This window comes from Acinonyx jubatus, chromosome B3 (genome assembly GCF_027475565.1).
Source record: "Acinonyx jubatus isolate Ajub_Pintada_27869175 chromosome B3, VMU_Ajub_asm_v1.0, whole genome shotgun sequence".
NCBI lineage: Eukaryota > Metazoa > Chordata > Mammalia > Carnivora > Felidae > Acinonyx > Acinonyx jubatus.
In genome coordinates this window covers 62,926,303-63,070,481 of record NC_069386.1, presented here as the reverse complement: position 1 = coordinate 63,070,481, position 144,179 = coordinate 62,926,303, and the positions used below count along the sequence as shown (strand labels likewise).

At 42.1% G+C, this 144,179-nt stretch overlaps 1 long non-coding RNA gene across 3 annotated transcripts; it reads left to right on the top strand.

Moving 5' to 3' along the window:
* Positions 1-36,605: 36,605 nt before the first annotated feature.
* LOC128315971 (uncharacterized) lies at positions 36,606-98,319 on the top strand. 3 transcript variants are annotated; one of them, XR_008299236.1, is made up of 5 exons: positions 36,606-36,830; positions 42,971-43,071; positions 47,587-47,769; positions 49,827-49,914; positions 70,783-71,084. It is a non-coding gene; the product is annotated as an uncharacterized LOC128315971 (long non-coding RNA). The 3 variants fall into 3 exon arrangements; XR_008299235.1 differs by lacking the exon at positions 70,783-71,084 and adding an exon at positions 95,690-98,319 and having other exon boundaries at positions 36,608-36,830; XR_008299234.1 differs by lacking the exon at positions 70,783-71,084 and adding an exon at positions 59,657-60,504 and having other exon boundaries at positions 36,608-36,830.
* The last annotated feature ends 45,860 nt before the right edge of the window (positions 98,320-144,179 follow it).

Here is a 144,179-nt window from a genome sequence, read left to right as displayed (position 1 = left end):
TACAAAAGAGAGAAAGAGTTCTCCTACCCAAGGATACCAGCATGAACCATATGCCAGACCCAGGAAGCACAGAGCCATCCATCAAGTATGGTCCTGTGCCCTAACCTCTCCTCACTCCTTTCCTCCTTTTCTCCTTTAGATATGACAGTGGGGAAGATTGTGGTAGGAAGAGGAAAGCTGATATCAAGCCTCTTGCCCCACTGTGGGCTTCCAGACTGTGGCTGGCCCACGGAGAGAGGATTCAATACTAAGTGGGGTTCAGCCTCTTGACCATTACGTGAGACTAGACCTTATTTTGATGAAAATGAAAATGTCTTTGTGCCTAAAGTGACTCCAATACTGTGCTATTACCTAGAAGTGAGCAAAAAAGCCAAAACACCTGCCAGGGTTTTTTTTATCCAAGGGCAAGGGAGGTTAACACACTGAAAAAAACATTAAGGGAGAATGGGGGACAAAAACAGTACTGAGTACATCACAAGTCATACTTATTCAACATGCCTCTTACATATATAAACAGTGCTTGACATGCAGCAGGTGTTTTTCCTGAGTAATGGCAACAAGGTTATAATGATAATACCAGAACCTTCTACATGGAGATACAGAAGTTATAAGAACACCAAAGGTCAAACCTAGAAGTTGCGGTTTGGTGTTGCTACCGAGTACTTAGGCTTGATAAGTGTTTGACCTCACAAAAGTCACAATTACAAAGTGACCTCAGCGGCCACGTGACATTCCGAATGGGGTGGAGTGTACAGGCAGCCAAAGCCTATAGACGATGTCCCTTTGTGGAGGACAACTAATAATCGATGATTCCTTTTTTATCTCTATAGAAAACGCACTCAAGTTGTTTTAAACCTTTTCACAAGTGAGGATGCAACCCAAAGATTGGCCTGAAGGTGCCTAGGTTGTGACTGACACAGAATAGAGAACGGGACCTTCTCTGTGGTTTCCTCCCTCGCTTTGAGAGTACTTGCCTCTATCCTGCAGAGGCTGGAATTAAACATTTTCTCAACTCCTCAGAAGCTAGGCTTCCGATTCAAACTTGACCAACATGTGGCACTCTTGTCGATTGGCTGCTTGTGAGGGCCAAAAAGCACATGGAGGCATTTAGCCTTTCCAGAGTCCATTTATCACTTTCCTGGGCGGCGAGGGGCAGTATGGGGCATTCACTGGTATCGCAGCAGGTGTGGTGTGATCCAGAGCTGGCAGCGGTAGAAGATTCCAGATGTTGGCAGCTTCCAGAGGGCCGCCGTGGCAGTGTGGTGCCAGTGGAGGCGGCAAGGTGGTGGAAGAGGAAGCAGCCCCCTGGATGGGCTGGTTCTTCAGTGTGCTTCCTGAGTCCCCCACCGACAGCTCAACCGAAGAGTCCATTTCTTCAGCCCTTCCAACGATTCTGTAAGCTATTTCATACCCTGAAATAAATCCCTTCCCACCTACACTTGTTAGAAAGTTTAACCCCAGCCGATACAGCATGGTATGTACAAATACAGAAAACAAAATCAAAGGAGTATGTCTGTGAAGCTAAACACAGGGAGGTGACATTCATCTGTTCGTTCATTCATTCATTCATCCCATATATATATTAAGGGCCTCCATGTGCCAGCTCCTAGGACAGCTGGCTATTCACCGGGGGAAAAGACCAATGGAATCCTGTATTTATGGTTGTTAAAGTCTAGTAGATTATTCCTCTTGGCCTCCTCCATTTTGTCTACCTGGCTGAGAGCATTGACTCTTTCCATTTTACTGCTTTTCATTTAGTGATCAGACAGTTGAGTAGCTTGCTCAAGCAAAGAATTTGGCTCCTGGGGAGCCAGGAGTTCCAGGACCAAAGCTGTACTCCCAACCCAGGCCAGTCCTAAACACTAGTGATTGAGTTTTCCCTGCCAGACACCAATAATTAACCAACAAACAGAGCCTACAATTACTCTGTTATCTTAAGATCAGGATCTACTTCCCACATTCCTAGAACAAGTCTCTAAGTACCAGCACAGTAAATTCTTCTCCAAATTCTCGTACTCCAGGAGGATGCATTATACAGCAGCCGTGGAGACGTGTGGCTGAGATCTTTCTTTAAGCGAGAACCCACGGCAAGGCCTGCTGTCAGCAGCAGTTCCCTGGGGATCTGCTTTGGTTTTGGGACTGATCTAGCACTACCCAGGTAGCCCTCGCCAACACTGAGCTCAGGGAGGCCCAGGGGCCAATGGTTTCTGCCTTTTACCTTTCACAGGTATCAGGCCTCTATCATGGTCTGAGGTCTTTCCCTCCTGCCTCCTGTCTTCTTTCTCTTCACAGGCCTCATCTCCAACAGATCTCTTGGATTCCTAGCTCAGTCTTTTTTTTTTTTTAAGATTTATTTATTTTTCAGCGTGAGAGTGCAAGTGGGGAAAGGGCAGAGAGAGAGAGAGAGGTGGGGACAGGGTGCTTCCCGAGGCTCCACCGACAGCTCAACTTACAGTCCATTTCTTCAGCCCTTCCAACGATTCTGTAAGCCATTTCATACCCTGAAATAAATCCCTTCCCACCTGCACATGTGAAGTGGGCTCCATGCCGACAGGCAGTGAACCTGATGTGGGGCTTGAAATCATGAACCACGAGATCATGGCCTGAGCTGAAGTCCGATGCTCAACCAACTGAGCTGCCCAGGCGTCCCTCTAACTCGGTCTTGTCTTCTTCCTGGAGGGAGCCAACCAGCCCACTGTGCACCAATACCTTTTCTTTTGAGAGGTTACTCACTTATTTCTCACTTTAAAGGTTTCCCACTTGTGTTTGCCTTTTTTTTTTTTTTCTGGCTGAAAACTCCCATATCTGGGGTTCTGATTTATTTCATCTAGGCCCTCTTCAGTCTCGCTAATAAAGCAGGTGATGAGGGACCCTTGGAAGTAACCTTTGTTAAAACAAATACATTAGGAACGACAGCAGGTATTTGGCTCAAAAATGTTCCGGGGCCTGGCGCATCCTGAGAGAGTCCCTGGCTGCCTTTCATGGAGCAGATCGTCACCGGCAGACTCCACCCCCAGCATCTGCTATTGTAATTGTTTGCACAGCAAAAATCAATGACCAAAGGAGAATGTCCTTCCCAACACCTGGGTACTTGGCCTGCATATCCTTCAAGGCCTAACTCATCTGTCTGCTTTGGAAAACGTTTTCTGCTCTACCAGGGAGCTTGGCCCAGTCCTTCGGTGTTCCTGCGGTGGGGTGGACGCAGTTCCCACGCTGCATAGCAACTGTTTAAACACATGACACCTCCCAGGCTGGGTTGTGAATCTTAAGGGTGGGATGGTGTCCATCTCAGACATTTTACTATCCTTCTTGTCAGTGTGGAGCTAACATTTTGTAGGAGCCCCATAGGCACTGAATGAGTAGTAGGTGCATCAGGCCTGTCTGGAGCAAGGCGGTGGAGTGGACGCTTCTGAAGGAAGCTCTTTAGTCTGTGATTCCGGTTCCAGCCTCAGCCTGAGGCATTTCTGTGAGCATTAGCTCTTATTCCCAGCATGGGGAAAAGTAATGCACAGAAGGCGGGAGCCCAGCCTTGGTTCCTCGCTGGGTTTCAGTTTCCTTATCTCTGAAACAGAAGATTGGCTGGATAATCTGCCAGGATTTTCTACCTCTCTGACTCCAGGTCTGAGTCTGAGGAGAGGTGGCTGTGTCATCCACGGGCCGTCTGCTTCCACGTGGCTAACCTGGGGCTGGACCCTCCCCTACCTACTTGCTCAGGTTCGGTGCAGGGAGAGGCTCTTCTCTTGCCAGTGTGTGCTCAGGCCAGAAGGATCATAAAGAGGAGGGACAAACACTGATGGAGCAGCTACAGTACCTGGCGCTTTCGCAGAGGGCATCTAATTTTATGGCTCTCCACAACAACTCTGCAAGGTTACTAGTATGATCTCTAATTCTAAAGATGAAGAAATGAGACTCGGCGGGAAAAACAAAAACCCAAAATTGCCATAGGTCACACAGCTAATGGTGGGATTTAACAAGTGTCCAGACTCCTCGTCTGGTCTTTCTGCTGCCGTTTCCCAGGCGGAAGGAAGGCGTGAGTAGAGGCACAAAACTGGAGAGCATGGAGAGTGTTTGGGAACTAGGGAATAGTTGCAGGCAGAGGGCTGTAAAGCAGACGGGGTTTAAAGGGGAAGGTGTGAGACAAGGCTGGCATGGTAGATTGGCCATGCCCATCAGCCAGTGACAGTGGACTTGATAGACTGTATGCACTAGGCAACCATGGACAGTTTTGAGTACAAATAGGACATACTCAGAATTGTATATTACAAAGGTTAATATGGCTTTGGAATAAAATACGGAGTGTGTGGGGAGAGGAAAGATCTCCGGGAAAGCCTGTGGGGATAGCCTTCCTCCATGATAAGCCTTTCAACAGTGCAAACCACTGTGCTCCGTGCTGAAAGATACAGAGATGAAATAGATCTGGGTCCTGCCCTCAAGGAACTTATTATCTTAGAAGAGATGACAAGAGGACTCTTAGAGCAGGTGGTCTTATAGGTGTAAGTGCTAAGGATGTACAGCTAATCCCTGTCTCCATTGGATACAACCCACTGTTTCTTTTTTTAAGTTTATTATTTATTTTGAGAGAGAGAGGGAGAGTGCAAGCAGGGGAGGGGCAGAGAGAGAGGGGGACAGAGGATCTAAAGCGGACTTAGTGCTGACAGCAACGAGCCCGATGTGGTGCTCGAACTCACCAACGAGGTCACGACCTGAGCCGAAGTCCGACACTCAACCAACTGAACTACCCAGGTGCCCCTAAACCCTATTGGTTTTAAAGGGGTCAGAAATGAAGTTTTGGATATCTTATGTACTGAAAATTTGGTTTCTTTTCTTACTATTTGCTTGCACGTCTGAATATTTGTCTCTTAGTATAAAAACAAATTGGGACTGCTTGCCTTTTCTCCTCGGTTAAGCCTCCACTCTCCTCCCCACACGAGAGTCAAGGTGTTAGAGACCTCAGCAGGGATCGTGTGTGCTCAGGTCAGTGTCAACACTGCAGTCCAGAGGGGGGGGCTGGCAGACCTTCCTTTGCCGCATCCCCACCTGGAATCAAGGATCCTCTTACTGGCTCCTCCTCTTCTCCACCAAGTCCAGGACCAAATTCTCCCGGTGTCATTAGCTCCCCATGGTCTTCAGCTCTCCCTGCCTCCAGGGCTGGTGGAACAGGCCCCTGCTTCTGTTTGTCTCTGATTTAATGTGTTTACTGTTCGTTACTTTACAGGTGCCCCACGCCTCACCTCACTCACCCACTCAGTGCTGAAGTATCGGTTCTTGGTATTTAAATAACAGTTTCAGGAGGGGCATTCCTGGCTGTTAAATAGATCTCCTTTGAACTGAACGCCTAGGCAACAGAGGAACCGACGCATTATGATTTTATTTTCCACCTTTAAAATGTTTTCCTTCTCCTTTTGTGTGTTCAAGCCTCTCCTCTGTGCTCAGGACTGTGTTGTAAGACACGGAGCAGAGGGCAGGATTATTTACTCATTTATCGAAAGTTTATAGAATGCTCTCTGCCAGGCATTTTCCGGAGATCTTCACCTTTTGGATTCCAGGTCCTCAGCAAGGAGCTGCCACTATCAGATTGGTTCCTGTGCCATTGACCCCGAGCGACTGAAAATCATTCTTTCATTTGCTTTTAGATGTCTCTCCTTCCAATGACCACCTGCATCCCACCAGCAGCTAGCAGGGAGAAACCCCATGGGTTGAGGGCACTGAAACTGAACGGAATTCTAAACTAAAACCAAGCCACAGCGCTTTACAAGGCTCTCTACCCTGGCTACACACAACGTAAGGTGCTATGTCACAGACACGCACGGAGGCAGAGTTTCTCAAGATCCTCAAAATCACCATGTAATAAAGTAAATGTGGAAGAAAAAAGGCTCTGAGAATCAGAAGAGCCTCGTTCTGGTCCCATCTCTGCCACTTTGTCTCAGTCTCTTGATGATTTAAGGGACGGTGGGAGAAATGAGTTGGCACTTCTGGTTTGGGATACTGTGATCCTAATCTCGTCACTTCTTTTCTTCTGTCTCTTTTTAAATTTTTTTAAAATGTTATTTATTTTTGAGAGAGAAACCGAGAGAGCACGAGCAGGGGAGGGGCAGAGAGAGAGGGAGACACAGAATCTGAAGCAGTCTCCAGGCTCTGAGCTGTCAGTACAGAGCCTAACATGGGACTCAAACTCCCAGATCATGACCTGGGCTGAAGTTGGATGCTGAACCTACTGAGCCACCCAGGCACCTTTCATCACTTCTTTTCTTTAAAAAAAAAAATGTTTTTTTTTTTTTAAATCTTTACTTATTTTTAAGAGGAAGAGACAGAGTGCCAGCAGGGGAGGGGCGGAGAGAGAGAGGGAGACAGAATCTGAAGCAGGCTCCAGGCTCCACACTGTCAGCACAGAGCCTGACGCGGGGATAAAACCCACGAACCATGAGATCATGACCTGAGCCAAAGTTGGATGCTTACCTGACTGAGCCATCCAGGCACCCCATCATTACTTCTTTTCTAATAATCTCTCATCTCCGTTTCTTCCCCCCCCCTTCTTTATTTAACCATCTTCTCTCTCTCCCTGCCTTCTCTCTTCCCTCCCCTCCTCAGCACAGCTTACTACCAATCCTATTACCTCTGTTTATAAGTGACAGCTTCTGGAACATAATGCGCAAGAAACAAGACGATTCTTCCAAGCTCTCAGAGGAATAAAGGAGAGAAAGCCACTCTTTGCCTTTATTGATGAACTCTTGGGAAAACTGAGTCCTTTGTCTTATCAGTTCATGGAAAAGTGGTTATTAGAGTTGAGGTCTCAAACTGCTTGTTCTCCTCTTAGCTGCAAACATTAAAAGAGGTTTTGGGGAAATCAATGAAGGTGGAAATAAGCTGTGTGTTGCTAGATCTTCTGTACTCCTGGCCTCTCTCCTTGTCGTTTACTACATGTAGTTTACCTAGGCTGTTTGTTATAACTTCTACCCAACTGAGTTGAAAGAAAATAACTATCATGACCAAACGTCATTTACTAAGTTCTTAATTGATTAAAGCACCATGGTTGAAAGTGCATTAGATTGTGAATTTCCTGAGGGTACATGGCACAAGCCTGGCAAGTAGTGGGTGTGCAATGAATGCTTTATTTTGAAGGAGCCAATAATGTGCAAAGTGATACTCCTTACAACCTTCTCAGAGGAAGAGGTTATTGATGATGACTATTAAAATTTTTTAAAATTTGTGTTTGTTTATTTTTGAGAGAGAGAAAGAGAGAGTGTGTGAGCAGGGGAGGGACAGAGAGAGAGGGAGACACAGAATCTGAAGCAGGCTCTAGGCTCTGAGCTGTCAGCACAGAGCCCTATGCAGGGCTTGAACTCATGGACCATGAGATCATGACCTGAGTCAAAGTCGGACACCCAGCTGAGCCACCCAGGCACCCAATGATGATTATGTGTTAGAAACAAGATTTGGAGAGAGGGCTTGAGAAGTAGTTGTTTCTGATTTGGAAACTTACATGAAACAGCAACAGTATAAATATGAACTTTGTTTAGTTATGTATTGCATGAGTCACCTTTATTGAAAAGAAAAAGTGTGTAAAAACTGGTGATCTCAGAAAATTAAACGTGATGTCATGCTCAGGGCTTGCAAGACCAGAAACTGACATGTAAAGGATTTAAAAGTACTATCTTAGAAACAAGAAAGGCAAACTTTGTCACTCAGCATTGTCACAAGTCAGGAGTAGCTAGGGGGTGGGGGTGGGCACTAGCTAAGGCATCTGTGCACATTCTGGGTCGGAACTGGAAGACAGGAATCACATAGCATTTTCTTTGTGTTTAATCTCGCAAGGCAAGAGGGGATGACCTTGCCAAAATATCTGAAACATGAACAAAGATAACTGATGTTAATCAGCTGGTGTCATCCAACTGCTACCAAAGCTCACTGTGGTATCACACTGGCCTTTTGCTAATTCTCACCAATTGGCTTTAGGTCAAGACACTGGATGATTAAGGAAGGAAATGAGTGTCTCAAAGTCACCATATTTCTATGTACCAAAGGACATATAGGAACATTTTATTTTAATCTTCATCCCCTTAACCCAATAAGAGGAAAAAAAGATAGATATGCTGGGCAATATTACTCTGTGAAGGCCTAAATTAAGGTGTATTTCTTCAAGTGGACACAGGGGCTTTGAGGACAGTTGACTGCATTCCCGCCCCCCCCCCACCCCCCAGTAGCAGGATAGAGAGGAAGGGATATTCCACAGGTCCTGTAGTACTCAGAGCTCCACTGTGGTGCAGGATGGTTGCATCAGCCCCTAAGTGCTCTCTCTGTTTCTGTGCCTCTCCTTCGATAATCTCTCTCTCACATAGCAGCCAGTCATCTCATAAAAAATGAGAAATCATAAAAAATGCAAGCCAAACTGTGTCGCCTCCTTATTAAATTGTCCAGTCGTTTTCCATTACCCTGTTATTCTTGCCCAGGTCCAGTCATTATATTCCTGCCTTGGTCTACTCAGCCCCACAAAACCCTACAAAGCCCTGGCCCCCACCCAGCAATCCAGCCTCACCTCGGCCTACCTTCCCCTTGTAGAATGTGCTCCAGGCACAGTGGCTTTCCTTCAGTCCCTTCAGGATGTAGAGCATGCCCCTGCCTCAGGGGCTTTTTATTTTACTTAGTCATTCTGACCTTGGTTCTTTGAATGGCTGCCTTCTTCTCATTTTTTGGATCTTAGTTCACTGACACCTCCTCCGTGAGACCTCGTTGGGTCTCCTAAATTCACCGAGGAAGTCACTCACAATTATAGTATGTGATTTTACTCTTTTCATAGTCCTTATCACTTTCTAAAACTATTGTGTTTATTTGATGGTTTACTAGTTTACTGTTTCCTACCACTAGAATGTTAACTCCAGAGAGCAGGCATGAAACTATCGTATACTGCTATATGCCCAGTGATAAGTTCCTGGCACACAGTAGGTCCAGAATAAATAGTTTGGGTATTTGATGAACGATGAGACCTAACCCATTCCCCCATCCCTATGGCACTGACATGCTCCATGGATGGGCCATAGCTTCCCTTTTGCAAAGTGGGTTGAGGTGCCTGGTTACCTCAGAGAAAGAGCCAGTCTAGGACATACACCAGAGCACTTTTTGAGCACTTAGAGATTAGGGAGGGCTCAGGCACAACATGTGATATCACCCAAGAGGGGCAGTATGATAGATACTCTCCAAAGATGACCACCACCAATTTCTTCCCTCCTTGCATATGCTCACCACTTCATCCATCAAGAGGTGTAAACCATTTTCTCTCTCCTTGAATCTAATTGGACTTGTGATTTGTTTCCACTAACAAATAGAAGGCAGCAGATGTGATGTTCTGGGTCCTCCAAGCCCAGGCCTCCAGAATTGACGGGACCTATGTCCTACTTTCTGCAAGCCAGCTGCCACGTAAGAAATCCAAAGCCCAAAGAACGCTGTGCTTTGAGGAAGCCCAAGCTATCCATGTAGAGAAACCCAGGGAGGAGCACCGAGGCCCTGGATATGAGTGAAACCTCGAATCTTACAGTCCAGCCCATGAATGCAGCCTAGTGATTGCCCCCAGCCCATGCCACCTGAAGTAGAAGAACCCACCAACTGAGCCAAGTCAACCTGCGGAATCATGAGAAAGAAATCATTAGTATTTCAAGACACGGTACATGTTGGGGTGTTTGTTTTGCAACAGACAGCTGATGTCAGGCTGTTGTTGCTATGAAATTTGGTGTAACCAAATCCTGAGGCTTGAAAAAGTTTTGAGCTTCTCAAGCTTTAATCTGCAAATACATCATCAGGGCATACGTTTTTGTTTGTTTGTTTTCTTTTTATTTTTTAAGTTTGTTTACTTATTTTTGAGAGAGAGAGAACAAGTGAGGGAAGGGCATACAGAGAGGGAAACACAGAATCTGAAGCAGGCTCCAGGCTCCAAGCTGTTGTAGCAGAGCCCGATGTGGGACTCAAAGTCACAAACCGTGAGATCATGACCCAAGCCAAAAGTGGGATGCTCAACTGACTGAGCCACCCTGGCACCTCATCATCAGGGAATGCTGCTAAAAAGCAGTTTCTGATTCTGTAGGTCAAGGGTGGGGTCAAGATTCTGTATTTCTCACCAGCTCCTAAGTGATGCCTTATTCTGATGACAAAATACATGGAACATGCTCTGAATAGCATAGCCAGTCCCCGGCCTCCAGGACATTTCGACTTAGATCATCTTAGAAAACCCATGTGTATTTGAGGAAAGGCTAGTTTGAAAAAGGGTTCTGGTCAAATAAGTTTGGGAAACACTCCCTACTGTATTCTACTACTAGAGATTCATAACGTCTATTAGTTCATTAAGAGCTCCTAGAGCTCCTCCAGTCAGGAAAGCTGTTTGACTCTGAATAGCCCAGTATTTCCTGTCTGTATTTGGTTACACCTACTAATGTCTTCAAGAACCAATATCCTGTGGAATACACCTGGAGAAACACAAAACCACCCGTCATCTGTGTGTTTTTATTTTTATTTATTTATTTATTTAATTTATTTTTTAATGTTTATTTATTTTTGAGACAGAGAGAGACAGAGCATGAACTGGGGAGGGTCAGAGAGAGAGGAAGACACAGAATCCGAAACAGGCTCCAGGCTCTGAGCTGTCAGCACAGAGCCTGACGTGGGGCTCGAACTCACGGACCGCGAGATCATGACCTGAGCCGAAGTCAGACATCTAACCGACTGAGCCACCCAGGCTCCCCATGTGTGTTTTTAATTAACTTAGCGGATTTCTCATTGTCCCTCAATAATGAATCCTATGTCACACATTTTCACAACCCAGATTTCTTTTTTTCCCCTTGGATCTAACCTAATTCCTTGCCTCCTTGCTGCAGTGTGAGAAGTCCCTGGTCATTTTCCATGGAGAAGGACAACCACATCTCCCCAGTGTCCAGTCCTTTCTGTACTTAAAGGTCTGTCCTCCTTCTCAAGGTCCTAGAACTTCCTGTTCTTCTCACTTTTCTTCCCATTTCCCAGCACCCCATTGTTCTTTTTCCAGCACAACCAGCTGAGTGACCTTTGATTACTGTCTGGATATCTCTAAGCATAAGTACCCCTAGTTGCAAGGTAAATGACACTCCTAGTATTGGGTGAGGTGTTGGTTTTTTTCTTTTTTTAAGTTTATTTTTATTTGTTTTGAGAGAGAGAGAGAGAGAGAGAGAGAGAGTGAGCAGGGGAGGGGCAGAGAATCCCAACTAGGCTCCATGCTGTCAGCACAGAGCCCGATGTGGGGCTCAATCCCATGAATCGAGAGCTCAGGACCTGAGCCAAAATCAAGACTCAGATGCTTAAATCAAGAGTTAGATGCTTAGCCAACTGAGCTACCCAGGCGCCCCAGTATTGGGTGAGTTTTAAATGAATCCATCTGTGTGGAACACTTAGCATAAGGCCTGCCATCCTAATCACTCACATGTCAGCTCTTGTTGTCATTGTTCTGGGTCTAAGCTCAGTCTCAGAGCCCCACCTCTCCAGCGTTAAGGATATTCAGGTCCAACTGGGACTGGGGAGGAAAGGAGAGACTGGGGGGTGGGAGGCATGCGGCTGATCAAGACTCATCTAATTCCACAGTCTGATTTGAGCTGCTATTCTTAGCCACCTTCACACCAAATCTTTCCCCTGGTACTGCTAAGCAGCTTCAGAAAGTCCAGGCTAAACTTAGAATCTGAATCTGTGTCTCTGGAAGTCCACCCACCCCTCATCCCTGGAAGCTGTTCTTTGGGGGCTGACACTGGCATTTCAGGGGTTATCTACTATTTTTGCATTTTGGTTGTCTCTCTGCTGAAACAAGCCAGGGATTGTCTCCCAGAAGCCTGACTCGATACTGGTAGGTTTTCCACCACCGCATGGCTCTGAACAACGTCACCTCTGCCGTCTACCCTTCATTCCAGAGACTACCTGTAAATATGGTTGAATTCCTTGCTACTCTTGTAGCTACCCAGTAGCTTAGGAGAGAGCAGGCAGCTTCTCATCCATATTAAAAAGCTATGGCACTTTTCTTTTCACTGGCTCCTCTCTCCTGCCATTTGCAGACCCCACTAATAGCATCGCACTGGAAGGCTCTGCTCCTATAAAGGGTGCACCGAGTAACGCAAGCTGTCCTTAGTTCTCTCTTCCGTGGCCTTAAAAGGAAGCAGCCCTGGTCACAAGACAAACTTCCTTTTCTATGAAGTGGGAGAAGAACCTGATGGATTTTGTTTGCCTTCAAGCCTTATATAGTTTCTTAATGTGTGCAGATTTGATGTGCTTATTGTTACATTTGTTTGTGGGCACAATTGCTGTCCTTCACTCGGGCTCGAACCAAAAGCCAGAGTGTGGAGGGCAACAGGACTTTGGTGTGTGTGCTGTACTTGAATGCAGCAATTCAACTTCTCTCTGCAAGGCTTATATTTCAACCTAACTTTCTACCTAACACATCAAGGCTTATATTTCTACCTAACTTATAAATGGAGGAGGACCCATACCAATGGCAGCAAAGATTTAATGTGACCGATGTACCAGGCACTGGGCTAACTAGACACCTTACCTATAATTTCATCTACATGTCCGTTTGTATTCCTTTTTTTAAAAAGTGTTTATTTATCTAGTTTTGAGAGAGAGAGAGCACGCGCACTAGGGGGTAGGGGCAGAGAGAGAGGGAGGGATCATCTCAAGCAGGTTCTGAGCTGTTGGCCCAGAGCCTGATGTGGGTCTCAAACTCACAAATGATGAAATCATGGCCTGAGCCAAGATCAAGAGTTGGACACTTAGCCGACTGAGCCCCCCAGGCTGCCCCTGTATTTCCTTTTTCCAGGAGATACCTGAGGGCTCTAAGGGGTGAGAGAGGTGACATAAGTTGCCCCAGGTCACAGCCTGTCAGTGAGACAGCTGAGATTCACCCCAGAGCCCGGGGGGGTGGGGGGTGGGCGGGGCAGGGGGGCTCCTGAGTCTCACCCTTGTCCGCGGCATGTGGAAACCAGGATGTCGTTGTTCCTATTTGAAAATACTGGGGAGCGAAGTCATTCCACAGGTAACTCTGACACATCTTTTGGGGTTTCATGACCCTGAGACAGGAAGTTTTAGCCTGAGGTTTCCGACTATTTGTGTCTGAGAAAAATCTGTGTGCTGGAACTGGAACCATTATTATTTTCTCGTTAGCTTCCCACAGATAGGAAACGGATCCAGAAAAGTTGCGACTTGGAAGTGCAGTTCACATATGGTGCTAGTCTTAGATCTGTGTGGATCCAGAGAAAGTTTTTATTACCAGGTTTTATTATTTTGCTTCTTCAATGGATTATAAAGTATAAAGTGGCAATGACTTTGGTCGCCAGGTGTTTTGGCCCCGCATTGTACTTAAGGGCCTTGCTCCTCCAAGTGTGTCAAGGTCAAGCGGCAGCAGCGGCATCACCTGAGAGCTTACTAAAAAGGCAGACTCTCAGGCCCCACTCCAGAGTCATGGAACCAAGATCTGCAATTTAACAGCATCCCAAGCTTATCTCCATGCAGAGGAAGTTTGAGAGGCACGGTTTTACGCGACTTAAAACTCGAGGGTGGCCAAGTGCGAAGACGATGGTTCACCAGGCCGGCTGCGCCTTAGAATCACCTGGGGAACTTTAGAACATATTACAGACTGGGCCCCCCTGCTTTGGAGTCTGCATTCATTTATCTAGGATGGGAATGTTTGAAAAAGTTTATTGGGTGCAATCAGGGCTCAGCCCCACTGCCCAAAGGAAAGCAGAGTCTGGCTCTGGAGCATTATACGTGCCATCGCGAGGACGTGGATCTATATGAGGACAAGGGCTCTCTCTGCTGGACTCTCTAAGTCAGCATGGATATAGACAAGGTTTAAGGAAGGACAGTGGAATAAATACTGAAGCACAAAATGAAACTCTATCATGTGTGGATTAAAAAAATTATTTTTAATGTTTGAGAGAGAGAGAGAGAGAGAGAGAGAGAAAGAATGAATCAGGGCGGGCAGACAGAGAAAGGGAGACACAGAATCTGAAACAGGCTCCAGGCTCTGAGCTGTCAGCACAGAGCCTGACGCGGGGCTCAAACTCACGAACTGGGAGATCATGGCCTGAGCTGAAGTTGGATGCTTAACTGACTGAGCCACCTAGGTACCCCTAGATTTTCTTTTTTTTCCTCTTTTTCTTCTTCTTCTTCTTCTTCTTCTTCTTCTTCTTCTTCTTCTTCTTCTTCTTCTTTCGAGAAAGAAAGCAATGAAAAGGGAGCCATGGGGATTATGTTCAGACAGAGTCAAGATTTGGAAAAATGCGCCATTATTCTTCCAACTCTGTGGAGGGAATGCTTATGGAGAAGATCTAATGTCCTTCATTCAAGATTTTAATATCTTTTATTTAGGGCATGTGTATGCTTTAAGGTAGCCAGATTTAGCAAATCAAAAACAGGACGCTCACTTAAATTTGAATTTCAGATGAACAAAGAATACTTGTTTAGTATAATTTTCTAGTTATGCGATATTTGGGACAGACCTTAAAAAATTATTCACTGTGTATCTGAAACCCAAACTTAACTGGGTATTCTGTATTTTATCTGCCAACCCCAGCCTGTTTAAAATGGTGAATCTCAATCAATGCTTCTGGACACAATGATACAGTCAAAAAAGATGCCCTTAGTGGGGTGCCCGGGTGGCTTAGTCAGTTAAGCATCTGACTCTTGATTTTGGCTCAGGTCATGATCTCACCATTTGCGTCGGGCTCAATGCTGACAGTGTGGAGCCTGCTTGGGATTCTCTCTCTCCCTTTCTCTGTACCTTTCCCACATGTACTGTCTCTCTCTCTCAAAATAAATAAATAAACTTAAAAAACAAGATACCTTTGGTAAACTGTGAGGGTGAGCAGCCATGTGTGTGTGTGAAGAGTATTGAAGGGATGGGGACCCTTACCATGGGAAGTGAGGAGAGAGGGATAAAAACTTCATTAATAGTAAAGAGAATGAGAAGAATCTCCCCCCAGTATGTTAGGAAAAATTCGCCCATAAGTTATAGACTAAAAAAACTGAAGAATGTTTCATGGAGGAAAATTTTTTTCCTTGAAAAATTGATTTTTTTGTGTTTAAAATTATAGAAGAGATACATGTTTATAAAAATTCCAGCTGAACAGTCAGGTATAAAACAGAAAGCCAATGTATCAGAGCCTTTCTTTATCACCCCTAGAAGTTGCTACTCTGAACTTTCACTTGGGTATCCTTCCGGAAATTTCTTGGGGGTGGGTTAACATGTGTATACATAGGATGTTTTTTACTTCAATTTTTTAAAACTTTAAAAATACTTCCACAAGTTGCTTTTATTTTTACTTAAGAGTAATCTTAGATATCTTTTCCTATATGCACATGTATATGCACTGACCTAATTTTTTTAATAAGTGTATTACAGCTTATTTACCTATAGCAATATTTTCATTTATCCTTTATTTAAGGGACACTTAAAGGTACTTTCTCTGTGCAGTTTCCTCTGTGCAGTGCCTTAAGTGGTTGCTTACCACTCATTGTCAATTCATCGTCAATACTTGGTATCAGTCCAAATAATCATCTTCTCAGAGGGGTCTCCCTGTTCCCTGTCCTTCCTTTTTTTTTCTCTCTCTTTCTTTCTTTCTTTCTTTCTTTCTTTCTTTCTTTCTTTCTTTCTTTCTTTCTTTCTTTCTTTCTTTCTTTTCTTTCTTTCTTCTCTCTCTCTTTCTCCCCCTCCCTACCCACTCCCCCTTCCTTCCTTCCTTCCTTCCTTCCTTCCTTCCTTCCTTCCTTCCTTCCTTCCTCTTTTTCTCTCTCCCTCTCTTCTGCCTTCCTGTCTTATTTCATTCCTTTCTCTTTCTTTCTCCCTCCCTCTCTCTCTCTCCATCCCTCCTCCTCCCTCTTCCTCCTCTTCTCTCCTCTCCTTCTTTCTGTTCTCTACTACTGCCATTTAAGCCTACAGGCAGGAATGCTGTCTTCTAGTAAGAGAAGAAGAGGGGCCAAACTAGGGCAGGGGCCAGAAAGATTTGAAGGAGTGGTCTTTTCTGATGGGAAACTTAGTTGGGTGTGATGTTTTTCATCAAGATCAGGAATCTGCAAACTATGGCCTGTGGACCAAATCTGGCCCACCACCTATTTTTGTAAGTAGTTTTATTTGGAGACAGCCATACCCATTCTTTTACATACTGTCTATGGCTACCCTGGTGCTACAGTGGCACAGTTGAATATTTGTGACAGAGACTGAATGGCCAGAAAAGCCAAAAATATTTTCTTCCTTATTCTTTACAGAAAAAGTTTGCTGGTGCCTCATCAAGATTAACAATATCTATATATTCTAGATATAGGTCTTAGATGCTCAGATCGGTGGCATTATAAAAGACAGCAAGGTTTGTCCCTATCCTCTGGGAACCAAGGGCCAGTTTTCCCATTAGCCAGAGGCTGCTTTTTCCTTGAGCTTTGTCCTAAATTCCAGTGAAGTGAGGAGTCATAAAATGCAGAAGCCACGATACACAGCTTGGAAAGGCCGATCGGGAAGGAGACTGTCATCCCTGGCCAACTCTCACACAGCTCAATTCCTCAAGAACCATCCTTTGACTTTGCAGAGCCCACACGAGTGCCCCTCTCAGGACACTGCCTCCTTGACTTCAGAGCTGCTTGTAACCCAGTCTCCTATCTTAGATTGGGCTTGCTCCAAGAACAGTTCAAAGTTTTCTGATTTTCCCTAGCAAAAAGGAGAGCAGCAGTGACATGACACTGCTTCAGAATGCCGGGGGACTTTATAGTTGCGTGCACATGGAGACCAATCTCAAAGAACCTCAGAGTGAGAAACCTCACCTTTGTCAGACAGCCTTTACCAGCATTCCTGTTGCTACGATACACGTCATCTGATTGATATTTCCAAGATCTTGGTTGAAATCCCTTTGTTTCCTTGGTCTTAAGGCTAAGTCTTCAGGTTTTTATGTTTTAAGTTGAGTCTGTGGTCGTGTCAAATCAAATGAGTTGACATTTTCAACAAGCTGAAAACGTGCCGAAACATCATCCCTCTCTTAGTGATGCAGACTTTCCATTTTGGTGAATGGCTCTACAGTTCCTCACTTCAAGATCCTGGGTGAAGGGGAGTTTCCTTGCTGACTTCTCAGCTTGTTTTCTCTTTTCACCTGCCCACTTAAAAATCATTTTTTTGGTGTATAAATAGGTCCTACTTATTTCTAGAGTCGAGAGTTTGTTTGTAGGTTGTTTATTGGGATGTCATCATCCAAACACAGTGCCAGGCTGCTCAGTGGAAAGCTAATTTCCTTTTGAAAATTGCAATTCTGAAAGCTGCACATATTTTATTGCCATCATCAATAGGAACTGAAGCACATGTATCTTCACGCTGAGTGATACACCAGCAAGCTAAATAAAAATGATCTTACTCTTGCAACCAAAAATAGATAACACTGATGGGAACTGACCCCACTGTGACACACACAAAATTAACTTTCAGGGTCTCTGAGCCATCATCCTTCAACAAGAGGCCTGGATGACTGCCAGTCAAAAGAAGCAAGCCATAGGCATCTTAAGGCTCTTTGAGTACAAGAAAGAAGTAGTAGTTTCAAATAAGTTTCAAATTGAAAGTGACAAGGGCAGATGCTTCAGTTTGTAGGCAATGATTAACAAATGAGCTATTTCATACACTGGCAACTCTAGGTAGTGTGCTTCAAGATGCATAGCTTAGGGCAGTGATTCTCAACTGGGATGGTTTCATACCCACGCCCCCCCCTTTGCCCCACGCCCTACCAGGGAATCTCTGACAACGTTTAGAGAGATTTTTGATTGTCACTATTGGAAATGGGATGCTACTGGCATTTAAAGAGGCCTAAACAGGGGTGCCTGGGTGGCTTGGTTGGTTAAGCGTCCGACTTCGGCTCAGGTCATGATCTCACCGTCCATGAGTTCGAGCCCCGCGTTGGGCTCTGTGCTGACCGCTCAGAGCCTGGAGCCTGTTTCGGATTCTGTGTCTCCCTCTCTCTCTGCCCCTCCCCTGTTCATGCTCTGTCTCTCTCTGTCTCAAAAATAAATAAACGTTAAAAAAATTTTTTTGAAGAGGCCTAAACATCCTACAATGCACAGGACAGCACCCCATCACAAAGAATTATCCAGCCCCAAATGCCAATTGTGCCAAGGTTGAGAAACCCTGTCCTAGGAGTTCAATTCTTTTACAGTGGTTGGTGATCCGCCCCAGCAGCCAGATAACACTACACACACGTTTGCAGTAAAGTGTCTGCAGTGAGACACGGTGAAGCCCATTCTCCGTGGGTCTCACGTGGAAGAAGAGGTAGGACTCCAGGAGTGTGTAGTGCGATGGAAGGGAAAATCTGCAGTAAGCTGGAGTGGGGCTGGGCTTTCCATGCCCAGGTTTGTGGAATGAAAAGTTGGCCCTGAGAGAAACCAAAGAGTTTGCTAGAAAATAAGTGGGCCTAGAATTGGGGCAGCAGAGCATCTGGTGCCTGGGTGGCAGGTGAAGATTTTTGACCAGTGCACAGGGAGCATCATGTGCTCTAGCCTCTACGCCCACGTTTGCTCCCGGCATGATACTCCATGAGGCACCTCCCCTCCTGGGAGGGAGAAGGATTTCCATCGCTCCTGGTCCATCCTCTTCTTTCAAGTTCCCTTTCTAGATGGACCTATAGGAAAGCAGGAACATGCAGTCTCCTGGAGGACCCTGGGTGGCTCACAACAAGTGAAGAGAATTTAGGGAGTGAGCTCCTAAACAGGGACACAATCATTTCCCCAAATTATACAACCTTGCTAAAACCATTCCAGTAAAAATCAGGAACTAGATGAGATTGCTTGTCATCAATACTGCTACTTAATATTGGCTTAAAGATTCTAGTGAGTGCAATGATATTTAAAAAATAAATAGTTTGCATAAACTTTGGAAAAGAAGAAATAAAATAGCTTCTTTAAAAAATTGTTTTTAATGCTTATTTATTTTTGAGTGAGACAGAAAGACACAGTGCAAGTAGGGGAAGTGCAGAGAGAGAGGGAGACACAGAACCTGAAACAGGCTCCAGGCTCTGAGCTGTTAGCACAGAGCCTGATGTGGGGCTCGAACTCATGAACTGTGAGATCATGACCTGAGCCAAAGTTGGATGCTCAACCGACCAAGCCACCCAAGTGCCTTTAAATAAAATAACTTCTGCTGAATCTGCAGTTGTGTACTTAGAAAATTCAGGTCTAGAAAAAACAACAACAACAACAGAACGTATAAAAGGATTGTGTAGGTGGCTATGTATAAGTGCATAGAAATCATTAGCTCTTCCCCATATTGCCATAAGCACCTAAAATAAATATGCAGAAAACATTCCATTCTCAGTAGTAATGACAATTATAAGAGATTTATAAAGGTATACTTTGTTCTTGGAGAAGAAGGCTGAGAATTATAAATAAAATTTCCTAAGCCTAATGTAAAAATTGAATCAAGCTTTAATGAGAATCTCAATAGATTTTCTCTTGGAATCAGATAAAATAATCTCAAATATCACATAGAAAAATAAATGTCCAAGAATATCTTTAAAATGAGAATACAAAGAAGGGAGGCTTTTCTACAGTTGGATTTGCATTTCCAGATAGCAGAAAACTTTGTAATCATGTAAATATGAGGTTGTGTTAGGAAGAGAGAAATAGACAAGCATCATAGAATAAGGAAGCTAGAGAACGACTGAAGTATATGCAAGGACTGAATATACTTTAAAGGTGCTTCAAGGGGAAAATGATGGACTTTTACATAAATGCTCTTGGTACAAATGTTTCTTCATCTGGGTAAAGATAAAATTAGACTCTATAATATCATGTTCAAAAGTCAAATTTCAGATGGATTAAAGATGCAAATGCAAAAAAATACAACAAAATACAACAAAATCTAAGAATCCTTGTGAATAATCTAGGATATAGGACACTTTCTTAACTTAAACCAGACACTATAAAAGAATATGTAAATATATACCTATGTATGCAAAAATAACAGCGAAGTCAGAGGAGACCACGAGTCATGTCGAGGAACAAATGGTAAATATGGAAAAATATAGCTCCAATGTAGAAGACAGAGCAAGATTTTGTCCGAAATATTTGAAGAGCTCTCACAGATCCATAAAACACAAGCCATCTAGCAAAACTAAGGCAAGGGAAATAGAAAAAGACAATTCACTAGGGAAAAATAAACATGGTAACAAATACCTGAAGAAATGCTCACTCTCACTCAGGGAAATGCACCATAAGTAACAAAAAGCGATCTCCTTAGTCCCACCAGACTGGAAACAATGTCTACCAGACAAAACACAAATTCCCTCGGAGCCTGGGTATGTATGCCACAGAAAGAAAACACCAAAATGGGAAGCTCCACCTCTAGATCTTACTGCAGCCTTGTGTGTAGTGCTAATATTATCCGGAGACAAGTAAGGGCAAGTTAAGAAGGGAATGGATACAAAAATTATGGGCCCGTCACACCATCCTATATTGTGCAACTTTAAAAAGAATTTAGAACTACGCCATTTGACTTGGGGGGATTTTGGTGACATTATGTCGATTGAGAAATGCATGATGCTGGAAAGCTTGTGTAATAGAATTTCCATTGTTGTTAAATAAGTAATGACCCATCTTCAGTAAATGTACTAGTGTGCATGTGAGCATGGAGAAAAAGATACAGAAGGAGACCTATGAGGTTCAACACTCTGCCGGGAAGAAGTATGGAAGAGAAGGCCAGAAAGAGAAGAAAAGAAAGAAAAAGACTGCAACACACCCCTACTCCCATATCTATGACATGATTTAATTTACACTTTAGAGATATTAATATTATATTTATGTGCATATTTATTTTTATTTATATGTGTGCATACATATGCACCCAGTGTAACTGGGTGGTCAAAGAAGAAATTAACACAAACCATGATTTTCAAAAACATGCTAATACTACCTTGAATTTATATAGCGGTTTTCTCTCAAATACTTCTTAATGCTTTTATGTACGGCATTATTCCACCCTCGTGACTTCCAGGGAGGTGTGACCTTTAAATGTCAAAGCCGCCAGGGCTCTCTGCCCGGGCTCCAGTGATGGACGTCTGCATGTCATGGTGGCAGCAACTGCCCATCCTCTCTGCGGGAGAGGGTGCCCAGAGCTGGGCCTTGTGGCTGGGCTCTTCCAGCCTGCAGGGCTCAGAGTTTCTCCCGGCTCCTTTGTAATGCACCTGCTCCTCTAGATACAACTCACTTAGATGAAAAGCCAACCTCCAGGCTTTCCCCAGGTTTGGGACCCAATCAAGGCACAAGGGTAAAGAGAGCAATCAGTCAAGGGAAAGCCTGATGAAAGATTTCGGGGGACCGTGATAGGTGGGTCACTAAGTGAGAGAGCTAGCTCCAGTGGATAATGAACGCACTGTTCAGTACAGTAAAAGCAGTGGGCTCCTCCCTACAGAGGCTGCACGAGCTGGTGTGAAGAGCTTGGGTTTGGAACCCAAGAGTCAAGAATAAACACTTGGTTTTACCACTTCCTTGGAAAATGATTTAACTTTACTGAGCTTGAAAACCAAATCCTCCCCAAATAACTCTTATTTGCTAGATTATTGCAAGGTTATAATGAGGCGTGACTACGAAAGCATCTAACACTGTCTGCACACAAGAGGAGCTTAACCAGCAGATGGTAGGAAATCAGGGTATGGAGAGCCTGTCAGGATTTGGCCCTGTGTTGTCTCCATTTCTCCTGACCCACCTCTCACGCTTTCTTCAACCACTGATTGAATTGCTATCATATCAAATATTGGGCCTCGGACCTCTCAGAGTTTAAGGAAGGACACTGGGGGGAATACAGATGCCCCACAGTGGGCTAAGGGCTCTTAATCGAGGTACGTACAGGGTGCTATGGGCATAGGAGGATCATGTCACATGTGTGCAGGGGCCAGAAAAGGTTAAAAGAAAGTGATACTCGGGAGCTCAGCTGGTTGACTGGGAAACGGAGAATAAGTAGTAAGGGGTGTGATGTGCCAGTGTGAAATAAACTTACAGACAGGAAGACAGATATGTTAAAACAAAAAAGCCAAAAGATGAAAAACCGTTGATATTTATGGCTACCATTTTTGGTTTAAAAACTAATGGGATTTGACAAAGAATTTTGTGCAACTGCTTTTTACCCAGGCTTTGCAACAATGATTTAGACCCTGTACAAATAAAGCGTAGAATCAGTTTGGCAGTTTATAGGGACAACTTAATAAGATCTTTTAAATCAGAAATCGGGTGGATAGCGAGGCTTCAAGATGGCTCCCAATGATCCCAGCCTGCTGATTTTCAAGCCCTTATGTAATCCCCTCTCCTAATATACCAGAGTTGGTCTGTGTGACCAACAGAACATGAAAGATGTGAGGGTGTGTCACTTCTGAGATGAAGTGCCAAAATTCAGTGGCTCTGTCTTGGGCTCTCTCTTTCTCCTTCTTGGATCACTGCCTCTGGGTGAAGCCAGCTTCCAAGTTGTGGGGATACTCAGGCAGACTCTGGAGAGGTCCACGTGGAGGAGATCAGGTGTGCCAACAATCATGGCTCGAACCTGGAAGTGCATCCTTCAGCCATCAAGCCCCAGATAACTGCAGCTCTGGCTGACAGCTTAATTGGAATCTCATGAGAGACAATGAGCCAGAATCACCTACCTAAGCTGCTTCCAGATTCCTGACCCAGAGAAGCTGCAAGATAATAAATATTTGCTGTTTTAAGAATAATTTATTATGCGGCAATAGGTATTCATTCCCAATTCTTTACCTTTTTCTGCATCAAAGCCCTTTGCTATATAGTATTGCAGTCTCTCCTACTAGAGGCAGAATATATTTTCGTGCCCTAATCATCTTGAACTTGGTCATGTAACTTGCTCTAGCCAAGGATATTTGGGCAAATATGACAGCATGTCCATTCTTAGCCATCTAGGCCTTAGGATGTCTGTGTTTCCACCTACTTTTCTGGAAGCTTCCATCCTCCTCCATGAAGAGGAGCTACCAGCTACCTCTCTGTAGCTGATGCCCTTTGAGCCTGGGCCCCATAAAGGGAACACATTAACAGAGCCACTCCTGCCAATTTGCAAACGTGGGAGACTGAGAACAAATTATTGTTGTTTCAAGCCACTAAGTGTAGGGTGATTGTTACATAGAATTAATGTGGCAATAAATGATTGCTGCTGTCCCCTTAGACATGTGAGCAGAAGAGGGATATGAAGATTGGAAATTACCAACAAGATTGGAAATTCAGGTAATGGCTACATTTGGAAGGGCCCTGAGAACCAAGTTATGGAGCTCAGATTTTATTCTGTGTGTCCCTCAGGACAATTCATTTTAGGAAGAACACTTTGGTGACAGTGCAGAGCATGGATTAAAGAAGGCAAGACTACAGGCCAAAGTCCAGGCAGGCAACTTTGCAAGAGTCCACAATGAGATGTGACAAGGGCCTGAATTAGGGGACAGGCAGTGACAATGAAAGGAGAAGATTAATTTAAACTTGAGACTATCTTCTGAAACAACTTCTCTGTTTACCAAGGAAATGTATGAGGAGAGAAAGTCTCCCACTGCAGACTTATGCCTGCCTTAAGCCAGAAAGCCAACTGATAGGAAGAGTTGGATGAATTGATTACATTTCCAGGCAGGTCTCATTATTCACTCCTTTTGGATCTTTGAAAAAAGTTCAAGTTACTCCATCGCATGTTGGGCAAATCCACTGTCCAAATGCCTGACAGGGTACATCTGAGCCTAAAGTGTGTGTTCCACCCTGCTTTCAAGAGAACGTTCCCTTTGCATACATGTAAACAATTTCCCTTTCTCTCTTTGACCCTACTGCAGCCATTTCCTCCAAAGTTAGAGTATTATAGATGAACTGTGGGTTTCTTTGGTAAAAGAATTCTCAGATGAAGTTCAGAGGTTGCCTATGGAAAATTTGGTTGGAATAAGGCAAAGACTTCCCGAGGAATCTTTTCAGTTTCTACCACTAGATAGGGATTAAAATGAGTATTACAAGTAGGACAGGTTTGGAATACTTTTCTCCTCACTCTGAAGTCACAAGCTAGGCTAGCAAAACTTGGATCCATCTGGTATTGCCTATACATTGACATATTAGCTGGGAGAAGGAGTTATGTTATTGCCAAAGAGTGGGAGGTGCCACAGACTATCAAACCTACATTTTGGAACAAAGGTGTGTTTTTTGCACATGGGAGTACACTAAGCAAAGCCTAATAGATACTTGTTAACATGAAATATTCATAGAATGAGATTGGTTTAGTCCCCATTTGTCTGGCAGAATTACAAAGTCTGTATTCTTAAAAGTAAAGATGCAATTTTGGAAACCTGTAAATGGATCAGGGATTTCCAGATGTTAAGAGACTTAGAGTCATGAGAGACGGTGCCTACCACTCTGGCGTCTTATGACATAGTCTCAGGCCAACTTGTGATGTAATAAAGGGCAATTCATGTGCTCTATGTCTCAGTTTTGTCATATTTCATTATAGAAATTTCCCTACTGGTCTGTTGAGAGAATTAATCAGCATTTGCAAAGAATTTACGATGACCTTTGATAACTGGACAGCAACTAGTGTGCAATGTAATAGCCATTTCCTCCAAGTTAGGGGAGCATGGCTGGCTGTGGGCTTCTTTGGTAAATAAACTCTGAAGCTTGGGACCAAAGAGAAAAACAGTATTTTTGGGGTGGTCTGAAGTGGCAGGTTTTACATCTGGTAGTAAGATTCAGGGCTTCTATCATCCAGGAGCCTGAATCAACTTGAAGAGAAGTTTGAGTTAAGCAAGGGGTTAAGTACAAAGACCCATTCTGAAACCACAACCACCTGTTACCTTGAATATCACAGCAAAGCTAGCTTCATCGTAATGTTTTTTGGAAACAGTGCCGTTAAGTCAACAAGGGCCACCAATACCGGTGATGGCAATGACTCCATGGGTCACGTGCACATTAGCCTCATGATAAGGACTCAGGGTCTGTTAGTGCTGAATGTGGTTGTTCTGAGAGGTAAACACAAACATTGTACTCACAAACTGTAGTTAGACATTGGGACTTGTTGGGATTAAAAGAAACACAACAGGATGGGGTGCCCAGGTGGCTCAGTCGGTTAAAGCATCCAACTTTGGCTCAGGTTGTGATCTCGCTGTTTGTGAGTTTGAGCCCCATGATGGCCTCTGTGCTGACAGCTCAGAGCCTGGAGTCTGCTTCAGATTCTGTGTCCCCTTCTCTCTCTCTGCCCCTCCCCTGCTTGTGCTCTCTCTCTCTCTTTCTCTCTCTCAAAAATAAATAAACATTAAAAAAATAAAAAACAAAACAAAACAGGGGTGCCTGGCTGGCTCCTTTGGTGGAGCATGTGACTCTTGATTTTGGGTCATTAATTCAATCTCCACATTGGGCATGGAGCCTACTTAAAAAAAAAAAATTCTGCTGTGTTTTTTATCTAGCTCCAGGGGCTCCACCAGGGGACTTTCACAGCATGTGAAAGCAGGAAATGTCCTCAGAGGATCCTCACCTTGGAAATGAGGAGTAAGGGCAAAGAGGTGAAGTGACTCCCCAAAGTCATACAGCTGTTTGGGATCAAGTTGGAGCCTAGCACCAATTAGGTTTCCTAATTTCCAATCTGTTGATTAATTTTACTCTTTTACCACTTTTGTTCCTGACTCCTTGAAATTGATCATATCCCACTCTGACTCCTAGAAGGAAACACCTGCCTCTTTCAAATGAGTAAGTAGATAAACCTGCTTCCAACATCCTTTCTCCATCCTGAGGAGCTTCTTGGAAGTCTGCCTGACTCCAGGCAGAAGGGTTGCCCATCTACTTGGGCTTCTCCTCCATCGACCTCACCGGACCTGGACATTTTTCTCTACATACTCTCCCTTCCCCCCGACCTACCCAAGTAGTAGAAAATCTTTCATGCACGCATTTGATGCTACAATCCTCAAGGAATATTTGAATTTGGTAGCTCTTTTTAATATAAGAACCCAAGGGGTGATTCTTGGTAATAAGCAAGAACTTAGGGAATCTAATTGGGTAGTTCAGTTAGGACAAGTTGGTTTTGTTGTGCTCCTGAAAATCGCACCTTGTAGCTGGCCCCTTAAACTGCCTAAGTACACAGCGGAACGTGGACCCCACTACTCTGCCTTAAAGAAAAATGGCGACTCATAGTTTTGGGCATGTTTTCATATCAAGTAAATTAGTGCTATTATAGTTATAACCCTTTCTGTGGGATACTAAGCAGAGAAGTAGTGATAGGGGTGGGTAACCATTAACATGATGACCAAATGGTAGCCTATTGCAAAAAGTAAAGAAAGTTAGAACACGATTTTTAAATCCTACTACCTACTTTGCAAGTGTCTATTAGTTAAACGGGGTATTATAACCTCTCTGCAATATGATTGCACCTTACTTTTACATGCCATCGCACCAGAGAATAACAATGGGACACTTTCTAATACTACCCTTTGTGACCTTACACAAGTAAATTGTCTTTCCCTTATCCCTCAGTCTCATTATCTGTAAATAGGGCTAATACTGCTTATCACATCTAAAAATCAGGCCCTTTGAACTTAACTACCCTACATTTTCTTAAATCAATTACATCAGTTATCTATTGCCACACTAAGGTTGTATAACAACAAACCACAACAATTTCAGTGGCATACAAGGATGCCTTTTGTCAAAGGTTAGGATACCCACTGTGACTATTGTGAGACAGACTTAAGCCAAAACTCTATTCATCAGAATCGTATTCACTCAATCTCCTATAAAATTTTACTCTGACTAGTACACACAGTGGTGCTTTGAATCTCCAGGAAATTAGGGAATGTCCAGTATTCCCTGAAAAGTGTGATTATTTTTCCTTCTCTAGTGCATAGTCGCCTTGATAAATGGCCATAGGTGCCTTTGGGGAAAGTCAGGAAGATTTACAATATAACTTGTCTGCAGAGCAGAGTTCTGATTCAGGGGGACCCTTCTAAAGAATTCAAGGGATTCTGGGTCTGTGAGCTGGCTCAAGTCTGGGAATTGGTTGTGACATTTCTAATGATGTAAACTGGCAAAAATCATTCAATTCTTTTGGAGTTTATTGTACCTCCTTATGATCCATGCTTTGTACATTGCTCTCTTGGATCTTCTGGGACTTGAGTCTAGTTTTAGGAGACGTAAGAGGTGGTAGAATTAGGTCTGAAGGAAGATCAGCAATTCCCTGCCAGGCAAAATATCTCAGGGGAGGTGATTACAGGTTCTTCAGGCAAAAGCAAACTAACCTCCTTAGGGAAGATGGGCTGCCTCTCCTGGAAAAGGATGCTTAGTAGAGCTCAAGGATTCAAGTTGCCCAGCTTCATTAGATTTTACCCATAAATCTCTATTCCGATATTCAAGGTCCCACTCTTTGCCAAATAATATTATAATGTAGGAAGCTATGTGACAGGGAAGTCAATTTGCAGTGTAGTTCAGCCACCTACAAGAGAGGATTTTGGGTGTGTTTTTGGAAATCTTGGCCATAAGGCTGTAGGAGATAAGGGTTTTTATTAGGGAACTCCTATATTTTGGGCCCTTTATGCAGATCTTGAGCTGGAAGTTGCCCTGATTTCATCATTTTCTTTCCCCAAGTCCTTCAGTACACTTAGAAACAACCAACCAAACCACTCCCAGAACCAAATTTTCTTTTTTTTTAAATATATGAAATTTATTGTCAAATTGGTTTCCATACAATACGCAGTGCTCATCCCAAAAGATGCCCTCTTCAATACCCATCACCCACCCTCCCCTCCCTCCCCCCCATCAGCCATCAGTTTGTTCTCAGTTTTTAAGAGTTTCTTATGCTTTGGCTCTCTCCCACTTTAACCTCTCTCTCTCTCTTTTTTTTTTCCTTCCCCTCCCCCATGGGTTCCTGTTAAGTTTCTCAGGATCCACATAAGAGTGAAAACATATGGTATCTGTCTTTCTCTGTATGGCTTATTTCACTTAGCATAACACTCTCCATTTCCATCCACGTTGCTACAAAGGCCATATTTCATTCTTTCTTATTGCCACTTAGTACTCCATTGTGTATATAAACCACAATTTCATTATCCATTCATCAGTAGATGGACATTTAGGCTCTTTCCACAATTTGGCTATTGTTGAGAGTGCTGCTATAAACATTGGGGTACAAGTGCCCCTATGCATCAATACTCCTGTATCCCTTGGGTAAATTCCTAGCAGTGCTACTGTTGGGTCATAGGGTAGGTCTATTTTTAATTTTTTCAGGAACCTCCACACTGTTTTCCAGAGTGGCTGCACCAGTTTGCATTCCCACCAGCAGTGCAAGAGGGTCCAGAACCAAATTTTCTATCAGTCAAGGTTCAATCAGAGAAGCAGAAACCACTACGAGCAGTTCTATATCATTATATCATAACAAGGAGTTTCTTACAGAAATTTGACCTTATGCAATTGTAGGAGTTTATGTGTCATTGTTACAGTTGTGAAGGTATGTTGTATATATGTACTTTATATATGCGTTTTACATACACACATACATACGTGTATATATAAGTGTATATAAGACAGAAAATATATAAGATATAAGTGCATAGAAAACATGTGCAAATACATAGATGTATACGTAAGTATACATATGTAGAAAATCTGTGGCTTCTGGAAAAAGAGTAGACTAAGAGAACTTGAAACTCTCCCGCTACAAATTCTGAGAAAAGCTAAATGAAATGTTTAAAAATTCTTTGAAATTTATAGCTGAGCCTACAGGAAAAAAAAAAAAAGGGAAATCCCTAGATCCCAGAAATGAAGAGGGAACTGAAAACAAGATCAGTAAGCTTATAAACTGACACTGGCTGCCCTTGGTCTGGGGATTTATGGGTTCCTACAAGCAGAGTCTTGGGCTTTTAGGACTAGAATATGTGAAATAAGGAGCTAGAGTTTGCATGATGTGGGGAGTGAACCTGAGATGTCTGCAAAAGCCAAGACATTCAGAGGCTGAGGCTGTACTCTCAGTGAAAGCACAAAAGAGGAAAAAAAATCTACAAAGTGGCCAAAGATTCAAAAAGGAAACTTCTCTGTTTCTATATGGCTCTTGGTTAAAAAAAAGTCTGACCTGAGAAAATGAAACTACAGACCTATGCCTTGCATGAACTCAATATCCAAATTTATATTGCCTACGTGGTCCAGGAATTCAAAATGCATAATAAATGATGTAAAACATAGTGATAAATTGACAAGCAGTGATATAAATAATAACAGTACCAACAAAATGATGACTACTATGGAGAGGTAATTTCAAGGTGGAATTAAAGTAGAAGAAAATGATGACATGTAGGAGAGTTTACTGATTTAAAAGTTCTAGTGGCATCAGGATGGCTCATTCTTTAAGCGTCTGACTTTGGCTCAGGTCATGATCTTGCAGTTTGTGAGTTCGAGCCCCACATCAGGCTCTCTGCTGTCAGTGCAGAGCCCACTGTGGATCCTCTGTCTCCCTCTCTCTCTGCCTCTCCTTTCCCTGTTATCTCTCTCTTTCAAAAATGAATAAACATTAAATATAAAAAAAGTTTTAAGGTACTTCTGTATTAAGTGTGAGAAAGTTAGAACTATCAGTTAAATTTAGATTTTGTTGATCATGTATGTAGAATTTTAAGAGTAATCCTAAAAATATAGAAATAAAAAAATAACTTCAAAACCAGAAGAAAGCAAAGAAGAAATAGAAAATATGATAAGTCCAGAAGAATTTAAGAAAAAAGCAGAAATTGGGGCACCTGGGTGGCTCAGTTGGTTGGGCGTCCGACTTCGGGTCAGGTCATGATCTCACTGTTTGTGTGTTTGAGCCCACATTGGGCTCTGTGCTGACAGCCCAGATCCTGGAGCCTGCTTTGGATTCTGTGTCTTCCTCTCTCTGCCTCTCCCCCACTCACACTCTGTCTCCGTCTCTGTCTCTCTCTCAAAAATAAATAAATGTCAAAAAATTTCAAAAAAAAAAAAAAAAAGAAAAAGCAGAAATGAAAAGGAAAGGTTAATAGAAAGCACAAAATAAAATTATAGAAATAGATACAACCAAATATATCAGTAATCATGATAAATGTAAATGGACTAAATTCACAAGCTCAAATACAGAGGCTCAGATTGTATTAAAAAAAAACTCCCACAATCCTGTAATCTAGATATATGATGGGTTCAAAATACATAAATATAATGTCACAAAAAATAAAATTCTGGTGAAAGTGACACCGTGAAAACACTAACATGCAAAAAACTTAATTTTAAATAAAGCAGACTTTAAAACAACCCCCCACCTTATTATAAATGAAGTTTATTACAATATAAAGCAATAAAAAGGAACAATTTTTGAGGATGGTGTTACAACATAATATGAAAGTATATAAACCCCAAAGTGAAGAACTCCAAGGAGAAATTGATAAATCAGCAACCACACCATAGGAGATTTGATCACATATATTGCTTAGAAATTGATAGCTCAAGAAGATAAAAAACAGGACATAGGAATTTTGACTAATAGAATTAGCATAATAGATCTGATGGATATTTATAAAACTCTGTATCTACCAGTTAGAAAATATACATTGATTTTAAGGGCAATTATAGCACTTACCAAAGTTTAGTACTTAGAGTGAATTGATTTGGGGTGGATGTCAGGGATCAGTTATTTTTAAAATATTTATATATTTTTGAAATGGGGGAAGAGTGAAGAGAGAGGCAGAGAGAGAATCTAAAGCAGGCTCCACACTCAGTGTGGAGGAAGACATGGGGCTTGATCTCACGACCGACCATGAGACCATGACCTGAGCCGAAATCAAGGGTCAGACGCTGAACTGACTGAGCCACCCAGGTGCCCCAGGGATCAGTTTTTTTTACAGTTCCCCAAGAGATTCTAATGTGAGTTGGGGTTGAGAATCACTATAATACAGCAATTCAAAATAAATGCACTGAGTGCTCATCATAATAAGTGTACTCTTAATCCCTATAACCTATTTCATCTATCTCCTTATCCACCTCATCTCTGGCAAACACCAGTTTGTTCTCTATATTTAAGAGTCTGGGTTTTTGTTTGTCTCTTTTTTCTTTGTTCATTTGTTTTGATTCTTAAATTCCACACGAGTGAAATGATACAGTATTTGTCTTTCTCTGACTGATTTCACTTAGCATTATTCCCCTAGATCCATCCATATGTTTATAAATGGCAAGATTTCATTATTTTCTTATGGCTTAGTAATATTGCATTGTATATCTGTACCACATCTTTTTTATCTGTTCATCTATGGATGGATACTTGAGTTCCTTTCATATTTCGGCTATTATAAATAATGTTGCAATAAACCTAGGGGTGAATATATCTTTTTGAATTAGTGTTTCTGTTCACTATATTGTACATCTGAAACTAGGATACTACTATATGTTAATTATACCAGAATTGAAAGAATAAATAAAAATTTTGAAAAAATGAATGTACTGTATCTTCATATATTGATATGGATACATCTCTTGAAGCTAATGTTAAGCTAAAAAAAACTAGTTACAAAAGGAGCGTATACTATATTTATGTCATTTGAAAACATAGAACGATGATTCTGTTATTTCTAAAAAATACATAGAACAAACATAGCAAAGTATCAAAATGTTTAAATCTGGTGATAGGTGTGTGGATAGCTGTCATATGTACTTCTGTATATTTGAAATATTTCATATTTTAAAAATGGAGCAAAAAATAAATTTATAAATGCATTAGCTTCATGTCCGCTGGGTAATTCAGAGTCTGTTTGTTGACCAGGGAAGAAGGTATAGCAGGCTTTCATTATAGGATTTTATAGAATAACATTATCCTGGTGATGTTACCATGGACATAGATATTTAAGGCTCAAAATTTTGATTTGTTAGCAAATCAGTTCACAGTGAGAAAAGCATTCAGAAACCTAAATATTCCTGCTTGATGGACACCTTCTCAGGCCTCTGTAATGTTTGGAGAAAAGTCCTAAGGGGAAGTTTGTGTAGTGCATAGCATACCAAATTAGACTAAGTGGAATTATTGAAACAATGATTTTGTTTAACAGCATCAGGTTCTGATAACACCTGAGGCAGCTGTCTCATGATCGGGTTGACCTTGGCAATGTGACTCGGAATTCTCCAAGTCCATTACAGAGCTGAATGCGCATGGTCTACATTTGATGTTATGAATGTCATTTTTTAGATTTTCAAGGCTGAACAACACCTCTCCATTCCTTCCACTCCCAAGTGTCTTTCAGTTGATTAATAGAGGTTCTAATCTACATAGTTTGGAGACATTCTGTCGCCTTAGGGTAACTTTCCACTTCTTAGCTTTTGATCAAATTTGGGTTGGTTTCATAATTTTGCTCTAAGTATCATTCTGTTCTTTTATTTCCAAAGAACTTAAGGGATAATGCTGGACTGTATGCCCCAAGAGATGACACATTGACCATAGTACTTTCCTGCTTAAAACACTTACGTAGTTCCCTCTTTTCTGCATTAAGGTTCAAGCTCCCTACAATGACAAGACCTGGCTCCCACCTATAGCTACAGTCTTCTCTTCTGTCCTTTCTGGTCTAGCCCTTGACACTCGGCAATGTTGCACAAATGCCCTGCTTCTTGTTTCACACACACTGAGCTGTCTCTCCCCTCTGCCGTGGCTCCAGCTGCCTAGAGGGCTGACCCATTCCCTGCCCTCTTCGCTTGCTAGATGCCACCTGTCCTTCACTATTCACTCAAGTGTTCCCTTCAGGCCTCCCACCTTGGTTTCACCACCCTCCCTCTGTGACCCTGTAGCCACCTTTGCAGACTTCAGTTTTGGCACTGAGCACACAGTGTTTGAACATTTCTGTTTATGTCTGTCTCCCCAACTGGACTGATGGCTCCAGCAAAGACAAGAACCATGTCATTTTAATTGTCTATCCGGTAATGTCCTTAATGCTGGCCGCTCACTATTTCTAGCTCTCTGCTTCATGGTGGGATTGTACTTCCCTATCTCTCTGAAGCCATGTGACTATTTCTGGCCAAAGACTTATGTGTGAAAGTGATTTGTTTAAATCCTGGGCCAGAAAAGTGAATTACCACTGGGAGACCTTCTAGAATACTCTGGCGGTTCTCTTAGCTGACTGGCAATATACTAGTAGGGACTGCTCTGTCAACTTAGACCCAGAGTGAGGATGATGAAGATGGTGAACAGAGCTCCAGACAACCCATGGTGCACATTTAGCATGAGTATAATATAAACTTTCACTGTTTTAAATCACTATGATGTGGGCTTGTGTGATACCACAATATGAGCAAATCCCTCCTGACTGATAAATATCCCCAGCATTTGGCATGGTGCTGGCACCTGTAGGTGCTTAATAAATGTTTACTAAAAAGAACCCGCAACTACTCTAGGAGAAAATTAAATCAAACAGTGCTTGTGGAAGTACCAGGCATCTAGTAGGCACTTACTAAATATTAACAGGACCGAAGGAAAACATCTATATCTTAGGTTTCTTTTTAAATAGTTACTTCAATTGTGTGTGAGAATAAGTGTCTAGTGGAATGAAAATTAGTTACTAAGTTAGAAATAGTCATCAGGAAGAAAAGGACTATCATTTATAGCCAAAGATAAAAAGTGCTTAGGGAACACATTTCTCAGGTAGAATATTTTATATCCCAAATTAAAGAAGCATCCCATTAAAAAAAGTCAGCCTCGAAATCCTGTCCTAGGCCTCATGTCCTCCTGGCAGGCTGTATAATTTGTTTTATAATTATTCATTTGGCTCTTCACTGCCCTTTTTCAGAAAGGAAAAGAGTTATTTATTATCAGGGGGACTAGAGGGAAGAGGGACTGATGGGTGGTAAAGCACGGGAAATGCTTATTTTCAATAGTTTTCTTGGCTTCTTTCATTGTTCCTGCCTGTAACAGCAGCATGGCAGCTGAAATAAGACTTCTAATAGCTGAACAGGTAAGGTTAATCAATAAATAAGCAGCCACCAATGTTTACAAAGTATGTGATAATGTTCTAAGAATTTACAGAGTGTAAAAGATAGATAAAACTACCACAAGAAACTTACAAAGTGCCTAGGTAAACTTTGCACAAGAAGCCACTTGCAAATGTATAAGGGATCCTTATTGATCTGTGCCGGACAAAGACCAGGTGCATGCGTTAGCAGATGGGAGCATGTATTTTCCTTCCGTGCAAAGTAAAGTGCTTGTGTATGTTAACTGGTAACACTCACACTGCTTATCTCCTCCAGGAAGAAGGGCTGCGTGGTCCCAGGAGAACCAGAACGGTGCTCCAAATCTCATACAGTTCACAGAAAAGGAAAGGAAAATGCACCCCCCCCTTTTTTAAAAATTAATTTATTTTTAAGAGAGAGTAGAGAGAGAGTGTATGAGTGGGGCAGGGTCAAAGAGAGATGCGGACAGAGGATCTGAAGCAGGCTCTGTGCTGACAGCAGAGAGCCCGACGTGGGGCTCGAACTCATGAATGTGAGATGATGACCTTAGCCGAAGGCAGACGCTCAATTGACTGAGTCACCCAGGTGCCCCGAAAACGGCCCTTAAACATCTGAAAATGCGTAAGACCTTAATTTTAATAATAGAGATACACACAAAAACTTCACTAACATACGATTTTCTTACCTATCAGACTAGCAAAAATCTAAAAGATTGACAACATATTTTGTTGGTGGAGCTGTGGCGAAATAGGCAATCTTACACATTGCTAGGGTGAACGCAAAGTGATACAAATCCCATGGATGGGAATTTGACATATTTAGTAAAAGTACATATGCATTTGTCCTTTGATCTGGTAATCCAGTCTGTGGGAATTTATCCCAATAATATGTTGGAAAAGTACAAAAAGACTTTTATACATGACACTGCATTGTAGAATTTTTTATAACAGCAAAAGATTGAAAACTAATTGACTAAACTATAGAATACCCTCCATATTAGTGGAGGAATACTATGGAATAGTATGGAATACTATTCAGCGGAATACTATGCAGTTATAAACAGGAAGGTTATCTCAGTATAATGCCATGGAGTTATCAGCTTAATACGATGTTTAGTTAAAAAAATTAAGATAGCAAAGTGTAAGAGTATTCTAACATTTATCTGACAAAGGGTGACATAAGTGCATGTGTGTATACTTGGTGATATTTGAGGAACCATAAATAAAATAATTACTTAAAGGAATGAGAAGGAGGGGGGTGAAGAGGATAGAGGTGAAAGTTAGACTTTTCCGAATGTACTTTGTTTTGTAGATATAATAGTGGTACGATGTAAATGTCTTATATAATTAAAAAAATCAAATCAAAATTAAAAGAGAAATGCCTTAAAATAAAAAAAAAAAAACTAGTTATTTAAAATGGTCATAGGACGGCACAACCCTAGTGCAGTAGAATGAAGAGAAATTGAGTTGCAAAAAAACCCAATAACAACAAACAAACAAACAACTTAATGATGGCACTCTCTGTAGTGTCCCTGAAATGGTTATATATGTTATAGTATAAAGCAAATAAATGATTGTGTTAAAGAGATTAGAACACTAAGATTTTCCTTGTAGGAGGAAAAAGGATATAAAATCACAGAAGCAAAGCCTTGTAATCCTAAAGTTGAATGAAAAATAACAGTATGAGTTTACAGTGTATTAAAAAAAATATTTCTTGCCTGGTTCTGTCCATAAAAAGGTCAACTCAATACCAGTAAGTACCCCTTGTGTCCAGCCTAGAGCATCTAAACAATATTTTCCAGTAAAAGGAACTAGGGTTTTTTTGAGAAGTGGATGTTCCAGGCCTAAAGGCATAAAATGGAAAAGAAGAGCCTGGATATCTTGTCATACTAGATGGCAGGGAATTATCAAAGACCAGTGGGCTTGTGTCAACATTTCTTAAGAGCCAACTAAAGCTAACTGGTCATCTTTGGAGGATTATGAAGGACCAAGTCAGTGTCCTGAATTATCCACAAGTAGAGGGAAGAAGTTAAGCATTGATCTTTCCTTTCACGTGACACTCTATCTCAGGGTAAGCAAGTAGTTAGTAAGAAGAATTTTCTCTTTACAGGAGTATTCCAGCTAATAAGGAAGACCAACAGAATTGGGAGAGCACTATTTTACAACTCCTGATTGAAATAATGGATCTAGGTAATAACCGTCGATAGCTGCTAATATCACTAAGAGAGACAACCAGGCATCATATGCCTCCTGATGGATGCATACAACACCACCTATGAAGTATTCTTGTAAAAAGATGAAATCTGAATCAAACTCAGCTTCTAGATTGAACATCCATTTACATAGGAAGTTGAATAGACAAAACTGAAACAAAACCGTGAGAATGCAATCAGCCAAATCCAGAAGGTGAGACTCCAAGGTCCAGCAAACAAGTTTATTCAACAAATAAATTTCCAAAATAAACCCCATATCTAGATTAGAATAGCTTTCAGTTCAATATCAAACAGATGTCCCTGTACCCTGTTTCAATCTTAATTCAAACAAAGTAACTCTAAAATTAAAAATTATGTGCAAATCTAGTTAGTGTTCAAATTTTCCCAGTCATTTTATAAGAGTCAACATGGTCTAGGTATTTGGTGATTTGAAAGAATTGTTCCTTTTTGGAGGTATAGGTTTATTTTTTTTAACTCTTTTTTATGTTTTATTTATTTTTGAGAGCAAGAGAGACAGAGCACATGCAGGGGAGGGTCAGAAAGAGAGGGAGACAGAATGTGAAGCTGGCAGGCTTCAGGCTCCAAGCTGTCAGTACAGAGCCCAACGTGAGGCTCAAACTCACAGACTGCAAGATCATGACCTGAGTCGAAGTCGGACGCCTAACCGACTGAGCCACCCAGGCACCCCTTGGAGGTGTAGTTTTAAAACCTTAGTGCTGGTATTTTGTAAGTTTATATTGAAATCTTTATGGATGAAATGACAAGATGTCTGTGATTATTCTTTCAGAATAATCCTAAGTATGTGTATGTTGGAGGGGTAGGGAGAAATTTGGCAGTGGAGGAAGTTATAGATGAAATAATAGGGATAGTGAGGTAATACTGTCATAGCTGAATGTTTGTGTTGTGTGGCATGTTGAGTATTTCTGGATTTTATTTGCTCGTGATAGTGCCTGGCAAATAGTAAGCACTCAGTGGATAGGTCCCTGAGGAGATCTGGGGCTTGGACATTCTGGAGCTCTGGGAGACAATATATAGAATATCTTCCTTGTGCATCCTAGGTAATCTATGTATAAAAATGGGAAGAAACTTTTTTTTTATCATAGTCGCAGACTATCCACATTGTTCTGTACTTTTCTTTTTTATCACTTAATAATATCTTTTGGTAATTGTTCCATATCAGTGCCCAGAGAGCTTCCTCATTCTGGTGTGTGTGTGTGTGTGTGTGTGTGTGTGTGTGTGTGTGTGTGTGTTTGCAACTGCTCTGTTTTCCACTTATAGTTATACTGTATTATATTTAACCCGCTCTTTACTGATGTCTGTTCTCACTTTTTTTTTCATTTTGAGTGTAGTATTTAGGAAGTCCTTCTGATAGGACACAGGAAGGGGTTTTATTTCCCCCAAAGAGCTCCATGGCTCCATAACTTGCTCAGCTGTCAGAGACAAATCAAGACGCTCTCCTGAGAGTTGTAACCCCCCACCACACCATCAAATGAGTGCACTCCATGACTCTCCCACAACAACAATTAAATGAACTTATTTTTGAGTAAGCACCTCGGGGGACACACCCCTCAAGTGTGGGTTTAGTTTGGCTTGATTGGGGTGTGTGTGCCGGGTGGGTGGGGCAGGATGAATAGTTCTCAATGTTGTTTGTCATGTTTGAATTCAGATCTTCTTCACTAGCTGTGAAGAGTCTTCACACTTCTAACAGGAGTTTCTAGAGCCCCTGAACCTTCAGAGAATGATATCAAAGCTCTTGGCGGGTGTAAGAGAGTCAAAGGAAGCGCCTTTACATGGGGCTGCTTGGAAAATGGGGCAAGTAGCTAGGTAAAAAAGTGCAAAAGCAGAAAATGGCCCAGGGTATTTTTAAACCTCTTACAAATAGGAGCAAGCCCAAATTTAACACTTGCTGGTTGTTTAATGTGGCTTTCTCTTTCACCCACGTTCTCTTCAAAGGGATAGTTTTTTCCTCTCTCTGCTGAAATCTATGGGCTCAGGTAGTAACTACTCAGCTCCAATGGGCAAAGCAAGTGAACACACTCATGAGAGCTGCACTCAGATAACAAAGGAAGCTGAAGTTAAAATAAAACCACACCTCCTTCCCCTTCAGGTGACAAAGATAACCTTCCCTAGCCTGGCCTCAACGCTTCAGCAATAAGCAAGCTGAAGTGAAGGGCAGGAAAGAGAAAGCAGAACTGGGGGTCCTCCCCACGTGCCCAATTCCCTTTCTACCCTGTCTTCCTGCCCCTCTAGTTCTCAACTCCACCCGGAGCTGCCTCCATGAAGAGATGGCAGGGGAACTTGCAGCACCATTTTCTCTCTCTAAAATACTTCCCCAGGTACCTCAAACCTCTGTTCTTTCTTCTCTCAAAGTAGCTCCAAGAAAGGGCTTGATAAAATGCATTTGCATCGTGGCATAGAAAGATATAGGGTCATCTGTTCTAGGGATGATGAATGAGCTCTAATGTATCATTCCTTTTATGGATACTCTTAACCTTAAGACAAATTACTTAGTGGGGGCATTTCAGGCATCAGTAATTCACGAATAGAAGACAGTACGGGTAGAGAGTGCTGTGGATTCTAAAATCCTATGAATGGCCACACACGCATGCAAAAACACAGCAGTCTACAGCCCTAAACACATTTAAAACATGCATAAAACAGCGAACCTTTCACTTAGATGGCAAAGACCAGGGCCTATGCCATCAAACCCCTCTATCCATGGCACGCTGGGTAGCTTTAGCCTTTAAGCCTTGAGGTTTACATAGTATGAAGTTCCATCACTGAGCTCAGGTCAGAAGCCAGGCGATACCTCTTCACATAAAGACATTCATCCATTTCATTTGCTTACTATTCACATTCAACATTTTATTTGGCCCTAAACTCAGTGCAATGTATTTGGATCTGAATCTCTGCCCTCCATCAGCCTCTGTATTCTGGGCCCCTCAGTTTGAAACAGAGACCACGCAAGGTGCACTCAGGACTTGCCTTGCTGATTAATTCACAAAATCCACAACTCATTGGCTTTAATCCCTGAAACTAATTAGCTTCAAGGGTTCGAACGAGAAGGTACTCAAACTGAAAATGTATGCAAAGCAACATGCTGATGAGAAGAACTGGCAGATTGAAAGTAAGTAAGTAAATCTACAGGCCCTCTTGTGCATTCTCCTCTGTCCCCATCTGGGAGCCACTTTCTTGCAACTTGGCTTTCTGTAGCTGTCAAAACCCCAACTTTAAACCTATTGGCTCAGTGATTAGACTCTGGGTTTTGGGGTCAGGAAGTTAGGTTGGGGAGGGGGGTGGAGTTTTTCTGTGGCTGTCTGAGCAACTGTAGAAGAACTGTTTGATCTTTGCAGGCTCCAAAAAATGATAACCACCTCCAGTGGGCCTTTGGTAGGTGATAGGCCATGGCGGGGGTACCTTTCTACCTAGTGTTGAAGAATGTGAGACTGGGTCAGTTATTTGACATTCAGAGGGGCAGCTCTGAAAGGGAACCAAGCACAAAAGGGCAGATAAATATCTGATGCAAAGGAGTGTAATAGAACGGGTCCAGGTCTCTACATGCCAGCTTCTCCCTAGGCTCTGACAGATTCTGTAAGCTTGCTCTAATGACCTGACTTCAAACCATCCAAGATCCTTTAAATTCTCACTATGAAGAGCAGGAGGCCGTAAGAGCTTCAGGAGAAATCTGTGGATAGATACAGAAATGATGTCATTGAATGTCAAGGTGATCCAACAGAGAAACCTATTTTCTGAGACTCATCTAAGGAAAACAGTAGATTAAGTCAAATCTCTTCATAAGAAGCTGAGAATAAATGCTCCTCCTTCCTAAAACCTGATGGTGAGCTGACAGGCACTCTCCCCTACCCACATTACACAAGAAGCCCAGTATTAAAACATACATAAATACAGGGGTCTGTAACTTCCTTGTTTAAGGAGAAGATTATGGCAACGTCTCAAAGCAATAGAGTCAGATAACGTCTGAGCAGGATAATCTGGGTGGTGGTTCTGAGAAAAGGACACACAGGAAAACAGGAAACCATAGTGCAGCCCTCCAAACAAGAGCTGGGGAAGGACTCATTAGCAGGACTGGAGGGTGGGCCTCTGAGAGGAGAACCACGCAGAATTCTTAGGGAGGAGTTCTTCAGGACTTGGTAAAGCAGGGGAAACACTCCTTTTAATCCCTAGCCAAGTAGGGATTTCTGGGGCCACAAGGGGAAAACTTGCTCCTCTAGAAACTAAAGGAAGTTGACAGCATAGTTCTGCATGGGACTGGAAGACCAAGCAGGATTCGAATAAAGAATTGCAACCCTGAGGATAAGGTTCCAGACCAGCTCCATTCAAAAGAAATACAATGTGAGCTACGTATAGAAGTTTAAATTGTCTAGTGGCCATGTTTAAAAACGTTTGAAGTAGGTAAAACTAATTTTAGTAACATATTTTAGTCAGCTCAAAATATACAAAATAATTACCATTTTAACACATAATCAATGTAAGTAGTATTTGAGATATTTTACTAATTTTAATGTTGAATGAATTAAAATTAGATTAAATAGAAAATTTGGTTCCTCAGTTGCATTAACTGCTTACATTTCAAACACTCAATAGCACACATGACTAGTAGCTACCATGTTGGACAACGCAGGTTTAGAACAAGGGCCCTCAAATTATGGAACACTTTACCACTTTAAATTTGGATCCAGAAAACTGAATTATATGAATATCTATGTTTTTCTTGAACTTCGGAGCCTATTTTCTCTGGTAAAATGTAGTTGTGTATGCTTGAACAACCACGTTTGGGACTGTGGTGTCTAAGGTGGAGAGACTATCCTTCAGGAAAGTCTAAGAATGTTGGGAAGGGGCAGAAATGTAGCTGTCTTTATCGGTCAGGATAGACTAAATGTTGGTGGCTTTACCCAACAGAAGTTTATTTCTCACTCTTACTACACATCCAACCTTGGTTGGTGAAGGGGGATTTTGAGGGTCTGGGAAGACTGCTCTGCACCCTGGCTCCTGATCCAGTCTGACAGAGAAGTTGCTGTCTGAAACACTGCTGGCCACCAAGGTAGAGGAAGAGTGCTGTGAACAGGCTTACAACTAAATGATGGACCTAGAAGTGACACGAGTCACTTTGCCTCATTGGCTAGAACCAGTTTCATGGCCCTACCCAATCTCAAAGTGACCAGAAAGTGCAATTCTGCAACGTACCCGAAAGTCAAGTAGAGAGGTGGAAAGCTTGGTGAACAGGACTTGTGACTATCTTTTTGACGTTGGCTTGTTGTTGCAAAGTAGACTCAAATTATATCCAGGGACAGAAAGGAGCTTGACATTGAGCTCTGAGGCAGGGAGGGCCTAGAAAGACACATTTTCAGGTAGATGAGGTTCAAATAGGAGACACAGGGGAGCTGTATTTTTTTTTTCTTTTCCTCTGACAAGAAATCAGAGATGCAGCTCCTTAATTGCTCTGGGACAAGAGCAGCAATTTCTACCCAGATACCAGATATGGCCAAGAGGCAAAAGTAAACACAAAGGGATTGCCTGTGTTTGGGGAGTAAATGCATCCCAAGCATTAAACAATAAAAAAATAACCAAGATCAGACACGTTTTCAAAGGTAGGGTGCTGACATTAATTAGGGGAAAGGAGATTATTTAAAATGGAAAATATTGTCTTGTTTATTTTTGAATCACAGAATCATCATTTTTTGCAGCAGGAAGTCTTAACCTCATTTTATAGATTAGAAAATTAGGTAAAAGAGGTTAGATGCATTGCATGAGATTAGTGCATTGTAAGTCACTGGCCTGGTTGGCATTTAATGCTGAATTTCTAATTCCCTGATTAATGTGTTTTTCCATCTTGGTGCCATAATTTACATGTTGGTGGAATCAGGGGGTCCCCACTATTTCCTTTCTCTTCATTTCTAGCTCTGCCTTCAAGTCTTGAGAGATGGAGACAGATGTGAGCTTCATAAGATCAAGGACTAAAAATACCTATTTTCTTTAATTAATCTTTCTCTTTGTAGACAAAAAATAAAGCTAGGGACCTGTTATGGACCTAAGTGTATGGTCTCTTTCCACACCCCCCCCCCCGCCCATTCATATGTTAAAGCATTGACTCTCAAGGTGGCTGTAACTGGAGATGGGGCCTTTAAGGAGGTAAATAAGGTCAAATGAGGTCATAAGGGTGAGACCCTAATCCTGTAGGACCGGTGTCCTTTTAAGAGGAAGAACTCTGCATGCAGAGGAACAGCCATGTTTAAGTCTCAGGTATTTTGTTATGACAACCCACGCTGACTAATACAGAGCCCATCCCACGATTCTTTCCTCTAGTCATATACAATGTCTTACCGGGGTACAGTGAACAGGATATTTCACTAATGTGTTGAGTTGCTATCTGAATTCAACCAGGCCTATGTTTGCGGTTGGCACCGTATTGGGTGCTGAAGGGGACATGAAGCACAAGACACCGTCGTTAAGAATTGTAGAGGGGGAGATACAGAGATCACCACAGTAAAAATTCCTGTGGTCTAGAAACAATACCGTGGGTCCAGGAAAATGAATTCTGACTGGGAAGTTGAGAAGCTTCGTTAGAAGAGGCAGCAGTGGTTGGGTAGGGCTTCTTCCCTCAGTGCCCGCATCCCAAGTTGTCCTTTAAATTTGATTTGTTTGTATGGCATCCACACATACATACCATTTCCGCATGAAACCAATAGGAGCATACTTACTAAAGAAAAAGAAACTGGCATTTATTGAGCACCAACTGTGTGTAAAGGACTTACAGATTTTATTTCATAGAAACCTCCAATAATGCAATTTTGTATTTTTATGTCCACTTTGCAGATGAGAAAACAGACTGGAGGATAAGCTTGTTAGTTGATAGAGCTAAGATTTGAACCCAGATCAGTTTAATGCCAGAAAACCCAGCATATTGCCGCTGTAAGGTAAAAGATGTTCCTGCTAAATGTCATAAGTACGTCTCAAAGATCAGTTAATTTGGTGGACTTGAAATTTTATCTTACCTATAGGTGTATTTATTTACCTTATTAAAAGCAGATGTTTTGCTCCTGTATGTCAGAGAGCATTGTGTGTTTTTTTCACTGATGTATCCTGAGTACCTTTATTAGTGCCTGGCACATGGTACTTAATACTTGTTGAATAAATAATTGCTTTTAGTTCTTTAAAAAAGATGTAAAGTGTAGCTTTTGGAACAATAAATAGTTATTAGTTCGCCTGATCCCTTTACTTGACTGCAATGCAAAGAGGTAGGATCTTTGAAGATTGAGGTTGGTGAAGAGGTACTTTCAAGCTGATGAAAGTTTTTGAACTTCTGGAATTTGGGGAGTGACAGTGATTCAAGGAGATAACCAAAAGGCACCTGGCAAAACCAGCCTAGAGATCAAGACATGTCTGAGGGGGTGATCTTTATAGGAGGCAGCTGAGGTTGTGGAACGACAGACAGAGATGAGGGAGAGAATGTGGGGTGAAGCTGGAATTAAAAATCTAGATTTTCGGGGCACCTGGGTGGCTCAGTTGGTTGAGCATCCGACTTCGGCTCATGATCTCGCGGTCTGTGAGTTCCAGCCCTGCGTTGGGCTCTGGGCTGACAGCTCAGAGCCTGGAGCCTGTTTCAGATTCTGTGTCTCCCTCTCTCTCTGCCCCTCCCCCGCTCATGCTCTGTCTCTCTCTCCCTCTCTCTCTCTGTCAAAAATAAATAAACATAAAAAAATTTTTTTTTTAAAAATCTAGATTTTCTGACTTCCTGTTACTAGGAGGCAGGTATATCCTAAACCGAACTATTGTGCTTTGGTTCCTCTTCAGTGTCAGCCTCAAATCAGTCTCATCTTCTAGCTCACATTCTTTTCTTACGTCCCTGTTGACATTTTTTCCTTATCTGGACTTACCTTCTTTATGCGTCCCCGTCCTTCAAATACCAATTCTGTGAAACTCTCTATGACCTTGGCTCCTATTGATTCATCTTCTCTGAGTTTCTGCAGCTTCACTATTATACCAGCGACCTCTGCTTTTCTGACTGCATATCCCTACTAACAGAGTGTTTCTGAGTGTAGCTCCTGATACATCCATTTACTGATTCTTGACACTATATACATGTAAACGCTCTAAAACATTTTATAGAAATGAGACATTTTATTTTATTTTTGAGAGAGAGAGAGAGCGAGAGTGAGCAAGTGTGAGCAGGGCAGGGACAGAGAGAGAGGGGTAGAGAGAGTCTTAAGCAGGCTCTGTGCTGTCAGCATGCAGCCTGAAGCAGGGCTCAATCCCGTGACCTGAACCGAAATCAAGAGTCAGATGCTTAACCAACTGAGCCAACGAGACACCCCCAGAAACGAGAGAAATTTCAAGAGAGGAGATAAAAATGAAGTAAACAATGTTTACAAATATCATGCTAATTGTAATGTCTTCAGGTTCTCATCAGCTTATATCTCCGGGATAAATATTTACGTAGGGATAGGGTTAATTGTTAATAATAGTGGATGTAAACTGACATTTCAAATACTTTTTATGTGTTGATAATTTCAAAAATTTGTTGCCAGATCTGAAAAGATCATTGTGAAGCTTATCTCACATTGAAGCTGATGAAGAGCTTTGTACCAGGAGAGGTGGAAATAGCAGCCCTGCCATCTTCCTGCACTTAATTTGTACTAACGTTACTAATAGTATTTTCAACCCATGGATAGTTTACAAAAAGAAAATTTCATGGCATTTGCCCACTTTGTAGGAGCTATATTATCTAGTCTTTACTAAATAGTTGATACATCCGTTCAAGTAGGGACACAGAAGTCCATTTGTCAGGGCTATTGGAAAGCGAGGCAGCCACGGTCAACTCTCCCTCCCTGGGAGAATTCCATTCTTCCCTCAGGACCATGACTATCTGACAGACGGTCAGGGTGAGGATCCCGGTGTCACCCCTGTCTTCAAGTGTATGTACCCCCTATCAGAGAACTTTGGCCCTCTCTATATTTCAAGGCACTTGACTACTGATTGGCTTTAATTGTTCTGTTTCATGTGTGCCTCTCTCTAACTTCTCAAATTGTTGGTAACTCCTTGGAGGTCAAGATGTCCATGCTGTTGGTCTCTGATGATGGATTGGTGACATGCATTAGCTCTTTCCTTCTTTATCTGTGTAACCTTTTTCATGAGGCTTGAGTCAAGGGGAAGCTAGGGTCCTAAGATTATCTGAGTGGCTGCATTTCTAGTATGATGTATGTAAGCAAAGCACAAGAAACAAGTCAAGTCCCTACGCCAACATCTATTGTTTCCCTCTGAATTTTTCAATTTAGATCTCTTTTCAAGGAAGCGTACTCCCCCTTAAAAGCCTTGCAAGATCCTCGCTTTATAGCTTTTAATTAGAATGTTCTATTCTTATACTCTGTCAATCTCCCCTCTTTCTTTCTCCCCTGTACTCCCAGCTCTTTCTGCAGTATGGGATATCTTACCTGATGAAGTTTACAAAAAAAAAAAAATGCAAAACAACGGGGGAAATTACATTGTGTTTAACTTCTCTCCCCAGAATAGCAATTCAGAAATAGCACTTTCTATGTGGTCTATTTATACGTAGCTCTTCTTGGCCTGAGTCTCAGCACTGGTGTCTAACTGAGCACTTTCATATCTGGTGTGGTGATGGAAGGCAGACTCACCTGGACACTTTGTGTATACAACAAAACTACAGACAATGACTGATGGGGATTAAAAGACCCCTCACCATGGTGACACAGAGTCCTGTCTTGGCTCTTTCCATGCATAATGATGGATAGGTCACTTCACTGGTCTGTATATTTCAATGTAGACAAAAATTCCTACTCACTTTATAAGCTTGTTTTGAGGATCGTTGAGAGATGGTGTAGTAAACATACTTTGAAAAAGTATAAGGTATCCATTTCTGTACAAATATACTTTTGTCCCAAACCAAAAAATGTATAACACGGAGAGTGAATCCTAATGGAAACCATGGCCTTTGGGTGATAATCATGTGTCAGTGTAGGTTCATCAATTGTAACGAATGTACCAGTCAGGTGGGGGATGCTGAACATGGTGAGACTATGCATGTGTGGGGGGAGGGATATACGGGAAATCTCTGTACTTTCCCCTGACTCTTGCAGTGAATCTAAAACTGTTCTAAAAAAGAAAGTCTATTCAAAAAAGGTATAAGGTATAATACAAATGCAGGATGTCATAACGAATTTCCTATATTTTGCAAATATTCTTCATTCTTCTGCTCTTATAACCCTAGGCAAAATGGGCAGTGCTTAAGTTTCTTCTCATGAAGAGGTGAGATGAGGAGGATATTGTTTCTTTTTAAGTCAGTGCTTAGAGATGATTTAATGCACAGGAATGTAAGTGGTAGCTCAGAGAGGCATTTTAGACTGGATTGAAGAGGGTAGGGGTGGGATGGGAGCTCCTTTGATCTCTGTTTTCTTATTTATCCTTCATGTATTAGTTCATTCTTTTGCAGTTTCCATGTGCTTACTTACACAACACACTGGTAGTTTGGGCTAAGGAAATGATACTATACCATACTATATGTATTATATGTACACGATTCTTTATTCATATTAATGAATTAACCCACTCATTAAATTGGTTAGTTCAGCAGCATTTACTACATGCTTATTATGTGCTAGAAATTATTTAAGGTGCTGAATAGGAAAATACCCACGTACAAGAAATATTCTGTGTCTTCAATGAGTCCCAGTACAGGACTTTATCGCCTCTCAAATATAATACACACACAAAATTATTTTCTCCTAAGTGTCAGATTTCTGCCGAAGTCAAGCAATCAGGTTGAATGTCTTAGTTGAGGCCTGGGATGTAGCATGTATGAAAGAATTAAATTTATCCAGATGCCCTGGGAAATAAAGCTTCTTGTAAATTTCCCCAGATTCTACTCACTCTTCTCCTTTCATGGTGCCCACTTCAACCTAACTAAGCACCTTCCTCAAGAAATCCCCATTGCATCACTAAGTTAGAACTTAATCGGCATGTAGACTAACCTAAGACAGGCAATGTCTTCCTAGGTTGAGACTATGAAGTGTGTGTGTGTGGGGGGGGTTTCTTGAGTATCTTTAATTTGTACTTTTAGTAGGAAATTATTTATACTCCACAGAGTCATAAAGTATGGCATGTGTACTTTCAAAGCACTTATCTAGTACTGAAATAACCCTACAACAGGGGCAAGGTAGTTATTATGCTTCTTTTACTGTGGAGAAATGGAGGCCTAGATGAAGTAAATGATGACCCATTGTCTGAAACTCCTAAGTTGTAGAGTTAGGACGTAAATTCTTCCATAGAAATTATTCTGTGATAACAGTCTGCTCATCATTTGTTGCCTGTATGGTATGCTCCGTCATCAATGTCATCTTGTCATGACGTGTCACGCTACTTCATTTTGTTTCATTTTTGAAATTCACCAGTATTTATAGAGCACCATCTTATGCCAGGCAGAGTTGTAGTGGAGAGGTGGACGTGGCATGTCCCCTCTGTTCAAAGAACTTGCAATCTGTTGTCTGTTTCTCCTGATGCTCCCGATTCTGATGTGATTTCCGCAAAGGCTCCTACTCCTGATGGCACAACTGGGAATAGTCACGTGTTGGATTACCCAAAGCTCAGCAGAAAACATAATGGTGAGTGTCCCATGGCAATGGGGCCAGCAGTGGTGATAGCAAGGGTCTAAACGTGATGGCATCAGCAAAGCAGCATAGATAGTATGCCTTGCTTGTATTTTCTGAGCGTGGCTCCCATCCTTTCTGTCATTTCTCTGATGTGCCCAGTATCTTTCCCAAAATTTGTTATTTTTTTAAGTTAGCATTAGTTTTTGTTGAGTGTGATCAAGAACCCTGATGTATTTTTCCAAGAAATTTATAATCTAACTATATATAACACACACATATATTTGTGTGTATGTGTATGTAGAAATATATATGTAAAAATATATTCCAAAGAAAGATTCTAGTTTAAGTATTTAAAGTCCAGATTTCCGTGGCCACTCACACACAAAATGCTATCCATGGGTCATCATTCCATGCTGCTGCCCCTGGTCCCTCATCACTGGCTTCCTTGTTCTCCATCCCCACCTGATCTCAGAGTCTTACACTCCACACTCAGTGCAGACTCATGTGCAGGGTCAAGGTGGAGAGAGAAATACTACTGACAGCAGCGAATGATAGCACATGAGCTATACTCCTCTTCTGGAAGCAAAACATTGCCAATCTAGTTCTAAAACCAAGCTACTAGGAAGAGATCCATTCTATCTATTAGCAGATATATCTGGCTAGAGCATGCCTATTTTGCAAAAAGAGTTCCAGGACCACTGTGAAAGGAAAGAGCTTACAGCCAGTCTAGAAAAAGACTTTGACAAAAGACTGTATTAGAAAACCACATAATGAAGTAGAAATGTAGGACTGGCTACAGACAAGTCAAATTGCATTGTCAATAACAGAAAATGGCCTCAGACTTGAAGTAACTAAATTCTGGGATTCTCTATGGGCCCTAGATTCATCCACTGACATTTATAGGTCTTGGAATAGGCACCATTAGTTTCATGTCCCATACAAGTCCTGTTCACACATCACATCCAGAACTTTTGACTAAATTAATAGGCAAAACTGATTTTAACTAAAGTTTCTACAGAATGATCTTGTTATTTACTGTTTATAACAAGAGGGGGTCTCACTCATGGCTGCACATTACACACATGGAGGGAGCTTTTCTAAATATGGATGTCCAGACTTAGAGATCCTGATTCAATTGGTATTAGTTGGGGGAGGGAGTTAAAATTCCCCAGGAGACTCTCATGTGAGGCCAGGTTGGGTACCATTGATATATAAGAACAAAAACATGAACAACAAAAAATAGTTGATTCAGTCAAGCCATAGGGCAAGGAAGAGAAAAAGTGGGAGATCTTAAAGTAAGAATTTGAAACTCAGAGAAGCCCTTCAAAATAGTGTCTTTGTAAATCATGACTCTCTTGTTATAGGCACGGCAAGAAGTCTTTAGTTTGTTGTACTGACCAAAGTGTCCAGCATGGAGCTGAGCTCAGAGAGCTACTTAGCGAATGAACGAACATCAATACTTTGTACTTTCTCATCCATCGATCCCTTTGCTGCTAGAACTCTTTTCCATTCACTTACAGAACTTACTCAACTGCTGTTCTTCAGTTGGCTTTGTCTGCAGGTGGACAGACAGCTTAGGGCAAATAAATTCAAACCAAATAGCCTTGGGAAGCCCTGGAGATCTTCAGATGTGTTGAATTGAGAGTTACATTTTTTTCCTTCAAGGAACCCACCATAAGGGCAATGCCTGCCTGTACATCTAGATAGTTTCTTTCTTTTTTTGCTTTTTCTCCTTTGTTTTTAATTGGGGGGTGGGGATGGGAAGGATACCAGAGCTCTGGGTGAATACTTATAGCCCCATGGTTTGCCAAAATTTGTGTGCACACACATGAACATTTCAAATATTCGTGAATTCCCATCAAGAACAGAACTATTTAAAAACTGTAATGCTCTCCATTGACACCTCCAGCTGAAGAGCAATTTTATGGCATAATTATAATGTATTGCATAATTTGGAAAAGCTTTTGTTCTCATTGTGATTATCTTCAGAGAGCTCTTTTTTCACCTCCCTCTTCCACATTGACTGAATTAAGAATATCCGACCCTTAAAGGCTGTTTTTCCTTCACAGAATAAAAGTGACGCTTTAAGATGAAGCACATAAGAAGTGATGGGTGGGAGAGAAATTTTGGTATGTGACTCACCTCTTTCTTGCGAAGGTAAGTTTTGACTGTTCTTAAAAACTTTTTCTTCTAGGATTTCATTGGGGTAGGGGGAAATGGACCTGTGGAAAAGAATTGTAGGCATCAAAAGCCCCCGAAAGAGGTCAGTTTACTAATTTGTTCGTGATTACGAGTGAGTCACAGAGGCCTCAGTTTGCTCATCTTTAAAATGAGGGAAGTGGGGGCACCTGGGTGGCTCAGTCGGTTAAGCATCAGACTTCAGCTCCGGTTATGATCTCTCAGTTTGTGAGTTTGAGCCCCCACATCGAGCTCTGTGCTGACAGCTCAGAGCCTGGAGCCTTCTTTGGATTCTGTGTCTCCCTCGCTCTCTGCTCATCCCCTGCTCATGCTCTGTCTCTCAAAAGTAAATAAATGTTTAAAAAACTTTTTTAAATGAGGGAAATAGACTAGATAACCCTTGAAATAAACTCTTCAGTACCAGAATTCTACTTATTCTATTTTATTCTGCAATTCTATTTATTTAATTCTATTCTGTATTCCGGGAACATAATATTGGAGGAAACTAGCAAAATGATCAGAAACCAAATATCAGATCAACTTTGTGTGGACCTTGAGAAAATGGAAAATTCTGGTTCACTTTGGATTTCCTATGTGAACAGGACAAAGGATTCTAGAATGGTAGTATATCTAAGTGCCCCTAGAAACGCTGCTGATTTTCTTTCTAAATGCAAGCGTCCGATTTTGCTATTGCCACAACCAATAGCTCTTAACAGGGAAATAAGAGCAAAGGCTTCAAAATATACTATCAGTCATAAGGCACCATATATCGGGACTTGTCTAGCATGAATGATATGAAAAGAACACCTGAAGATTCTGTTTTTCTTACTATGTACTGAATTTTGAAGCAGTCACTGTTCTTCCCTCCCAAGCCATACCTAGCATGCTGAGAAGGTCATCATAGAGATGGTAAAAGCGTTAAGAGTACTTGGAACATCAGGGCCCCCACTGCCCATTTTAAGTCATCAAGGCAATAATACCTGCATGCAGTGAAACATTGATCAGAATGGCGAAATTCAAAATGACCACCACCAATTTTTATTTGATTCCTAATGGTTTTGTTTCTTGATTTATTCACTTTGGACAATATTTATTGTCTTCTTTCTATGGAAGGTAAGGATTAGATCATTCCCCCTCTTTCCCCACGCCCTATGCCTTTTCCAATTTTGTATACATGCTGCTGAAGCGAGCACTGCCTTTTCCCAATTTTGGATACTAATGCTATTGATTTTTGTTCTTCATCACTTTTGGAACTTTAAATACTACGATTTTCTCTTTGTTTCTTGTTCTATAAAGCCACGGGCTTCTTAAATGTTCTCACGCTATCAAATTTTCTGGCCAATCCTTGGGTAGAACTTACTGGCTTGCTCCTTTCTGCTGTCGATCCTCACCCTCTACTTCCTCCAATACACTATTGTAAAATGTCCTCAGCATTGAAGACCTTAACTAAAACGTAAGAGATGGCCATTCTTCAATTGTTGTCATCCCATTCATGCACCACACTAATATTATTTTCTACGTATGGACTTGCCTGTATCCTTTATGATGTAGTCTCTGTGGGTCCTAACTTCCTGCTTAACCTGATCAGTTAACTGAAGGCAGACATGATCATCATTCTTATCTTCCCACAGAAACTCACGCAGACAGAGCACCAAAGTGTGCTCAGTACACGCTGCTGATTAAAATAACTAAAGAGACACATTCCCACCCCCCAAATTACTGTTGACAATTTGAAGTGTCAGTCCTAAGTCACAGTTTTAGAAGAAAATGAGATTCTTTCCAGCCTAGGAGAGCACTTCTGTTCACCTTGAGGGAGTGCTAATTAACTGATTTCTAGCATCTCCACCATCCCTTGAGAGTTAACACCTTTCTTGGCAGTCAACCAAATAGGTTGGCATCAAGCCTTGCAAGGACTAGATAAAAGCCAGGTATTTTCCACACCTTGTTTTTGGGCTATGGATTTGTTTTTTGTGCTGTCTGTCCAGTACAAGTTCTGATGGTCCTTGATTCCTGATCCATCTTCAGATCTGGGTAGAAGAAAATGAGGCACATAGATTGGAGGGGATATTCCTGGAGGAGAGGGAAAATGGTTCTAATTCTGCTGTGGTTCTCTCCTTGTCATGGGAAGATGGAGAGGAGGATCCTGAAATACTGGAAGGTTAGGAATCTTCTGGGATGGAAGGTAGGCATACTAAGGCTTGTTTTTTTTTGTTTTTGTTTTTGTTTTTTTGTTTTTTTAATTTGAGAAAGAGAGGAGAGAGAGAGAGTGAGAGAGAGTGGGGGAAGAGGCAGAGGGAGAGTGAGAGTGAGAGAGAGAGAGAATGAATCTCAAGCAGGCTGCATGCTCAATGTGGAGCCCAACATGGGGCTGGATCCCATAACCCTGGGATCATGACCTGAGCTGAAATCAAGAGTTGGACGCTCAACCAACTGAGCCACCCAGGTGCCCCAAAAGCTTTTAATCTCTCTCTTAAGTAGATCTTACCTTTTGACAAAGTTTGTTATAAAGAATTGAGGACTCTGTGGAGTCTCCAATGCCTTTTTAAAAATTATCAAATCAAGATTCAATTCAATTCAACATAATCCCAAGTTTTTGAACAATGGCAATCTACATGGTTAACAGAAAGCATCCCATTTCCTGACTATGGTAGATCGTACATTTTACTTATCGACTCTGAAAGGTGTTTCTCCTCCATCTTATATGTGTAATCTGCTCATGCAGGTTAGGTATGTGATGAAGAGCTACATCTGCTCTATGGTGACCCCCAATCAGCACACTTACAACTGTGGGCTTGCTCCGGCTTACCCTCAGATCATGTCCTCAGTTTAAATGTGGGGCAGGATGGGGGGCTGTGGGGTCAGCAGGCTGCTCTGAGAAGAGTTTACATTTCATGTTGACACAGGAGCCCTTTCCCCCTCCCCCACCTTGACTGAAAGCCGTTCTCATGCATGAATGGAATTTTATTGGGAAAATACATATGGGCTTTCTGTACTATTTTCAAGTTTCTAAAGGGTGATGGTAAAAGCAGGTGCCGATCTAGGACTTAGCCAGGGATGCGTTTCCCTCCAGCAGAGAAGGGCTTCTGAAAACGCATGCAGTATTTTTCCAGAGTCCACGCCCGCCTGTTCACAAACATTTTCTGGTAAGTGCCAGAGAAAGTGTTATGTGGGAGGAGATGTGGTACAGGCTTACTATTGCCTCAGGAAAGCCAAGCACGATCTCCCTTGATAAGGAAGAGTCTGTCTTCAGCTATGACTGAGGGAGAAGAGTTTCTAACACATAATATGGAATCACAGAGATGGAAATTGGTACTTATTGGCTTCTCATTTGTGGTCTGTCTTGTATTTATCTGAAACACAAACACGGCAAAGGAAGAGGGAGTGTTTACAAGGGCTATTTGGCTTTCCAGCTCAAACCCGGTAGGTAGACCTTATGACAGCGATGAGGCCATTTTCCTCACAGCAGGCTGTCTGTCCTCTGTCCAGGCTGCTGTGAAAGGGGTCACAGGGAGAGTGTTAACAGATCAATGCCTTTGGCTGAGCGCTCTCTTTTCCCACAGGATGCCTTCTTTTCACATGGAGTGGATTTGCAGGTCTGGAGTCCTTAAAGCCAATTTTCATTTTTAATCCGGTTTGAGCCGATCTCATTAATCAGTCAAGGCCTCCTTTTCACACTTGCTTTGGGACACAAAGGGAACCCAGTTATGAGCTGTTAATTAGCTATTAGGGGACTGGGAAACTTCCAATGGGTCATTATTCACACTGTTTGAGGCTAATACTTATTTAATTAGAACTATTCCTTTCCTGTCATAAATCCCTAGTTAAAATAAATTTAGCTCAAAATGTCAGCTCAGCTTAAAAAGAAATTGGTGGCTAATTCAAATTCTACTGACTTTTTATGGGACAAATGCTTGAACAATTGCTGTCCTGCGAGGCCGCACACGGTGACGACAAATCTGTCAGGACTCACGCTGAGGGGACATATGCGTGTATGTACATAGATGGAGAATGCTCTGTGAGGCCAAGAAAGTGGGCTCCCCTTGGTTGTATAACACTCTCCCATATGTTTTCTTTAGTGTGTTGAAAACTTTGACAAGAGGCATGGGGTAGAGCAACACCATCCTTACTCACATTCACATGCTGCGTGTACGTATCTTATTATAAGGTCAAGCATTCTGAGAACCAGCATTGGCTGAGGTACTTGGGGAATAGTGTCCCCACTAATGAAGTTTCTAGTTACACAAGGGTTCAGCAGAAAGTGTTTTGTTTCCATTACTGAAGCTTGTGAAACACGAGTTTCTCTATTTTCCTCTTGTTTCAATGATCTATTCCTGTATAACAAACCACCACAAAACTCAGTGGCTTCAAACAACAACTATTTTATTTGTGAGTCATGAATTTGGTACAGCTCAGCTGGGTGTTTCTTTAGATCTATATGGTGTCTGATAGAGTTCACTTGGCTATATTTGAAAAGGCTTTACCACGTGTCTGGCACCTCAGTGCTGCTCCACAGGGTCTGTCTGTCTGTCTCTCTCTCTGTCTCTCATTAAGGTTGGCTTAGGCTTCTGGATGGCATGGGCATCAGAGTATGGCAAGGCCCTGAGAGAGAGTGTTCCAAATGGCATGATGGCAGCTGCCAATCTCTCAAGGCCCAGGCTTGAAAGTCACCCAGTGACACTCTACTGCATTTTGTTGGTCAAAATAGGTCACATGGCCAACCGAGACTCAAGAGAAGGGGAAACTGATTCAGTCTCTCAACAGCCTCCCAAAGACAAAGAATGTGTAGCCATCTAAATGCATCATACGAAACTTGCCACATTCAAAAATTTTTTAATGTTTATTTACTTTTGAAAGAGAGAGAGAGAGAGCGTGAACAGGGGAGGGGCAGAGAGAGAGGGAGACACAGAAGCGGGCTCTAGGCTCTGAGCTGTCAGCACAGAGCCTGACGCGGGGTTCGAACTCATGAACCAGGAAATCATGACTTGAGCCAAAGTTGGATGCTAACCAACTGAGCCTCCCAGGCGCCCCATAAACTTGCCACGTTCAAAACCTGACTTTTGTTTGTTGATTGTAGATTATGTGATGTCTCCCGACCACCATTCAAGATGTGAATGGTGAGTGCCTAGTTACATGGAGGCAGGAGATGTGACAGATACCAGTATCAGTTACAGATGCTTTCAGCTGTATTTGCAACGACGTGGATGGAGCTAGAGAGTTATACTGTATTATGCTAAGCGAGATAAGTCAGAGAAAGACGCATATATGATTTCACTCATATGTGGGATTTAAGAAACAAAACAGAGGAACATAGGGGAAGGGAAGGAGAAATAAAAGAAGATACAAACAGAGAGGGAGGCAAACCATAAGAGACTCTTAACTACAGAGAACAAACTGAGGGTTGCTGGAGGGGAGTGGGTGAGGGTAGACTAAATGGGTGAAGGGCATTAAGGAGGGCACTTGTGATGAGCACTGGGTGTTATATGTAAGTGATGAATCACTGAATTCTACTCTTAAACCAATACTACACTATATGTTAACTTGAATTTCAATGAAATCTTGGAAGAAAAAAAATATGCCTTTAGCTGTGAAAAACAGAAAACTTAAGCCTGTCAATGTCATATGAAAATGTATTTGCTTATTAGGCAGGAAGTCCAAGGGTGGGGGGGATGCCTTCAGCGTTGGTTGATCCAATACCTTTACCTTAAAGGTAAAATAAATACCTTTATTTATTTTATAAATAAAATAAATGTTTATTTATTTTTGAGAGACAGAGCATGAGCTGGGGAGGGGCAGAGAGAGAGAGGGAGACACAGAATCTGAAGCAGGCTCCAGGCTCTGAGTTGTTAGCACAGAGCCCGACGTGGGGCTCGAACCCATGAACCGTGAGATCATGACCTGAGCCAAAGTAGGACATTTAACTGACTGAGCCACCAGGAGTCCCTGTGGTTCTTTCTTAAGAGCAAGGAAGTTTTCAGAAGATCCCTGTCACATCTCTTCTCAAGTCTTATAGGCCAGAGTGGGATCACCTGCTCACTTCCGAAGCAGTCACTAACAAGAGGAACTGGAGTATTCCTACCAGCCTGTCCCATTGTGGACAAGAGGGTGGGAGCAGCTTCCCCCAGAGACATGAGCTATGTGGAATAGAAAATGAAGTTGGGGTTTTATTAGGAAGAAGGAAGATGTCAGTAGATTTTTGAATAGGTAGCTAAGAATGTCATTGCATTGCTTTAAAAACAAATCCATGGCCTCTATTTATTTTCTTACGAAAGAGAATAATTTTAAAAACTTTTAATGTTTTATTTATTTTTGAAAGAGAGAGAGAGAGAAAGAACAGAGTGTGAATGGGGGAGGGGCACAGAGAGAGGGAGACACAGAATCCAAAGCAGGCTCTAGGCTCTGAGCTGTCAGCACAGAGCCCAACGCGAGGCTTGAACTCACAAACCGCGAGATCACGACATGAGCCAAAGTCGGATGCCTAACCGAATGAGCCACCCGGGCGCCCCGAAAATAAGTTTTTTTAAATTGTGGCTTCAGTTTAGGGAGAAATTATTGTAGAATAAGTCTAACATTAAGAAAACATTACATTAAGAAAACAGTACATGCTTCTCAGGGTTGGGATTAAAAAGTGGGAAGGTATGCAGGATGCCAAGAGACAAAGTAAATAGCCCTCTGCTAGAGAGCGCACACACAGAGGGTCCCTCTGGGGGGAGAGCGGGGACTCCTGAAGGACTAAGGGTGGAGGGGACGTGGAGCACAGCAGCTTTTCAAAGCAGAATATCAACATACCTGAGAGCCCAGAATGTAAACTTTTGCAACTAGTACTATCTGGAGTGGGGAGGGATGGTGGCGTGGTACAGAGCTGGGGCAGATTCCTCCGGGTGTTTCATCCCCCGCAGCATGTTTTTTAGAAGTGCAATCAGGTTATAAAGAGCACCAAGGCAGCTTTAAAGGGAAAGCCATAGAAGGACAGGCTACAGCTTGGGGACATGAGGGTATACTGTGTGCTTACTGGTGAAGGGGTTATGGGAGAGCAGGCCCACCTACTCGGCCTTCACTGACAGCATGTTCGGTCATTAGCCGATGGCCTCACCTCCTTCATGCCTCCTTGCTGGGTCATGGCTCAGCCACGGAAATAGTGGGGATGCCCCACGCCACAGGCCAGGCTTTGGGCCAACTCACTCCACGTGAAGGGTGACTGACCATAGACCCCTCTGACTCTCACTAGTTCCCACCTTCTACCAAACAAAGTTCAGTTGTTGTTTCCCTCTCTCTTGGCCAGCCCCTTGCATTGCTGACAGGGCCTTTATGCTCTAAAATGTATTTCAAAATTAAAGTAAGAAATTCTCAGGGAGGAGAAGTTTCCATCCAGGTATTGTTCAATCGGGATTTTTTTTTCATGCTTGTTATCTCTAGCCAACCTGTCAATGTATCTGATGCCTTGTAAGATGTAAAATTACGAGGCAAGATCATCTTCAAAGGTGAAAAACAAGCCCCAGATGTTTCCAACAGCAGTTAAGAGCCACAAAATGCTTTGAAAAACCTCCTCTAACTTTGTTTGATTCTAGCTCAGACAATCTAGCAAAATAACATAAGATAAACATTCACTTTAAGGAGATTTTAGTGTTGCACGCTGTTTCAGATTTCCAATGTTTGGGACAACTTTTGTTACGTTTTGGGGAGGCATTAACCCTGAAATGAATGCCAGAGGCTGGCTAAATTGTAACAGAAGACAGAAATAATCACATAGTGGATGTCAGTAAGTAGCAAGGCATCTGCATGCAATGTGTCCCTTCTGTCCTTCACAAGGGCTATAAGAGGGACTCATAGCCCATTTCACAGATGAGAAAATGGCTTCTGCGAGTCAAGGTCATACATGTAGCCACAGACCAGGTCGATTCCAGCTCTTTGTGAGTTACACCAGCTTTCTGCTGATACAATTCCCTTTCTTTATCCACTTTTAACCCCTTGCCTAAGGTTAGTTATGCAAAAATTGGGGAAATGTGGGCTCCTGCTCTAGCTCCGCTCTTTGTTAACAGGGAGGCACTGGAGAGGCCCCTTTCCCTGACTGCTCTAATGGTCTCTGAGAGCAGAATCGCGCTCCTGAAAGCCCAGGTTGCTTTAGCTATTTTGCATGCCCATCTGAATGCTTAGTTAGCCCTTTCCTGCCTATTAGCTCTCCTGAGGGGTGTGGCTGGGGCACAGCCTCATGCAAATATCGTGGGAGGAAGGAGCCATTATAAGAATCGAATCTTTCTTGGCAGAGAGAGCCACCTTTGACCAATCCTCCTTGGAACAAGGCACTGGAAGTGCCTGTTGGGGCTTCAGCATGGGGGGCCTTCCCACTGTAACCCCAAAGATCATATGGTCAACTGTCCAGTGTGAAAAATAAATGAGTGTTTTTGCTGAATCAGTATTACGTCTCTCTAGATGTGACTTTGCTGTGCTTGCCAGGCAATATGTTAAATGAGGTCACAAGCGCACACCCGGGCTGTTCACAAACTGCAGGAGGTGGGGTCAGGGAGGGAAGGGGTGAGATTCCCTGGATGGCTTCTCTGATACGGTGGTTTTGGAAACAAGGAAGGCAGTTCCAGGCATGGCATAGATACTGAGGGAATGGAGCTTAAAAGTAGGTGGGAGAGGGAAAATGTGAAGAACAAGCTATGAGGACAATGAAGGTGCTTGTAAGAGCAGATTTGTAGACAGTGATAAGAGGTCAGCTCAGGGTATGCAGGATGGGTGATGACCCCTTATTTCCTCTGCTTGTTTTTTTCTTCTGAGGACAGTTGTTTGGGACCGAGCCTGCATCCGAGGATCTAAGGCAGGTGGCTGGACTTTGGGTAACTTTGGGCTGGGAGGTGGGGGAGGATGGTGTGTGCAGATATTGTAGACAGGTTAAGGAGACCTTTCAGCTACCTGAAGGACAGCCACCTTCTCTTATAAACGATGCCTCTCTTCTCGTTACTTCCTCTTCTGTATTTATCTAACTCACAGAGGGCAGCTCATGGAAGATTTGCAGAGCTCTCTGGTTTTTAATTTTAGTTGCACGTGGGAACTTGAAGGAGAACAAGGCAAACTCTTTAGTGTCATTGGCCCTTGTGGATGATGTGTTCATGTTTGTTAGGATAAAGACCTGATACTGCCTGTGGCTATCCAGCAGGGTCCTTGGGGACCAAGGCAGGGAAGGACTCTGTTGTGGAGAATGCTTTGAAAATAAGAGCACAATCCACCCTTGATCCTGAATACTTTGGCCTCGTCTTCATGGTAACAACCAGTTCTGAGATATTTGGAGTGAAAACCACGTGACCTTGTTGCCCGTGTGCAATACACACTGTAACAAACCACAGGGACCAACTAGAATGAAGTAGAGGTAAAGCCCAGCTTTGTCTAAATGGGAAACCACAAGTCATAGGAAGATGTCCTCCCCCACCTCATGGGGGATTTCCTTTAATAGCATCCATGATATATGGCTACTGGCTATTAGCTTCTTTTTGAGCAGCCGCCGTGATGAGACATTCAATGACTATTCAAGGTGCCCCAATGACCTGTTGTTGAAAGATGTTCCTTTTTACACAGAGCTCAAGAGTGCCTCCCAGTAATTTCCACCCACAGATTCTGATTCTGGAACCACACGCACAAAATCTATTTCCTCTTTCAGATGACAGCCCTCCAGTGTCGTGTGACCATTTTCTTGACCCTCATTTTCTTCTCTATTCTTTCTCAGGAATTCTCTCAGCTGTTCCTCACTGACTCCAGACCCTTCTCCTGGAGAAATGCCCCTTGTCCTGGAGGAATAACTATTACTGATGGGCTTGCCTAGCCCAGAGTCCTAGGGGCTGTGTTCTCCCTTGAGCTGGGCACTGAACTGCCATTATGGCTTAGTCAACCTCAAAACAGGATGTTAAATGAAAGAAGCTGGACACACATGGTTACAGACAGTGGGATTCCATTTACGTGAAGTCTAAGAATAAGCAAAACAAATCTGTGATGAAAATCAGAAGGCAGTTCCTCTGACCAGAGGGGGAAGGGGGAATTCACTGGAAAGGAGCAGAGAGGAGCTTTCTGGGGTGATGGAAAGGTTCCTTGTTTTGTTTAGGGTAGTGGCTAGGGGGTATACAGTTGTCAAAACTGCTCAAATTGATCACTGATCTGTGTATGTTACAGTGAGTTATACCTCAGTATAAAGAAAACTCCTATTTTTCATATAGCGAACCACCATTCTTTCCCTTCAAATTTGCTTGTCACTCGTTCAGCTTGAGGTATTTATAAGACAGCAAAAGTGCCACAAATGTGTATCAAGAGCAGCTGCCAGCTTTTCTATTGTTAGTCAATTAAGCATGCACAAATTTGCCTTCTCCATCATGTGATTCTGCTTTTGTATATGGAAGGAAAAAAGAAAAACACCTCAAGCACAAGTAATATTTTAGTGCCAATTACCTTCACAAAAACTAATTGCTCCTTGGTACTTTATTAAAGTGTGAGGATTATAAAGTGATTAGCAAAATATCTTGATTGAGCTGAAATAAGATATATGTGCCCTTGCAATGGGGCAAGTGGTACCTCTCCAACAAATGCTGAATGAATAATAATAAAAAAAAAAAAAGGTAATGCTCATTGCAAAGTTTCTTTTTTTTAAAAAAATATTTTTTTAATGTTTATTTATTTTTGAGAGAGAGAGAGAGAGCGCGACAGAGCGTGAGCAGGGGAGGGGCAGAGACAGAGGGAGACGCAGAATCCAAAGCAGGCTCCAGGCTCTGAGCTGTCAGCACAGAGCCTGATGCGGGGCTCGAACTCACGAAGTGTGAGATCATGACCTGAGCTGAAGTCAGACGCCCAACTGACTGAGCCACCCAGGCTCCCCTGCAAAGTTTCTTTATAGGATCCTCAGTGCCAAGAATAGGTCTTTTTTTATTAAAAAAAATTTTTTTTAATGTTTGTTTGTGTGAGAGAGAGAGAGCAAGCGAGAACAAGTTGGGGAGGGGAAGAGAGAGAGAGGGAGACACAGAATCAGAAGTAGGCTCCGGGCTCTGAGCACAGAGCCTGATGCGGGCTTGAACTCACGAACCATGAGATCATGACCTGAGCTGAAGTCAGACGCTTAACTGCCTGAGCCACCCAGGTGCCCTAAGAGTACGTCTTTTTTTTAAAGCAAATATTCTGAGACTTTTCCTTCTATTATTTCTGACTCTTAAAAGTTGAACATTAGCTAAACTCACCAAAGCAGCAAGAAACTGAGATTTTCCAGAGATCAGAGAGAAATCTCTCTTCAGTCAGTAATTGGGACCATTTTCAAAGTTACCCAAAATAGGATAAAAAAAAAAAAAAAAGAGCCAAGGAAGCCCCATAACCCCAGTCTTATGAAAAAAACATCAGACAAATTTTGATAGAGAAGTGTCCTATGATATACCTGCTCAGTACTCCTCAATACTGTCAAGGTCATCAAAAACAAGGAAAGTCTAAGAAACCGTCAAGCAAAGTCTAAGGAGACTGGCACCTGAATTTAATGTGGTGTGCTGATGGGACTCTGGAATTGAGAAAAGGCATTAGGGGAAAAACTAAGGAGACCTGAATAAAACATGAACTTTAGTTAATAATAATGTACAGATATTGGTTCATTAATTATAATAAGTGTGCCATACAACTATAAGATGTTAATAATAGGGAAAACTAAGTAAGAGTATGTGGGAACCCTCTGTGCTATTTTCTCAAGTTTTCTGTAAATCTAAAATTAAGTCTAAAAAAATATAGGTTACTAAATGGCTTGCATAGCATGGGAAAAAGTCCAGAAGGTTACATACCAAATTGTTCTCTGAAAGAGAAAAAATGTTTTCAGAGGTTATATATCTTAGTGATGGGATTAAAGACTTTTTAAATAAATGGGGGAAAAAAGGCATGGAAGAAAGTACCCACAACCTGAACCCTTTGTACACTTTGGGTCTGGGGAGGGAGATGTGCAGGGTTAGCCTATGATCATGTGCTTTGACTAACGCTGGGTCTACCATCCAAAGATTATGAGACTGAGTTCTGATCCCCAAATCAAATGCTCCACATCTTGGCCAAAATGTCTTTAAACAAGGGAGTGGTCCTAGCTCTTAATGAGAGAGGTGGTTCATTTCTTCAGGCTCAGAGGGTTTAGAGGAATCTGGAAATTAATTTGAGAGCTTGGAAGAAATCAGCCCAGACATTCCATGTCATCATTCATTTTCCCCGACGAGATTGTGGACTTGGGCCTCACAACTCTGACTTGATGGGGGTTTTAACTTCCACTGGAGTTTGGGGCTACACTTATTGTGAGGGCCTGGGTCTCCACGTTCCCTGTCCTCCTTCTGCAGGTGAGCAAAAGCTCTTCATTTGCCTTCACGGAGAGCCTCTGGCTTTGTCACTTGACTTTCAATGGGCTGGTCCTGGCTCTCAGCTTTTTGTTCAGCTGTGTTCTTTTTGTAGAACTCCAACAGAGTATAGTGTCGGGCACTCCCTCTCCCTGTCCTCAAGCTTTCTCTTTCTTGCTACTTTGCTGACACCAGATACAGAGCACTAGCTATTGCACCCCCTTCCGCCTAGGCATGATCCTAATTCAGCACAGGGGAAGTCATAACAGTTGATCAGGGAGCATCTGTGCTCCTGCGACCTCCATGATGGGTCCTCACTGTCAGCAGAGGGGGGAGTGACCCAGCTTCCAAACATCATTTTTCCCTCTGCCTTCTCAGACCACTCCTGGCACCAACCCCCAAAGGCCGGGTTCTCTGGGAAGCTGAGCCTGAGATGGACTTTAGCATGTTTAATAGGGAGTGGCCACGGGACCAATATCCAGAGAAAGGGGGAGAAGAAAGCAGGATTGGGCAGTGGGGGAAGTCATGTAAAATGTTATACTACAAGAAACACACCATCACTGTAGTAAACTTAGGAAATAAAGAGAAGCAAAAAGAAGCAACACCCTCCCCAGTCCTAACACTGCTAATCTTCTGATGGAGGTTATGTACTCTTATATAAGTGTATATGTAATTCCTTTTTAAAACATGGTTTCACACTGTACATCGTGTTTCGTAATTGACTTTTCTCTTTCATATCTTACGACACATTTTCCCACGACAGTGAATATAAAGCTATTTTGTCATTTAGATGGCTGCAGAGAAAGGCTGACACATCATATGAGAGGCTGCGTAGGGTGGGTCTAAGAGTCAGAGTCTGGAGCCAGACTGCCTGGGTGCGTGTGAGCGCCACAGGTACGGCTGGAAGACAGAGGATGGGTGAGGGAGGCTCGCTGTACTTCAGTCAAAGGCTGATGGTAATTGTAGGACCTATCTTTTGGGAGGGTTGGATGAACTAACACATGTAAAGTGTTAAGATAAGAGCCTGGTGTTCAGGAAGTGCTATGCAGATGGTGCCAGTGTTTGTAAGGAGCACTGTTATGTACTTAGCCTAAGTCCCTATGTTTCGACATTTCCTCTAATAAATAATGTGATGAATACCCTCCTGCTTGGGGGACAGTCAGGGATATTTATTTACCTGTTTCCCTCAGATAAATTCCTAGGATTAAAATTGCCGTGTTAAACCTCCAACCCAAGTACCGTGCCTCTAACACAAGTATTATCATTCACGTAAATGTCTGTCAGTCTGCTAGGTGGAAAATAAGGTTTTGACTTATATTTATTTAAGAATGAGAGTGTTGAATATTTTTCATAGCTTCATTTGTTGCTTCTACTTCTTTTGACCAACTGGCTACTTGTGGCCTTTGCCCATTCTTCCAGGAGGGGAAACTCTTTCTCTATGGATTTGAAACAACTCTTTATTTATCAAGGATACTCTATATTTTACAAGTCTTAAATATAAAACTAGCTTATGAAACTTACATTTCCCATTGAAGTTTGAGTGAGGCAGTAAAACAATGTTTGCGGTGAAAGAGACAATTGGTTTTAGGAACACTTTTTAAGTGCACGAGTGAATCTAGGTAAAGGGTGAATTGGTGTTCTTTCTATTCTTCCATTTGTGTGTGTGTGTGTGTTAGTGTGAAATTATATCAAAATGAGAAGTGCCAAAAAAATACATCACTGAAAAGAAAGCCAACTTGTGGGTGACTGGTGCCTGCCCAGCCCAACCACTGAATACCTGACTACTCTGTTCTGTTTCGTTTGTGGCTACTGTAGAGACCTGATGGCCATCTCTGTGGCTAGCCTGAGACACGTCTATGAGCCAGTCCTGCCCAGACTAGCTGCTTAGAGCTCTGCATATCCCTGGCCTGAACCTGGGCCTGCTGGCACAACTATACCACTCTGGTCTGTTATCAGGTGCTCAATAGCCTGCCTGAAATGGTAAGAAACGGTGGCCTTGGCTAGCCTCTTCGGTTATGGAGCCTCCCCCTTCCTCTCATTGGTCTTGGGAGGGTTAGAGGTGGCAAAGTAGCTCACTTTCATTTTCTCCATTCCCACAAGTCTGTGCTTCTTGCACAAAGGCCCACTCATTTAGACCTAAAAGACTCATTCTTTGACCTAACTCTGTAACTAGAAAGTTAGTCCTTCGTCAGACTAACATACCTCCTAGATTATGCTGCAGAAACAAATTAAGGCCAAAATCTCTGTGGCTTACTTGAATAAAGATTTATGTACCTACTCTACATGAGCAGTGGAGGTTTGGGGTCACCAAGCATGGGGATTAGCGATGGCTCTGCTCTAGGTAGTCACTCAGGGATACAGGCTCACAGAGGCCCTGCCTTCTGTCACATCACCAGCTAATACAGTAAAGAAAGAGAGAAGCATGGAGAAATTATACTCACTTTTCTCTACTTTGGCTCTTGAGTATTGCGTGTGATCCCCATTCACATCCCATTGCCCTGCACCAGTCACAAGGTCCCACCCAACTGTAAGGTGGCTGGGGAAGGTGGAGAAGCCCAGAGAACATGTGCTGAGCTTTGCTGCCTCTGCCCGCTCTCAGCCCAAGTCTGGACGCCTCCTCCTGGTATTGTGATCTAATTATCTATAATATTTTGGTTAATGTCTGTCTTCGTGCTAGACTTGGATCTTTTGAAGGGTTGGGACTCTTTTTTGTTCACCATCTAATTCTTACGGGACGCCTGGGTGGCTCAGTCGGTTAAGCGGCCGACTTCAGCTCAGGTCATGATCTCACGGTCCGAGTTCAAGCCCCGCGTCCGGCTCTGTGCTGACAGCTCGGAGCCTGGAGCCTGCTTCGGATTCTGTGTCTCCCTCTCTCTCTGACCCTCCCCCGTTCATGCTCTGTCTCTCTCTGTGTCAAAAATAAATAAACGTTAAAAAAAAAAAAATTAAAAAAGCCTAGCAATGTATGCAGCAAGAAGCACACCAACAGAACTGTGACCTTTGATGCCATCTGGTGGTAATATCCATGTATTACAGGGAAGTTTCTTTTAAATGACATCGAGACCGAGCCCTCGGACTTCAATTCTTTTTCAGGGGGGTTCCAGTGGGTGTGTGGGGAAGTGGAACAGAGTGTTAGAAAATGAGATGTTCCAAGATTTCAGCAGACCAATACTCTAGAATGACAATGTCTGCATGTCATAGGGTAGTTGCTCTATCATTCTGGCACCTTCCCCCCCGCCCCGCCCCGCCTGCTGACCAGTCTCTCCCTTTCCCCAGTTTGGTGTAAGAGCTTCAATTGTTGGGAGACAAAACAACATTAAATGTTATGCCAAATAAAATTTAAAAATATACCTCTAGCTGATAAGTCAGTTGCAAAATAAACTCGCTTATTGGTCTACCTGAACTCTGGCCTGCCCACCCTCACTCAGCACCAGTGACAGAAAACAGATAAAGCTAGCCACCTTCTCCCTCTAGTACACCACCCCTTTTGTCGAAGCCGAAAACAGTCAAGGTAAAGAACCGTGTTAAGGAGGTTTCTGAAAAATTATCTGGCTCCAAACTTTGAGATTTCGAAGAAGTGCCAGGGTTAGCTATGGCGGCAGACCGCTGTGCCGGATGAAAGCTAATGACCCTGGGGGCAGACAAAGGGTTTTAAAGAGCAAAGCTTAATTGAAGGTAATAGTGGGAGGCAGGAAAAATTGGAGAACAGTAATGGAAGGAGTGCATTAGTGAGGTTTCTGCGCTGTCATCTTTTAGCCCGAGACCCTGGGCTCTTCTGTGTAAGTGGCCCCTTGCTCTCTTGAATCCATTATCTCCCCAGGACGCCCTGTTATGTGCTCAGTGAGATGGAAACCGTGGTGCCCTGGTACTGGCCCTGGGGAGGAGGAACCTTAGGCAAACACCATTTCCCAGAAAATAAGAAACAAAACAAAACTTGGTTAAACAATGAGGAAAGCAAGAGAGGGCAGCTGAGCCCTTTGTTCAGAGGCTGAGAAGTTCGCTTTGTTTAAGAGGAACTGATTAACTGAATGTGGATAAGCTGGCGAACAGAGAATTACAAATGCATATACTTTGCAAATACCATTTCTGAAAACAATACAGAAAAAACTATGAGAGGAACGCACTGAAGTGGCAAACGTTTCAGAAATGGGGAGGACAATCTTGAATTTTTAATTAATAAAAATTCACATTTAGTGGGCACTTGGTAGGGCCAGGTAGTAAACTAAGTGCTTAGAGGTGGTTTATACTGCAAATCTCCCAGGTACCCTGGGAAGTAGATTTTGCTGTGACCCCCATTTCAGAGGTGAGAAGTGGGTTTTATAACTTGCCCAAAGTCATGCAGCTAGGTGGGGTGGGACCAGGACTCTGCTCCAGGCCTGCTGTCTCCAGAGTCCTGGCCTTCACAACGGGTTCATATGGTTTCCAGGCTGTCCTTTCCTATGCCCCAATCCTAGCTCTTAGATTTTGGCATCATTAGAGTTCCTAGTGACTCGTTTTGTCTCTAAATGCCGCCTTTCCTGCACCCCTCCATTCTTCCTTCTCTAGTTAATGATATAGAGCCACAGTCAATATCATCAAAATCTATTCTGCAGTGCTGGTGGCTTGGGACACAGCCATCTATGAAGGAGGGGCCCACTGTTCCCAGAAGTGATCTATTTCACCAACCAAGGTTTTGCACGGCTGGTTCTTCTGTCCATTGATTGCCAGTCTTCCCACCCCGCCCCCTCCCCCCAACCATCTTTTCTTGGCCTCACTCACACTTCAAAACTCCGAGCTCAAAGGAACCCAGAGAGAACCACCAGAGGCCCCAGATCCACCCTTTCCTGTGAGAAAGTTCTTAGAATTCTTCAAAGGATAAACCCAGTGTTATAGGGTTACAGGGTATTGTTCAAACACCAAATTCAAGTGTATCTATGTTCTTCAATGAGGTGCTTTAAACTTGTTGAAGCTTAGTTTTCTGAGGGTTAATAATTTTTTGCTCTGACCAGAACAGGGAAAGTGCAAAAGGCAATTCAGCTGATAAAGGTCAGCTGGCCTCTGAATTTTCTTTCTTGCTATGTGAGTAAATGATTGCACCACCAAAGACAAAAAGACTGAGGGTGGCAGGAACCTGTCTGCAGAGCTGGGAGAGAGCGTGCACAGGAGCAATGCAGCATAAATAGGTCCTGAATGAGGCAATGGGGGTGGTGGGTGGGGCCCAGAGGTTTTTGTATTTTTTTAGCACAGGGTAAGTGTGCCTGGGGCCTGGCAGTTTTCTTGGAGTCCAACATTAGGCCACTGTCAGGGACAGGGTTTCTAGGGCCAGGAACTGGAAGATCAGGGCATAAAGTTTTGCTTTGTCCGTCACAGTCAATGATCCTAAGCATGACTTCTCTGCCTTCGTTTCCCTATCTGTACAATGGGGGTGATAGTGCTGTTATTCTGTCTCATGGGTTCATTCATGGAATCAATCAAGAGTAGCAAATCATTTGGAAATATTCTGGTCAAAGATTTTAATTAGTAGATCTGATGACATTAAAACTCTTTAAAAATCCTTGGCTCACAGGGGCTCCTGGGTGGCTCAGTCGGTTGAGTGTCCAACTTCAGATCTGGTCATGATCTCGCAGTGCATGGGTTCGAGGCCCTCATTGGTCTCTGAGCTGACAGTGTGGAGCCAGCTTGGGATTCTCTCTTTCCCTCTCTCTCTCTGACCCTGTCCCACTCTGTCTCTGTCTCTCTCTCTCAAAATAAACAAATAAACTTAAAAAAAAATCTTCGGCTCACAGAATAGAGCCATCGTTCAGCGTGGCATACAAGTTTCTTTACCAGCTAACTGCAAGGTCATATTCCTTCACCCTTTCCACTGCCCTATATGCCCACCACATCCATCTACCTGCAGGTCATTACCAAACACACTTCCTCACGCTCCTGTCCAAGCTGTTTCCAACACCTGTGATGCCCTCACTTTCCTTGTTTGCCCTGGAGCTGGACGCAGGCTTGTCTACTTCCTTCCCCTTCTTTATAAGCTGAATGAATCTGTACAAACTATTTAGCTAGTCTGAGCTGTGGGTTTCTCATCTCTAAATTAGGAGTAATAACAATTCCCAGGGACACAGCTAGAGGTTCTGGGGTAGTGTGAGAGCACAGCTGTTATCCCAGGCACGACTACTATCGCGACCCGGACAGGGGGGCGTGAGAGGAAGCCGTGGGGGGGGGGAGCTGGGTCTGTTCTAAGCACATCTGAAACTTTAGTGGTCAGAACAAGAGACAACAGGGAGGATGGCCAAAAGATAGGGCTTTTTAAAAAATGTGTTCACTCTCCTTGATGGGAGAACCTGCCCGTGCTTCTGATGTCATTTCCAGACTAGCTGATGGGAGGTTAAAGGAGAGAATGTTTCTGCAGCACCTGGCACAGGACTTGATACCCGGAGCTCCATAAACATTAGCTGTGACTTATTTTGTTGTTAACTGTCCTTTCATGGATGCTATCGATGTTCCCATGGTACGTTATGCACAGCTTGCTGCATCACTTAACTTTTGGGAAATTGCTTGCCTTCTCCGCATCTCAGTGCCCTCAGCTGTAGGACAGGAAGGATAACAGTGCTGATGTGTGTGTGCTGTCGTGAAGACCACCTGAGGTACCATGTAAAAGGCCTCTGAGCACTCAGCACCCTGAATGCAGGGCTGTTGCAGCCATTTGCTGTGAGGGAGTGCAGCAACATGGTAGGAGTGGCTGGGCCTGATGAACATTCGGTCAATGCAAGTACATTTGGGAAGAACAAATAGGTTACGACTTCCTCTAGCGAGGATCTAGAGAACCGTAGGCAGTGATTTCTGGGCATCCATGGGGTGCTGATTTAGGGCATTGGCTTATTTCCTGGGTTTGACTAGATTTATGGAGAAACAGGGAGATTTCAAATGTGAAGATAATGAAATATGTTAAATGTCATATCCTGTTGTGCAGGTGAGAGGTTGGGCCAGGCTTGCCTCCTGCCCCCAAACTACTCACAGATGGGAGACTTTGGAAAGATGCCTTTTCCAAAGCGCATACAAAGTAAGAATAAAGGTATGGATGGTTGTATTCATTGAGTCCCTTCAAAGACCTGTAGTTAGTCTGGGAGACAAGTATTGGTCACAAAGAAGAGATACTGGGGGATGTGTTGACAGTTCTCTACTCAAAGCATGCCTGTGGATTAATGGAAGGCACTGAGGCCTGAGGGGGAAAATGCATTCCTCAACCGAGGCCACATGGTTTCTCACACCCCTGGTGGCTCACCACCATTCCACAAGTCTGCCTTTCTATTTCCCTCATTTTGAAGTACTTCCCTCTAGAGGCAAGCCTGGGAAGATGACTAACCTTGAAAGAAAGAAACCAAGGGGGCGGGTGGCAGATAGTCAGGCCAGGCCACCAGGCAGTGGAGGCGGAGAGAAGACAAAGGGAAAATCTTCCTTTTCATAGGAAGCCTGTGGCTTGAGGAGTTATGGAAAGGGTGAGGCTAGAGCAATACCAACTGCAGTCCCTTTCTATCGGTCTCCATCTTGGCCACCTTTCTGCATTCACACTTCAGCCCAGTCCAGGGTCCCTAAAGATAAAAGGAATCAGAAAGAATTTTCTAAGTGGGAAGATACGCTCAACTTCTTCTCCACAAAAGCTCTCCTGGGTAGGATTTGGCTTTGTCTTCAAGGGAATAAGCCCAGAACCAGAACAGCCCCAGGTCAGAGTCTGGGACCTTCTAAAATCAGGGGAATGTGCCATGGAAGATCCACTCCAGGCTAGCCTTAGCCAAGGTGGAAAAGTACTCAGGTGTAGGGTGGTGGTGATGTGGGACCAAGAAGGGAGGCAGGAGGTCTGTTACTGCCAAAGTAATACAAGAGAAAGGGTTAGCAGTTCCTATTCTAGAAGCAGCTTACTCTCCAGGGAAGCAAGGACACACTTTTATAGAGCTTCAGCAGGAAGAACATGAGTGGGATACACGTGAGGATTCAGGCTTGGGAAATAGGGCAGAAAATGCAAACTTAGTGGCCTTATGGTATTGTCTAGATGACTGTGTTTTGAACGTTGAAGCCTCACAAATCCAGTGCCAGGAAGAGCCCCTGCAAGGTGAGGATTTGAGTCTTTCCATCAGGCAGTGACTTCAACACCCATCAAAGTGTGAAAAGCGTATTTTACTCATGTGAACGTACATGTGAATCTGTCTGGGGGAAAAGTATGCCTGAAAAAATAGCAAGCATCAAGTAGATGTGTTCTAAAGCAAAGAATAGCAGATTAGTAATTGTAGACCACAAAGCTTTTCCTCTCCGGAGCCTGAACACTAATGCAGGCATTGTTCTTCCTTCAGGCACCCTTGTCACCGAGCATTAGTGCTTCAGAGCGTTTATATCTATTAGGGTGTGATCATCACAGCTCGTGACAGAGCCTCCAAATTATACCTTTCATAATTCTGTTAGCCTTTTTTGTGCCACAAAGTCTTATGCTGTGTGTTAAGGCAGTTAACTTCATCAGGAAGAAAAGAAAGACTAGCCTTGACTTTTTTCTTTCCAGTTGCAGAAATTGCTTGATCAGATGCTGTGTCTATACCACCCACAAGCGCCACCTTCGGGTAGTTTCTCAGTACGGTTGCAGAAATTTGCGGCCATATGGACTTTGCATGTGAGTGGAAATGTACAACCACCTCTCCTTGAGCTGCCTTGGCGATATGGTACAAGAACCTTCTGAGAAACACTTGTGTTTCTGGTGATGCTTTGCCCTGGAGATTTGATTATTTTTTTTATGACCAAATAGTAAAAGGGGACTTTCTAGTGCCATTTGGTGGCCCCAAATGGAAAATTTCTGGACTGAAAACTCAATTCAGCTGAGAAACTGGTTAGACCAATTAGCCACTGAGCTGATTGGCTAGGTGGGTAGATTTATTAGATATTTAACTAAAATCCAAGACAATCCAGATTCCTTATTTTAGCTACAATTTTGGTAACTTTCTAAACTCCTAAACCTGGACTTTGTCTCCAAATTAATTTGTTTGTTTTTAACCGGAAGCTGGCAATTAACTCTCTAGATAACATTTGACTTCATTTTCAGATAGGGATTCTGATGAATACGAAAAAAAGAAAAAAGAAAGAAAGAAAAAAAAAACCTAACTGTAACAAACCACCTTTTTGGTAGTGAAAAAGCGAAAAAAGATGGTTTAGAAATCCACGACCTGATCTAAATTGCCTCCCCATGGTCACATGGCCTCGCCTTGCTCTCGGCTTCTATTAGCTGCCTTAGGCTTGGACTTGCCTTGAGTCTCAGCTCTGCCACTTCCTGTATGACCTTATCGTTTAGGATGCTCTTGGCTGCAAGCAATGAAAAAATCCAACCGAACCTGGCCAAGTCAACTTTAAGAACTCACTTAAACAGAAAGTCCAGAGAGAGGAAAGTTCCAGGGTTGGGTAGTCCATTTGCTCAACAACAGCCCAAGTATTCAGGCTTTCTCCTTTTTTCTTTTCTCTGCCAACTTCAGTATACTGGCTTTTGTGCTGAAGATGGTGTCCACATTCCCAGGCACACCTCCATGGGCAGTACAGTTTATCAACACAATACATGCATTTTTCAAAGAGAATCCTGCTTTCTTAGAAGCCCCAAGACACTTTTCCCTCCGTGCTGGTGAGAATAGAAATTAGAATTCGTGGTTTAGGTGGGTGGATCCTAGCCCTGCATGCATATCAGAGCCACTGGGGAGCTTTGTGAAACTACAGAGGCCTACAACTCACCCCCAGAGAGGCTGATCTAACTAGAGTAGATGGTTCTAATATGCAGGCAGCATTGAGGCCACTGGCTTAGTCTAATAAAGATTTCCTTACCTGGGCTGGCAGAGGGGTTCAGCCTCCCCTGAACACTGGCCTCCCTATCCCCCAAATCAGGGTTCTAACACAAGAAGGAGACCGGTGAGGATGGTGATTTGGCAGGCAAATGAGCACATGATCTGTCACAAATCCATTAAATTTTGGTCTTCAACTTTTGCCTGGAGAGTGAAAATTATAATATATATTTTGCAGGGCATGATCTGTAGGGGTTGCAGTTCAGAAAACTTTGGCATGGGGCAGAGGGAAGGATTCCAGTATTACCTGCTCATCAGATCTCCAGACCTCACTGAGAGACCATTCTGTCTTTCTTCCTTTCCCTGGTCCCTCTTCCCCCATGCAGGACAAGGCCTCGGGTTTATGTGGCAGCAGGGGGCAAGGTGGAGGCTTACTTCTCACTGTTCTTCTAAATCTTTCTCTGTTCTCTCCTCTCTAGTGAGCTTTATATTTCCCTGTCTTGGGAGTGGTAGGCAGGGAACCAGGCAGTTTTTCTGGCTGGCTTAAATTACACTCCCTAATAGTTTTCAAACTTGGGATGCTCTCCTGTTTCCTGAGTTGAAGATGTTTTGAGGCATAGAAATTTAGCCTCCAGTGTCTTTGTTCTCAGAGGTCTTCATAGAAGCTTTCTGGGGTTAAGATCTTTCCAAAGGGTTTCCATCACAGGCTTGGGGGCCCTGGTTAATATACACTTCCACACTCTTCTTCTCTGAGGTGGGGTCGGGGCTGGGAATCACATAACACAGCCTTATACTCAACCTGGAACAGCAAGGCCATTGGACCTCCTCGCTGCCTGGTCCCACTCTCTCCACCGGAGTCTTTGTCTACTCGGGGGACTTCCTCAGAAATCAGTTATCTTGCTCTCTCCCTCAAGTCCGACCCCCAGGGGGATTCTTAGGCCATACATCTGAAAATGCCTTTCAATATTCCTTCAACAAATGTTTACTGGCTACCAGCTATGTGCCAGGCACCATGTGAAACCCTGGGAACACAGCAGTGAATGAGGTGGACAAGGGTCCTGTTTCCATGCAGCTTACTCATGTACAGGGTGAGATGAGACAGTAAGCAATAAACAAACCAGACCAGACCAGACAGTGACAAGAAGAAAATGAGAGAGGACAGTGGGACAGTGAGCCCTTCGGGTGGGCTACTTCAGAGAGGGCATCACAGAAAGCCTCTCTGAGGAGAGAAGTTTGATTTGATGCCTGAATGATAAGAGGGACCCAGCCTCACAGGGAGCTGGGGGAAGGAATATTCCAGATAGAGGAAATGATGGGAAAGGCCTCTTCCATGGGAACAAACCTGAGAAGTTAGAGGAATAACATGAAGGCTGGTAGGCTGGAACAAAGGGAGTAGGCTCTAAGCTCCTTCCAAAAGCCCATGTGGAACTTAGGCCAATCCCAAGACATGAATGGACACCTACATTAAAGGTTCCTAAGAGGTAATGTGACAGTTGAGAAGCTTCTCAGATGTTCTCTGATAAGAGCTTTGTCTTCCCAGAGCATAGGAGACTCCCTCAGTGACAGCATCGCCCACCTTTACCTGCCCACCGAAAAGGGTCTCACCTTCAACCCATGGACAGTATCATTCATTCCTTTTAATGTCATCCTAGTTTTGGCTTCTTATAAATCTTGTTGTTGTTGTTTCCCTGAAACACTTTATATATAAATCACCATCTCCATGAGGGGACATAAAATTTTTTCCTTATGCTGTCTTACATTCTCAGTCGATGAGAGCAGGTGGGGCGCCATGTTCTGTACATTCCTGCGCAGATACTCTCATGTACTATAGATGCTCTCAGCTGATGAACTCCCTCCAGAATTTCCTGAGTTGAAGAGGTTCTGCAACATGTGACCTTATTTTTGCTGTTGATTCTGTGTGCTCAAGATGATTAGATTATGTTCCCCACAAAGAAATTGAGTCTATGACCTGGGCTAGCCACAGTGCAAAGGAAGAGAGGACTTGTCTCTACTTCCCCAAAGTCAGGTGGCTGAGATGATGTCGGCAGTTTTGAGGTAGTGCAAAAATGGCTGGGGGGTGGTCAAGGGCTCTCCCATTCTGGGTGGGGGAGCTATTATCCCTTTTATGTAACAGCTCATCAGACAGTCGAACTATTAATTTGTCTATGAACCCACTGAGGCTGAAATGTGGGAAGTTGGTAGGAAAAAGTAAAGATACCCATGGATATTTTAAGGAGGTGCATATTTATGCAGAAAGTTTTACTAGAAGCAGATCAGAAACAAGAGGGAAAGGAGATAACTTTACTAACAGAAGCCACATATACCTGTAATCAGCAACCAGAGTCTGTGGAGGGTCAAATAGCCTTGTGCCTTCCTGTTAGTAAACAGCAGCTGGTCTTTGCCATGCTCCATTACTGAAGACGAGTGCATGTGATTAGAGACATTTTTATTCTGGTCATTGCAATGGTGCTTTTGGGTGGAAGATCAGAGAGGAAAGCTCCCTCTCAGGCTTAGCTGGAGGCCAGTGTCTTAAGCAGAGACCCAGGGGCACATCTGCCAGCCAGACACAGAGTAACACAGAGCTGGGGAGGTTTGGGGGGTGGGAGGCGTTCCTTAAAGTAAGTCTTCCAAGCCACATGGCTATTGTCTGGAGCTTATAATTGCTAACAAGTTTCCTCCTTGCTATCAATTTGTTTTGTGCCACTCAGGGCAGCAGTCAGCGATTTAGTTCCAAAACAAGGGACGCTATGTTCCTGAAGGCATCACTCCCCAACCCCGCCCCGCCCTCCAAGGGCTCCCCTGCCAGCAAATTTTAGGTGGTAGAAACAGCAGTGACAATCACCACTGACATTTTGGGTTTTGTAGTGTGAGTAGTAAAGAGCCATTTAGGTGAGGGGGCATTGAGCACCCCTTCCTGGTAGCTGTTCTTGCCACTGGAAGTCTGGTTGGCCAGCATGAGGTGATGAGATGTGGACATCTCTGAAGGGTATTAGTGGTCGGGCCTGGCTTCCGACACAGCAGAGGAAAGCAAAATGCCCTACCAACTTCCTTCCATCTCAAGTCCGGCCTCCAGCGAAGAGCCTGAGATGCTTTTGGTCAAATGCAAGCATGTACTCGTCACACCGGGCTGATGACTTCTTTTCTGGGTTATCTGTCTCCATCACCTTCATGCCCTGGCTCTGGAAGCACCGCACTGAGCCAGATGGATTGCTGCTCAGGTACACGGCCAGGGTGCTGGGCAGTTCCGGGAGGCCCAGGACTGGAAGGAACATGGGGACAGGCCCATCAGGAGGCAGCTCCTCTTGGAGCTGTTCTGGGGCTGCGGCCTCCCAGCTGAAAGCTGACGCTATGCTGACTCACTGTGATTGTGGTTGAGAAAAAACCCAGCAAACTGGTGGCTCCCATGAGCCCTGGAGCTGCAAAATATAGGCCAGGGAGCCTCAGCCGGAAGGGGCTTCAGTTAGTGAGACACCAACACTTTTCGGACCATCTCTCTTTTATGATGTCAAGTTATAAGGGGCTCCAGAGGACACTGAGCACTTCCCTCTCTACTGCCCCTTGGGGGAAGAGGGGCATGAAAGCAGGTCAGAGCAGTAGAAGCATCTATCTCCAGTCCTCTCTGGGGGTCCTATTCTGCTTTTGTTGTCTTTCTGCTATGGGTGAACCTAGATCCAGCAGAACTGGATGGATCTTCTCCAGAGACCTCCAGCAACTTCTAGACCAACATCTAGACTGCATAACTCAGGGATGAGGGGTGGGGAGTCAAGAGGTTGGTGGGGGGGTGTGTGTGTGGGGATGAGTACAATCTATAGGGCACTTTATGTAAATGGCGCCCCCTGGAGTCCTGCAAAGGGGCCCTAGGACGCATATCTCTGTGTGCTACATCCCCACCCCAGCTTCTCTGCTGGCCTAACTTCCAGATAATCAGCACCAGGCACTAAACAAATACAGTAAAACCTTGGTTTGAGAGCATAATTTGTTCTGCAAAGTGCTCATCTATCAAAGTGAGTTTCAAGAACCATTGGCTCAGTTGTGATCATGTGACGTTCGGCATTTAGTACTCCTCTTATTACAAGACACCGCTCGTTTATCAAGTTAAAGTTTATTAGAAACGTTTCCTCGTCTTGCGGAACATTCACAGAACAAGTAACTTGCAATCCAAGGTTTTACTGTACTTATTGAATATATAATGGTGTGGTAAACAGAATAATACCCCCCTTGCCCCCCATGTCCTAATTTCCAGAACCTGTAAATATGCTACTTTACGTGACAAAAGGGATTTTGCATGCATGATTCTTATTATGGACCTTGAAATGAAGAGGTTATCCTGGATTATCTGGGTAGGCCCATTCTAATCGTGTATCCTTAAAAGCAGACAAAACCTTCCCTGGGTGTGGAGAGAAAAATGTGACTATGGAAGAGGAGTCAAAGAGATGGGAGTGTTAGAAGCATTCTGTACCCCACTGCTGGTTCTGAGATGTGAGGGGCTACATGCAAAGACCAGAAAGAGCCCACTAAGAGCTAGGGCAACCTCAGGTGACAGCCACAGAAATGGGGACCTCAGTCCTACAACCTCATGGAACTGCCAACCCCTGAATGAGCAAAGAAATGGATTCTCCCTTAGGGCCCCACAAAGGAACAGAGCCCTGCTGATGCCTGGATATCAGTCCAGTGCAACTCATTGCCCACAGCACTGTGACATACTATATTTGTGTTGTAAGCTGCAAAAGTTAGGGTAGTTAGGGCAGCATCAGAATACTAATACAAATGGGTACCAGGTGGAATATCATTTTACAATTGAACGTAATTTTCTTGCCTCTGACACACCTAATTTCAGTGGTGGCTACCAGAGGTGAAGTCCTTTTTAATGGTCAGCCATGTTTTGGTGGAAGGGAGGGCATTCTTCCTTCTGATGTTCTGTGCTTCCTTGTACATCTAGGTCTGCTTCTTTCTTGGTATCTGTTACTGGCATCCCCACCCACTTGGCTGCTGGGATAGATGTTGCTCAAGGCTGTCCTTTACATGAAGCACACAAGCCTCTCTACTGCTTCCTGTCCTCTCTGCGGCTCAGAGAGGCCCCTCTCCCCAGGCAGGTGGTCCATACCCATCCCCCACACTCCTCTCTTCTCCAAGTGTCCTCCTGGGACTGGTAAATTGTGTCAGGTTCTAGCTAGTGCCTTAGACCACATTGGGTCTGAGGAAACTCATGGGCCTCCTCCATCACAACACATGACTCCAGAGAAGCCTGGAAGTTTCCAGTCCCTCCCACCTGAGTGTGCTTTGCCCCTCCCTTCTCCCTTTCTCCCCAGGACCCTGTGGCAGAGGTTCTGTGGGGGCTGCTACTCGGGGAGCTCTATCTAGGTGACAGCATAGAGTCTCTCCTCTCCCTGGATCTTTTGTGGGGAATCCTCCCTATATTCTTCCTCCCCACCACCCAACTTGGGACAAGGCCTAAGGGCTGATGTCAGTGGTGGTGATGAGGATGGCAGGGAGAAGCTACCTGCATCTTCTTAATAGCTTTTAAACTTCTCTCCCGCTCTCCTCCTTAGTTTCTTTTACAGCTCACACCACAGCAGAGGAACAGACAAAGAAGCCATTCCTGTTCACTTAGACTATAATCCCCAGTGGTTATTAACTCAAAGCTGGTGCGTGTTCTCTCAATCTGGCAGTTTGGTGTAGATTTGCATGTCTTTGTTCTGAACAGTCTTTGTGGGGTTGGTAGCAAAGAAAGAAAAAAAAATAGTAGTTAATTTGATCCCTCAGATTCTTTGTGTGTGTGCAAAAAATTATAACTCTATCACAGGCTTATGAGTGGATGTCAAGTTTTAACAAACAAGATGTCAGCAGGACAGCTTTGCTCAGGGCTTCAGTCTGCTCAGGTCCATCCAAGGTGTCAATGCCCTTCTGAGGCACACAATTTCCATTTACTGCCTTGCTTGCTTCCTCTGGGCCTCAGTGTCTCTAATCTAGGCCAGAAGGAATTTGTGGCATTAAAAAAAAAAAAATCCAGTTCTGAGAGAAAACTGCCCACAGTCCCCTCAGGATTCTTTTTCCAGTTCATGTCCTTAGGGTCCATGGGTGGCCTACTGGGGATGGGTCCATGGAATGTCTGGATCTGCTGTTATAGGATCCACCTCAGCTTTCTGTAGAGATAAGTCCTGGCCCTGATTCACACTGTGAGTGCGGGAAGTCCCTTATCAAACTTAGTCAGAACTGGAAAGACTCAACAGAGCCCCTCAGGGGTTTCTTCTATGATTGGCTAGGAGAGGGGACCCACCCAGTCTTGGGTTAGGGATGACTGAGGTCAGTTGTTCAGGGTCACCACTGCTACCTGGCTCAGTTCCTGCCACAAGGACCTTTGAGAATTTCTCCTTTGGGTGGTGGAGATGTCACTTTTAAGTGAGATCAACATGGGCAAAATAGGGAGGCCCATCCCCAGGCCTTTTCTGAGGGTCCTGAAAAGGTGGGGAAGGACCCTCTGCCTCTGGAAGTGCCATGTACTGAGTGCCGAGGGCACCCCGGACGCTGTGCCAGGCTCTCTGTGAGCATTATCCCCTTCCTCCCACAGCAGCCCAAGGAGGGAGGTGCTCTCATTATTCCCAGGAGAGGGAAGAGGGATTCCTTGGGAATCAGCCTGGTGTCATGGCAAAAGCCAGAGTATTGGGTTTCAATCCCCAACCTCTTACTTGGTGGTTTTGGAGAAGATATATATCCCTCTTGAACCTCAGGTATCTTAATCTGTAAATGGAGATAAAGCTACCTAATCATAAAGTGTGAGGGTTAAGTGAAATAAGATCCATAAAGTTTCTTGAATGGAACAGGTGATTAATACATGTCCTGTGTCCCTACCTTTCGAAAGCAGACCAAAACTTTGGTGTGGCACTCGTATAATCCTGTGGCCGACAGCAATTTCAACCAAAAACATTTGGGCAGAGTCCCATCCAATGTCGTCTGAAGCCTGTAAACCTCCTTCCTCCCAGGAGAATTCAAGAATGTTACCAGGGGCTCAGTTCTACCAGTGATACCCCTCACCCTTGTCCCCTTCCCCTACCCCAAGGGGCCAGGCTTCGGTTGTGGAGGGTCAACAGCAGACTCCGTTGCCCACCAACATTATATGAGTTGTCTCTGGTTCTGTGTAGCTTTTCTTACTGCTTGTTGGATGTGGTTAATTTAGCCTTTTGCTTAACCTTTCAGTGAAATAATACCTAATAGCATTTCTTTCCATTTTTCTGTATTCTCCATAATTCTATTTCCTTCAGGGCCAATTTTTGGCTTTATTTTTCCTCTAAGAGGTCTAGTTAAGGTTTACCCCACAGTTCATCTTGCCTACCCCAGACTCAAACAGCACACGACATCGTTAGGCTGATCTGATAGAGAGTGAAACTACCACCTAGTGGTCATTGGAGGTGTGACTGCCTTTTCATGAGTTCTCCTTGCTAAGGGTACCTGAAAAAAAAAATCAGAGTTGATGGTTTTCTTTAAATCTAACTTAGAAGCTGTGACATAAATTAGCTCAAACAATGTATGCACTTCAAAGCCTTATTGGAAAGAGACTGAGTATATATGAATATTTTCAAATCAAAATGAAAAGTGAAACAAAAATGAGATTGACATGCACCAGGGTGCCAAATGAGGACACGACGTTTTTTTCTTTGACTACACTTAAATGAAGTCCCACATAGACAAAACAAGCAAATCAACCAACAAACGACTTTAACCAAACAAATGAACAAAAAATGGATGACTGCTTTCATTATCCAACACATATCTACCAAGTACTGGGTGAGCTGTGGTCAGCATCTAAGAGTTTAATGGAGCAGCTCATCACAATGCACTGTGGTGATTTAAACGTTGAAGGAGAATCTAGTGAATACCACAGGAAGATCTGCTAACCCTGTACAGCAGTGAAATTTGAATTGAGTCATCACGGAAGATTAGATTTTGTCAGGCAGTAGGGATAGAGGGTAGCAAGGGAATCCCACTTGACAAAGAGCACACATGGAAGACCCAGAGGAGTAGAAGGACAAGTTCACAAGCTAGCACAGTGTCTGACAAATATAATTTGGTCTAAAACCTTGTACGAACAATGCATTTATTGACCACCTATTTTATGCACTTACTGGCTACCTATTTCAATCAAAGTAGACACACAAAGGTATGAGACATTGAAAGACATTTAAGAAGACATGGTGGGGGGAGGGGACACTTGGGTGGCTCAGATGGTTAGGTGTCTGGCTCTTGATTTTGGCTCAGGTTATGATCTCAGGGTCATGGAATTGACCCCTGTGCCAGGGCTTGGCATTCTCTCTCTCCCTCTCTCCCACACACACTCACTCACTCGTACTCACCTGTACGCACTCACTCTCTCTCTCAAAATAAATAAACATGTAAAAAAAAAAAAGAGGATATGGAGGCACATTGCAAAGATGACAGTTTATCCCAGATTACTCTAGAGATTCCAAGCTCACCCAGTAAAAATTCTATCAGGGTTTTTTTTTTTTCTTTTGGATAAATTGACAAGATACTTCTAAGATTTATTTAGAAAAGCAAAGGGCCAAGAATAGCCAAGACAGTCTTGAAAAAGAAGAATGAAACTTAGAGGACTTAACACTAGCAGATATCAGGACTTTTAACAAAGCTCAAGGGATTAATTGCCAGAAAACTGTCTACTCAAAGCGAACACATATACACCCTCTGATCCGGCGATTCCACTTGTATGTGCCCAACCAAAATGCATACATATTTAACAGAAATTTATACCACATTGTTCAAAGCAGCACTATTCATAATAGCCCTAAACCGGGACTATTTGAATGCCCATCAGCACTGTGGTGTCTTTGTGCAATGGAAGTCTATATAGCAACGAGAATGGGTGATTTACAACTACACGTAACAGTATGGACGCGTGTCACAAACATAAGGTTACAGAAAAAGACCAGACTCTAAGGAATACATACTGTACAATCCCCATTAATAAAATACAAAAGTGGTCAAACCGAATTGTGGTAATTCACTGCATTACTGGCACCCTAGGTGAGACAAGCAAGGCATTTATCCTGGCCACAAAATTTAAGGGATTGCCAAAAACCTCAGCCGTCAAGGAAAATAATGTTTTTTTAAAAAAGGTTTAAAAAAAAATCACAATGCAAAACTATCATAGTGAACAAATGGTCAGTTTTCAGTGAAGACGGGAGCCGACCCTGCACTTGCACAACTTACTTTATTAACCCCATGCTAATCCTGGCTCTGCCAGATCCTGTCTTCCCTAAATAGGAAGTTTGCAGGTTTCTGTTTGTTCTTTTATCCTCTGCCATCACCACAGCTGTGCCCAGGCTAGCTTTCTGGAGGAGAGCTGTCCCCTACCCCTAGACACGGGGGAGAGCCCAGCCAAGATGAGCAGAATTGCTTCTACAACCATTTCCGGTGAGCGAACCGTGAAGTCTTGACTTTGTGTGCCACTTAAGTTTTGTGGTTGTTTGATATACAGCAATGGTCAATTGTACACAAAAGTATGTAGCTACAAGTCAGAACAGAGGTTACTCTGGGGAAGTGGGTAATGACTTGAAGGAGGCGTGAAATGTGCTTCTGAGTTGTAGGCAACTTGTTTCTTCATCTGGGTGCTGATTACACAGTTGTGTTCCATTTGTGAAAATTCATTGAGTTGTAGGTTTATGGTCTGCACATTTTTCTATATTTTTATTATAAGTAAATACAAAAATTTTAAAGAATGTTTATTTGAGAGACAGAGAGAGACAGAGAGAGACCACAAGCATGGGAGGGGCAGAGAGAGAGGGACAGAAAGAATCCCAAGCAGGCTCTATACTGTCAGTGCAGAGCCTGATGAGGGGCTTTATCTCACAAACCGAGGTCATGACCTGAGCCGAAATCAAGAGTCAGATGCTTAACTGACTGAGCCACCCAGGTGCCCCTAAATACAAAATTTTATAAAGACAGAACACTCGGTCCCCACCAGTTCTTTGAGAACAACTTAGCTGGGATAAGACACACACACAAAGTTACAAGCAAAAGACTGAAAGTTACAAGCGAAGTACAAAGGACTGAAATAAAAATACGGAATAAACTGGATTTGAACCAATATTCAAAAAAATCTATGAAAGTATTATATTTTGAACTCCACCCACTGTTCCCATGACCTGAGCCCAAACCAAGAGTCAGATGCTTAACCAACTGAGCCACCTAGGTGCCCCTTTACATTTAGTTTGACAGTGGCCTCATGTCAATGAAAAGAATTAATTATTATCGTCATTTGTTTTCCAACCAAATGTTTCCTGGTAACTTGTGAAAGATCAGAAAGCATGGTTTCTCTATGTAGAGAAATGATAGAAAATTATCATCCGGAATCAATTACTTAAGGGGCAGTTTGTTATCTACCAACCACCTGTCTATCTTTCTAATTCGAAGACTCTGTCATTCCTGACTGGAGGAAGTTCTGTATCTAATTAGAAATGCAATTTCCATGGTTTCTCTGGAAATTTCCTTCCCTTTCTAGCTGGTTACGATTGACTCTGAAGTGGGTGGCAAGATTTTGTCATCAATTTGATGTCAAAGAGGAAGTACATCTGCTGTAAGATTGAGACAAAAGGGGAAAAATATGTATCTAATAATCAGCACTTGTGATCTCTTCTTGCATTTCCCAAAGAAATATCTTCTATTTGCTTTTAAAAAAGAGAGATAAACATATATGTTGTCATCTTTCTGGAGAAAATATGTTTCTGTCTAGTACCAAATTTTCTATTTAGTCCAGGTGATTCTCACTCACCTGGCCCTGAAAAGCTGCGTTCCACTTTTCACAGCAGATGAGGATAAGGCACAGTGCCAAGAACTTTAACTACATGAACTCATTTAATCTTTGAAACTTCCCTAGGGGTATGTACTAGTATTATTTCCTTTTTACAAATGAAGGCACTGAAGCACAGAGATGTTACATCCCTTGCTTAAAGTCACACAGCAAGAAACTAACAGAGTTCACACTGAACCCAGCTGTCTGGTTCTGGAGACTGTGCTCTTAATCACCAAAGTTTGCTTTCACATTGTACCGTGAGCTCACAATTTCAAAGGAGCTAAAAGAAATCTTCTTTTAAAATGAATGTTTATTTTATAAACAGAACTGCCTCTCCCTGTTTTATATCTGGTATAAATCTAAATTTATATACACATCAACTTTGCTTGATGTGGGAAGGGCAAACCTATAGTACGGACATATAATAAATGAGATCATTCTGAAATAGTGACTCAAAATTACCTTTAACAAGCTCTTTAGATGTCTATCTTATGTATATTGCCCTGTTTTGACTACATCACACAGTAAGTCTGTGTGTTTTTTACTCACTGATAGGTTCATAAATCTGTGTCTCATTAGTTATGGATGAAGGCCCTCTAGGATAAGAATTAACTCATCCCCTGTAAAGCTTCTGTACCCACAGTGCACATGGTAAACCAGTAGGTGCTCAGGGTATGTGCTTATGGGTTGATTACATTACAAAAGCAAATGTCTTATAGCTTAGCAGAGATTTCATAGAGGAACAGTAAGATAAATGAAAATGGTAGTCTGTGAAATTGACTAGTGGTACACATGTAGGTTACTCAGATGTTTTCACCGACAGGAAGACAACTACAGGATTTCTGGTCATAAAAACTTGTCATCTGTTTTATCCTGTCTCTATTTCCCAGTTGTAGGAGACCTCACGCTCCTCTCCTTCTCCACACCAGCATGAGTAAACGCAGAACCATAGACAGTCTTAGTAGATCATTCAACAGAACCTATGGAGCTTCTGTGACTATCACCACAAGTTAACTTCCAAAGCCGATGATTTCTATTTTCTATTTTAATGTCTATTCCACTGCCCTTCTTGGGACCTTCACAGAGCCCCCATCTTTTATGCACACCCTTCCTTTTTTTCACTGTCAGAAGGTTAAGTTGTGAGATTTCAGACAGATGGTGGGAAATCTACAGGTTTTTGCATATCTCGTAACCCCTGCTCTGCCTTGTGCCCAGAGGAGACTGTCCTAGGCTCACAGGCCTAAGTCATGGCTAACAACTCATAGCCGAAAAGATTCTTGAGTGTACCGGTGACGGCCTTGCTAAGGTCATCTGTTATCTCCCCTGGAATTTGTATCATTAGGAACTTCGGTTCCTGTTGTTTAAAACCAAGTGCTGTTCTGATCAACACCATCAGTGGCAACACATTCTTGCTCCCTAACCAAATCAGTCATCAACTTCTTTGCAAAATTCAGCTAACATTGCCAACCTTTCCCAAGTCCTATTCTGGGTGCATCAGGGCACACAAAGGGAGAGAGTGGATCTGTCCTCCGAGGCATAGACTCTGTTGGACTGGGAGTTGGGATGCACATGACCCAATCAGCTCTAATACTGTGACACGTGGGCTCTGGTAGGCACAGGAGAATGGGCAAAACTCAAGGGTAGGATAGAGTAATTTCAACAAGGGGATAAAGGTGGACTTTCTTGGAAAGGGGATTCATGGATTTTGAAGGAAACGTGCCTCCTTTCACTTTTCCCCTTAGCTCTGGCATTTATCCATTCCTTCCAAATTTGCTGCAAGAAATTTGCGGCAAGCGCATTTAATTAATCTGCCAGCCCCAGCCTTGCTGCAAAAGAGCTTTCTAGCCCAGCACCACAATTAATGCTCCAGAATCATCTATACAGTTCTTGGGCCAGATGGGGTCTCTCCTTTGGGTAACTGTGCACTCCACTCCCCATCATCCAAGATATTTTTTTTCCTGGATTCAAACCTCCATCAACATTACAATGATCCTGATTCATAGTTCATACGGAAAGGTTACGGGAAGAAAGCAGCCACTGATTATATACAAATTGCGTCATTTCTTCATTAAAAAATGGTCTACCTGAAAGAAAACTTGCTGACTATAAGCAAGATTTTGTAGTAAAAAATGTTTACCTTGGATGATCTGGAGCCGAAGCCATGTTTCTTGTAAGCCACGCAGTACTGAGGATTTTGGGTCTGTTTTCCCTTTTCAATAAGATACAGCTGTGATCTCCATGTGGGCCCCAGTTGTGAGTTCATGGACTGATTGCACTTAGAATCACCTGAGAAGCATTTTGAACCAGCAGTTTCTTGAGTTCCAGCCCTAGAGATGCTGTTACAGCAGATCTGGGAGTAGGACCTGGAAATCTGTCTATAATAAGTTCTCCAAGAGGTTCTATGTAAGCCAGTTTTAGAAATGACTGTTTCAGGGACGATATGATTGGCAGGTCACATTTCCTGGAGATTAGTGATAGGTATTAATGCTCTCACATCATTTCAGTTTCAGGAATGCCCTTACCTACATAATCTGCTCTGATTTAGGGGAGAAAAGGAATGGTTTGTTATGCAGGGGTGAGAGTGGCCACCGTGTGTTAGGTGTGGTTGGTTTGTTTCCATTTGGGAGGGTATTTCCCTTGAGTAAGATCTGGATTAATCCTTTTTGCACGTTTAGTACAATTTCATGCAAACAACCTATTGATTACCTATGTGTCCTCATTTTATTGCACATATAATAGGTATTATTAAGTGGTATTAGAAAAAGAAATCACTGGGGCACCTGGGTGGCTCAGTGGGTTGAGCGACTGACTTTGGCTCAGGTCGTGATCTTGAGGTCTATGAGTTTGAGTCCCGCATCTGGGTCTGTGCTGACAGAGCCTGGAGCCAGCTTTGGATTCTGTGTCTCCCTCTCTCTGACCTTGCCCCATTCATGCTCTGCCTCTCTCTCTCTCCCTCTCTCAAAAATGTTAAAAAAGAAAAAAAATCAATATGTTGGTTGCCACCTTCATACATCCCACTTTTCACTTGTCTTTATTCCTTTTTTTTTTTAAATGCTTAGGATCATATTTGATGCTCTGTTCTCCTCCTACTATTCTCCTGGAAGTTTTCTCATGTCGTCACAGGCTTTTTTTTCCATTTTCCCTTTTAACACCTGCATGCCCTTGCCAGTTTTTAGTGTACCTGGGTTTACACTATGCTAATGGATTTTAGGATTGGCACTAATCAATGTTTTGTGGATTTCTGGGAAGGCCACACTCATACTTCCATATATGAGGTATGGTTCATTGATACCAGTGCTGGCTTGGCGCACTTTAAGGGCCTGAAAATCACTCAGAAGCCTTCAGGTGTTCCCGGACGCTTTTCTCTTTCAGTGCAACACACCAGATGGAACCAGGAGATGGTGCTGTGGGTCCATTTTTTACCCCACATTCTGTGCTGCTGGTGGTTTTCCAAGAACCCAGGTGAAATGTCAAGAGCTAAAGCCTTCATTCTTGTCCTACTGGGGCTAATCAATTGCTCAAATCTGCAAGCTAGACGAAATCTTTAAAAATAAAAATAAAAACTATTAGCTAGGGATGAAAAATGATGATGGACTGACAATGAACTCTGCTTTAAAGTCACCAGATCTGAACTTCACAGTGAACCTGAACTTGGAGGAGGTAGTGAGTGGAGTGTTTACTAGTAACTTCCGGTTGTTAGGAAAGCCGTCAGAAAAAACTTTTGAGGAAGCCTGGAGACCAATCTGCGGCTTCCTGCTGCTCTAAGAGCAGCACAGAGAAGTGACTACAATATAAATGGAGTTCTAAGGAAAACATATATGTTATGCTGTCCTTAGTTTAACCATGAAAATGTAAGGCAACAGTTGCTATTTACAAAATTAGCATAAAAAAAAATCTGATGCCAAGGGCCATAGGATTTTGTCAAGCCCTTTGTAACCACTGGTGCAGCTGGCTCACTTTCCTAGGAATTCTAAGATAATGCTAACAGCCTGCTTGGTTTTCCTCTTGTGTATTTATAACTTCTTCTGGTATTTGTAGTTAGAATGCGGCCTGCTGGAATGGATTTTCTTTTCCTATTTGCATATAAATGACATGACCATGACCCTGTAAATTTCCCACAGACCGTTTTAGAAATAGGGTGTTGTTATCCCAGAGGTGGGGGTCCCTGCATCATCCCTAAGAGTGTCTAAGCCAATTAGCTCAGATGGTTTGAGCATGGCTCTGAGACATCCAAGGTCACAGTAACCATCTGTGGCAAGATCAGTCAAGTTAGAAAAGAGACAGCCTGTGTATTCCAGGCACCAAAAGGAATGTGCTTTAACCCAGGCAAAATGAGAGTTATTGGTAACATGGAAAAATATAATGGGCGTAACTCAATGTTCCTTGATGCTGAACAGAACAGGCAGGCACTCAGTGATGTTATCATCAACGGCACAGCCAATTTTGTCTTTTTAGAGCAACCACCTTCCTAAGAACAAAGCTGTAGGAACCTAAGGTTCCTGACTCAGAGTTTTCTCTCTGTGTCTCCTAAGGTGGTGGTGGTTGTTGTTGTTGTTTACCATTGCACACAATAGTTTGGAAGAAATGAAAAGATAACTATGCTTGTTGAGAGAATGGAAACAGTTTAATACTGAACAGATGATTCTCCCACTGGAGGGCCCCCATTAGCTGCAAAATTTTAGGGAATCTGTGCAAACCAGGTTTTTCATAATTTTTGCACGCTTTCTATTGGGTCCCTCTATTAGCCACTGCGATCCAGATGTGTACTTGAGATTTATAGTTGTTTACTTGGGAAGCAAAATCTCCTATGAAACAGGAAAGGGATTTTTCATTTAAAGAATAAATATTTGTGTTCTAGATGAAGAAGAAAATGCCTTCCTGAGCTAAATTTCTGCCGCTGGCTAGTTGAATGTCTGGTACATAACAATACCTCACATTCATTGACCAAGGAATGGGCTCTGTGCTAACACGGCATAAGCATCCCTTCTTTTAATCCTAATTTTAAAAACTAATCCTTTCAATTCTGTTAGTCTTGTGAAGTAGGTGCTGTTATTAGCTGCATTTTTGAGGATGAAGAAATGGACTCAGAAAGATGAAGTAAGTTCCCTGGGATTTTCTGGGCAGTAAAAGGCAGAGCCATGATGTGAAACCAGGCTCTATAATTCCAAGGCCTCATTTTTAAGCACCATCCTATCCTATTCTGCCTGTAGCTTAGGAGAAACAACCTGATTTCTTTTTTTCCCTGGAACAGGACCATATACTTGTAAATCTATAATCGGAAGTAGGCCCTAGTATCTGTGTTCAGATACGCCTATGTGCTTTTCTTCAACAGGCAGCAAGTATGTATTGAGGTCAGGAATCACAGGGTCAGTGGTCCTATTTTTTAGTAAGTCCTGTGTGGGTATTGAGCATCTCTCTTTGGCATGTGAGGCCACCTCCTCTCTACTGTTCGCAGCTTGGGACTATGTCAAAAATTCTAGACAACAGGAAAAGACCCACTCGATGTCTGGTCACAGTGGAATACTACACTCTTCCTAGCGCTCAGCAAAATGAAAATCCCATAGTTCATAGAAAATACCCCCCTGAATGGGCGTTTGGGGATCCAGATATTTTTTTTCTTTAATTTTTTTAAATGTTTATTTATTTCTGAGACAGAGAGAGACAAAGCATGAGTGGGGGAGGGGCAGAGAGAGAGGGAGACACAGAATCTGAAGCAGGCTCCAGGCTCTCAGCTGTCAGCACAGAGTCCGATGTGGGGCTCGAACTCATGGACCATGAGATCATGACCTGAGCCAAAGTCTGTTGCTCAACTGACTGAGCCACCCAGGCGCCCCTCGAGCTATTTTTACTTGAACATATTCTCTGGAGTTTCCTCCATTCAGAATCTCCCCCTTATCTCTTGAAACACAGACACTATTCTTGCAAAGGAAAATTCTTCCACATTAATGACCAAGAGGGTAAATTTTTTCTCCATATCATTTATGCATGTATCTTCAAAGCAAAATAGAAATAAACAAGAATTGGTTTTAGATGTTTATCTCAGGAACAGGCTTTTAGAAATTTAGCACCTACTGTCACTCCCTTTCATTTGGAGATTCACTGTAATTTCCCTGCTGAGAACTTCTCATCCTGGAGTATCTGCCTTGGGGAGATAATGTGACACTTTGCTAGAGGGGCTTGGATGAAGGGGATGTTAAGGTAGACAGGTGACTTAGGGAAGGTTTCATGGAGGTTGGACTTGAGTTGGACGTTGAAGGAAATGCAGGTTTGGACTGGTTTGGAGGTGGGGTGGTGTGGAGTGTATTATATGGAGAAAAAGTCAGGTGAGTCAAGATTAAGTGCTGGAATTGAGTCTACTGGTATAGACCAGGAAGCCTGGTAGGAATGCAAGGTAACTTGTCTATATGGAGTGGGGGTTGGAACATAGCTCAAATGGATGAGAAATGTGAAATTAATGGAGGATGTTATGGTGTTGGCAGGTTACCAATGGCAGTATTTTAGTGTGAACTTATCTTTAGAAACCATCTGTTGCGAACTTCACAACTTACAGATGAGGCAATGAAAATTCAAGGTGGAAAGGAAACTTCCCCAGGGTCTCACAGCATATCAGTGTCAAAAGAGTCATTCAGTGCCTGCACCTTGATATAGTCCTGCTTCAGGGCTTGGTCTGATCATAAACATGAAGCTATTGTAGGCTAGGAAGTAAAGAAGCTCTACCATGATAAAGTATCACTTTGTTGGAGAAAATAGGAAATCAGAAGGGGAACTGTTATTATTATTATTATTGATTTATGTATTTTTTTTCTGAGAGAGAGAGAGTAAGAGTGGAGAGAGGCTCAGAGGGAGAGAGAGAGAGAGAGAGAAAGAATGTCAAGGGACTCTATCCCACGACCTTGGGATCACGACCTGAGCTGAAATCAAGAGTTGAACACTTAACCAACTGAGCCCCCCAGATGCCCTGGGAACTATTATTATATTAAAGGCTTGAGGTATATACTGTGGCCTTGGTTGTTGGGAGGGAGACAAAGGAGATAATCAGACACATTAAAGGAGAAGTTGGTAGGACACTGTATAGGGCCCAGAGAAGGGGAACATAAGCTGATTGCAAGCTGCAAATTTTGGGTTCTTTTAGAATGACACCAGGGGGCAAAATGTGAAGACTATGAGTTTCAGTCTGGAAACCTTTGGCAAACAAACTTGGTGAGAGACAGCTAGGAATAGTCATTCATTTATTCATCCAATGAATATTTATTGAATACCTTGTATGAGCTACTATGGTAGATACTGGGGATACATTGGTAAACAGGCAAGATGTGCTTAGATGGTGACCTCATAGAGCTTTGTTCTGGTGTTTCCTGGTGGAGAAACATGGCCCTAGATGAAAGGCACGCTCTTGGAGCCATCAACAGCTGTGGTGCTTGGCAGGTGACCTCTCACAGGCGGTGAGAACAGAGCGAACTACAGAGGGCTGAGGACAGAGCCTGAGGACCCCTGATTGTAGTAGGAAAGAAGCCATCATTATCACTAGGTTATGAATTTTTAACAAATTGTCCTAAGAGTTTAAAAACCATTTTCTCTCTCATTTCTTTTTATTTAAATTGATTACTTGAGCTTGTCTCCACCAAATAATTCTCTAACATTCAAGTGAATAGAGAGAATGATTAAACGGGCTTTCAATGGGGCGAATGTGTCCACTGACCCAAGATAAAAGGTGACAGACTCTAATTATATTTTAAAAATTCCCCTGGCCCACTGAGCTGGCGCCAGCACCTTTTGTTGGTTTAATTTGCCAGGATTCTTCAAGCTCGGTCCTTGCTCCACTAGGTGGTGTTAAGTGCTAAATAACACCCCCCTGCTCGCTGCCCCCCCCCCCCACCCCGTTTTTTTCTTCCTAGTCTTTTAACCCAAGCTTGGACTGGCCTTTGGGTAGATTAGGAAATTCTAACCAACAGATTCCTAAAGGACTTAAGCTGTTAAGGAAGGGCAGGCCTGGGAGCATCCCACAATCTCCAGATTAAATAGCAAACAGAGTTGTTAGAGGTAAAAGAAAATCTTATTTAATGTTAATAAATGCTAAAATTAGCATTGATTTACATTTCAAAGCCTGATTTATTACTTCATTATGTTATAACACTTAATTTGGTTCAATTTAAAACTTTGAAAAAACTCACAGAAGCAACCACAATGTATATCTTAGAGGTAAAAGGTCAATCATTAAAAGTGAATCTTTAATGAAAAACATAGAGAAACTGTCTTAATGCCTGAAGTTCTTAGTAGTCTTTTCCAGAAACATCTTAAGGTAGGATGTGTATTGAGAAGAACCATAGAGGTTCACCCTTGGAAAGACAGTGATCACTCACGATCTGAAGACATTTTTTAAATTCTTCAAGGGCACGAGGGAGCTGTTTTCCATACCCTAATTTGTTCTGCCAACTTTCCATTTTTCTCCCTCCTGTGTGATTATATATGTATGTACTATTTTTCCCTCCTGTCTGGGGAAATGTTTGGCACACTGGCATCCCCTTCTTCCCTTCCTTTCATTGTATATTTCTCTATCCTTTTTCTTACCTTTCTTTCCCAAGCACAGAGAGCCTCAGAAATTTCCTTCTATCTGCTTTAGTCCATGATTTTATCTTAACGTTTAACTCTTGAAATAGCATCATTTCCTTTATGTAGCAGTTCCTGTTGGGGTTGGGGAAAAGTGTCTCACTGTGTCCCCTGTGTCTAGGCAACAATAATCTTCATGCTTGGAACGTCTGGAACCATCAGCTCCAGGAACTATGGATCTTAAGTCATAACTGCATGTCTCAATCTTTTCTGAGGTGCACTGCAAATAATTTTCAACCATTAATAATCTTAGCACCCAAGTGTGTGAATGGTGATTCTTGAAAAATAAAATCAAAGAGGATTGCAAGTTATTCCTATAATCAATAATCCTCACCCTTTGCGTTCCTGTGTTTTCTGGAATAGAAGAAAAAGCCACAAAGTTGTAGAAGCAATCAGGCCCACAGTCAGTCTGGGTATCTACAAGGCAGTGTGTTCATATGTGTGTTTATTTATTATTTTTAGAGGTAGGAGGTAAGAAATGCATCATGGAGCTATTTGGGGAAAAATCCAGATTTTGTTCAATAATGAATCAAGCAACCTTGAGCTCCACAGCTCTTCCCCCCCAATGAAAATTGAAGTTATTTTGAGTGACACAGAATTTAAAGGGATTACTATCATAGTGTTGTTAAGTCAAAGCACATTGACTGAACATGATTCATAATTAACTAGACAACTCTAATTTCATTATACACACTTTGCTATTCAGAGACCTGCCCAGATGTTCAGCCTTGCCCACCAATGGCCAGTATGAATTGCTTTCCTTTCTGCCTTTGTTTCTCTCTTCTTGATTTCCCACTCTCCTTTTCTCTTTAACTGCCTCACCAGACCCCAGACCCCATCTTTCCTCTTCTCTGAACAGAAAGTCTGTCTTCCTAAGGTGTGGCTCTGTGCCAGAAATAATGGAAGTGGTGGAAAATTTCCTTGTGGTTAAAGGTGAAGCCAACAGCGAGGGAGCTTGTCTCTCACTCTCCTCCCCTCTAGACACCTTCCTCCCCAGGTATGCATTCAGGCTGGGGTCAGGGAGCACAGGAGTTGTGGCCAGAAGAGCCAAGACATTCTAGCTGGCTCTTGCTGCCTGCTTTGTGCTCAGAAACAGCAACTAAAAACACTTTGTGGCGATCCTGGAAGATGGGAGAGCACCAACCAAATTCTCAGAGAGAGCTGCTGGATACCAAAGAAAGGCCCCCCAAACTGCATGAGGCACCCCCCCCCCCACTCCTGCAACCTCAGCACACAAAGGGACCCAACAGAGTAAATACCTCCCCATGCTTTCTGGGTCAATCTGTCCGTGTTAAAATCCTGCCCCTGTGTGTGTTTGGGTTAGTCCATTAGAGAATTTCTAGGACTCTTGAAATGCCTGTGGGTAACCTGGAATTTCCTGAGAGACCTGGCTGCTGAGATCACTAGCCAGCTTCAGGGATCCATGCCTTCTGTGAGTGACAAAGACATTTGTGTAAAAATGGGTCACCGGAAATCCTTGGAAATTCTTGAGCCCCAAATTCCCTATAATGCAAAAAATACCAACTATAAAAGTTCTAGGGTATGGCAGAGAAAGTCTACATTTTAATCAAGACAGAGACATGTGGGTAGCTATCATTTGTCTTTGGCTCACTCTAAAAGCCAGGTTTTTAATATTCATTGGTACAGGTCCACATGACTTACAAGATCAACTACCACTTTCTTAGTTCTCTTTGGGGTTGAAAGGCAAAAGCCTTATGGGGCTCATTGGAATTCCCAGGGTCTCATGGTCTAAGACAAAAGCAATGGTTGAATAGTTGATGTTCTGAATAGAAACTTAACTGATCTAGTAGGGGCTAGACCTAAATTTCACCAAAGAAAAGCTTGAAATGGTCACCTGTGCTCTACTTTTGGGACGGATCAGAAAGGTCACTCTTATTTAAGCCACAATTCAAGGGTACACTTGCATGCATGGAGACATGGTGGGGGCTTCTACCTTTCCTTAACTTTCGGTATATTAACATATTCCTTTCTCATAGATCACATCTTTCTGTCATTTTTGATTCACTTAAGAAATACTCATTCGCTAAATATGTGCCAGATCCTTTATTAGCTAGTGGGGAAATAATGGTGAGAAAGGTAGTCCCAGGTTCCTGCCCCTTACAAGTATGAAGTCAGTGTAAAGCAGGGAGTCCCTCTGATGCCACACCTATGGGCACAGGTTCCAGAGCCTGGATGGTATTGCTGTTCTTATCCATCACTCCCTTTAAACATTGTGACTTAATATTGGTGAATCAGTCCAAACCTTGGCTTTAGCCCCTCCATTTTTGGCTTTTCTAAGATGTTTGGCAAAGGCAAAGAACCTGCTTCCGAAACTAGCATAGGTTGCTATAGGCAACACTCGTTTGATAGCCACTACTAACTACCGTAGTAGTTTCTGCAAAGTCTGCATGACTTACCTTTCTTCCGAGAAGCAAAATAAATGTATAAATGCTATCTCTGTGCTCTTACAAGTTCCTTTTTTTTTACTTTCCTTTTAATCCAATACATCAAAGATCCTGTGCCAGGGATGTTTACTGTCTGATCGATGAAGCAACAAACATGAAAGCCTCTGTGGGGAGGGCCATGCGAGGCAGCAGAAGTCAGATAGCAGGCATTCTTGTGGGCTGAGATAACCAGTGATTCTTCATAAAAGGGAGGGCATGGGATTTGGAGCATGAAAGAGATGAAATGTGACTGAGGGAGGGTATTTTCATTAGAGGAAAAGTACGTGTATAAGTGTAGAGAAGGAAGTATTTGTGGCATGAGAGGTGGTAAGGAGGTGGATCCACCTGGAGCTCTGGCTTTTGCTTGGATGGAAACCCAGCAACTCTGTCCAGAGACATCACCTAGTGATCTCTATGGCTCAGAGAACTTGCTTGGTGGAGAAAGTAACTCGTGTGGCCCTTTGCCCATCCTTGCCACCAGCATAAAGCAATCAAGGGTAGAAATTAGGAGAAAATAGCTCATTTCCTCATCCTTTGCTTAAAGCATCAATTTTCCATGGGCAATTTTATAAATTAAGAACTTTCCTGTGCTAAGGGATTGGTGAGTTTCTTTGGTAAACAACAGATCTCTAATTTGAAGGAAATATTCACAAACTCATGTGCTTAGAGAAGTCATACTCAATCTCCCCAGTGTTCCATGGCACCCTTCCTAGATCAGAATGGAAAAGCAGAGTTCCCCTAATTGCCACAGCCACATGTTACATATCTCCAAGGAAAAAGGCCCTAAACTGCCAAGAACTTAGGCCAAGAAAGACCGTAAAAGGTACATTTCTCTTTCAAGGTGAGGCAGTAGGTACAAAGCTGTTCTGTCTGAGACTTTTGAAGCTGCTTGTGTGTAGACTAGATTGTGAATGTGACTGGCAGCCAATTGTAAGCCAGCATTGCTAAAACCTGTTCTATAAATCCACACCAACACGTGTGCACGGCATCATTGTGGATGAATCTGGAAACCAAGAACATCCTGTGTGAGGACAATTGCATCATAGAATAAATACTGGGCTCAAATACCACCACAGTGCAAGAATTTTCCAGAGAAAGCTTTCAACATACGTCATCATGAACATTAGACAGTGCTGTATTTGTGCTGCCTGAGGTTTACTCTTCCCCATACATGCAAAGAAGTCTTCTCTGGTGAAATGTAGTTAACCCCAAGCTTGTGGAAGGCCTTGATTCATTTGCCTCCATGCAGGGAGAGAGAAGAGCAAACTAAAGGGGTAAATGTCCTAGGGCATTTCCAATCTAGCTCCAACCTGCAAAAGAAGTCACAGAACCTGCCTGTCACTATGTCCCCCTCTCTCTTCCCCTTCCATCTCTTTCCAAACCTCTGTGTCATTACTTCCCAAAGCAAATCTTCCTTTGCAAGCTGCTCAGATCATGCTCCCTAGGGCCTCCCATGAATATTCTGGCCTCCACAGTTATGCCTGACATTCCCCAATCTGGAGTTCCTTTTCTATTCTCTCTGCTTATCTAAATCAAACCCAGGTTCCAGATTCATCTCGAATATCTCCCCCTCACAGGAACTTCCCTCATCACCACAGTCTAGTTGAAAAGCTCCTGTTAGTTGCCATAGCTTCAATGGGTGATCTTAATAACTTTAGCACTGTGTGTGATATGCTGCCCCGTGTAATTGTTACTGCGATCTATTTCCCCAACTTACCCAAAAGCTTATAGAGAGGATGGACCATGTATGATTCCTTTTTTATGCCCTACTATCCAAATTCTTTTGTGTTTAATTTTTAGATGCCCACTGGTTCTCCAAATCAATATAGAATGAACTCAAGACAAATTTGTGATTGAGAGCTCATGCACAGAACATCTGAAGCCTAAACAGATCCTGCCATTGACTGAGATGGTGATGAATGCAAACAAGGCAAGAGAAGAAGGAAGCGTATTGCCAGGTGGGGGTGAGAGATAGAGGTCATCAAGGCTACTATGGGAGTGACCAGCCAGGACACTGATCAGTGGTCTGTCCAGTTCTAGCCTGCTGAGTTTTGGGAAGAAGCTGAGGAGTTACCAATCCATTTCAATCTAAACTTCTTGCAGCCTCTGCTAATTCCCCTTTGGGTGACGCTTGCTGTTCATATTCCATGCCATCCACATTGGACTTGATCACTTCCTTGTTTGGAGGCTCTTAAGCTGTAGTGACTCAGAATTTATTGAGTCACTCAATACTTATTGTATTAAGATAGAATTAACATGCTATGAAATTCATCCTTCTCATATATACAGTTCAGTGGTTTTTTTAGTATATTCACAAAGTAGTGCAGCCACTACTGCTAATTACAGGACAATATTCATCACCCGCAAAGGAAACTTCGTATCTATTAGCGATTGTGCCTATCATGCTTATCCTTCCCTTCTCTCCACTCCTGGAAACTACTGATGTACATTCTGTCCCTATGGAGTTGCCCCTTCTGGACAGTTCATTCATTCATTCTTCATTCATTTAAGGTTTATTTTGAGAGAGAGAGCATGCGTGAGCACATGCGTGAGCGGTGAGAGACAGAGAGAGAGCGAGACAGGGAATCTCAAGCAGGCTTTGCACTGTCAGAGCAGAGCCTGATGCTCGAACCCAGGAACCACGAGATCATGACCTGAGCCGAAATCAAAAGTCAGACACTTAACTAACTGACTGAGCCATGCAGGAACCCGTGGACAGTTTATTTAAATAGAATCAAATAATCTGTAGCCTTTTACATCTCAAGGTTTATCTATATTGTAGCATGAATCAGTGCCTCACTTCTTTTCATAATTGAATATATTCCATTGATGAATATACCCCATTTTTAATCCATTCATCAGTTGATGGACATGTGGACTGTTTCTACTTTCTGGAAAGCGATTGTGAATAATGCTTCTACGAACACTGTACAAATGTTTTTGTGGACATGTGTTTTAAATTCTCTTGGCTGTATACCTGGGAGGGGAGTTGCTGAGCCATGAGGTAACATTACGTTTACTTTCTGAGGAGCTGTCAGAATGTTTTCCACAGTGACTGCACCATTTCACATTCTCACGAGTATATAAGGGTTTCTATTTCTCTACATTCTCACCCACACTTTTTATTGTCTGTCTTTTTTACGACAGCCATTCTAGGGTGTGCGTGGAGTTGTATTTCCCTGTGGTTCTGATTTGCATTCTCCTAATATGTTAAGCATTTCTTCATATTTATTGATCCTTTGTATATTTTCTTTGGAGAGATGTCTATTTAAAAATACTTTTATCACTGAGTGGCAAGAGTCTTCTATATGTATTCTCAAAACTCACTTTTAATTATATATTATGTATTAATTACGTACTAATCAACTGATTACCACAGTAGTTTCTTATTACAGTATAATCCTCAGCATGCTGACTTCCTGTGTGGCTTTTTAACTTAATAGTTTTTGTCTTGCTTGACAATACAGCTTTCTCTCAGTATTTTCTCCAATAGCTGTGCTCTTGCCTGAGTATGGTCCCTAGGCCTCCGTAACAATAAGAAGGATGCAGGCCACTGTTGGAGGAGCAAAGAGTCATTTCCTAATTGGAGCCGTGTTAGTTTTTATTGGTACATACCAAATTACTTCAAGCAGAGAGGCTTCAAACAACACATGCTTAGTATCTCACAGTTTCCATGGATCAGGAGTTGGGGCATGGCTACGCTGGGTCCTTGGTTCAGAGTTGCACAAGCCAGTAATCAGCTGTGCTATGTTCTCATCAGAAGCTCAAATAGAGCAAGATCCACTTCTATACTTCCTTAGCCTGGAATGAGGAGTGGCAGAATTTATCTCCTTGCAGCTGGAGAACTCATAGCCTTCAAGGCCAGAATCTTGTAATGAGTCTCTTGGCTGAGGGAGGGACCTGGTGTCTCTTCTAGGGGCCTTTACTTGATTAAGTCAGGCCCACCCAGGTGCTCTCCCTGTTGATTAACTCAAGCCAAGTGATTTGGAACCATAATTAGATCTGCAAAAATTCTTTCATCTCTGCTACATTCTTAAAAAAAATTTTTTTTAATGTTTATTTATCTTTGAGAGAGAGAGAGAGAGAGAGAGAGCACAAGCAGGGGAGGGGCAGTGAGAGAGGGAGACACAGAATCTGAAGCAGGCTCTAGGCTCTGAGCTGTCAGCACAGAGCCTGATGAAGGGCTCAAACTCAGAAGCTGTAAGATCATGACCTGAGCTGAAGTCAGACACTTAACCGACTGAGCCACCCAGGCACCCCTCACCTTTGCTATGTTCTATTGGCTACAAGCAAATCCTACGTCCCATCCACAAAGTTGGTGGTGGGGGGTTGTTGTACAAGGGTGTGAGTCACTGGGAGCTACCTTAAGGTGTTTCTTATAGGACAGTAACTGGAAAAGGGCTTCCCCCTATTAAGCAAAAAAAACCACCATGAGGTGTTTTTTTGTTTGTTTGTTTGTTTGTTTTTTAAGATAATGCCATTAAATAGGTCTCTTGGCCATAGCAACTCCAAAGCTGTTCCTGCTCATTTTTCACTCAGTGACATATAGGCTCCAAAACAAATGTGCATAAATGACAGTATGGGGCATCATGGAAGTCCTTTCAATACCTAACAGTCAGAAGTACCACAATGACTTTTATTAAATAGCCCATGTTTTTGCTAATCACATATTAATAATGATAATGAGAATGAATGCATATATAGGGCTTCTGTGGCCCAGTACTTTATACATACTAAATCATATACTCTCCACAATCAATCCTAGAAGCAGGTGTTGTTGTTTGTTACCATTCTGTGTTACAGATGAGAGAACTGGAGACAGAGGTCAGTGGTCACGCTATAAGAAGGGACCCTATCCTGAGCCTAGAAGTCTGCACTCAGACCCACCATACTCTTTGCCTCTCAGTGAGGTAGTCACCTGGTGAAGGAGGTGAGAATCTGGGTGTCATCAAGGCCCTTGTTCCACACAGAATTTCAGGAAAAACACTTCTAGTAGCTCAAGGTTGTCTATGGGAATAGGTCATCAGCAGAGGGTCTTTTGGGTCATTACAAAAACCATTAACTAATATGTACAGAGCCAAAGGGAAGAAAGTAGTTTAAAATCCTAAGAAACTAAGTTGCCTTTTGTCCGAGGATAGTACCACTGACTCACACTGCGCTAAAGCAGCGTGTGCTCGGAATGTACTAGTACACAAGGCATCGGACCATTCATTTGACTTACGTTAAGAGCCAATTATGTGTCAGGCACTGTGCTATGCATGAGGAACACAGTGGGAAAAAGTGTCACAGTTCCTCTTTGATGAAGATATAACATTGCGGTGTGAGGAAAACACAGTAAAGAAATAAATATAAATAGAATATCAGGGTAGCCACAGGTGTTATGTAGCGACTAAGACAAGATGATGGCTGAGACTGGTACCCAGGTTTGCCTTTTCTCTGGAGAAAAAAAAAAATCATGTAAGTCTGCCAGGAGCCATAATTAGTGCTTTTAACCTTAACAGAAGAAACAACTATAAGTAAACTGGTCCTGAGGTGTGAAGACTGACATTACAGGGCCATCTGGGACCAACCTTGCTCCCCACTTCTTTCCCCATCGGGGTCCAAGTCTTTCTATCAGACAGACCATACTTAGGGGGTCCTACAGAAGCAGAACTGGCCTTTCAGCCAAGATGGAAACAGCTTCAGTTGTCCTAACACTGAACTTCGACACGAGACATGACCAGCCAAGCTCTTAGGGCCAATACTATTACCCAACCACTCACTAGAAAACAAAAAGTGAGCTTTAGGCTTTCCTTCACTATTTAGAGCAATTCCCTTTCCATCTTACTTCATTCCCACATTAACTCCCCTGTTTACCCTTACTCAGACACTGTTGGCTTTGCCTCTTTTTCTTGGCCCCTTGGAACTGACCAAAGATTTTGGCTTCCTGGAGATAAACCCTCACCTTCTCTCCCTCCTCCAGACTCAACTCAACCCAGCCTGGGCCAGCCCAGCCATCGACCAGGAGTGGGTCTTTCCAGGGTTCTCACAAGAGGGTGGGGATGAGAGGCAGGATGCTGAGCCATGTGACTCCATGCTCCTCTGGCACCTGAACCCCAGGTCACGCTCTGAGGCTGTGCCTTGGAAGTGCATTCTCAGGCCAGGCTCCTCAGGCAGCATCTCCAGTGGACCAATCACGTTCCTCATCAGTGGTTAATTAGACCTAGGCATTCTTTAGCCCCCTGGCCCAGGTCATGAGTAGGGAGGTCGAATAGCTTTGGCAAGTTCAGCTGCACACAGCAACGCTGCCTCCCTCTCTCTCTTCCCACCACATCCTGGACCACCAGGCTCCACCCCACCCCCCACCACCCGTTCTGGGTTGGCGCCAAGTCCCCATCTTAACAAGCTTCTTAGGTGACTCGTATCTGCTGCCCCGTTGGGCATTCCTGTGATTAAAGGAAAACAGAGACCTGAAAACAACCCCCCCAAATCTTATTAAGTGGTTTCCTGTTGCAGTGAGAAGTGAGTTCTTCAATCACGCGGGGTTAAATACGCCATTTCAGGTTATATTTTTGAAAAAATTCCTCTGGATAATCTCCTCGGGATAACAGAAGTTCCCAGGAATCTGCACTTGTTTTGGTGATTCTGGTCGGCAGTCATGAGACCTTGATTGCTGGCCTCACTTTTCAAACTGAAGAGTTGCTCAAAACAAGATGACAAACGTTCAGGGAAAGTAGGCCGGTGCCAGGGACCTCCGACTCCACTATAATAGGAAACGAGTGGAGGACTCTGGTTTTCTTCAGAATTTCCTCGGGCTGAAGGCTTCATCAATACAGAGCACTTCAGTGGGGTCTCAGGCAGCACTCTCCAAAACAGAGCAATATCCAAAGTTATAAACATTATGGCTGTTTTGGAAAATGTGAGAATCTCTGGTCATCATCAGTTTGTAATTGTTGGAGTTTTACAAGTGAGGGTAAAGGGAGAATTTTGGTGACAAATTTCTCAGAGCAAAATAACAAAGACAAAATTATACCGAATTTATTATTCTGCATGACATAAATAGGACATGTTTGTTCTATGATACAAAAAATTTTTGTACTCCTTTTCTTCTAAAGAATAGTCTGAAGAAAACATAGGCAGTAAGTTCCCTGACATCACTCTTAGATTTTTTTTTTTTTTGATCTGACTCCAAAGGCAATGGCAATGAAAGCAAAAATAAATGAATGAGACTACATCAAAGTAAAAATCTTCTGCACAGGGAAGGAAACCATCCACGAAATAAAAAGACAACTTTGTGATTGGGAGGAGATATTTTCCAATCATATAGTGGATAAGGGACTAATACCTAAAGCATATGAAGAATTCACAGAACCTAATAACAAAAGCCAAACAATCCAATTAAAAAATGGGCAGAGGATCTGAATATTTTTCCAAAGAAGACAGACAGATGGCCAACAGACACATGAAAAGATACTCAATATCACTCATCATCAGGAAAATGCAAATCAAAACCACAACGAGTTATCTCATGCCTGTCAGAAAGGCTATTCTCAAAAAGACAAGAAATAAGTGTTGGAGAGATTGTGGAGAAAAGGAAATACTTTTATGCTGTTGGTGGGAATGTTAATTGGTGCAGCCACTGTGGAAAACATTATGGAGCTTCCTGAGAAAAGTAAACATATAATTACCATGTGATCCAGTAATTCCATTTCTGGGTACTTATCCGAAGAATGTAAGAACATTGATTTGAAAAGATATGGCGCCCCTATGTTCTTTGCAGCATTATTTACAGTAGCCAAGATATGGACACCACCTATGTGTCTATCAATAGATGAATGGATAAATAAGATGTGGTATATATATACAATGGAATACTACTCGGCCATAAAAAGACGAAAATCTGGTCATCTGTGACAACATAGACAGACCTTGGGGACATTATGCTGAGTGCAATAAGTCAAGCACAGAAACAAATACTGTTTGATTTCACTCATACGTGGAATCTGAAAAAAACCCAAACAAACAAACAAACCAAACAAAACTCATATACAGAGAACTGATTGGTGGTTATCAGAGGGGAAGGGGGTTGAGGGTGGGTGAAAAAGGTAAAGGGGGTAAGTTGTATGGTGAAGGATGGCAACTAAATGTATTGTGGCAATCACTCTGTAGTGCATGCAAATATCGAATTATTATGTTGTACACCTGAAGCTAATATAATGTGATATGCCAATTTTACCTCAAGTAAAACAAAAAAGAATCGATGTTCTCTGATAGATGAGATCTATTTTATCAAAAAAAAATAAATAAAAATAAAAGTGAAAAAAGAATGCAGTCTGGGAAGCTCACTCCAAAACAGACGCCTGGTGGTTGGAATGTCTTACTCCAGACACCCATGTCACAGCACCAACAAGACTTCTTCGCAGCCAAGGGCACGTCGGAACTGGCCACGGAGGCGTTAGGTGAGGCGCAAGATGGAGCAGGCCCCATGGTGAGGTCACATGTCACTAAGTAGGCCTCCTGCACGGGCCCCCCATGTTCCCAGCCCCCTCCCTCCCTGCCGGCACACTCCACCTTGGTCTCTGCAACTGTCCGAAGCCCCTTATTTTACAGCAGACGCTTCCATTCTTAATGTGCGTTGACACTTTTCTGCCCCACGAATATCTGGTTTGTGGATTATTTTGCCTCAGACGTATCCATTTGCATTTTCCCATGATGATCTGCACGTTGCCTCTGGCCCTTCCCATTTTCCTAATTCCTTTAGGTTATGCTTTTGCTTTATGCTGGTGTTTGTCACATTTCTCCATTCAGAATCATCTGCGAATTTCATCTTCCAGCTCTTTCTCACTCCCCAAGGTCGTTAATAAAGACAGGTCTGAGTGAGACAGGAGGAAGGGCCAGCTTCCCAACCCACCCTGGAGACCACCCTCCTGAGCCAGCCCAGTGTCCTGCAGGCTGTTTACTTCCACCCAGCACATTTTTCCATCCACATGACAGGATGGGCGGCCAAGATGATCTGCCTTCATTTATGCCATGTCTCAGGACCCTTTAGTCGCTGCCAAACTTCAGAATTCGTGGATGGAACATCTGTTCCTGTCAGTTTTTATGCTGGGGTTACACACAAAAGCAAAAGTGTTTGCCTCCGCCTCAAGAGCCACACGAGAAATTGTTGTCAATTTAATATGTGTGTGGAAACACAATCCTCCGTCGCCCCACCCTGTGGGAAATTACTTTCCCTTCTATACCCTCAAATTGTTCGGAGGGCTCCCTTTGCTCTTCCTTTGATTGGTTGTGCGGGACAAGCAATCTGCCCTTCAAGAAAGTCAGCGGGGTACCAAGCCATTCAATCCTCCTAAAATTATTTGGAAATTGGTCTGCAGTGTTCTCCTCTGCCACTGAGCCCCTGAATTCTCACTTAGTGCAAATTGAGCTCTGCTGATCAAGGCATGACTCTGCCAACTGGCAAAGCCTAATTCCATGTAGGTCTTGGAAAGCAGGAAAAGGGTTGAAATCAGGATGCTCAAGAAAGAGATGCAAATTAGATTTTCAAGTGATATTTGAGGACAGGAAGAGCCCTAGGGGGAGTTTTTCTTCACCTGAACTGGCTCCTGACACTAACTAGCTCTGTGGGCTTGGCCACTTGCTCAACCTGCCTGAGCCAATTTTGTCAGATCTAGGATAAGAGGTTGGAAGTAGACAGTGTAAGGCCACTTTCAGCTACAGATCTGTGATTCTCTCTGAAGCACTGCACAGAGTGCAGAAAAGAGTGTGTCCTTCCCAAGCTGCTGTCACTGACTGCAGAGGGAATAATTACAGAGCTGGGAGCTGGGGTCCCATAAGAACTGTAGAGCTCTCTTTAAGATCTCAAAGGGCTGTTTAAATCATTTTTTTTAAATTTTGTATTAAAATTTTTTTTTAAATGTTTATTTATTATTGAGAGACAGAGAGTGACAGAGCATGAGCATGGGAGGGGTAGAGAGACGGGGAGACACAGAATCCGAAGCAGGCTCCAGGCTCTGAGCAAGCGGTCAGCACAGAGCCTGATGCGGGGTTTGAACTCACAAACTGCGAGATCATGACCTGAGCTGAAGTCCATTCATTGTTGAAATACAGAGCACCTATTGAGGGTCAGGCACAGTGATAAAAACTGGGCACACAAAGATGAGTGAGAAGGAGGTCACTCTTTAACAGGGAATCAGGTAAGTGAGCAGACAACTGTCACATATTTACAAGAGAGGCTTGAGAGAGTTCTCCATGGGATGATCACATAGCTTATAATACAAACTAGGACTTTTTTTTAGAGTGAAGGGTTGCAATAAGCTAATATGCCCATAGAGATGCATGAGCCAGGTCCATTATAGGCAAACTGGCACATGTAGTCATTCTAGCTAAAGAGAAAGTGTGGCTATTAAATCCCCTTATGTCACCGGGCCACACATTTAGGTGATGCCTGACACAAAATCAACAGTTTGCATTATTTCTTTAGATGACTGTTGATTTTTTGCAAACCATGCTATTCATTACTGTTTTCATTCCTTCCTTCCCTCCCTTCCTTCCTCTCTCCTTCTTTCCCTCTTCCTTTCCTCCCTCCCTCCCCCTTCCTTCCTTCCTTCCTTCCTTCCTTCCTTCCTTCCTTCCTTCCTACTTTCCTCCCTTCCTTCCTCTACAAGTGGCTCTCCAGTAGAACCAGTTACTAGGAGAATCTTAATATAATAAAAGCGTTAGCATTCCAGGTATTTATTCTGTGGGGGAATCACTTGCTTAGTCCAAAACTTCTGCCCTGGGAATCCGTTGGTCTAAACTTTCTTCTGGTAATTTCGGTGCCCTTCACTGTAAAATCCTTAATACATCGTTCCTGGAATCAATCCCCGAAGACTGGATTATAGGTGAGATTGTTTTCTAATAAACTTCTTTCTCCCTCCAGGTCTACTATGGTGGCTCTGCATCCTACTGACTTTAATACTACACTGTCTTATGATTTCTGAGTTTCATCTGTAGCCAATTACTTTTCTGCACCATTAGTCTCAGTCCAAAATTTTTCTGCTAGGCATTTAGGTCCAGGAATTTAAGAGATGTTGGATGTTTATTTGTAACCAAGATGTTCTCTTTCCCGCACCTCATTGCTAAAGATGCTGGAGCCCTCATAATATGAATTTGCTCCCTAGCCCCATGGCTCAACATGTATTATAAAAATAATCTTAATCTAAAACTCCCTGAATTTTTTCTCAAAAGTAACAAAAACCTGGTGGCCTTGGTGGGTCCCAGGAAGCCAGCCATTTCCCAGGCTAAGCCCTCCACACTACAGTCACCTTTATGTTCCATTTGAAGGTGTAGTAAGACATTTGAGACAAATCCGAGCGCTGTGGCTCATGACCTACATTCCTCCACAGCTATATCATCCAGAAAAATGACTTCTCTGTTGTCAGGCAATTCACAGTGTGGGGCTCTTCTGGCCCAATATTTATTATCCCAAGTCACAAATAAAGGAACCAAGTCAACTGATTGCTTAGCTGATACATAACTCTACAACCTGAAGTGTCAAAGGAATGTGTGATTAGAGCTCACCCACTGCCATGAATAACTGTTGAGAAAGAAGAGCAGAAGAGACTCTCAAAAGCTTACACTGTTGGGATCCCCATCAAGAACCTGCCTGAATCGCATACTTAAGGACGAAACAATACAAGAGGGTCCTTTGGAACCAGGTAAATTACAAGTATCTCCCTCCCACTCACCTCCTCCATTCAATATTGTATTAGAGAGCCTAACTAGCATAAGACAGGAGAAAAAATGAAAAGTACAAGATATGGAAAGGAAGGAAAATAATTTTCATTATCAGCAGACATTATTTCTTACATAGAAAATTCAAGAGATTCTATAGACAAAGATATTTGCATGAATAGAGAACAAGTTTGCAAATTAAGAATCAATAAAGAAGAAATCATTAACATCTTTCTACTCCAGGGGCCACAAATTGAACATTTTAATTTCAGAAAAAAATTAGAAAGCATAGTTTTAGAAAAAGATCCTACACACAACAGCAACAAAAATTATAAGGTATGCAAGGATATATTAACAAAAGATGAACAAAACTTTATGGAAACTATTGTAAAACATTTTACACACAAGAAGATCTGAATAAGAGATATGCTGGACACATAGTAGGGAAGTTTCAATATCATCATAATAATTCTGCTTAAATCTATCTACGAATTTAATGCCATTTCAAATACCATCTTGACACTTTATTGTGGAAGTGAACAAATAGATTGTAAAGCTCATATGAATGAGTGAAAAGTCAAGTACAGTCAAGACAATTTTGAAAAAAAAGAATAAAAACAATTCTTACCATACTAGCTATCAAGAATTGCCCTAAAGCTACAGTAAGTAAAGTAAGACTAGCCCAGCACACACCAATGAGATAGTTCCACATCTATATGGAAACTTTATGAATGAGAGTGGTGGGAATACCAGTCAATGGAGAAGGGATAAGATAGTTAACAAATGATGCCAGGACAATTCACTATTCATGTAGAATAAATACATTAAAAATAGGTTTCTATGCAAAACTAACTCCCATATGGATTAAAAAACGTAGCTATTGAAACAAAGCAATGCTGTAAAACTTTTCTGAGAATGTATGGTATATGTTTATAATATTGCAGTAAGGAAGGTTTTCTTGAACAATACATAAAAGGTACCAAACATAAAAGAAAACTGATACATTTAGCTATAAAAAACAATTTTTGGGTGAAAAACCAAACATAACAATTAGAAGGTAAGCTATAGTTTTCTAACTCTTAAAATTAAACAAAAAAGAATTAGTATCCAGAATATACAAATATATCTTTCAGATCAATAACACACACACATACACACACGCACACACACAAATATTGGCAAAGGATATGGACAGAAATTTACAAAGAAGAAATCTGAATAGTCAAAAAATATATATAAGCATCAAGAAAGTATTATTTCATACCCATCTGATTGGAAAAAATTTAAAACTCTTACAACACACATGCTCGCAAGGATATGGGAAAACAATATGTCTTTTAGTACTGCTGAGAGTATGAATATCTATAAGCACTTTGGAAAGCAATTTCACATTATCTAAAAAAGCTGAAAATAAACACACCCAGCCCCCAAGTAATTTTGCTTCTAAGTAATAACCCTCGGGAAACTCTCACACATGTGCTCAAGGAGACTTCTACATCATTGGTTGTTGCAATGTTATTTTTAATAGCAAAATGTTGGAAACCATCTAAAAGGCCATCAGTGGGGAATGGATAAACTGTGGTATATTCATACATTGGAATACTAAGCCACTGTTAAAATGAATGAATGAACAATTCCAAAGGTGGTAATGTGAATAAATCTGGAAAATATAAAGTTCAGCATAAATGAGGAAATTTACAGTATACTATTTATGTACATTTTAAAAATTAGAAACAATACTATACATTGAGAATGTATACTAATTTAAAGATAGTGGTTATTTCCTGGGAGGGAATAAATGGGGGCTTACTATCTGTAATGTTTCATTTCTTTTTAAAGAATCAATCTGGATCAAATATAGCAAAATATTAACATTTGCTAAATCCAGATGGTAGATGCATGAAAAATTTGTAATTTTTTTGTGTTTTGTGTATAATGAACATTTTAATGACTTAAAAATATTAAAAAAGGAAAATATTAAATAAAGGAATAAATCAATAAGTGAATAAATTAGTAATGTACCCTAGGTATTGGGGCATTTTACACAAAGAGTGGGTAAAATATTATAGCTGAAACACCATTAGCAAGTACCTAATCTTACTCCATATTGGACATATGTGGAAATTGAGACCTATAGAAATTGTCTTCAGAGCCATACAAGTAACCAGAACTGGAACCCAGTCCTCTTAACTTGCAGCCCAGGACTCCGTTCCACTGTGCCTCAGGGACATATTATTGTCATCATCATTAGAAGATAGAGAATTAGGCCTTGGGTATAGTATGGAGAACCAATTGTGGGACTGTCCTCAGTAACCCAAGGGTCATTCCCAAAAGGCCTATCCATGTAAAGAGTACCATTTATAAACCCTCTGAGAAAACCAAATAGCAGCTCATTTATGTTATGGCCTCAACTCAAACCCTACGACAACCTCTGCCAATTATCAATTATTGGCAAACACCATGAAAGAAAAACATCTCAAGGGAGAGTTGGCGAGGGCTACAACAACCCTGCTTATTACGTGGTTGGTAGAAGATGGTGTCACTCATCTCATACATCTTTCTAAAGCTGAGGTTTCCTCAGGACCTTACCAGGTCAATAACACCCAACATCTCTCCTCAAACTACCATGCATTCTGGTTTCTTGAGGAACCCTCAAATGCCTGGTACAGATAATTCACTGGTGGAGTCAGAAGAGAGTGAGCTTCCCCATTTATTCTTGTCATCCTCTCCCCATCCACCTTATCCATGGTTTTCCATGGCTTCCTTCAAAAAGGAATCCGAATCAAAGATTGGGTTTCCAAAGTCCTTTCTAGCATCTGCTGCTTTATTGTAATCAACAACAATAGCTAATTTACTGAATGCTCACTAAGCATTAGGCATTGTTCTAAGCACTTTTGGATATTACTTCATTTAATCCTCACAAAAAACCCTGTGAGGTGGATACCATCACTTTAAAGACAAAGATCACAATCACAGGACTTACATTTTCCAAAGTCATGCTAATAACATTATGGAAGAGGATTCAAATGTAGACAATTTGGTTCCTGAGCCTAAACCATCACACACAACACCAAATTCACTTCATTCTTGGAGAGCCTACTCCTTTCACCATTAAGTATGATGAAAGCTGTGGGCTTGTCATACAGGACTTTTATTATGTTGAGGTACAGTCCTTCTATACCTAATCCGTTAAAAGTTTTTTTCATGAATGAATATTGAATTTTGCCGAAGGCTTTCTCCCATCTCTATATAATGCACTTCCAGCCTTATTTTTAAGGGGAAACTCAATTAGAGGGAGAGCATGTGGAGATACATATACAATCATGTTTCCCTTATCCCTTTCTTCTTTTTCATCTTTCACATATGTAGTCTAAAGGGTTTGGTCTATTTTTTCCTTCATCTAATCCTGAAATCCATGACTTACAAGGATCTTAGAGGACATCACTTTTTTCAGTGACTCAAAAATCACCTTATTAAAGGGTTCTCCCTGACCACCCCATTACACTACTCCACCCCCACCCCATACCTTGGCTAGTCCATTCCCCACTTATCCTGCTTTATTTTTCTACATGTATCTTTTGCTTCCTATCATCTTATATGTTTGCTTGTTGTCAGTCTCTCTTTCCTAGAATGTAAGCACTATGAAGATGGAGCTTTACTCTGCTGATATAGCTTCAGTATCTACAGTAGTGTTGGAAACTAAACCTTGGCTCTACATCTAGTTGGTATTCCAACAATCAAATTTTTGAACATTGCAAGTTTGTTCTTTTTATTTTCTTTTATTCCCTTAAAACTCTCTGGTACCTTGCAATATGTGGCTTTTTCTGTAGTTAATCAGACTTTTCTGGTTATTATCAGTGGGAATTTTTGGCCTGCTGCAAACCATTCTACCCTGCCCCGGAGTCAAAAGTCTCTTTGCTTCCCACTCCCCCCACTCAGTGCCCGTTCCATCAATTCAATCCAGTCTGTTTTTTGGAGCCTCAGTGGATTAGAAAGGATTAAGGCAGCTTTGTCTGTTATTTGACCTGAAACTGTCATGGCCCTAGGGCTTGGGAATAACATTTCTTCCCATGCTTTTGTCTGTTTCTTACAGTAGGTTCAGTTCATTGGCTAAAGTTCCCCAAGTCTTTATCTCCTTTAAAAAAGACCTGATAATGATCCCTTTGGGTATCATGCTATAATGGGGTCTTATTTAAATGTAAGGTTTGTTTGTTTATTCCCCTTCAACAATTAATGGAGGACATTGCTTATCATTTTCTAATATATTTGATTAATTTGTTACATAGGTATAATACGGCAGTGATTGGTAACTTCATGATTTGGATGTTAGTTGAAGTAAGTGCTATAAATTCACTTTCTTATTAATTATGGGTATGTCACAAAACTATGTTGAGTATGTTGAATAATGGAATCAAAACTTAAAAAAAAGATTACAGTAATCTATGGTGATGGGCTGAAGCTGGTAGAATGAAATAGAATGTGGATAAATGGAATTCTACATTTATACCAAAAAAAAAAAAAAATTGGCTAAGAACAAGATAGAGGCATATGGCTTAAAAGCAGACTTTGGTGTTTATTTACCACAAACCATGAATGAACTCTAAGTGTGATGGGGTTGCTAAAACAAGGTATTTTAGGCTCTTTTCATACTAATATGATATCCAGTTTAGTTCTAGTTGGTCACACTACTTCTAAATTATTCCTTTCTAAAGTGGACATGGGTTAACAGGGACTCATGTAAGGATAGTGAAGAACTTACATGGAAAGTTTAGATTGGAGAAAAGACTTATTCTTTAATAGTTTAAATATTGGAAGCATTGTCATGTAGACTTTCTTTGTATCTGTCTAGAAGACAAAAATGGGCAAGTCATACAGAGGTATGATTTGGGACCATATAAGTGCAGGCGTTTTAATGATTAGAGCTGTTGAATGATAAGGTGGGCTTCTCTTGTGAGAGAACTACCTGTCCTTTGAGGTGTCCAAACACAGGATGGTTGTCCTGCTGTGGGGAATACTGTGAAAAAAATAGAAAATAATAAAAGATGACCATTAGGGTTGCTTCAACTTTGAGATGCTCAGCTTCTGAATAATTTTGCAGCTCTACCTCTATGCTGTATGAGGCACTGAAATAAGGAATAAAGGATTATGAGATTATCCTTAGCCCTTAGGAACAAGCAAACCCTAAGGAGACCATAAAAGAGAAGAGAGGAGCAATGGTTCTCACTTCGTTCTCTCTTTCTTTTTTTTTTCTTTTTTCTTTTCTTTTCTTTTCTTTTCTTTTCTTTTCTTTTCTTTTCTTTTCTTTTCTTTTCTTTCTTAACTCCCTTCCTTCCTTCCTTCTTTTTCCTCCCTTTCTTCCTTTCTTTCTTTGTAGCAGAATCCTCCCACCCACCTTTAAAAAAAGAAATGCTATATATAACCCAATTTGGAAAATAAATAAAAAAGTAATTTGAGTGGTCAGGACTCCAGCAGCTGCTCACTTGGAGCCCCACCTACTCAGATCCTTCACCCTCAAAGAGGCCTCTGTGGTATCTCTATGGAACCAGGGCTCCTTGGAAGTCAGTTTGAAACCACTAAGGGGAGGCTTGAGAGAAATCTCTTGGAATTGCATAGAAGGAGGAAATTGGAAAATTCTGGGAAAACAATGTCCAGTCTCTTTAGCCCCATTAAATGTACTGTGTCCACACAAATAAGTCCAGGAACAATACAAAAAAATGCCAAGGAACTTTTCCAGCTTAATTCTCTTCTACCTCTTCTAATGTGTCTCATATATTGAGTCCTCTTATTTCTCTGTTTTGGTTCTATGTCTTAGATTCCCCTTCCCCCCTGCTCGCTCTGCTTCTTCAGATTTGGTGACCCAGTTTTTGATTTACTGGTTATACACAGCTGAGTTCACTCTTTATCCAGTCCCCATTTGGCAGGGGGAGGAATAGTGGCAAATCATAGAGTCTGCATGGCAGAAGACCTAAATGTTGGGGTCTGTTATCTAAAATGGAAGGTCTGGCTACCCCACAGTAACCTGCTTGTGAAATCGCCAAGTAGGAGATTCTCAAAGAATAATGCCAGAAGCTGTGGCAGAAAACTCTATGTCTCGTCCTTCCTGGCCCTCTCTACCATACACAAAGGAAATAGGTTTTGCCAAGGGGGCATGGGGAGGTAGCAACAGAATGGCATATTAGCATACACTATAGCAGTCAGGGTCCAGTGCATTCAATTTGGGTTATTTAAAGAGTTTAATAAAAGTGTGAATAGGATTTAGCAAGAACAAGAAGGGACAGAGACAGTACTACCCCTGATTCTGAAGGAGCAAGGGAAGGACTGGTTGTTGAAGCCAAGACAGAAAAACCTCTGTGTATAAGATTGCCCAACAGGTGCTGTGGCCTTCAGGACTGGGCTCCTACAAGAGCCAAATGACAGCAACCAACTCCATCAAAAGTAGAACTGGAGGATTAATACTCTGACTTCACTTTCCTTCTGCCTCCTACCTTTTTGCTAGAACCTTCCATCGTCTGAGCCAGTGGGAAGTCGGGTATCAGTGATACCCTTGATGGAATCCCCCTGGGTTTGTAGCAGAGTAGAAAGCCTCCTGGGTTTATAGCATGGTGGAAAGTGAATCTGAAGGGCAAAATGGAAGATATGCAGCACACCAAACCTCAAAATCCATGCCAGGCTTTGGGTTTCAGCTATGTGGAGAACATCACATTCACACTACCTCCACTTTACTCACAGCCCAGCTGCAATCATGTATTCTACTGATGGTTATACAACGTTAGTAAATAAAGGACTCCTCTCTACAAACCATTTGCCTTTATGGTAGGCTTGCTTATTCTTACTGTTAATGCTGACCATTTTCCAAATCATTTCTTTGGAAAGTAAAGCCAAAAGAGCTATTTAAGACTATCTATTTCTATCTCCAGTTTGCCATTTGCCTTCTCTGGTCTTCTAAGCAGACACTTCACGACATGAGGTATAAAGCTGACTAGGACCCCAAACACTGGGAAGCAACATTTCTGCTTTAAAACTGACCATGAAAGGTGGTAAGCAAATAAAAATTGGCCCGGACTTTAATGGTCTCACACGTGGGTAAATCCATTTAATTCTCCAAGTGGGGAAGTAGAGGTTTATGACTTTTACATGGTTTCTAGCTTAGCATCCTCAAGGGGTGTGATGCATCTAAGAAGTAATTGAAAAATAAATTGTCTATTTTGTCAGTAAACATTGTCACAAATATTGAGTTTGTGAATGCATTACCTTCTCTAGAGGTAAATATTTATAGATATAGGAAACTCAAACATGTAAGCTAAACAATGGCATCAGTTTCCTTTTCAGCTGAATCACTAATTACTGAGCGTCTATTTCAGGAGACTTCTCTGGTTATCATTTATTAAATAACAAATCTCCCTAAAACTCACTGGCTAATATAGCAACTTATTATTATATCTCATGTTACCATGGGAAGTCCTGTTTGGGGTGAGTCTCTTATGTGATTGCAGTCAGATGGTGGCCAGGAGTGGGATCATCTGCAGGCTCAACAGGAGTGGTTATCCAAGATAGCTCATAATTTGGCAGGAGTTGATCTTGGTTGGTATCTAGTAGCTCAGCTACAACTGTTAACTTGATTTTTCTACAATTAGTCTGTCCATGTCCGTGCGCTTCTTACAGTATGGAGCTTCAATACTACGGCTGAGTGAGTATTCCAAGAGACCCAGATGAATCTTCAAAGCTTCTTATAATTAGTCTCAGAATTTATGCAGTGTTATCAAGATTGAGTTACTCAGTGTTTAAAAAAGTAGGAAGGGTAGGAGCACCTCGGTGTCTCAATCAGTTTGACTTCGGCTCAGGTCATGATCTCACAGCTTGTGATTTCAAGCCCCATGTTGGGCTCTGTGCTGACAGCTCAGAGCCTGGCTGGAGCCTGCTTCAGATTCTGTGTTTCCCTTTCTGTCTCTGTCCCTCCCCTGCTCACGCCCTCTCTCTCTCTCAAGAATAAATAAACATTAAAAAATTAAAAAAAAAATAGGAAGGGTGTTGCAAGACACTAAGTACAAGGTACTAGCATGAGCAAAGCCCTAAAGTTATGTCATAACATGAAATATGTAGGAAACTACAAGCACTTAGGTATTATTAGATTCTAAAGTTTGCAAGAAGGATGTGGCAGGAGATGAACTGGAAAGCCAAGAATAGGCAGTAACGAGAATTTTATATTTTTTGACTGCTCTGCTAGAAAGTCTGACCTTACAGATTTGGGGAGGCTTTGGGCATTAAAGCAGAGGTTTGATTGGTCATAGCGGACTTCTAGATACATACCTCTATGTATGGAGTGTGGTGAGTAGATTTAGAGACGGCAACACCCCAAGACTTGAGGCAGGGAGGCCTCTTAGGACTCTACTGTACTCCAGGTGAGAGGCTGAAGGTCTGAGCAAAGACAGTAATTGAGAGGATGGAATAGAGGGGATAGAATTAGAGATATCTAAGGCAAAACTGGAAGCACTGGGGGACTATTTGAATTTTGGGAACTAAGTTCAAGGAAATTGAATGTTTTAAATCCCGGATTTCTATGTAGGATTTGAGAGTCTCAGTTTCTCAGTGAAGTAGTTGGTGAGGCTATTGGAGATAATCTAATAATTTTCCTGAATTAATGAAAAGTTTAATCTTCATAAAGTAGAATCACATTGAGTCTTGAGCAGAAAAGTGTGTGTGTGTCTGTGTGTGTGTGTAGGGGGGGCTCTTAAAAAATAACCAAGGTACAAAGACAGAAGGAAACATGATTAATCCAATGTAAGTCAGAAAAGGAGTGTAAAGAAGCGAAGAAAAACTACTGTAATAAAAAGGCGAAATACACTGGTAGAAACAAGTATACATATATTAGTTATCACCAATATGAATGGCTTAAAGACATCTATTAAAAGACAGAGATTCTGAGTGGGCAAAAGTATATTTCAACTATGCAAATACATGTGAATATGTTGCATGTCTATACACATATGTATGTATGTGTGTGTGTGTGTAGACACACACATATATATATTTATAGTCGGAAAGAATTTCATAGGCAAACATTAATCAAAATAAAATTGGTATAACTATATTAATATCATCATCATATCAACGTCAGGGTAGATTCAAGAAAAAACTATTAGTGATACAATGTCATTATATAATGATATAGAAACAATTCATTAGGAAGATTTTGTATTTTAAATTAAATATATATAAAGCCCACATTGACAAGATTAGAGAGACTGACAAGCATATAATCAAAATAGTTTTAATACACATTTCTCACAAATTAATATGTTAATTAAATAATAAGTTCTTAAGAAGTAGAAAAACTTGAACAACATAATTAACAAGCCATATTTATGAGGTTAGGAGAGATGATGCACAGTATCATTTTAACCACAAAATTGTAATGGCTCAATAGTCACAATTTATCTTACCTATGCTTTTGTCTAAAAGAATCTGGGACTGTGTCTCTAGGAGGCTAATGGAAGCTAATGATTTTTTAGGTTCACCATCTGGGGCAGGTGGTTACTTTTTTCACTGTAGGCAAGGGAAAAAGACCAGAAAATTATGCCTGGATTTTCACTAGTTCAGCCTGAAAGAGATACAAGAAGCTTCCATTTACATTCCATTGACTAGTGCTAGTCATATGACCTTGACCAGCAGCAAAGAACCTGAAGAAAGGGGGAAAGGTAGAATTACTAAGAATTACTGTCAGTCACAAAGCTTAATCTAATGGAAACAAATAGAATCTTGCATCCATATTGCACGTACTGGAATTTTGTCTTTCAAAAGTCACCACATGAAAAAGAGAAAACAATGATTATATAACCAATATTCTGATCAATGTCCTTCTGACTTTTCCAATTTGAAAAATAAGTAGCGTGCATGTGTCATGTGTCATAGAAGAAGTCATAATGGAAGTCATCACATTTAAAGCTGAATAATGAAATTTATAGCAATATTTGTAGCACACAGAGAGACATTTATAACTTTAAATGCATATATAACAGAAGAAAAATTGAAAAATAATGAGTCAGTTATTTGATTCAAAAAAGTTAGGGGAAAACAACAAAAAGTAACACCAAACAAGTTGATGGAAGTAAATACTAATGATAGGAGCAGAAATTGATGGACTGGAAATCCAAGGAACAATAAAGAATATTAACAAAGCTGGTTCTTAAAAAGACTGATAAAATAGACAAGTTTTCTGGAAAAATTGGTCAAAAATATAAGAGGGAATATAAAATGAAAAGGGGAACATACTATAGAGAGCATGTAGACTGAAAATAATGTGAGACTGACTACCTTGTATGCCAATAATTTGAAAATGTAGACATTATGCATGTAGGTAATCTAAAGGTACAGGTAATCTGAAGAAACCTATAAATCTTAACCTATAACCTTTAAAGAAATTGAATGACTACCAAAAACCTCCAGCAAATACCATAGGTAATGACTGAATGTTAGACACATTCTCTTTAAAGCGAAGACTGTGACAAAATTCCTTGTTGCTAGTGCTTCTTTAAAATTTTTTTGGAGGTTCAAGACAGTGCAGTGAGGTGAGAAAATAAAGTAAGAGGTATAAATATTGGTATGGAAGAACTAACTCGATTATTTGAAGGCATTGTAATGGTTTACCAACAAAATCCAAGGAATCCCATAAACTATTAGCACGGAGAAGTTACTGTCATTCGTATAAATTAATGGATGCCAATTTAAGGAACTATTCACACACACACACACACATAATATATACACACACACATATATATACATATACATATTATGTATACATTATGTATAATACACATATATACATAATATATTAAAAATATATTTTAAAATACCCCATTTGAAATAGCAATTAAAGCTACTAAGCTTGTTAGGGAAATTTTGGAAGCCAATTAAATGTGAATCAACAGACTACAGTTACATATTTGTATAATCATATACCTGAATATGATGTGACAGTTAATGAGAAAGAATTGACTCTACCTCAAAAAACAATGGAAAAACAATTATCTGGAAAACTTTTTGAGTAAAAGAATTCAGGTTTCATGATATCAGTATTATGATACTATTTTCATAAATTAAAAGGTACACAAAATAATGCTGCTTATTGCAAATGGATATATACAAATACTGTGAAAATATAAAACATGGATAGAAAAGATACTATACCGGAGTACCTGGTTGGCTCAGTCAGTCAAGCGTCCAATTTTTGATTTTAGCTCAGGTCATGATCTCATGGTTTGTGGGTTCAAGCCCCATGTCAGGCTCTGCACTGACCATGTGGAGCCTGCTTGGGATTCTCTCTCCCTCTCTCTCTCTCTGCTGCTCCCCCACTCATGCTTTATCTCTCTCCCAAAATAAATACATGAACATTTTTAAAAAAGAAAAGCTATTACACCAACTTTAGGATGGAGGTTAACTCTTGGGAGGGAGAAATAATAGACTGGGAATTGGAAGATTCAACAGTAATATCATATTTCTTTAAAAAAGGTCTGGCGTAGATTATACAAAATAATAAATTTTTCTAAATCAGGATAGTAGGTAGTTAAGTATTTTATTAGCCTTCTATGTTCAATTTATTGCATAATTAAGTAATTAAATTTAAATGTGAATAGGAGGTTGGGGCGCCTGGGTGGCTCAGTCGGTTGAGAGTCCCACTTCGGCTCAGGTCATGATCTCACAGTCTGTGAGTTCGAGCCCCGCATCGGGCTCTGTGCTGACAGCTCAGAGCCCAGAGCTTGCTTCAGATTCTGTGTCTCCCTCTCTCTCTGCCCCTCCCCACTCATGCTCTCTCTCTCTGTCAAAAATAAACATTAAAAAAAATTTTTTTTAAGTGTGAATAGGAGGTAAAGAAATGTACATAAAGTACTTTGCCAGAAGTCTGACCCTGGGCAACAGCACAGAAATGCCATAACTTCTAAATGGAGGGATGCTGGAAAATGAAGCTTCTGAAAAATGAAGCTTCCTCGCTTACCAAAGCTTTTCTAGACTTCTTGTGGCTGTTATTCTAGGTATTGAGATGACCTGGCTGCCACATCCATCAGCTGCTTTTAATCATCAGGATGATGGATTCTTCCCATTTATCCAAAACACATGAAAAAATGCAAGTAGCTACATTTTCTTCTCAGGTATTCTAAAATAAAAAAATATTTTCTGAATCATTTAAGAACTATTAGATCATGACTGGTAGAACTGAAGTGTTGCTTACTGAATTGTAGTTTTTCAAAAGTTAAGAATCCCTTTGTCATTCCCAGAACAGCTCTGCTTTCTTAATACTTGAGGGTACTGTAATGTCACCTTGTTTCAAGGGACTTGATGATGGTTTCCATGTTTGCATTTGCTTCGCTTTTTGTCCTGATGATCTGCAAATTAGACTATTCAGGAGGAATCTGGGAGAAGGCCCTAATTCCAAATATGAAAAGAAAATTCTTCTCAGATAATGTGCTGATGCTACTGCCTGGAGACTTAGTTAATACAATCTTTTTGGCAGGACAATTAGGCAACCAAGGATTTCTATTTCCAGAAATTTAACTTTCAGAGATACTTTCATGCTCGTACAAAGCTACATGTAAAGGAGGTTCACTGAAAAAGATGTTGTTCTAATACTGTAGGGAACATCTTTGAATATATAATTGTTGTTATGTTCAAGAGTATAGTAGTATGAACTTGGAACTAGGGCAAACGTGTATCAATAAGGGAATGAATGAACATATAATGGCACATCTATGCTGCATGATAATATGGTTAAAAATAAATAAAGTAGATCTCTCTGTAGAGAGATACAAGTTGAACTTCTAAGGTATATTAAGTGAGAAAAAGAAAGTTATTGAGCAATACATATGATAGGACCCCATTAATGTTAAAAATGCCAAATCCATTATGTGTGCAAATACAAAACATACACACATATAAATCTATGGAAAAGTTTACAGCCTGAACTGTTAACAATGTTTGCTTTTGGGAAAAGAATTTTAGGTGGTGATACATGTTTAAAAATATTTATATATTTAAATATATAAATATAGTATATATTTTTAATATATATTTTATAAAATATATATTTTATATAAAATATATTTTATATATTTATATACTAATATATATTTATATATTTAAATATATTTAGATTTCAAATATATTTACATATATAAATATATTTAAATACATTTATGAATTTATTATATTTCTATTCCCATATTGTATTTTCATCTTTTTAATAGACAGCTTAGATTCTCATTCCAAGTACATTAAACACAAGTTCTACTATCTTTGAGACTTACTATTGTTATATTGCCTTAGGAAATAAATTATAAAAAGTAATGAGTACATTTTTTCTATAAACAGGAAAATATTTTTTAATATAGCAGAATATGCATGTTTACTGTAGAAAATCTAAAAAATACAACAAAGTACAGAGAATGAAAATCACTCATAATCTCATCACAATGTGTTGATGTTTTCCCTCCTTTTATGGACGTGGTTGAGATCATACCACATATATAAATTTTATTCTAATTTCTCTCTACCTAATACATAAATGTTTACCTATGCCAGTAAAGCTCTTTGAAAACAGAATCACGTAGATTCCCCATCCTTAACTTAACCATTCTACACTTGTCTCAGATTTGGTTAACAATGGAAAAATCTGCTTTTTTTCTTTTTTAAAGGGTTTTAAAATTTATTTTTGAGAGAGAGTACATGAATGGGGGAGGGGCTGAGAGAGAGGGTGACAGAGGATCTGAAGTGGGATCTGAGCGGACAGCAGAGAGCCCAATGCGGGACTTGAACTCATGAACCAGAGCTGATGTCACTCAACCGACTAAGCCACCTGGGTCCCCCCCCACATCGGCTTCTGAGACTGTCAGACCACATTTGTGAAATCAGACACCCTTTGGTGATATGGCCAGCCTGAGTCTAACATGCTCAAAGGGAAAGAATGAGCTCTAAGAGCTCAAGAATACACCAATGTGAACCAAAGCACTTGCTGTGAAGCAGTAGCCAACAGCACAGATTAAATGCTTCCTTTTTCTTCCTCTTTTATACCATGGTGCTGTAAAAGTTATCCATGACTGACAGAAATCAAGTCTGCTTTTGAAGAAACCTTCTATTTTTACATATTGGGTCAAGTAATGGTCCAGAACATAGGCCCCGTCCAGAGTTCCATCAGATAAGCAAGACAGAAATTCCAAGAAAAAAGACCCTGACGGAAAAGACCCTCAGACCCTAACGTCCACGTTTATTTGGTATTAGGAGAAACATAGGGAGTCCTGTGGCATAAGACAAATATCGAAGGACCATTTGCAGGTGTGAAAAGTGAAACATTTTCCAAAGGTTCATTAAATCACACAGCATCCCTTAGAGAGGGTCTCCATGGTGAAGCTAGCTTTCCTTTTTCCAGGCCAATAAGCGCAAGAAGGAGCCACGGAGGCAGCAGCTGAGACCACCCAGGCTGCGGTAGAAGCGTGGGGCTCACAGCAGAGGCCCCTGTCCCTCCTGCCCACGGGCCCAGGCACAAGAATTCCTTCCCCAGCCTCAGCTGGCTAGGGCCTGAGGTTTCTCTTTTTGTTGGACTCACCGCGGCGGATTCAAACAACAAAGGCACTGGAAGCCTGCAATCCTTTACGAAATGGTCTGAATGGAAACCACAAGGCCTGGAAATTCAAGGGCTTTGGCAAAAATGCTGCTTTGTTCTTCATGTCCCGAAATTGATCCGGCCAATGCCTCGGGTGACAAACAGTGAATAGCACTGGGTACGGCATGTGCTGCAATTAGGTTGGTGGCTCGGATCGGGGCTTCTGTGGGACCAGGCCCACCCCATCTGCCATTCTTGCAGTTACTCTGTGGCTTCATCGCAGAAGCTGGGGGCTCCCCAGGATCCCTGGTGAGGCTGATTTTATTAAAAGAAAAGTAAGTTCATCACTACTTCTCACTAGCACATGTTTCAGATGTTTTCTTTCTCTGATCAACTACATTTGCCAAGCCACACATTCTGTGCTAAATGGAGCTTACCTAACTCTGCCGGCTGGGGTTTTTCCTGGATCACTCCTATGTCTCTTACTGAAATGCTTCTTGAGAAGCTCATTTGACCCATCACTCATTCTTTTGTGTGTTCGTTCATTCATTCATTCATTCATTCAATACAAATTTATTACCCGTTATGAGTGTATTTTTCTTGAGACACTCTGCTTGGTAATAAAAACATCTAGCCCCGCACTGATAGTGCTGAATGAAAAAACTAGGATAAGTGCTCTGATGGAAATAGGCCATCACATGAGAATGTGTGACACGGTGGCTGGAATCCCAACAGTTCCACGGAGGTTCCTAGGTGGGCAGGCATCACGGAGCTCATCTGAGGCTGAACAGGGCAGCCCGGAATCCGCACTATGTGTCAGGGATTCCTTTCTTCGTGATCTTCCGTGGTGGTGGTGATAGTCTGCCACAGCTTTTAGCTCTGGTTCGTCAAGTCAGATATATTCAGTAGGTAGACGTTGACTTTATGTTATGAAGGTGGCAACTATCATCACCATCATTATAAACGTTGCCAAGTACAAAGCACTTGCCTGTGCCAGAAGACAGCATCAGAACTCAAACGTGTACTCATTAAACTGGGTTACAGTATCTTTTTAAAAAAAAAAATTTTAATGTTTATTTTTGAAAGAGAGAGACACACACAGAGAGAGCAAACAGAGAAGGGGCAGAGAGAGAGACACAGAATCTGAAGTGGGCTCCAAGCTTCAAGCTGGCAGCACAGAGCCTGACACGGGGCTCAAACTCACAAACTGCAAGATCGTGACCTGAGTCAAATCAGACGCTTAACTGACTGAGCCACCCAGGCGCTCCTGGGTTGCAATATCTATTGAAAAATCTTCCCTGGGGAAACAAATGACAGAATCATGGATGGAATTCTGGCCCTATTCATAACACTTCTGACACCAAATGTGTGGGTTTTCCACACCAAGTGGATCTCCACTTCTCTTTGGACATTAACTGGGTGTCTGTCCTGGGATATAATTCAATTCTGACCCTATCTATGTGGAGTTAGTGCAGATCTTACAAGTGAAGGGCTCGGTCCCACAATACTGCCCCCCCCCCATTTCAGGGGGCACTTTACTTACTTACTTAACTTACTATTACCGGTTTGTTATAAAGGATATTAGAAAGGATACAAGTGAACAGCCAGATGAAGAGGTATACAGGACAAGGTCTGGAAGGGTCCTGAGCACAAGAACCTCTGTCCCTGTGGAGTTTGGGGTGTGCCACTCTCCTGGCACATAGATGCATTCACCAATGGGGAAATTCTCCAAATCTTTTCATTTAGGTTTTTTATGGAGGGTCCATTAGATAGACACAGTTGATTAAATCATTGGCCATTGGTGATTAGCTCAATTCTCAGTCCCTCTCTCTTCCCTGGAGGTCAGGGGTGGGGTGTGTGTGTGAGTGTTGGAAATCCCTTTCTTCTAATAACATGTTTGGTTCCTTTTGTGGGTAGCTCCCACCCCGAAGCTATCTAGGGCCCCATCAAAAGTCACCTCCTCAGAAAAAAGGAGTTACTTCATTAGCATAAATGTGAGTATGTTTGAAAGAGGTTTATTATACTTACCTTCATCTCAGGAAATTACAAGAGTTTTAGGAGCTGTGTCCTAGCACCCAGGGACGTTTCTTATTATATGAAACATCACAGGCCTCTTATCTTATGTTACAACTGAGCCTTTATCCCTATATGGATGTCCACATATTCATATTAGTAAGGAGGTTGACCTTTGCAAAAGCTTGGACACCATTGGTAGGAGGGAGCTGAGAATAGTCTCTGTCCCTTGGACACCCTCTCTCTTCTCCATACCCTCACTATACCTTCCAGCTTAGTAAGCTTTAAGGTGTTATGATTTGGGGCCAGAGAAACCCTGAGGGCAGAGGATGTGCTGGTAAACTTCAGAAGAAGCAGGAATTTGGTCTTTTCATCTCTATCTCCAGGCACACAGCACACACACACAAGTGTCAAGCAGATGAAGTAGACACAGGCCTAAGAGTTTTGTGGGAAGCAAAGTGACTATATTTCAACTTGTCTGTGTGGCGAAGGAGAGAGGAACAGGTTCTTCTCACAAAAGAAGTTCTCTTCTGTGTCAAGGGCAGGACAGCCAAGAATCCCAGCCTCCTCTCAGTTTCAAAATTCCCTTGGGAAGAGGAGCTTGAGACCTGAAGGATCTTGACCAAGCCGTGAATGTTCAGAGGGACCCACGGTACTTCCCAGTTTGGACTGAGTTCCCTGGGAGCCCGAGAAACCAGGCAGCCTAGAGTTGAGGTTGGGTTCAATTTGTCATTTTTTGTCCTATGTTGTTTGACATCACAACCTTCAAGTTCAACCTACATTACTTCCATTGCTTTCATATCCTTTTTGTGCTTATTCCTTGATTTTCCCAATGCTGGACTCAAAACTCCTCACAGGAATACACTCTCTAGTTATTTCAATTCCAATTCCTAATTCTCTCAGTTCAGCTCACAGTACAAGGTTCTGTGGTTCCATATACTGTAAGCTGTAAAAAAATGTTTAATGCACTCATTGAGCATAGCCTGCCTTCATAGGGAAGCCACTCTCCTAACCCCTGAGGAGCCATGCACACTCTGTTTGGCTGCTTCCCCATTCATGCCTCTCAAGGATCAACCTGGCTGCCACCTTAGACTTTGTGTACAGATATTTTTGCTGGGCCCTGAGTGCTGGAAGCCACTACCTCCTTCTGGAAGTGAATACCAGAGATGGAAAACCTCTGTTTCACTTCTGCCAAAGAACACTGTGCCCTTCTTAGCATAATTTTCTTGAAAACACGACAAAGGGAAGATAAAGATGTCAGTGAGAAACTAAGGCAAAACATTCTGTGGGCCAGCCGCTGGTTCTGAGGGAAACCAGCTGAGAGAGGCTCGCGCTTCTCCCACACAGGTGAACAGCTGGGACGGGACCCCAGTGTGGTGTCCAGTGGGGAAGGGTTGGAAGGATGAAAGGCACCGGTCCCTGGCTCTGTGGTTCTGGGGCACCTGGAGTTCAGGCTCTGGGTGGGTGAACAAGAGGGTAGACTTGCATATGGCCCTGAGGTTCGCGCCTCCCCAGCTGTCAGCTCTCAGAAGCCTCTGCTCCTGTAACACAATCTACAATTTCAAAGCCATATGATGACCAGCTTGTACAGTGTGTCAGTGCATGGCTTCAAACTGGAGTCAGAGCTTGTTTTAGGTAAATTAGGGTGGGGGCTCCAATGTGCTGCCTCCACAAGCAAATGCTTCTCATCCAGTCTGGTGACTGAGGGGGTTGAGGTAGGACATACAGCCTCATTTCATTCCTATATCCAGCCAGTTAGGTTTTTCTAGGCATTAAAGATCCATATGGCATCAGGGTGCTATCAGGCAGCACGATTTAGCATTCAGAGCTATGTTTCACACGCGGGCTCTGCTACTACCCATGAAATCTCAAACAAGCCGCACTGTCTCCCCATTCCCATTTCTCCATCTATAAAATGGAGGGAAAGGGAACTTTATCTCTGCCCTTCCTTCTCTCACAAGAACGAGTCTCAATGGGGAGGATATGCCAGATACCTGGAGATCTTGAAGAGGAAGGTGTTGTGCCCCTGCCTCCCACACAGACTCTCATGCTCGTTACCTTTTGTGGCCTGCTGGGCAACATGATGTTGAACTACCTGGAAACCTTAGGGTGGGCTGAATCCAGCTGCAAAGTCGTTATCTTTTCTTGCTAGGGAGGACTGTGTGGCTAAAAGGCATGCACACTCCCTTTCTCTCCCTTAGGGTGACTAACCTTCCTGGTTTGCATGGGGCTACAGGGCTTCTGGGAAGTGCGACTTTCAGCACTAAACCCAGGACAGTCCTGGATGAACCAAGAAGGTCGGTCACCCTACCGGTAGAAATTACAGGGCAGAATGTTCTTGCTTCTGTTACCAAACCTCAATTTATTTGAGGGGCTGTGTTACAGAGATAAAGGGAGGAAGATCTGAGTTACAAACTATATTTTAATTTTCCCCTTCTCAAGGTCTAATTTAGATGGAAATCTCACTGCCCAGTTTACTTTTCAGTAAATTAGTGGCTTCATGGAGGTATGGTTAGGATTCTTTATGAAAGACCCTCATCACTCACTGGGGACTTAGGCATCCTGACCAGGGAAATCCCTTTAGTTCTATTATTCCCATAATGATTTGTTCTCCCTTCCAGCACCCTGCCTTCTCACTACACTATTATTTGTGCCATCACTTTAATGGCCTGAGAGCTCAGCACACCCATCAGCCCATTCAGTGTGCTGTGTACCCTTGGCCACCAAACACAAGGATATAAAAGAAGGAAGGCTGACATAACTCTAACAGTGGAGCCAAAACTGGTGAAAGCTCCAGCTTCCATCAACTGCTGATCAAAGACATGAATAGGTAGAGACTTAAGAGGCTTAAACTTGATATGAATGGATTTCCTCCAGGCCTTAGTAATTGACAAGCTTTTAGAAAAGCATCAAGAGGTTCCAATGCTAGGCAGAAGCAGAAATGAAGAAATGAGTTTGGAAGAGCTTGAGTTCACTTAGTGATAAATATTCAAAAATTCATTATTTTGTTAAATGCCACTCCCCTCTCCCCACTTTTTTTTTTTTTTTCATTTTGACTTTCTAGGGCACTGGGTGAAGCCTAGAATAGGACATTGAACATAACTTTATCTCTGCTGTCATGGTCTTAGAGTTTAGCAACTCCCAGTCGATAATCTGTGTGTGTGAAGATTAAGTAAATCTATTCAGAAGGTTTAAAAAACTTCCCTGAAATCTTGGCCAATCCTTTGAGGCTACATAGCCTGTAATTGAAGGCTGCTCTACTTATATGTTTCTAGATATAAGATAATTGATAGACCCCCCAAGTATCAGTAGCAACTATCAGTGACAATCCATTGGGAAGTTGATAACTGATACGGTACTGGTGTTGTTTGTCCCTTTTATAGCCATTTTTGTAGAGAGTAGATGACTCCCTCTTTCATATCTCACAACTGGAGACTCAACCCATCTTCCTCCAGTCGAGGGGAAAATGAGCAACTTCAGCTGGCAATAAAATGAGCTTCCCGAATACAGGAATATAAACCACAGAGAGGAAAGCTTGGAAAAGTATTTCCTGAAATAAAAGACAAAACCACAGAATGCTTTAACAGTCACCAAAACTCACAGACTTAACACAATCCACATAAGAACATAATTAGGACACATGCTTATGTATTTATAGAAACAGAAAGTATAACAGAAAAACAAAGTTGGGTCGACAATTAATGCATTTAGAAACTTTCAAAGAGGAACTAGAAAGGCGTGCTTGCTGCCTACGATTTTAATATTGGAAGAGTTCTTGGTATTAATGTAGTTAAAAAAAACCCTCCCAATACCTGCTTACCTTGACTCCTGGTGATGATGGCAACTGATGGATCAACAGGAGTCGAATTAGGCTGGGCAGGAGGTATGAATGGATGGACTTAGGGAAATTAGTGACTCACAGCAATGGATTAATTCACATCACATGCCACCTGCAACACTGGCAGATGGGTGAGTGCTAAGACTCGAGAGTTTAGTATGGCTCTTTAACAGGCCAAATGACCCATTCTTTTCTCTGCCCCACCTCTTACTTTTTCATAGAGCTGGAAGCATTAATGGCAAGAATTGCTATTATGAATTTAGGAGCAGGGAAAATGACTATGTGGCTCAAATACCATGTAGTCAGAGCCACGGGGGCACTTCAGAAGTCCGGAACTGGGATTTAGTCTCACGTATAGATTTCCCAGTCTGCAGGTCAGCTGTGTGTGGCATGGTTCTATTCTACATAGATTTCCCCATCCCTCACAATTTACCCGCCTCTTGTACTACCTCTGGTCTTCAACACCGTAGGTGCTGCAAGAACATGTCTTCAGTGGCACATCATCAGAAACACTCTTTTCAGTGGCCTTTACATAGCGAAGTAGCTCCTCTGGTTATTAGCTCAAGGGCTCAAGGTAATAAGTCTATTCTTAGAGGCAACCTCGCTCCTCTGGAAGCCACAAAATGGGGTTCTAGTTTCCATCCTGAAGACATCTAGCTATGTGCCTTTCTGAATTTCGATTTCCTCCCCATAAGATGTGGAGTTGAGGTGGACTGAGAATCTTTAAGATTACTGTCAGATCCAATATTCTGTAGACTCGGTGAATTTATAATCCTATCTGGAAACATACAAACCCCTCTATAAACCGCTTGTTTGACAATGACAGAGATCATCCAGAGCAAATAGGGGTTGAGCCCTGGTTCAGTATCTCTAAGCAGAATTGTTTCTGAGCTTGTGTGACTTTTCCATGAGGTGTCCAGTTGTCTTTCCCAGGGAGCCAGCCAAGGCTCCAGATGGAGGCAGTTACGGGAAAAGAGATGATGCAGATTTTAACAATGCAATTAAAATCATGTTTTGACAGCCCCATTCTAAGGGCAAAAACAAGGAGGGATGGGAGGGAAGTGTTTGGCTGTTTTCGATCCTTATGATAGAATTAGGTCTCACTATCTCTTGAAAAATAAAGTGGAAATATACTCAATAGCTCTCTCCAACTGGAAGTAGACTTTTAGATTCTACCAGTCCCTAACCTGTTAGATAGAGGGCTTACTCATACGTGAGAGGAAAATGTTTATTAAGCATCCTTAGTGCTACTGGTGACCATATACCCACTGGCCATTTCTTACATACTAGACTTGACCTTGGCTATTTATCAAATTGCTCAATAGGGCTTTTTAGAAAAGAATATAGGTGAGTACTGGCTCTTCCATTTTGTCTTTTTTTCCCTAATGAAAATTCTCCTGGCCACAAGTTCCCTTGTGGTTGCTCAGCTCTCCTTATATCATTACATCCTCATGATACTAGTTTTTTTATAAATACACTTTTTATTTTAGAATCTTTTTCGACCTACAGCCAAGTTGTGAAGATAGTACAGAGAGTTTCCATATACCCCAGACCAAGCCCTCCCTACTGTTAACATCCTACGTTAGTATGGTACGTTTGGCACAATTTTCATGAACCAATATCATTATGTCTTTATTAACTATTTCACGCGGATATCCTCAGCTTTTACCTAATGCCCTTTATCTGTCCCAGGGTCCCATCCAGGATACCACACTATATTTACTTGTCATGTCTCCTTAGACTCCTATTGGCTATGACAGTTTCTCAGACTTTCGTTGCTTTTGATAACCTTGACAGTTTTGAGAAGTACTGGTGAATGTGGAATAATAGTAACAACAACAATAACCTTTTTGTGGCTTCGTATCACGCTGAGCAACGTGCGCACAGTCCTTGAGATATATGGACTTGCTTAATTCCCACTATATCCATACAGGTAGATCCTATTATTATCCCCTTTCACAGCTGAGGAGACTGCAGCTTCAAATGTTTGAGCAATTTACCTAAGATAACGTAGTGTATGTGCCAGAGCAGGGAGCCCAACCCAGGTGTGTTGGTTCCAGAGGCTACATTCTTACCCACCATGCTTAGTAATAAGAACAATGATGAAAAATCCCTTAGTTCTGTACAGTTCTTTGCCAAGCATTTTTACATACATCACAAAACACACCCAAATGACCCTGGTGATCAGGATGATCAGAGCATTCCTGATAATTCCTGGAGGCCCAGCAGCTTGGTGTGGGTTTGTACTATAGCCTGATGATAGGCCAGTGTTACTCGTGTAACATGAGTGTTACTCATGTACGTATCAGCCTTGCTGGTGGGCCTTTCATACTCTGCAGGGCAGAGCCCAGACCTTCCTTACTGTTACCTCCCCGTAATGTCTAATATTACGTCTCTTACAGGGTAATCTCTTCATAAGTACTTGCTGAATTGGGTTCCTGTTTTATAGATGAAAACACTCAACATTGGAGTTAATGAAAGCCAAAAAATTCATGTTCCATGTAAGTTGTAAAAACCTTTAAATCTTTTTGAAAAATTCTGTTCTTCTGTAGGGATCTACCTTATTGGCTGTCTATGTATTTACCAGAAGCCTTTCAACTGTCTAAGCAGAGGGAGGAGGGAAGCAAGAACAGGGATTAATAAAATTCAGACAACTTTAAAATAGATATTTTTTTTTCAACAGATACAAATTCCTTTCTGGTGGTAGCAGTGGTGTGATCTTTATTTTCATTTCCTATTGGCCAAGTCCTACCAGACATAGTTTTAGAATCACAGCATTTCAATTTATCTCTTTGGCCTTAATTTGCATGTCACTGGAAGAGACATTAACATAAGTAGAGAAAATGGTTACAAGTGCAGAGAAGAAGAAATAAGGGACAGAGCACATTGTTGAATGGAAAACTGGCAACGTCTGCATCTACTCTCCTCCAGTGAGTGATAGGGAGGCTTACCCTATACGTCCTTCATCCAGAGAGAGGCCCAGAACCATTGGCCACGTTAGAGCCTGGCTGTCTTCCTGCAAAGCAGGCTGGGTAAATCCTCATTATGTCGGCAGTGGCGACCACTGTTACTCTTTTTCCATGGGATTAGCGATGAGAGGCCCAGTAGACAGAGCAGGCATTGAACTTGCTTTGTGGAGAAATATTTCTCCTGGGTTCAAACGCTGTCAACTTACTGTGTAAACTTGGCAAGTTCGGCTACCTCTCAAACTTCATTTCCCTCATCTTTAAAATGGGCTTAATAACAAATGTGATCCCAGGGCCGCTGTGAGGATTAGAAATAATATGTGCAAAGGATATATGTAAAGTCCAATGGATGGCAAATGGCTTACATTCAGTATACGTAATTCTTTTTTTAAAATGTTTGTTTGTTTGTTTGTTTAGAGAGAATGCATGTGAGTAGGGGAGGGGCAGAGAGAGAGGGAGAGAGAGAATCCCAAGCAGGCTCTGTGATGTCAGCACGAAGCCTCACCCGGGGCTCGATCTCACAAATCTGTGATATCATGACCAGAGCCAAAAACAAGAGTTGGATGCTTAACTGACTGAGCCACCCAGGTGCTCCATATGTAGTTCTTATTAATCTGTTTTCCAGCTTAAGGACTGATGTAGATGGCTGCCTCAGTCACATTCTACCCACCAAGTCCATACTCCTCACATTTAATAATGAAAGTCAAAGACATTTAAAAACAAAACAAAACAAACAAACAAACAAACAAACAAAACAAACCAAGACAAGACAAAACATTTTCCTGGGACTCAGGGAAGCCAGCTTCTGGATTTCAGCCAACCCCAAGAACACCTCTCCTTCTGGGGCAGCTCCCGCAGTGCGACTCCATCTACCTCCCTCCATCCAAGGCCAGGGGACATCAAGACAAACCCAGGAGTGTGGCATCTGCCAAAACTCCTCTGTCCCTTAATCCCAGCCTATGATTCCTGCCCCATCCTGCCCTCTGGGCTAGTCTGACCTCTGTTTTTCACTCCCAGTCTATTTGGCATTTTTATGACCAGGGCTTGGGCAACTGGGCAAAACCTGCGGACTAGAACTGGGCACTATTTCCGAGGAGTTTCCCTTGGTGAACCGCTTGACACTCTGCTGGGTACGAGTGGGTGGTTTTGACAGCTGCAGGGAGAGGTGCCGTGTCCTGGGGTGGCATGGGTGATGAACACACCATAAATCGCCCGTCTGCCTAGAGCATAAATCCGAGGGCTGTACTGGTTCCGAGGCGAGGAAATTGGAATGAGGGAGCCAGGTAAACAGACCTGAGTCAACAGGAGCAAAGAAACAGCTCTTGTGGCCCTGCCATCCACAGCCGTGGGCCGGGTTTTCAGAGCGTCGGATGGCTCGCTTCTTAGGAGTCATCTTTGATTTTTATGGTTTTGTGAGGTTTGGGAAAGAAAATAAATGCAGGGTAAGGGCGGGACTCCTTGCAGTGGCCGGGGCAAATGCTCACAGCACCATGGCACCCGGCAGAGTTTCCAGAGTGGCTAGACATTGCTGGCTCCTTCTCCCTCCAAAGAAGTGAGGAAAAGGCCGCTCAGCTGCCCCATGGGTCACTGGCGGGCAGGTCGCTTGGTAAAAACACAGGGCTGCAAGTCAGGGCGCCTGGATTCCAGGCCCTGCTTTGCCACTAACGGGTGACATGATTTTTTTTTTTTTTTTTTTTTTTTTTTTTTAGGCCTCCTTGCTTGTCTGTCTGAATTTCAAATCTTCTCATTTACAAAATAGAACATCCATATCCCACCTACCTCAGAGGATCAAATGAGATTATAGAGGTCATATTTTTGGAAACTTCTTACTTTGTGAAACTGTCAGACTTTGTGTGAACATTTATTAATAATAAGAAAACATCAGCTACCAATTGCTAAGCACTTTTTAGTACTTGGCACAGGGCTAGGGCTCAGCACAAAGGAAAAGTATGAGTTTCTTTATTCAAAAAGAAGGAAGAAGTGCCATTAAAATATAAAAGTATAGTTAAGAATACTGTACTGTATATTTGAAAGTTGCTAAGATAGATCTTTTAAGTTCCTATCACAAGGAAAAAATGTAATTCTGTGTGGTGATATATGTTAACTAAACTTATTCTGGCAATCGTTTCACAATGTATGCATCTGTCAAATAATTAATTTCTACACCTAAAATTATTACAATGTCACATGTCAGTTATATCTCAGCTTAAAAATCAACTTAAAAAATAATAAAACTTTTCTTTCTCATCCATGGGCTCTCTCTACCTATCGACTTGTTATTTTTTTGATTTTTTTTTTTTCTCTTTGCTGTTACACTCCCTCAGTCCTGGGGATACTTGCTGAGGAAGCACAGATCTTCATGAGCTCTCAGGAGGATGAGGTTGGCGTGACAGGAAGGTCCACTGACTTCTGGGCTGATGTGCATGCCTGGTGGAGGTGGGCAAGTGGAGCCTGGCATCTATGCTTCTCCAAGCCACAGTGGAAAGGCGATCTGGAGAGGTGGGTGGAGGCTGGCCCCTTCTGAGTTGCTCAATAAATGCACTCCAGTTCTGCTAGACTGAGTCCAGGATGGCATTGCCATGAGGTACTCTGGCACAAGCGCCCTGGCGCTGACCTACCCTCTGCCAGTGTGCAAAACCTTACTGGGTAGGGGATGGGGAGAGGGAGATCAGGCAGGGTGCCCGGGGCACCAGATAGTGGGGAAGCAGGCAGCTAAGAGGCTGTCCCCCGGAGCTGATGAGAGGCAGAACCACAGCTAAACCGAGGCTCTAAGCTTCCATTGTCTTTTTGTACTTCACTTGCAAATCTCAAAATCTGGGACTGTGACTGCAGAGTGTTAAACATCAAGTGTGGGACCCCCTCAGCACCAGGTCCTGTGTGACCGTGCAGTTCCAGCCTAGATGAGGCTTGTGAGCCTCAGTGAGGTCCAAGCCTTGTGGGGTTCAAGGACCATGCTCTAAGGGAGCTCCTCTTTGTTCCTGTTAAGCAGAGGAGGAAAAAGATCTTATGGAGCTTCCATCAACTTCTGTAAAAGCAGAGGTAACATTTGAGCTTAAGAATAATTGCAATGAGCCCCAAAGAATCTGACTATTACCAATGAATGTGAGAGCTGGGCTGTTAAACCCTGGCCTTGTAGTAAATGAATATTCAGTTCCTGCTAACTCCCTCAAGAGAAAAGTCAGGGGTGTCCTCTCCCCAGCAAAGGACACTATTCCAACAACACTATGAAGAGTCATGACTGTTTGGTGGGCAATCTAATACCCAGGGTGGTTGCTAAAACTATTCTCAGTCATTTATATTCATCCACTCAACCATTTAGCAAACAATTATTGAGTACCTGTCACAGGCAAAGATCTTGCTTGGCATTTTTTTAGTTTTGGAATATAAATGTGATTAGGATCTGACTTCTTTCCTCTAGGAACTTATTCATGCTGGAAAACTTGCAAACACTATCCTTTCTTTCCTTTTTAAAGTTTATTTATTTTTGAGAGAGAGCGCGAGCACGAGCTGGGGAGGGACAGAGAGAGGGGGAGACAGAGAATCCCAGGCAGGTTCTGCATTAGTCCAATGTGGGGTTTGACCCCATGAACCACAAAATCATGTCTTGAGCTGAAATGAAGAGTCGGACACCCAACTGACTGAGCCTCCCAGATGCCCCAATAAACACTATCCTTAAGGTCAATAATGAAAAGTGCCCTAAGGGAGAAAACAACAACTGGAAAGGGTTGGGGGCTTTAAAAAGGGGCCTCTGATAGGTGAATGAGCAAATCTTCCCGGCCAGGTGCTACTTAAGATGACCTTTGAAGAACAGGTAGGGTTTTGCCTGTGAAGGTTGTGAGGAGGGAACAGCAGGGGCAAGTCCAGGGTGGTTGGAAAAGCATGCAGCCTGTTCTGGGAACTGCCCCTCTTCCAATTCCAAGCGTGTGTTTGTGTTTCCATGTCGTTACCTGACCCTACTCCTTTACCATGTTTGACTGATCCAGAGGCATGTTTCTCTGGAATTCTTTTATTTTTTTCCTTTTTTCCCAAACAGATTCTGAGAATGAGGTATCCCTTTGGTTGCAGAAGCTGTAGGATGGCACTCCTGGGAGACTGAGCCAGTAGTTTTCTTAATGTGTGGGAGATGCCATATAGACAGAGAGAAAGAAGGTGGCAGACATGGAGGCAGAGACAAAGGTAGGGAGGCAGGAAAGCACGCTTTCCTCACTTCCAGGCTTTCCTGAGCCCAAAGGTTGCACCAGCCTTCTGTCTATGGACACCCTGTGTCCTTCTAATAGAGCTCTCTTTTGCCTTGGCTATTGCGAGGTGAATCTGTGTCCCCTGAAATCCAAAGACTTCCTTCAAATATAAGGGTTATTGCAATGGAGTAGGTGAGGACTCAGGAGAGCCTGCTGCAGGGCAGGGGGAGGGGACAGGATGAGGACCTGTGTGGAGATGCAGGAGGTGGGACTGAGCTGTTAGGACGTGGTGGTGGGTTGATGCTCAGAGAGAGGCAGAGACAATGGACAACAGCAGATTTCAAGGGATCACTGGCATGACTATGACTCTAAATCATCATTTAGTATGCTTTGTATTGCAGGATATGAAAGCTGCTCCCACCCCAACCTATGGAATGTTAACTTGACACCTAAGTCAGTGGAGGCTTCCTGTGATTCAGTATCCCACTATTTTCTGATGGTACAGAAAGATAAACAACCAGCAGAAGATTGCACATCCTTTTTTTTTTTTTTTTTTTTTTTAAAGCATTTGACCCATAGCTTCCTGTGGTTCTGCCCCCTATGCTTTTGGCTGGAGCCCATCCAAAGCAGTGTGCAAGCAGCCTCAACAGGGGCCAGCACCACTCCAAGGTGACTCCTGCCCTAGGGAGAGGGGAAGATGACTACACACAGCAGTCCAACTGTGGCCCCAGCATTGGGCTGTGGCCAGGCATCTGGTCTGAACGTAGGCCCCACCCACCAACAAAAGCTTCTCAGGGCACAAAACAGGGAAAGTGCCCTGCATTTTGGTGCTACTGCATCTCTGCAAATGCCTGGTCTGACTTAACTCAAGCCCTGACTTAACTCAAGCTTAACTTCAGACTGGCCCACTAACAACACAGGGACCCACCTCTGCTCACAACGGGCAAAGCCAACCATTGCAGACAGCCGGACGGAAGGCAAAAGTGGCTCAGCCACACAGCAGGGCACATGCAACACACACAGAAGACACCTGTGAGGCGCCAGGTTCTGGTGAATAGAGGGCAATGCATTGCAGTTACACCACAGGGCCCCTTCTTCATAGGGCCACTGCTTGTAAGAGCAGGAGGCAGAGCTCTCTCCTAACACACAGAAACAGGCACAGACAGACAAAATGGGATGTCCACTCTCACCACTTTTATTCAACATAGTACTGGAATTCCTAGCCGCATCAATCAGGCAAATAAAACAAAGAGAAGGCATCCAAATTGGAAAGGAAGAAGTAAAGCTTTCACTATTTGCAGATCACATGATACTGTATACAGAAAACCCTGAAGACTTCACAGAAAAACTACCAGAAGTGAAAAATGAATTCATAAGGTCACAGGACACAAAAATCAGTAGGTGGAAATTTGTTGTATTTCTACACACTAACAATGAAATAACACAGAAATTCAGAAAACAATCCCATTTAAAATTGCAACAAAAATAATTAAAAAAACTAGAAATAAACTTAAGCAAGGATGTGAAAGACCTGCGTTCTGAAAACTATAAAACATGGCTGGAAGCAATTGAAGACAACGTAAACAAATGGAAAAATATTCCATGCCAATGGATAAGAAGAGCAAATATTGTCAAAATGTCCAGACTACCCAAAGCGATCTACAGATTCAGTGCAGTCCCTATCAAAATACCAAAAGCATTTTTCATAGAAGTAGAACCAACAATCCTAAAATTTGTATGGAACCATAAAAGACCCGGAATAGCCAAAGAAATCTTGAAAAAGAACAAAACTGGAGGTTTCACAATCCCAGGTTTAAAGATATACCAAATAGGGGCGCCTGGGTGGCGCAGTCGGTTAAGCGTCCGACTTCAGCCAGGTCACGATCTCACGGTCCGTGAGTTCGGGCCCCGCGTCGGGCTCTGGGGTGATGGCTCAGAGCCTGGAGCCTGTTTCCGATTCTGTGTCTCCCTCTCTCTCTGCCCCTCCCCTGTTCATGCTCTGTCTCTCTCTGTCCCAAAAATAAATAAAACGCTGAAAAAAAAATTAAAAAAAAAAAAGATATACTAAAGAGCTGAAGTAATCAAAACAGTATGGTGCTGGCACAAAAACAGACATATAGATCAATGGAACAGAATAGAGAGTCCAGAAAACAACTCACAATTATATAATCAATCTTAGACAAAGGATGCAAGAATATGCACTGGGAAAAAGGCAGTCTCTTTTGCAAATGGTGCTGGGGAAACTGGATAGCTACCTGCAAAAGAATGAAACTGGACCAGTTTCTTACACCAAACGCAAAAATAAACTCAAGATGGATTAGAGATGGAAATATGAGACCTGAAACCATAAAAATCCTAGAAGAGAGCGGTGGCAGTAATTTCTCTGACATCAGCCATAGCAACATTTTTCTAGATGTATCTCCTGAGGCAAGGGAAACAAAAGCAAAAGTAAACTATTGGGACTGCATCAAAATAAAAAACTCCTGCACAATAAAACTAAAAGACATGCGAATGCAAGCTGGTACAGCCACTCTGGAAAACAGTATGGAGGTTCCTCAAAAAACTAAAAATAGAACTATCCTATGACCCAGCAATTGCACTACTAGGCATTTATCCACAGGATACAGGTGTGCTGTTTCAAAGGGACACATGCACCCCCATGTTGATAGCAGCACTATCAACAATAGTCAAAGTATGGAAAGAGCCCAGATGTCCCTCGATGGATGAATGGATAAAGAAGATGTGGTATATATATATACAGTGGAATATTACTCAGCAATCAAAAAGAATGAAATCTTGCCACTTGCAACTACGTGGATGGAACTGGAGGGTATTATGCTAAGTGAGATTAGTCAGTCAGAGAAAGACGAAAATCATATGACTTCACTCATAAGAGACGAAACAAATGAACATAAGGGAAGTGAAACAAAAATAATATAAAAACAGGGAGGGGGACAAAACAGAAGAGACTCATAAATATGGAGAACAAACTGAGGGTTACTGGAGGGGTTGTGGGGGGGGGATGGGCTAAACAGGTAAGGGGCATCAAGGAATCTATTCCTGAAATCATTGTTGCACTATATGCTAACTAATTTGGACGTAAATTTTAAAAAATAAAATATAAAACAAAAAAAAATACAACAAAACTTAAAGACAACCTACCAAATGGGAGAAGATATATGCAAATGATGTATCTGATGAAGGGTTAATATCCAAAATATATAAAGAACTTACACATCTCAACACCCAAAAAACAAATAATCCATTTAAAAATAGGCAGAAGACATATGGAAACATTTCTCCAAAGAAGACAGGCAGATGGTCAACAGATACATGAAAAGAGGCTCAACATTACTTATCATCAGGGAAACGTAAGTCAAAACAACAATGAGATACCACCTCACACCCATCAGAAGGGCTAAAAATCAAAACCATAAGAAACAAGTGTTGGTGAAGATGTGGAGGAAAAGGAACCCTCCTGCACTGTTGGTGGGAATGCAAAGTGGTGCAGTCCTTGTGTAAAACAGTATGGAGGTTCCTCAAAAAGTTAAAAAGAGAACTGCCATATGATCCAATAATGCCACTACTGGGTATTTACCCAAAGAATATGAAAACACGAATTCAAAAAGATATATGCACTCCTATGTTTATTGCAGCATTATTTACAATAGCCAAATTATGGAAGCAACCCAAGTGTCCATCAATAGATGAATGGGTAAAGATGTGGTATATATACATGATGACTATTACTCAGCCACAAAAAAAAAAAGAATGAAATCTTGCCATTTGCAATAACATGGATGGATCTAGAGGGTATAATGTTAAGTGAAATAAGTCAGTCAGAAAAAGACAAATACCACATCATTGTATTCATATATGGATTTTAAGAAACAAAACAAGGGATCAAAGAACAAAAGACACAAACCAAAAAACAGACTGTTAACTATAAAGAGCAAACTGATGGTTACCAGAGGGGAGTGGGGTGGGAAGATGTGTGAAATAGATAAAAGGGATTAAGAGTACGCTTATCTTGGGGCACCTGGGCGGCTCAATTGGTTAAGTATCCAACTTCAACTCAGGTCATGATCTCCCAGTTCATATGTTTGAGCCCCGCATTGGGCTCTGTGCTGACAGCTCAGAGCCTGGAGCCTGCTTCAAATTCTGTGTCTCCCTCTCTCTCTGCCCCTCTGCAGCTTGTGCTGTCTCTCTCTCTCTCTTTCTCTTAAAAATAAATAATAAAACATTTAAAAAAATGATTTAAAAAAGAGAGTAGAATTATCTTGACAAGAACTGAGTATAGAATTGTTGAATCAATTTACACCTGAAGCTGATATAACACTGTATGTTAACTATACTGGAATTTAAAAACAAAAGAAAAAAAAAAAGAAAACCATGTGAATCTCTTATCTAAATATGTTTTAAAAATGGGATGAGGTGAAATTTTCTCCTGATGGAATGGATTCTAGAGCTACTAAGCCACTTGTATTTACAAAAGAGTTGATAAAAATATTCCTCTGGATTGTATGAAAAGAGACACAGAGGCCTCTCGTAAGACATGGTCTCCACTATTACTCAGATTTGGCTTCTTTCTTTTGTGCCTTATTAGACACTGGACCTCATTTTCAGTTTCTCCAATTTTCTGCAGGTAAATGTTCTCTGTTTCTTGATTAGTCCACTTCAGCCTGTCTTTCCCTTTTGTTTGCATTTTGATTTTGTCTGAAGATTTTTCTTGCTTTCCTGTGGCCCTTGCTGTGATTAGCTTGCACTCAGTAGGAGCAGGCTCAGTGACAACATTGCTGATCTCTACGACTCTTCCTTCCCTGCCTCTTGGGCTGCATCACCCTTCTGTCAGATTGCCCTGTCAGATCTAAGTTTCCAGGAAGAGTGATGCTATAGAAATTCACACTTATGGGAGCACAAGAAAAACAGAGGAGGCAAATGATGGCTTAAAAATATTTTGATAATCCCGTACATTTGTTTGTGTAGTTGACCTTGGATTTCCAAGAATGTGGTGGAGGAGGAAAGGGAGGCAAAACTTAATGGACCAATTGTAGGAAATAAACTTGCAACGCTAAAAAATATGATCTAGAGACTTTAACAAAACACACATGGGCTGATCCTATAAATAGCTATGGCAGCATGTGGAGTTCATTAAGTCAGAGGAGTGGTTCAGGCACCTTGGAAGGTAGCTGCAAGAGCCGACGCACTCCAAGACGTGCCCTTTCACTCAAAGACTTCACAGATGTCAAGAGTTTCCAGGGGCTCTGTTCTCTCTCTGTCTGCCCGCAGGGGGAAGTGTGGCCACACCTTGCCCTTTGCCTTGGCCTGGCTCACAGTGACCAGAACGTGGGGAACAAATGTCTGGTGCGTTAATAGATCTAGCAGAGGGATTTAGAATTGGGATTGGTGAATTGGCCATCTGAATTTTTGTTCCCTGCTCTCTCATAGCTGCTTAATGTCATGCTAAAGCCGGTAGCTGTATATCCAAGAGTAATTAAAATATTATTTCTGATGTGAGATGCCACAAAGCAGTACTTCTGGCATTAGCCCAACCCCAAAGGGGAGAGCATACAAGTCTTCTTGCTTATCTATGTTCTTTCTTTGAAACCCATCTGACTTCTTCCTCCTTCAGTTTTAGAGTCTTCCCTGAATTTCTCAATCTACCCCCTTTCTTTCCCTTGAACTCTCTTGATCTGAATCTTCTGTGCTGCATAAAGGAAATGGGACTTCACAGAGCAGAGTTCATATTTTGATCGGGACCCTTGTTATGTTAGCTTGAGTAAATTCTAACTACCATAACCATGTAGACAGGGATTATTAGATGAGTGGTGATTGCTACCTTGTTTTTATATTTTTACTTAATTCTTGCCACAGCTGAACAGGGGCTCTTTATTACCTTTACATCTTATGGATGGAGAAACAGAAGCTCAGGGAATATAACTTGCCTCATACCAAATGGTTGGCAGGTGATAATGCTGTCAGAATTGAACTTGGATTTCCCACCTATCATGCTGTGTTGACTCCACATTCACTTTTCTGAACCTTAGCTCTTTCATCTTTGAACTAGAGATATTTGGGTAATTGTAATGATTCAATGAGAAAGGAAGCCTATAGTGCTGGGTTAAAATATATGCATATGTAATCCTTTCCTTCCCTCCTTAGAGTTTTATCATAAGCTATCCTGTATCTTCTCGTGTTTAAAAATGGAGTTTCTACCTAGATCCCTGCTCTAGGTATATGGTGGCTCTAGCTCATATAAACTCTGTAGGTCCTGTGCTATAGCAAAGTAGTGTCATATAGCACATAAAGACAGTGGGGATAACTTGATTCTAATAATTGATTCTCTTTCTCTTCTTTTGGAAATGGCTAGTAGGCTTGGAGCATAACACACTGTCCATCCATGTGAGATGGGGCTGTCTAGTCTTGTTTACCATATGCCTTCCCATATGGAAGCTCATAACTACAATAGTACCACTCCAGGGAATTAAGTTCATGGAACCATCAAACACATTTTCAAACTATTTGGATATTTTCTTCAAAGATACTTAGAAGTTTAATCTTCCTGTTAGCTATCCAAAAGTATTACAAAAATAGGCAAGAGTGGAGACATATGTAGAGGCAGGTACACCTTGTCTCTCTCAACTACTTGCCTGTAATAATTCTTTTTTAAATGTTTATTTATTGGGGGGGGGGAGAGCGAAAGAGCGAGCTGGGAAGGGGCACAGAAAGAAGAAGAAGAGAGAGAATCCCAAGCAGGCTCCATGCTGTCAGCAAAGAGTCTGTTGTGGGACACGAACCCATGAACCATGAAATCATGATCTGAGCCAAAATCAAGAGTCAGACGCTTAATTGACTGAGCCACCCAGGAGCCCCTCTTTGTAACACCTTTTGAGTGTAGTTTTGAGTGAAGTGTTTAAGCAAGAGACAGAGATGTGGGAAGTTGAAGAGAAGAAAAGGGGAATAGTCAAGGAGACGGGTAACTGGCTCTTCATAAATTTCTAGCATTTTCCAGGGAGCAGCTTTGGGTATTAGATAGTGGGATTATATATGTCTATGGCATTGGTGAGGCAATGGTCAGAAACCATCGACTCTCAATTGTGGCTACACATGAAAATAATCTGGGGAGATTTAAAAAAATGCCCAGACCAACTGAATCAGAATCTCATGGAATGGGGAAACTGATATAAAAAAAAAAAAATCCTCAGGTCATTCTCATGTGTATCTGGGGTTGAAATAACTAATCTAGGAAAGTTAACCAGACCAGGCCCAGAAATAAGCTATTTTCCTGGTACTGTCTCTGGGAGAAGTGATATAAGATTATAGTTAATCTTGGAATAAAGGGAGGCAGACAATTTCAGGGACCCCCAAGAATGTGCACTATGTGTATCTTTTTGGGAGAGGTGACTATTAATTATGTGTATTGCCAATAAATTGTGCTACTAATAATGTGTGTTTCTGTTGGAACCATAGGTGGGGGGCCTGGGGCAAACATCTCTTATGTTCAGAGGTATAGCAGTGTAGACAGGCTAAAGTAAGCAATATCAGGAAATAAGCCTTCTTTCTTTGTCCATTACAAATACAGACCTCTAGAATACCTCTCATCCTTGGCCTTTCATTTCTGATCTTGAAATAGAATGTCAATTCATCTTAGACCCTTCCCTCCTCCTGCTACTAACCCTATTCCTCTTCACATGTGAAGAGGAGTTAACATTTTCAATTTTTCTCTTTGAAAGTTATTTCTACCTGTTCACTGTAGCTGTAAATGGCACCATTATCGTTTTCTTTGAAGGTGTCTCCAGCTGAAAGGTAGTATGATGTCCTTTAAAAAAGCATGGGTAGGGATCAAACAATCATTTGAATTCCACATCTGTTAATGAATTATGTGACTTTTGGCAAATTTCCTAATCTCTGTGTTTCATAGTCTGTAAAATGGAAACAGTTGCATCTACCTTAAAATGCTGTTGAGAGCATGTGAAAATAAATGTAGGTTAAATGTACAGGCCAGTGTCAGGAATATATTAGTTGTCTGGTAGGTGTTGGTATTGCTGTTTTTTTTAAATATTTTATTTATCACATTTCCTCACTTAATTTCAGAGAGGAATAATTATGTTAAATTGCTATAGGAAGAAATTATGCTAAAAACACCACACTTGAAGAATTCCTATTCACATTTGAAGATGAAGCACAAATCATGCCATCTCTGTGATAACTTAAATAATAATGGTAAAAATTACTGGTGCGGGGCTTGACACACAGTAGGTATGTAATAAATGTCACTTCTTCTCCTATCCTTATTACTATTTGTAGGGAATTTTCTAGGCAGGAAAGGTGATGTAGCATTATAATATTTTATGTCAGTAAAACATTATAATCATCTCCATTATTTCTCTTAAACTTTTGTTACACCATAAACTTTTAGCAAGGTTTCCCTTTTAGGATTTCATACTTTAATATCTTACCCTTTGCCTAATTCCCAGATAATCATACCCCGACATCTAGCCTGTGGTTCAGTCCTCCCCTCTATTCTAACCACTGATAGTATTCTCAGGGGTTTCAACAACCATGTTGACTTTCCAATTGCCTGGCATTATGGTTCTTTGTCCTTTGATTACTTCTTCTCATTCCACTACATCTCCTTACAAATATGACCGTTATTAGAAATGTTTCCACTGCTGAGATCTTAATTCTATAATCCTCCTTTCTGAACAGAAACATTTTCTGTTCTCTTACTTTGGACACATAATTCCCAGGTGTGGTATACAGACTTTGAAAAGGATACATAAGGCAATTGTCAAGGGCCATATTAAGCCAGAGAGATCAAGTTGGTTCTAAAACCAAGCTATTTTAGTTTTTTTTGAGAACCTAAAATAAGTATTCTTATTATGAATGCCAATTAATTCTTGTATATACACAAATGATATTGAGCTATAGATTGTATTAGATAGATTCATAGAATACTGTAGCAGCAAACTCTAGAAATTCAAATACTTTCACTGGGCTGGTGCCTGTAATTTTGCTATTGAATATCATTTGGCACCATCTTCAAATTTGTCTGATCTATGGTTTGATCTGGACTAAATAAACTCCAGTAATTTTTTCCATGTTGAAGAATGGGTTGAACTGTTGAACTGAATTGAATTTAGGGGAATATAGCAAATAAAAGAATTAGAATAGAATAGAATCATTCCTCAGTGCTTACATTTTTTGAGCCCCACTGTGTGTCAGGCACTGTGCTGGTTCTAGGTGTAGAAGCTAAGGATGATAAAGAGCTGGCAATCTAGTGAGCAAGATAGTAGGTAGACACAGGTGGCTAATTTAAGAGGTATTTCTTGCTGCTCCTTGGCTCACAGTTTTGCAGAGGTATTCACTGTGTTATGGTCACAGTGGGTGGGGTTGTGAACGGACATAGGGCTGTTAATTTAGAATGTTCTCTGCCACCTTTTACACATAGGAACAAAGACATCTGGACATTTCAATGAATTTTCAATTTGTGAGCTACTTGGCATTGTGTTCAAGTAGGTAGCAGATAGAGTCTAGTGCCAGGTCAATAAGTTGGATTTCTATATCCCTTTATTTTGAAGTTACTTGGGTAGCATTCCTGGAAAGGAGATCTATCCTGAGAGAATTCTAAAGTAGATGGGATTAAGTCATTAGATGCTCCATTGTTATTATGTCTTCAGGGTAGCCATTTCTGGTATTCAGAATGAACAGAATGTGGATATAGGAAATACTGGTGTCTGACTCTCCAATAAAAAAAATAGATTTGGAAAAGAGAGGAAGTCTTCATCTCCCAAAAATGACGTGTTCAAACTCATTTGATCTCTCCAACTCTTCTGGTTCATCCAAGGGAAACTTTTTCCAACGGTCCTTGGACACAAAACTCATTCTATCCATAGCTGTGTTTGAGGAGAAGGTCACTAAGGAATCTTCAGTGTCCTAACCTTTGTTTTCAGCAAATCCTTAGTGAAAACAAGAATGTACTTTCTGGATGCTCTTTGGGTGGGGGCAGAAGAGTAACCACAAATCGTGCCTAAAGAAGAACCTTCTTGCCAAAGTGAGGTCTGGTGGTCTCTCCCCTCGAGCTTCTTGCCAATGCGCTTATTTGTGGAGCTACTGAGAGGACCCTCCAGACCCATAAAGTGCTGACCAGATGTGGTTTGGTGACTATGCCACTATCACACAATAGGAAATGATATAAAGTCAACTGATAATTAACATTCTCTGAGAAGTATTTGTTGCCCTGACCATGTCTGCATTTGGGACCCTGCTGACCTTAGAGTCTTCTCTAGAAGACTCAATCCATAGGACAGTTCTCCTAGCTTCAACAGTGCTTCTTCAACATTTTGATGTTGTTTGTTTAGAATTAATGGTTTCTTTTGTCCACATGCCTGTAGCCCTCTTATTTAGGACTTTTTTCCCCACTGCCTTATATTCTACAATTATTGACATTCTTTCCTTGATCAATAAATGATGAGCTCTATCAAGGTTTATTTCTACATATTTCCATAGCGTTGAAACATTAAGTGCTAATTTTCTTTTTCATAAAAGCATCAAGGCAGGTTTAGAGCAGTAGGAAAAAGGAAAGCAGCTGGACACACGTATTAAAAAGTAATGATGTGTGTGTGGAGGCAGAAGATACCTGGTCCATCCCTTCATTTTAGTATTAGAGGGGGACATTTATGGGTTGACTGTAGTAGATATGCAAGTTCAGGTCTTTTTCTTTTCCTTCCCAAGATGTCAGCTGAGTATGTTAGGAGGGGAATAGCATAAGAGAGGAGACTACCTATGTTTCTGAAACTGCTTCTTTCTAAGGACAGAAATTATCATGATTTGGACTGAGAAAAAAAAACGGACATAAACTAATCTATAATGGGACTGGAATCGGGAGCTTTAAAAAATTTACATATATTTAAGTTTTATCCATGAACTTCTGTCATTGTCTTCTATGAAAGGCAAATGTTCTCTCAGGCAATGCTCTTGGTAAACTTCTCCCCTTTGGCTTCAACTCAAA